General features: G+C 45.9%; 6 protein-coding genes and 1 non-coding gene across 25 annotated transcripts in view; 4 read left to right on the forward strand and 3 right to left on the reverse strand.

The window, feature by feature from the left end:
• The window catches only part of LOC116986152 (peroxidasin homolog), a 99,317-nt gene extending 97,878 nt beyond the window's left edge, over window positions 1-1,439 (forward strand). The window contains exons 24-25 of the mRNA XM_033041353.1: window positions 94-207; window positions 1,042-1,439. Coding sequence (XP_032897244.1) covers window positions 94-207; window positions 1,042-1,140 — 213 coding nt within the window. The 3' untranslated portion in view covers window positions 1,141-1,439. The remainder of the gene's footprint in view (window positions 1-93; window positions 208-1,041) is intronic.
• A 13,614-nt stretch (window positions 1,440-15,053) lies between these two features.
• srms (src-related kinase lacking C-terminal regulatory tyrosine and N-terminal myristylation sites) lies at window positions 15,054-42,440 on the forward strand. Its single transcript, XM_033041357.1, has 8 exons — window positions 15,054-15,764; window positions 28,328-28,449; window positions 29,348-29,508; window positions 31,808-31,952; window positions 34,440-34,598; window positions 36,251-36,432; window positions 40,788-40,944; window positions 42,054-42,440. Exons 1-8 carry the CDS (start codon window positions 15,379-15,381, stop codon window positions 42,266-42,268), a joined length of 1,527 nt encoding a protein of 508 aa, XP_032897248.1. The 5' UTR covers window positions 15,054-15,378; the 3' UTR covers window positions 42,269-42,440.
• Window positions 42,441-45,639: 3,199 nt separating this feature from the next.
• Window positions 45,640-68,820, forward strand: LOC116986057 (tyrosine-protein kinase SRK3-like). Its single transcript, XM_033041237.1, has 8 exons — window positions 45,640-46,100; window positions 49,100-49,218; window positions 55,141-55,403; window positions 58,445-58,613; window positions 60,716-60,874; window positions 62,502-62,683; window positions 67,514-67,667; window positions 68,636-68,820. Exons 1-8 carry the CDS (start codon window positions 45,640-45,642, stop codon window positions 68,818-68,820), a joined length of 1,692 nt encoding a protein of 563 aa, XP_032897128.1.
• Window positions 68,821-83,000: 14,180 nt separating this feature from the next.
• Window positions 83,001-91,174, reverse strand: ppdpf (pancreatic progenitor cell differentiation and proliferation factor). 3 transcript variants are annotated; one of them, XM_033041358.1, is made up of 5 exons: window positions 90,933-91,174; window positions 86,900-86,987; window positions 84,534-84,611; window positions 84,043-84,142; window positions 83,001-83,246 (listed from the first exon to the last, which is right to left on the reverse strand). In XM_033041358.1, the coding sequence occupies exons 2-5, from the start codon at window positions 86,952-86,954 to the stop codon at window positions 83,168-83,170; spliced, it is 312 nt and encodes a 103-aa protein (XP_032897249.1). In that variant the 5' UTR covers window positions 86,955-86,987; window positions 90,933-91,174; the 3' UTR covers window positions 83,001-83,167. The 3 variants fall into 3 exon arrangements, with proteins under 3 accessions (XP_032897249.1, XP_032897250.1, XP_032897252.1); XM_033041359.1 differs by lacking the exon at window positions 90,933-91,174 and adding an exon at window positions 90,074-90,206; XM_033041361.1 differs by lacking the exon at window positions 90,933-91,174 and adding an exon at window positions 89,095-89,114.
• A 1,201-nt stretch (window positions 91,175-92,375) lies between these two features.
• On the forward strand, window positions 92,376-92,447 carry trnae-cuc. The gene has a single exon. It is a non-coding gene; the product is annotated as a tRNA-Glu (tRNA).
• Window positions 92,448-94,727: 2,280 nt separating this feature from the next.
• On the reverse strand, window positions 94,728-100,867 carry LOC116986156 (hairy/enhancer-of-split related with YRPW motif protein 1-like). Of its 3 annotated transcripts, none has more exons than XM_033041363.1 (6): window positions 100,682-100,867; window positions 100,592-100,645; window positions 100,131-100,203; window positions 99,930-100,013; window positions 97,856-97,937; window positions 94,728-95,249 (listed from the first exon to the last, which is right to left on the reverse strand). In XM_033041363.1, the coding sequence occupies exons 1-6, from the start codon at window positions 100,741-100,743 to the stop codon at window positions 94,765-94,767; spliced, it is 840 nt and encodes a 279-aa protein (XP_032897254.1). In that variant the 5' UTR covers window positions 100,744-100,867; the 3' UTR covers window positions 94,728-94,764. The 3 variants fall into 3 exon arrangements, with proteins under 3 accessions (XP_032897254.1, XP_032897255.1, XP_032897253.1); XM_033041364.1 differs by having other exon boundaries at window positions 100,592-100,632; window positions 100,669-100,867; XM_033041362.1 differs by having other exon boundaries at window positions 100,592-100,866.
• A 6,150-nt stretch (window positions 100,868-107,017) lies between these two features.
• The window catches only part of tpd52l2 (TPD52 like 2), a 45,518-nt gene continuing 8,794 nt past the window's right edge, over window positions 107,018-143,741 (reverse strand). For 3 of the 15 annotated variants that reach the window (XM_033041367.1, XM_033041365.1, XM_033041371.1), the window contains 7 exons: window positions 142,523-142,671; window positions 134,476-134,535; window positions 128,518-128,619; window positions 122,246-122,272; window positions 120,704-120,748; window positions 120,141-120,189; window positions 107,018-107,938 (listed from right to left, as the gene is read on the reverse strand). In XM_033041367.1, the coding sequence (XP_032897258.1) occupies window positions 107,831-107,938; window positions 120,141-120,189; window positions 120,704-120,748; window positions 122,246-122,272; window positions 128,518-128,619; window positions 134,476-134,535; window positions 142,523-142,671 (540 nt within the window). In that variant the 3' untranslated portion in view covers window positions 107,018-107,830. Of the gene's footprint in view, window positions 107,939-115,342; window positions 115,399-120,140; window positions 120,190-120,703; window positions 120,749-122,245; window positions 122,273-128,517; window positions 128,620-134,475; window positions 134,536-142,522; window positions 142,672-143,741 lie in introns of all 15 variants that reach the window. The other 12 variants (XM_033041375.1, XM_033041369.1, XM_033041378.1 and 9 more) reach the window with 10 other exon arrangements.

The raw sequence follows: 143,741 nt of genomic DNA on the forward strand, positions 1-143,741 counted from the left end.
GCACTCAAAGAAAACTGTTCTTTCTGGAAAGGAGAGAAAAATCTGTGTGGTTATTTTATTGTCAGTTTTTGAACTTTTTTTTTTGATAAATAGGTAGAGATGCTTGAAGCTCGCTTGAAGGTAACGGGCTGCGTGGACAAGGATGGGAAAGTGCGAGGGGAAGGAGAACATTGGGAGAGAGACCCTTGTACGGAGTGTCACTGTCAAGTAGGTCATCTAAGTCTGGACGCTGTGGAACGTCTGGAAACTTCACCAAGAAACAGTCGGGCGCGGGAATGTTGCTCGTTGAATCGAACACCTCTAACCCCACACTCTCAAACTGAGAATTGTGGGGGGAGGGAGGTGGGTGCAACGTCGGTGAAGGTGGGGAGAAAAACTCATACAGCGTGGAAACTGACCCTTCGGCCCATTTCAGCCCTGCCGACCGTATAAAGTGTTATTGACACCGAGTCTGTCAATAACACTTTAATCATCAGTCTGAAGAAGGGTCTCGACCCGAAACGTCGCCTATTCCTTCGCACCATGACCCCTGGTTCTGGACTCCCCCAACATTGGGAACGTGTTTCCTGCCTCCAGCGTGTCCAAACCCTTAAGAATCTTATATGTTTCAATAAGATACCCTCTCATCCTTTTAAACTCCAGAGTGTACAAGCCCAGCTGCTCCAGTCCTACCATCCCGGGAATTAACCTTGTAAACCTACGCTGCACTCCCTCAATAGCAAGAATGTCCTTCCTCAAATTAGGGGACCAAAACTGCACACAATACTCCAGGAGTGGTCTCACTAGGGCCCTGTACAACTGCAGATGGACCTCTTTGTTCCTCTACTCAACTCCTCTTGTTATGAAGGCCAACATGCCATTCGCTTCCATCACTGCCTGTTCTACCTGCGTGCTACTTTCATTGACTGATGAACAAGGACCCATAGATACCGTTGAACATTTTCCCAACTTGACACCATTTAGATAATAATCTGCCTTCCTGTTTTTGCAACCAAAGTGGATAACCTCACATTAACCTCACCTCATGTTTATTACCTACAGGATGCAGAGACCACGTGTGTGATGATGAGCTGCCCTCAGAACTGCAGAAACCCTGTGACGAGACAAGGCAAATGTTGCCCAGACTGTGAGGGGGAGTGACGGCCATCAAAAACCAAAGGAGTATAATCAGCTGATTATATCACACAGGCACTGATTACATCCAGGACTATTTGAATTGTTCTGTGTTATTGTCACCGTTTATCCCTATGTTTCCCCGCCCCCCCCCCCCCCACCTCGTCCCTGTGCCTCACCTGGACTCACACCCACTTCCCCCCTACCACCTACATTCCTTCCTCTGGCTTCACAATTCGCACCTCTTCAAGCCTTATCACGCAGCGTTTGTCTTTTCATCTCTGGCCTTTGTCCAATCATCTGCCCATCAACACCCCTCCCCCCCACCACCACCTCACTACCTGTATCCACCTATCACTCACCAGGCTTTGTTCTGGTTCGTAGGTTCCAGGAGGAGAATTAGGCCATTCGGCCCATCAAGTCTCTTTCGCCATTCAGTCATGGCTGATCTATCTTTCCCTCTCAACCCCATTCTCCTGCCTTCTCCCCCAACACCCGTACTAATCAAGAATCTGGTCATCTCTGCCTTCAAAATATACTTATTTTTAAAAAAATGTCCTGCCCCCACCTCTCTCCCAGCTTCCTTCCCTCACCCCACCACAATCAGTCTGAACAAGGGTCCCGACCCGAAACGTCAGCTATCCATGTTCTCCACAGATGCTGCCTGACCCTCTGAGTTACTCCAGCACTCTGTGAAACGTCACCTATCCATGTTCTCCACAGATGCTGCCTGACCCGCTGAGTTACTCCAGCACTCTGTGAAACGTCACCTATCCATGTTCTCCACAGATGCTGCCTGACCCGCTGAGTTACTCCAGCACTCTGTGAAACGCCACCTATCCATGTTCTCCACAGATGCTGCCTGACCCACGGAGCTAAGGAAATAGGCAACGTTTCGGGCCAAAATCCTTCTGGAAATAGGCAACGTTTCGGGCCGAAACCCTTACGGGTTTCGTCCCGAAACGTTGCCTATTTCCTTCGCTCCATAGATGCTGCCTGACCCGCTGAGTTACTCCAGCACTCTGTGAAACGTCACCTATCCATGTTCTCCACAGATGCTGCCTGACCCGCTGAGTTACTCCAGTCTTTGTGTCTTTTCGTTTTATCTCTCCCTCTGTCTCACTACAACCCCAATACCAGAGACCTGGTCCACTCAGTATTCACTCCCAGCGGACTATAAAGGGCCTTCCCCACGTGGGCGTCATTTGCGTGTCATTTACACTACATCAATTACGCGTCACGACGCGCACGTGATGCGTGCATGGCGTGCATTACGCGCGCATGACATGTGGGGAGAAGTAGGTAGCTGCGCGCGGCGCCCCAGGAACTTGCGTGACGCGCAAATGACACCCAAGTGGGCCAGGCCCTTAAGACTTAACCTGATTGATCCACCTGCCTTCTCCTCATATATTCGCTGGTTACAATATGCACTGTTTTAAAGAGACATCTTCCTTTTTTACCGTGAATATCACATCAGGAACTTTGTAAACACCAAAGTTGTTTTCTTCTATATAAGGTTCATGAAACTCCACACATACCTCAAAACAAATGGTTTCTCTAATTCTCATGGTGCTAAATATTTAGACATTAATCAGTAAGACATTACATCTTGAATTTTATACTTTGTACCATTTTTGTTGGGACTTTTGTCGTGTTGTATATACACTGTTATATTTTATTCAGTCCTAATTTTTCAGTAAATTACTGTATATCGCGGATGGTACAACTTGTTACATCAGGGTTACGTTGAAAAACTGCTAACTTTTGCCAGTAATATTTTTTTAGAGGATGTGGAACCATTTTTGTGGAATAGACTAAATATATTCAACCTGCTTAATCCCCCCCCCACCCCCCCCCCCCCCCCCCCCCCCCTGAAGTATATTGCAGACACCGGCCTGTGCCGTGACGTGCATTGTTCAGTTTGGACGCTTTGATAGACAATAGAAAATGAAAGCAGAAAGCGCTGGAAATACTCCGCAGGTCAGTCTGCATCTGTGGGAAGAAAAACAGAGGTCGGCACGGTGGCGCAGAGGTAGAGTTGCTGCCTTACAGCGCCAGGGACCCGGATTCGACCCTGACTGCGGGCGCTGGTTGTACAGGCGTTTTGTACGTTTTCCCCGTGACCTGTGTGGGTTTTCTCCGGGATCTCCAGATTCCTCCCACACTCTCCAAAGACGTACTGATTTGTAGGTTAATTGGCTTGGTGTCTGTGCAAATTGTCCCTAGTGTGTGTAGGATAGTGTTCGTGTGCGGGGATCGCTGGTTGGCGGGGACTCGGTGGGCCGAAGGGCCTGTTTCCGCGCTGTATCTCTAATCTAAACTAGATATAAACGGCAAATGTTTCAAGTCAAAGATCCTCAACCAGTATCTTGCGTGAACTGACCTGCTGAATATTTCCAGTACTTTCGCCTTTATTTTAATCTCCAATATCTGCAGGTTTTTTTCTCACAGTGAGTAAAGAATTTTTCTGAAAAATCGTGACTGTAATCCTTGTTTTTTTTTCCCATTTTCCTGAATGAATCCCCAGTGAGCTTGGCACAGAGCCATATGTGACAGTGAGAAATATGTCCGCAGTGATAAATGGTTTACCAAGGAGACCACTGCCTCAGCTTTTGGCTCAGAGGACCAATTCCCAAGTACAAAATGGCAGCAGGGATCCATCCCGTCTGAGAGTGGACATTGGAATATCACAGGAGCTTGTGATGAATGAAGAATCACAACAGTGCCTTTGATTCCCATTTTTCCATGATTCGGTGATTCAATTATATTTCACTGTCACATGTACCGAGGTACAGTGAACCACTTTGTTTCTGCACACAATCTGCTTGCGAATGGCGTGCACAGCCTAAAGTTATAGATCAAGGGGAGACATCCAGGCCAGGACAGCATCAGTTACTGGGTGGATGGCTTTGACGCCCCCAGGGAAAAGCCTCAGTGGGCAGTCATTCACGATGTGTGGGATGGTCTGGTCTGGATGTCCGCAGTCGCAGGCAGGGCTGTCTGCCACCCCCCCCACATGCAGGTGATGGGCTGTTCTTGCATGGAGGGTGCGGATTCTGTTCAGGGTTCGCCATCGCTTGTGATGGAGGTCAAATCCTGGTGGTTTCACTGTGGGGTCTGCGATGACCTCTCCGTTGTTGGTGTCGGCATCTTTCCAGGCTCTGCACCACTCAGTCTTGGAGTCAAAGTCTTCCAGGGATTTAACTAAAGACCAGGAGGGTTTGTGGGACTTCAGGCGCATGTTGGGCAGATTGTCCAAGTCAGCATGGATGGGAAGGTCAGGGTTAGCCTCGATGGTGCACCAATCTTTCAACGTCCTCTCCCTGCTGCGTACGCTGGGAGGGGCTGGGGCAACTCTGCGCGCAATGACACAGCTGAGCTCACCCGGGCCGTACACAGTCTACTCAAAGAGTTGCCATGTATCTGGAGCTGACAGAGTTACAAAAGGTTAATCGAATGGTCGATGTATCTCCTCGCAGCGGCTAAGCCAAGCCTGCTGCTGAACGTGGCAACAAGCGGCTCCACGCCCCGCCTGGTTCCCCCCATTGTTCTTGGACCCCCCCGCCCAGCCATGCCGGGTCCCCCCCATCATTCTCGAAGGCCCCTTTGTTCTCAGCGGCTGTGCACTTGGTAATTTGCCCACGTGCCTTGTATCTCATTCCACTACCTCTCGATGTGTCATTTCATGTATCTATGAGAGGAAACAGTGCTACGTCATGCTGTATGTACTCATTCAGAATGAAACCAGCTTCAATTAAAATCACACGTATTTTTGCTCGCTCGGTCCAGTATCTCATTCAATGCCTGTTTCATCATCTACATGGAAAATATCGGTAAAATTGCAAACTTAACACTTTTACTGGAAGTTTTACTTATTTGTGACATTTCTCCATGTGTTATATTGTCAGCTTGTTTCTCGTCAGTTTGGAAACTTTCAGCCATGTAATAGAGAGGCCATGTCTCCCTCCATGGACTGACTCCATGGGAAGTTGTGGTTGTGTTTAGATTAGATTAAACTTTATTAATCCCCTTATTCAGGGGAAATTCTGATGTCCTTGCAGCACACTAATAAAAATACAACATAGCATTCAAAAAGAAGTTCAACACAAAAACATCCCCCCACAGTGATTCCCACTGTGGGGGAAGGCACAAAGTCCAGTCCCCATCCTCTTGTCCACCCAAAGTCGGGCCTATTGAGGCCTCCACAGTCGCCGCCACGGCGCCCGATGTTCTCGCCGGGTGATGGTGCTCCGGCGTCGGGAGAACCCCCAGCGGCTTGGGGTGCCAGGAACGGCCGCCTTCCCACCGGAGACCGTGGCTTCCAAGCCAACAGACCGCGCCGAACGGAGCTCCACACACTGGCGATCTCAGCAAGAGATCCCAGGCTCCGGGATGTAACGTTCAGCGTCGCAGCTGGCCGCTCCACAGAACCGCGGCTCCACAATGTTCTTATCAGCGGTCCCAGCATACTGGAGTTCCAGCGCGGCGACCCAGGAAAGGCATCGCCCGCTCCGCAATAGCGCTCCAGCGCTGCGCCGCCGCCAAAGCCGATGTTCTGCGCCGCCGCCAAAGCCGATGTTCTGGCCAGGTCCCCTCAGGGAAACGTCGCTCTAGGACCCGCTGGTAGGCCGCGAGGACAGGTCGAAGTCGCCGCTCGGAGGAAGGCAACCCCTCCGACCAGGTAGGGACTCGAAAAGCAGTTTCCCCCTTCCCCCCCACCACCCCCCACACATAGAAAGATTAGGCCCCCTGACTACACACTCAACGTACTAAAAATAATAAAAAAGAAGGGGAAAAAAACGGACAGCTGCAGGACAGGCAGCCGTTCAGGATAGCGCCTCCTCCGGAATATGTTTGTAGCCACCATCTTCACCAAACTGGGATGAAGGTGAACCTCCTGTACATTGGTGAGACCAAGCGCAGGCTCGTCGATCGTTTCGCAGAACACCTCCGCTCAGTCCGCCTGAACCTACCTGATCTCCCAGTTGCTCAGCACTTCAACTCCCCCTCCCATGCCCAATCTGACCTTTCTGTCCAGGGCCTCCTCCATTGTCAGAGTGAGGCCCAGCGCAAATTGGAGGAACAGCACCTCATATTTCGCTTGGGCAGTTTACACCCCAGCGGTGTGAACATTGACTTCTCTAACTTCAAGTCGCCCTTGCTTTCCCTCTCTCTCCGTCCCCCTCCCCCTTCCCAGGTCTCCCACCAGTCTTACTGTCTCCGACTACATTCTATCTCTGTCCCGCCCACTCCCCTGACATCGGTCTGAAGAAGGGTCTCGACCCGAAACGTCGCCCATTCCTTCTCTCCAGAGATGCTGCCTGTCCCGCTGAGTTACTCCAGCATTTTGTGTCTTTCCTTTTGTAAATCAGCATCTGCAGTTCCTTTCTACACAGGGATGAAGATGATACTACCAGAGGGACCCTGACCTGAAACGTCACCTATCCATGTTCTCCAGAGATGCTGCCTGAGCTGCCGAGTTACTCCGGCACTTTGTGTCTTTTTCTTTTATAAACCAGCATCTGCAGGTCCTTGTTTCTACATTTTGAAAAATGTTATGGTGATATCATTTCAAATTAGAAAAAAAAAAGATAGTTTTGTTTATAATAGCAGAAACGAAGCAATGAGCAGTATTGACAATAGTTTTATGGGGACATTAATGTCAGGAAACTATGCAGAATAAATTATCAGAAGGATTTCAAGGGCGAGGGATTTGAGCCAGGAATTACGGGAGATTCTGGGAAAACATTTGCCATGGCAACAGAGAGAGTCAAGAGGAAGTATAAGATAAGATAAGATAAGATAAGATAAGATAACCTTTAATGTCATTCAGACCGAAGTCTGAACGAAATTGAAGCAGTCATACATACAATACAATACAATAAAAAACACCAATAAACACATATTAACATCCACCACAGTGAGTCCACCCAACATCTCCTCACTGTGATGGAGGCAAAAGTCTTAGGTCTCCAGTCTCTTCCCTCCTCTTCTCCCTCTGCGCTGAGGCGATACCCCCCCGGGCGATGTTAAAAACTGTCCCGCGGCTCAAACACCGCGGCCCGGGGTGGTCGAAGCTGCCGCCCACCAGTCCTGCAGACGCAGCCGCTGGCCCGCGGCCGAACCCCGGACTCAGGCCACCACCGCCAGAACACCGTCCAAGCCACCGGAGCATCGTTCCATCGTATGATGGTGGGTTTTCAAAATCTTGAGGTACTTACACAAAATAAATAGGGAGGAAACCTTCCCACTGGTGGAGACATCGAGGGGCAGCATACCAAAGTTTAACGTAGACTTTAGACCTTTGGGCTGCAGCACAGAAACAGGCCCTTCGGCCCACCGAGCCCAGGCTGACCAGTGATTTCCCCCGTACACTAACACTATCCTACACACACACACACACGCGCACACACACACACACACGCGCGCGCACACACACACACACACACACACACACACACACACCAGGGACAATTTACAATTTTTTAAAAGCCAATTAACCTACAAACCTGCACGTCTTTAGAGTGTGGGAGGAAACCGAAGATCTCGGAGAAAACCCACGCGGTCACGGGGAGAAGGTACAAACTCCGTACAGACAGCGCCCGTAGTCAGGATTAAACCTCGATCTCTGGCACCGTAAGGCAGTAGCTCTACGCTGCGCCACCGTGCACCTCGACAATGCAACTTTAACCACACAAGTATTACATTTCCTTATCTATCTAAACCTTCAACACTGAACCTTTTGGAATGTAAGCCAGTCACTCCTTCCAGTCAGTTTTAAACACTTGCTCACGCTAGGAACTGCAGTTGCTGGTTTATCAAAAACAAAAGGCACAAAGTGTCGGCACGATGGCGCAGCGGTAGAGTTGCTGCCTTAGCGCCAGAAAGCCCGGTTCGATCCTGTACTGAGTTTGTACTGAGTTTGTACGTTCTCCCTGTGACCTGCGTAGGTTTTCTCTGAGAACTTCGGTTTCTTCCCACTCTCCAACAACGTGCAGGTCTGCAGGTTGATTGGCTTGGTATAAGTGTAAAACATTTGTCCCTGGTTGTGGGATAGTGTTAGCGTGCTGGGATCGCTGGTCGGCGCGGACTCGGTGGGCCGTAGGGCCTGTTTCCGCGCTGTATCTCTAAGCTAAACAACTACAAATCATGGGTTGAGAACATTTTACAGATCGTCCCAAATAACAACTATTAATGTCGGCACAGTATGCGCGCAGCGGTAGAGTTGCTGCCTTACAATGCCAGAGATTCAAGTTCGATCCTGACTACGGGCGCTGTCTGTACGGAGTTTGTACTTTCGCCCCGTGACCTATACAATACAATACAATTTATTGTCATTTGACCCTCAGTGAGGCTCAAACGAAATTTTGTTTCCACAGCCATACAAACAAAGACAATTCATAGACATACACACAATTTAATTCACACAAACATCCATCACAGTGGACCCACTGTGATGGAAGGCAAAGTCTTTTCTCTCCCCTGTTCTCCATGTCTCTCCCGATGTCCAAGCTCCAGGCGGGCGAGGATAAGTCCCACGGCCATTTTAGGCCGTGCCGGGCGATTTACGGCCCCGCTCCCGGTCTAAATGTCACAAAGTTGGAGCCCCCGGCGGGCGCTGGAATGTCCCACGGCCATGAAGCCGCGCCGGGCGATGTACGACCCCGCTCCAGGTCGTTCCAACCCCGCGACACGGGCTGGAGAAGTCGCGTTGCGGGAGCTCCGGGAAGCGGTCTCTCTCTCCCCCCGGACCCGTGAGTTCCGGATGTCCCAGTCCACCGGACCTGCGGCTGCGTTGCTGGAGCCTCCGAGCCCCAGGAGTCGAGTCGAGTCGCAGCAGCGAGTCACCACCGCTCCCCACGCTCCGAGGCCGGCCAGCCCCACGATGGTGAGTAATCCGCAGCTCCGCAGTCTCCCGAGTCCCCGGGTCGTTCAGGCTGGAGGCCGCTCCACGGTGCTAGGCCCCAACGACAACGGAAACCCGACAGGGAAAAGGTCGGGTCTCCCAGACAGGGAAGAGATTTTAAACGGTTTCCCGCCCCCCACATATACACATTTAAAACTAGTATTAAAAAAAAACACCAACACTACATTTAACTAGACAAAAAATAAAAAAAGACAGACAGGCTGTAGGGGCCGCTGCAACGGGTGAGTCGCGCCGCCAATGAGCCAACCTTGTGGGTTTTCTCCGGGTGCTCCGGTTTCCTCCCACTCTCCAAAGACATGCAGGCTTGTAGGTTAATTGGCTTCGGTAAAAATTGTAAATTGTTCTGGAGTGTGCGGGTTAGTATTAGTGTATCGTCTGTGCCGTAGTTGAGATTATTTTTGCTGAATCCCTCTGAGTTTCCCAGTCAATCATCGTACAGTTTGGTAAATTGATATCCTGTGGTTGCACAGCTGTAGATATTTATCAGAGTCGACTCAGTGAAAGATCAAGTACCTTGTGGTTTGGAGAAACCGCTGTACTCCAGAGTGGCCCTGTCCCAGGCACATGCAGCATGTTAATGGTCATAAATATTTTGTCATGTGAGATTACTAATCTGTTTTAAAATTGATTTTAAACCACATCCCTTTGCACCAAGAGGCACAGCCAATATCATCACTAAAATATGGCTGCTTTTGCTTTTGGGATTCCTGTGTTTAGTTTTATTTTAGTTTTTTGATATTTGAGGAAATATCATTATCCAAATGATGGTGTCTTTCCGTTCAATGAGCATGAAGACACGCAGTTTAAAATTATTAGTCCAACAGGAGTGAGTTAATCGACTCCATACGTCTGTACGGAGTTTGCTCGTTCTCCCTGTGACCACGTGGGATTTCCCTGAATGCTCCGGTTTCCTACCACACTACAAAGGCGTGCAGGTTTGTAGATGAATTGGCTTTGGTAAATTGTCCCCTTGTGTGTGGCATAGTGCTAGTGTGCGGGGATCGTTGGTCAGTGCGGACCCGGTGGGCTGAAGGGCCTGTTCCCATGCTGTATCTCTAAACTAAATCTGTACCTGGATCAACCATTAGGCCCCAGGTGTGTGTAAATTTCACAGATGTGATTTAATGTGGGGTCTGTCTGAGAAACATGAGTAGCAAGTCAAATGAGCAGAGTGGGGTAAAGGTCATTGACACATGTACAGCCTACTGGCCGGGCACAGAGGTGAACAGCAGGGAAACAGGCCCTTTGGCCCAACTCATCCATACCGACCAATGTGTCCCATCTAAACTATTCCCATGTTCCCGCATTTGGCCCATACCCCTCCCCACCCTTCCCTACCCAAGTATCTTTCAGTATCCTTAAAATTTAGGTTAGTTGCGAGACACGGCACGGAACAAGGCCCTTCGGCCCACCGAGTCAGAGCCGACCAGCGATCCGAGTGCTCTAAAGGGGCTGTCCCACTTGGGCGACCTAATCCGTGAGTTAAGAAGAGTGTCTTCGACCTTCAAGCTCGAGGGCACTCGCCTGGAAAGCCTCGAGCTGGATCGCCCCGTCCGCGAGCTGGACCGACCGAACACACGCACGCACGCGCACACACACACACATCGCAAAGGCGGGGGCCAGGAAAAGCGGGGAAGCGCTGTCTGAAATTCACACCCGCGATGAAGAGGAAGGTAAAAGACGGCTGCAGAGTGTACGGTAAGTCCTTTAGAGAGTGCCGAGAGGGGAGGGGGAGAGAGGGTGAGAGAAGGGGGGGAGAAGGAGTGGAGACACTTTTAATAAATATTATAAAGTTTAGCGGGCATTTTATCTACCGGTCGGTTTTCCTTGGTCCTGAAAACTCCAATGAGCCAATCAAAATGCCCGGTCAGCTGCCCTCGACTGCCTGTGACTACATAGCGACCCCACTCCACTCCACTACGAGTTCAAAAGAACCATGCCGACCATTGTGGGAAATATTTCAACGTGCTGAAAATTTTTCCACGACCTAGCTGAGGCCACGAGTATTCGGGAACTTCCCTCGAGCTCGAAGGAGAGTTCCAGTGACCTCATAGGACCTCGTGTCGACCATGCTGCAAGTTTGAAGGTCGAAGACACTCTTTCTAAACTCGCAGATTAGGTTGCCCAAGTGGGACAGCCCCTTAACTCTAATCACACGAGGGACAATTTACAAACCTTTACCAAAGTGAACAAACCTACAAAGCTGTACATCTTCGGAGTGTGGGAGGAAACCAGAGCTCCCAGGGAAAACCCACGTGGTCACAGGGAGAACACACTAACTCCGTTCAGACAGCAGCCATGGTCGGCATCGAACCAGGGTCTCTGGGGCTGTAAGCACTGTTAAGGCAGCAACTCTACTGTTGTGCCACTGGGCTGTCCATGTTGTTATAGTACCAAATACTGTGTTGTATTCCCCTGAATGTTTCAGTTGTATACCTAATATACCTAATAATGCCAATAATGATTCTTAGAAATATTGTCACCCAATTATAAGGAGCAAAGCTACTTTATAGACTTTAAACCTGTAAAACAATGGAAGACACAAAGTGCTGGAGTAACACAACGGGTCAGTCAGCATCTCTGGGGAACATGGATAGGTGACTTCTCTTCACTCAGTTTAGTTTGGAGATGCAGCTCGGAAACAGGCCCTTTGGCCCACCGAGTCCATGCTGACCAGCAATCCCCGCACACGAACACTATCCTACACACACTAGGGACAATTTGCACTTATACCAAGTCTACAAACCCAAGCCAATTAACCTACAAACATGCACGTCTTTGGAGTGTGGGAGGAAACAGGAGATCTCGGAGAAAACCCACGTGCAAACTCCGTACAGACAGCACCTGTAGTCAGGATCGAACCCCCGACTCGGGCGCTGCAAGCGCTGTAAGGCATCAACTTTACCGCTGCGCCACGGTGCCACACTGAAAGTGTCCACCATTTGTCTATGCTGGAGATAAACGTCAATAACATCTTTCATGCATCAATTGAGTTATTTTAAATATATAATTTCCGAAACAAGATGTGCCCAAGATGTATGAAATTATTCATTTGTCATCATCTATGCTGTAATTATATAAATATTAAAATGACTGTGTTCCTGACAGAAGGCATGTTTCAACTTAGACTAAGTAGCTTCATGGGAACATTACCAGTATTACTCACACCTTTTATAGTTATCGGATCGACAAGCCCAGACCCGCTAAGTGCTTTGTTAGCAAAATATATTTTAGATCCAGAACGAAACTGTAACAATGGGAAGCAACTACAATTGTTAAATAAATTGTATGGATTAAAACAGGGTGATACAGCGTGGAAACAGGCCCTTCGGCCCAACGTGCCCACACCGACTAACATGCCCCATCAACACTAGTCCCACCTGCCTGCGTTTGACCCATATCCCTCTAAACCTACCTTGTCCGAATGATTTTTAAACATAGAAACTAGGTGCACGAGGAGGTCATTCGGCACCGAGCCAGCACCGCCATTCATTGTGATCATGGCTGATCGTCCCCTATCAAATAAAACGTTGTGATAGTACTTAGGAATACTGCAGCAGCTTTCGACACAGTTAATCTTTGTGGTCAAGTCCACTATACCGTCCCTACATATGTCTCAGTGTATCAAACTTTAGCTATCATCATAGGTGTGGCACGGTGGTGCAGCGGTACAGTTGTTGCATTACAGCGCCAGAGACCCGGGTTCGATCCTGACTACAGGTGCTGTCTGTATGGGATTTGTACATTCTCCCTGTGGCCGTATGTGTTTTCTCCGGGTGCTCCGGTTTCCTCCCACACTCCAAAGACGTGCGGGTATGTTTAATGCTTTATGTGTCATTCTTAATTGTTTACTGTATACATAGATACATAGAAAATAGGTGCAGGAGTAGGCCATTCGGCCCTTCGAGCCTGCACCGCCATTCAATATGATCATGGCTGATCATCCAACTCAGTATCCCGTACCTGCCTTCTCTCCATACCCCCTGATCCCTTTAGCCACAAGGGCCACATCTAACTCCCTCTTAAATATAGCCAATGAACTGGCCTCAACTACCCTCTGTGGCAGGGAGTTCCAGAGATTCACCACTCTCTGTGTGAAAAAGTTTCTTCTCATCTCGGTCCTAAAGGATTTCTCCCTTATCCTTAAGCTGTGACCCCTTGTCCTGGACTTCCCCAACATCGGGAACAATCTTCCTGCATCTAGCCTGTCCAACCCCATAAGAATTTTGTACGTTTCTATAAGATCCCCTCTCAATCTCCTAAATTCTAGCGGGTACAAGCCAAGTCTATCCAGTCTTTCTTCATATGAAAGTCCTGACATCCCAGGAATCAGTCTGGTGAACCTTCTCTGCACTCCCTCTATGGCTATAATGTCCTTCCTCAGATTTGGAGACCAAAACTGTACGCAATACTCCAGGTGTGGTCTCACCAAGACCCTGTACAACTGCAGTAGAACCTCCCTGCTCCTATACTCAATATATGTCCTATATGTCATGTTGTTACTTGCAAGCGGAGAACCAAGGCAAATTTCTTGTATGTGTACATACTTATTCATTCATTCAGGTATGAAGGCTAATTAATTGACTTCTGTAAAATTGTGAATTGCCCCAAGTGTGTGTCGGATAGTGGTAGTGTACGGGGTGATCACTGGTCCGTGTGGACTCGGTGAAGGACCAGTCTCACCCCGGCCACTCCCTCTTCTCCCCTCTCCCATCAGGCAAGAGGTACAGAAGTGTGAAAACACACACCTCCAGATTCAGGGACACTTTCTTCCCAGCTGTTATCAGGCAACTGAACCGTCCTATCACCAACTAGAGAGCGGTCCTGAGCTACCATCTACCTCACCACCCACTGAGTCCTCACTGACCTTCGACCACTAGTTCGACCCTACATACTAGGGACGATTTACTGAAGCCAATTAACCTACAAACAGCTGCATCTTTTGGATGTGGGAGGAAACCAGAGCACCTGGAGGAAACCCACGTGGTCATAGGGAGAACGTGCAAACTCCACACAGACAGACAGCACCAGAGGTCAGGATTGAACCTGGGTTCTCGGGCTCTATGCAGCACCAGCTTACCCACACAGGCCAACATGTCCCAGCTACACTAGTCCCATCTGCCCGCATTTGGTCCATATCCCTCCAAACCTGTTCTATCCATGTACCTTAAATTTCTTAAAGGTTGGGATAGTCCCAGCCTCAACTACCTCCTCTGGCAGCTTGTTCCAGACACCCACCACACTTTGGGTGAAAAAACTACCCCTCGGACAGAGAATGGAGCAGCTGGGCTTGTACACTCTGGAGTTTAGAAGGATGAGAGGGCATCTCATTGAAACATATAAGATTGTTAAGGGTTTGGACACGCTAGAGGCAGGAAACATGTTCCCGATGTTGGGGGAGTCCAGAACCAGGGGCCACAGTTTAAGAATAAGGAGTAAGCCATTTAGAACGGAGACGAGGAAACACTTTTTCTCACAGAGAGTGGTGAGTCTGTGGAATTCTTTGCCTCAGAGGGCGGTGAAGGCTGGTTCTCTGGATACTTTCAAGAGAGAGCTAGATAGGGCTCTTAAAGATAGCGGAGTCAGGGGATATGGGGAGAAGGCAGGAACGGGGTACTGATTGAGGATGATCAGCCATGATCATATTGAATGGCAGTGCTGTCTCGAAGGGCCGAATGGCCTACTCCTGCACCTATTGTCTATTGACTAAACCTTTTTCCCCCTTCACCTTAAAACCATGTCCTCTGGTTCTCGGCTCACCTACTCTGGGCAAGAGAATCTGTGCATCTACCTGATCTATTCCTCTCATGATATTTAGATGTATTTGTCTGGGGCGCTGACTGTGATTTTCACACCGTTGGCCTGCTCGGGTTAAGAGTTTGGAGTTGGCCATTGTGTGGAGGCAGCGAGACACAAGTCCCGCCTTGAATGCCGTGATTTGTCCCCGTTTCCGCATTCCAGCAGAAAACACATCGGAAAACTGGTTCTACCTGTGTTGCCAGGGAATGCAATGAAAGTCCAGGAACCGAACCACCACCACCCCCCCTCCCCACCCCCCCCCACCCCCAAAGAAAAATCTGCCAGAGAAAGACAGGGAGGGATTTCAAAGGATGTCTGCAGATAGACAACGTGCTGGCTGGAACTTTGTGAACACATAACAGCAACAACAAAAAGTTAACTTTGAGGAAAGTTTCCAAAACTTTTCAGCAGTTTGGAGGAAAGTGGCTCCTTGGGGAAGTGTGGTCAGGACAGGTCAACATTGAAGCAGGTTGTATGGGGAATGGCAAGGAGCAATAAGAAGTGAGTGAGGGGGAGAGTGTGTGTGTGTGTAGGGGGTGATGGAGCAGCCGACGAGGAAGTATTGCCCTTGTCTACAGGTGTTGTGGGATCGCATTTGGCCCCAGCCTCTTCCTTCCAACACCCGGCAGGATCGGCCGCGGATCGCTGTCATCTCCGCTCCCTACCTGCAGTCCAAAGCGACCCCCAGCCCGGCTCCCACCCGGCCCATTAGACCGGGGGCAGGAGCCGGAGCCGGACCCGTCTACGCCGCTTTGTACAACTTCCAGGCCAGGAACACCGAGGAGATGTCGCTGACCAAGGGGGACAAGGTCCGCGTCATCCGAGACGAGGGAGACTACTTCTTCGCCCAGAAGGGGCCCGGCGACCGGGGCTTAGTCCCTTTCAACTATGTGACACTCCTGCAGGAAGGCGTGGAGAGAGAAGCGTGAGTAGATGCAATGTCCCCCCCACTCCCCACTCTGTATCAACGGGCAAAGGTCCCCTCACTCTGTAATAGACAGGGTGGTGCAGTCAGGGAAGGAACTGCAGATCGATGCTGGTAAAAAACATCTTTACACCCAACATAGACACACGGAGGGTTTAAGAAAGAATTGCAGACGCTGGTAAAATCCAAGGTAGACACGAAATGCTGGAGAAACTCAGGGGGTAAGAGGCAATGGTATTTTGTTGGTTCACATGCTTGATCAATGGTGTTTTATCATTAATGTTTTATTATTATTAATGTTGAGTGATTTCTGAGTCATTCGTAATTGTCACCGTATGTCATGTTGTTACTTGTGGGCGGAGCACCAAGGCAAATTCCTTGTATGTGAATACTTGGCCAATAAACTTATTTATTTACTTACTTTATCTATGCAGAGAAAGAATTCCTTCTCTCCATAGACACAGAGTGCTGGAGTAACTCAGCGGGACAGGCAGCATCTCTGGAGAGAAGGAATGGGTGACATTTCAGGTAGAGACCCTGCTTCAGACTCGACCACATCTTTTGCCATGACAAGTCAAGAGAGTTTATTGTCATGTGTCCCAGATAGGACAATGAAATTCTTGCTTGCTGCAGCACAACAGAATATTGTAAACAATAATACAGAACAATTCAGTTCAATATACACATAAATAATCAGATAAAGTGCAATAGGCTGTTACAGTTCAGAGTCTGTTTGTTGTCGAGTTTAATAGTCTGATGGCTGTGGGGAAGAAGCTGTTCCTGAACCTGAATGTACCAGATTTCAGGCTCCTGTACCTTCTACCTGATGGCAGCGGAGAGATGAGGAAGACATAAATAATCTGCCGGAAATAGCAGGGGACCGCGGGTCAAAGGAGTTGGAGGAATTGAGTGAAATCCAGGTTAGCCGTGAAGTGGTGTTGGGTAAATTGAATGGATTAAAGGCCGATAAATCCCCAGGGCCAGATAGGCTGCATCCCAGAGTACTTAAGGAAGTAGCTCCAGAAATAGTGGATGCATTAGTAATAATCTTTCAAAACTCTTTAGATTCTGGAGTAGTTCCTGAGGATTGGCGGGTAGCAAACGTAACCCCACATTTTAAGAAGGGAGGGAGAGAGAAAACGGGGAATTACAGACCAGTTAGTCTAACATCGGTAGTGGGGAAACTGCTAGAGTCAGTTATTAAAGATGGGATAGCAGCACATTTGGAAAGTGGTGAAATCATTGGACAAAGTCAGCATGGATTTACAAAAGGTAAATCATGTCTGACGAATCTTATAGAATTTTTCGAGGATGTAACTAGTAGCGTGGATAGGGGAGAACCAGTGGATGTGGTGTATCTGGACTTCCAGAAGGCTTTCGACAAGGTCCCACATAAGAGATTAGTATACAAACTTAAAGCACACGGCATTGGGGGTTCAGCATTGATGTGGATAGAGAACTGGCTGGCAAACAGGAAGCAAAGAGTAGGAGTAAACGGGTCCTTTTCACAATGGTAGGCAGTGACTAGTGGGGTACCGCAAGGCTCAGTGCTGGGACCCCAGCTATTTACAATATATATTAATGATCTGGATGAGGGAATTGAAGGCAATATCTCCAAGTTTGCGGATGACACTAAGCTGGGGGGCAGTGTTAGCTGTGAGGAGGATGCTAGGAGACTGCAAGGTGACTTGGATAGGCTGGGTGAGTGGGCAAATGTTTGGCAGATGCAGTATAATGTGGATAAATGTGAGGTTATCCATTTTGGTGGCAAAAACAGGAAAGCAGACTATTATCTAAATGGTGGCCGACTAGGAAAAGGGGAGATGCAGCGAGACCTGGGTGTCATGGTACACCAGTCATTGAAAGTAGGCATGCAGGTGCAGCATGCAGTGAAGAAAGCGAATGGTGTGTTAGCTTTCATAGCAAAAGGATTTGAGTATAGGAGCAGGAAGGTTCTACTGCAGTTGTACAGGGTCTTGGTGAGACCACACCTGGAGTATTGCGTACAGTTTTGGTCTCCAAATCTGAGGAAGGACATTATTGCCATAGAGGGAGTGCAGAGAAGGTTCACCAGACTGATTCCTGGGATGTCAGGACTGTCTTATGAAGAAAGACTGGATAGACTTGGTTTATACTCTCTAGAATTTAGGAGATTGAGAGGGGATCTTATAGAAACTTACAAAATTCTTAAGGGGTTGGACAGGCTAGATGCAGGAAGATTGCTCCCGATGTTGGGGAAGTCCAGGACAAGGGGTCACAGCTTAAGGATAAGGGGGCAATCCTTTAAAACCGAGATGAGAAGAACTTTTTTCACACAGAGAGTGGTGAATCTCTGGAACTCTCTGCCACAGAGGGTAGTCGAGGCCAGTTCATTGGCTATATTTAAGAGGGAGTTAGATGTGGCCCTTGTGGCTAAGGGGATCAGAGGGTATGGAGAGAAGGCAGGTACGGGATACTGAGTTGGATGATCAGCCATGATCATATTGAATGGCGGTGCAGGCTCGAAGGGCCGAATGGCCTACTCCTGCACCTAATTTCTATGTTTCTATGTTTCTATGAGTGTGTGGCCAGGATGGTGCGGGTCCTTGATGATGCTGGCAGCCTTTTTGAGGCAGCGACTGTGATAGATTCCCTCGATGGTGGGGAGGTCAGAGCCGATGATGGACTGGGCAGTGTTTACAACTTTTCCACTCCTGGACGCTCAAGTTGCCGAACCAAGCCACGATGCAACCGGTCAGCATGCTCTCTACTGTGCACCTGTAGAAGTTCGAGAGAGTCCTCCTTGACATACCGTTAGATAGAGCTCTTAAAGATAGCGGAGTCATGGGATATGGGGAGAAAAAGGCAGGAACAGGGTACTGATTGTGGATGATCAGCCCTGATCACAGTGAATGGCGGTGCTGGTACGAAGGGCTGAATGGCCTACTCCTGCACCTATTGTCTATTGCCTTTCACAACATTTAAGAAACATTTAGACAGGCAAGTGGATAGGATAGGTTTGGAGGGATATGGGCCAATCGTAGGCAGGTGGGACTAGTGCAGATGGGGCCTGTTGGTTGGTGTGGGCAAGTTGGGCCGAAGGGCCTGTTTGCATGCTGTATCACTGTATGACTCCATGACTGTGGAATATTTTAGTCATGATGCTGTCTGCATACAACTTGTAATGGTGTGTAATTTGGGAAACCTATGATGTAGGGGAGGCTATCTATCTGCTGTGTGTATATCTAGCTCAGAGCCTGCCTTGAACAGATTTTTTTGCTTTCCAAGAAACAAAGGCATGGCCTGGCCAAGCTGGACATCCGCTAGTCACGGCGACGGGCGGAAGAGTGCTTTGCCCGTGCCAGATACTTGCCCCTTTTACCGGGGATTACGTTCGCGCCTGGGTGGTGATAGAGAGGGACATCGTTGTATCGTGGTTATTTAGTATATTTGTAATAAGGATTGTGACATATTTGTTTAAAAATGTAGATAATTTGGTGATTTTGTACGATGGTGGTGGGCGGTTTGGTTTTTATATCCAGATAGTAATTAATACAAAGGTACACAAAAATGCTGGAGAAACTCAGCGGGTGCAGCAGCATCTATGGAGCGAAGGAAATAGGCGACGTTTCGGGCCGAATCCCTTCTTCAGACTGATAGGGGTGAGGGGGGAGAGAAGGAAGGAAAAAGGGAGGAGGAGGATCCCGAGGGCGGGGGGATGGGAGGAGACAGCTCGAGGGTTAAGCAATTTTGGTCGCCAAATTATAGGAAAGATGTCAACAAAATAGAGAGAGTACAGAGGAGATTTACTAGAATGTTGCCTGCGTTTCAGCACCTAATTACAGAGAAAGGTTGAACAAGATAGGTCTTTATTCTTTGGAGCGCAGAAGGTTAAGGGGGGACTTGATAGAGGTCTTTAAAATTATTGGAGGGATAGACAGAGTTGACGTGGATAAGCTTTTTCCATTGAGAGTAGGGAAGATTCAAACAAGGGGACATGTTTTGAGAATTAAGGGACAGACGTTTAGGGGTAACATGAGGGGGAACTTCTTTACTCAGAGAGCGGTAGCTGTGTGGAATGAGCTTCCAGTGGAAGTGGTGGAGGCAGGTTCGATTTTAACATTTAAAAATAAATTGGATAGGTATATGGACGGGAAAGGAATGGAGGGTTATGGTCTGAGTGCGGGTAGATGGGACTAGGGGAGAGTAAGTTGTTCGGCATGGACTAGAAGGGCCAAGTTGGCCTGTTTCCGTGCTGTAATTGTTATATGGTTATATGCTTATAAATAAATTATCTTTGATACTAAAAAATAATAATTTCTCTGATGTTTTATTGAAGCTATTTATCACTAATAATTGTCTCTCTTTGACTACGAGAGCATTTTTGTGGAATAAGTGTGTCATGTTAAAACTGAGACAAGAGTCATGAATGTTCCTACATCATGTGTCTAACAACAGAGCAATGAATTTCTTATTATTTGCAGCAGGTTCCTCAACATATCAAAATAGTGAAAATCAGAAACGTATCCCAAATTGATAAATGAAAGGTTCGAAGTATTTGGTCGTAGTTTGTTATTGTTACATGTACTGCGATACATTGAAAAACTTTGTTTGCGAGCTCTCCAGTTAAATGATACTATAGATGAATATAATCTGGCCGTACACACACAGTAAAACTGGTAGCAGAAAGCACATGAGTGGCGCAGCGGTAGAGCTGCTGCCTTACAATGCCAGGGACTTGATCCGATCCTGACTACGGGTGCTGTCTGTGTGGAGTTTGCACGTTCTCCCCGTGACTGTGTGTTTGTTCAGGGTTTGGACACGCTGGAGGCAGGAAACGTGTTCCCGATGTTGGGGGAGTCCAGAACCAGGGGCCACAGTTTAAGAATAAGGGGTAAGCCATTTAGAACGGAGACGAGGAAACACTTTTTCTCACAGAGAGTTGTGAGTCTGTGGAATTCTCTGCCTCAGAGGGCGGTGGAGGCGGGTTTTCTGGATGCTTTCAAGAGAGAGCTAGATAAGGCTCTTAAAAATAGCGGAGTCAGGGGATATGCGGAGAAGGCAGAACGGGGTACTGATTTGGGATGATCAGCCTTGATCACATTGAATGGCGGTGCTGGCTCGAAGGGCCGAATGGCCTACTCCTGCACCAATTGTCTATTGTCTATTGCGTGGGTTTCATCCAGGTGCTCCGGTTTTCCTCCCGCACCCCAAAGGTTTGTTGGTTCATTGGCTTTGGTAAAAATTCTTAAATTGTCCCCACATGTGTAAGATATTGTTAATGTGCGTGGATCACTGGTCGGTGAGCCCGGTGGGCCGAAGGGCCTGTTTCCCTGCTGTCTAAAGTAAAGAGCAAAAATTCCATGTGCAGTATGTAGTGTTACATGGTTATAGCATTATAGTTGCAGAGAAAGTGCAGATTTTTTAAAAAGCGCATGGGCTGCTATGAGGTTGGTTGGGTGGTGGATACGACACCCTTAACTGACGAGAAGATCATTCAGGACCATCTTATCACACTAAGGCCCATTATCAAAAGTAGATGCAAAGATCTTGGCAAGTATCTTGGCATCAAATTGCAGATTGATCCGCGTTGGAATGGTCAGACTCATCGTGCAACGGTGAGAGCAACAGGTGTCCTAAACTTCCTGAGGCGCAACTTTCATCATTGTTCAACTTCTGTCAAGGAGAAGCTTTACTTCACCCTCGTTAGACCTCATTTGGACTACGCAGTTGTAGCATGGGACCCATTCACAAATAAAAACATTTCTTCCATCGAACGTGTCCAAAGACAGGCAGCTCGATTTGTTACTAACACCTATGAGAGAGAAGCGAGTGTCACCAAACTTCTGAATTCTCTGGGGTGGAACCCTCTCCAAGACAGACGTGAAGCTCACCGTTTGACCTGTTTTTACAAAATGTTAAATGGTCAGCTCGACATAGATTACAAGACCTACACCAAACCCAAACCAATTAGGAGCAGACGAGGGCATTCGATCCAATTTGTGATCCCAGCTACAAAGGCAGATGTGTACAGCAATTCGTTCTTCCCCCGCACAATTAAAGCATGGAATAATCTCCACCCAACTATAGTTACCCAACCAGATGCAACTACATTTAAAGTAGCTCTTTCTTCCCAATATCCCTTTCTGGCTTAAGCCCTCCCTTCACCACCTCCAGTTTAAATTCCATTTGGAATATTTTGGAGGACCAAGAAACCAAGGGAAAAAAAAGATTCATACATGGAATGTGGTTCTTACATGAGCAGAACTCTAGGTGACTGACAATGTAAACACAATCTCTCCAGGTAATTTAGGCAAATGATACAATTAGCATCCACTTTTTAAAATGAGGCAAGTTGCAAGTAATAGATTTATTTTAGTGTTAAATTGAAGCAAGCTGCTAAACCTTCTGGAATGAATGTTACATAAGAGCATCCCACGCAAATGATGGACTTGTGTGGAAACAATGAACTGCAGACGCTGGTCAATGCACTGATCACGCAGTCTGAAGAAGCTTCCCAACCCTAAACACCACCTGTCCATGTTCTCCACAGATGCTGCCTGACCCGCTGAGTTACTCCAGCACTCTGTGTCCTTTTGTGTATTAACCGGTGTCTGGAGGAACTCAGCAGGTCAGGCAGCATCTCGGGAGAACATGGAGAGTTTGTGTTTCCTCTCTCTCTCTCTCTCCTAGCTTTCTTCCCCCACCCACCCAGAATCAGTCTGAAGAAGGACCCCCCACCTAAAAGTCTGAAGAAGGGTTTCGGCCCGAAACGTCGCCTATTTCCTTCGCTCCATAGATGCTGCTGCACCCGCTGAGTTCCTCCAGCAATTTTGTGTACCCCCCCACCTAAAACATGTTCTCCGGGGATGCTGCCTGACCCGCAGAGTTACTACAGCACTTTGCACCTATCCATATTCTCCAGAGATGTTGCCTGACATAGAAACATAGAAATTAGGTGCAGGAGTAGGCCATTCGGCCCTTCGAGCCTGCACCGCCATTCAATATGATCATGGCTGATCATCCAACTCAGTATCCCATACCTGCCTTCTCTCCATACCCTCTGATCCCCTTAGCCACAAGGGCCACATCTAACTCCCTCTTAAATATAGCCAATGAACTGGCCTCGACTACCCTCTGTGGCAGGGAGTTCCAGAGATTCACCACTCTCTGTGTGAAAAAAGTTCTTCTCATCTCGGTTTTAAAGGATTTCCCCCTTATCCTTAAGCTGTGACCCCTTGTCCTGGACTTCCCCAACATCGGGAGCAATCTTCCTGCATCTAGCCTGTCCAACCCCTTAAGAATTTTGTAAGTTTCTATAAGATCCCCTCTCAATCTCCTAAATTCTAGAGAGTATAAACCAAGTCTATCCAGTCTTTCTTCATAAGACAGTCCTGACATCCCAGGAATCAGTCTGGTGAACCTTCTCTGCACTCCCTCTATGGCAATAATGTCCTTCCTCAGATTTGGAGACCAAAACTGTACGCAATACTCCAGGTGTGGTCTCACCAAGACCCTGTACAACTGCAGTAGAACCTCCCTGCTCCTATACTCAAATCCTTTTGCTATGAAAGCTAACATACCATTCGCGGACCCTCTGAGTTACTCCAGCACTCTGTGAAACATCACCTATCCATATTCTCCAGAGATGTTGCCTGACCCGCTGAGTTACTCCAGCACTCTGTGTCCACTTGTGGAGCGAGTCATGTACTTCCCGCAGTTTAGTGATGATTTCAGCTCACTGTAATGCAGTGTGGCCCGAAACCGTGATCATAGCATAACTGAAATGTTTTGTACTTTGTTTAACATTGCAAAGGAATTTGGTGGCAAATAATTTCTGACTGAGATCCACATGATACTTAAAGCCTTGTCAACTTCAATGCATTGAATATTTTGGAGGCACACGCCCTTGACCTGAGGAATTCAACAATGCCGAGTAGATGGATGGCATTTCTGAGTTATCGTCAATTATGGGAAAGGATGAGGAGGCACTGACTATAGACTTTAGAGATGCAGCGTGGGAACGGGCGCCTTGGGCCCACCGAGTCCGCGCCGACCAGCGGTCACCCCGTACACCAGCACTATCCTACACACTAGGGACAATTCAAAGGTTCAAAGGTTCAAAGGTTGATTTATTGTCACATACACCTAAATGTAGTGAAATTCCTTTTGCCAATGCAGCACATAAAAAAGAATACAAACATAACAATAATAAATAACTTTAACATAAAAACATCCCCCCACAATGGTTCCCATTATGGGGGAAGGCACAGAGTCCAGTCCCATCCCCATCCCCAATGTCCACCCAAAGTCGGGCCTATTGAGGCCTGCACAGTTGCCTCTACGGAGGCCCGATGTTCCAGGCCGTCCTCGCCGGGTGATGATGTTCCGGCGTCGGGAGAGTCCTCTCAGCGGCCTGGGAACCCTGGAACGGCCGCCTCCCTACTCGAGACCGTGGCTTCCGGAGCCGACAAGGCCGCGCCGAATGGAGCTCAACTGCGACGTCGCGATATCCCAGTCAATTCACAATTTTAACCAAAACCAATAAATCTGGTACGGTGGTGCAGCGGTATAGTTACTGCCTTACAGCGCCAGAGACCCGGGTTCGATCCTGACTACGGGTGTTTGCTTCTACGGAGTTTGTACCTTCTCCCCGTGACTGCGTGGGATTTCTCCTGGTGCTCTGGTTTCCTCCCACACTCCAAAGACGTACAGGTCTGTAATTTAATTGACCGGTAAATATTGTAAATTGTCCCCAGTGTGGGTAGGATAGTGCTCGTGTACTGGGTGGTCGCTGGTCTGTATCACCCTGTAACTAAACCAAAAGCAATTAACCTGTAAACCTGCATGCCTTTGAAGCCCCTGTCCCACTTAGGAGACCTAAACAGCAACCTCTGGTGACCTTGCCCACCGCACGAAAAAAAATCAAGGTCGAGGTGACCTCAATCTCCGACCACCTCCCACGCAAATGTTGAAAACTGTAAAGAGCTTCAATAACGCACTGTTGTCTTTACTACTTTTATTAGTAACTCACAAACAATACTGCACTAGCTGTACGTGGTCCGTCACACGAGCTAGAGAGAGATCAAGGGGTGGGGAGGTTACATTTATACTTGTGATATAGGGAGTGGTTAGTAGTGGTGAGATCACTATGTTAAAGGCACATCTACAAAAACCTTCCTCGATTATGAAGAAAACCGGCTTCGACTCGACCTGCGACTAAAAAATGATCGATTTTTAAAACGGCAACCTATTTTTAGCCGAGGCCGGTTTTAAACATGATGAAAAAATAGCAGCGACCTAGATGAAGCCTCGACCACGCGGAAACCACTTTCAACCATTAGGGAGGGTGACCAAAACCTCCGGTGACCTCATGGAAACCTTAGGTGGCGGGCAAGGTCACCAGAGGTTGCTGTTTCGGTCTCCTTAGTGGGACAGGGGCTTTAGGAGCATGGAGCTCCCGAACAAAACCCACGTGGCCACAGGGAAAGCATTCGAACTTCGTACAGACAGCACCCATAGTCAGGATCGAACTGACTTTCCTTTAGTACCGTAGTCAGAATAGAACCCGGGTCTCTGGCGCTGTAAGGCAGCAACTCTAAAATGCTGGAGAAACTCAGCGGGTGAGGCAGCATCTATGGAGCGAAGGAATAGGTGACGTTTTGGGTCTCGACCTGTCAGTCTGAAGAAGGGTCTTGACCCGAAACGTCACCTATTTCTTCTCTCCATAGATGCTGCCTCACCTGCTGAGTTTCTCCAGCATTTTTGTCTACCTTCAATTTTTCCAGCATCTGCAGTCCTTTCTTAAACATTTGGACAGTTACATGGACATCAAAGATTAGAGGGCTACGGGCCAAATGCAGGCTGGTGAGACTAGTTTAGATTAGTTTAGTTCAGAGATATGGCGTGGAAACAGGCCCTTCGGCCCACAATGTCCGCGCCGACCAGCGATCCCCGCATATTAACACTATCCTACACCCATTAGGGACAATTTTTATATTTACCAATCCAATTAACCTCCAAATCTGCGCGTCTTTGGAGAGTGGGAGGAAACCGAAGATCTCGGAGAAAACGGGGAGAATGTACAAACTCCGTATAGACAGAACCCATAGTCAGGATCGAACCCGGGTCTCCGGCGCTGCATTCGAAACAGGAAACAACAGGAAGGCAAAAACAGGAAAGCAGACTATTATCTAAATGGTGGCCGACTAGGAAAAGGGGAGATGCAGCGAGACCTGGGTGTCATGGTACACCAGTCATTGAAAGTGGGCATGCAGGTGCAGCAGGCAGTGAAGAAAGCGAATGGTATGTTAGCTTTCATAGCAAAAGGATTTGAGTATAGGAGCAGGGAGGTTCTACTGCAGTTGTACAGGGTCTTGGTTAGACCACACCTGGAGTATTGCGTACAGTTTTGGTCTCCAAATCTGAGGAAGGACATTATTGCCATAGAGGGAGTGCAGAGAAGGTTCACCAGACTGATTCCTGGGATGTCAGGACTGTCTTATGAAGAAAGACTGGATAGACTTGGTTTATACTCTCTAGAATTTAGGAGATTGAGAGGGGATCTTATAGAAACTTACAAAATTCTTAAGGGGTTGGACAGGCTAGATGCAGGAAGATTGCTCCCGATGTTGGGGAAGTCCAGGACAAGGGGTCACAGCTTAAGGATAAGGGGGAAATCCTTTAAAACCGAGATGAGAAGAACTTTTTTCACACAGAGAGTGGTGAATCTCTGGAACTCCCTGCCACAGAGGGTAGTCGAGGCCAGTTCATTGGCTATATTTAAGAGGGAGTTAGATGTGGCCCTTGTGGCTAAGGGGATCAGAGGGTATGGAGAGAAGGCAGGTACGGGATACTGAGTTGGATGATCAGCCATGATCATATTGAATGGCGGTGCAGGCTCGAAGGGCCGAATGGCCTACTCCTGCACCTAATTTCTATGTTTCTATGCATTCGCCGTATGGCAGCAACTCTACTGCTGCCACACTGTGACCGCCTAGTGTAGATGGGGCATGTTGATCGGCATTGGGCAGGTAGGGCCGAAGGGCCTGTTTCCATGCTGTACGACTTTATGACTCTAATAAATGTCAGTTTCACTCACATAGATGAGATAATGTTTTAGTCTTGAAGTGTGAAACAGCTGTTTCAAGGTATACGGTTTGTGGCATTTTGTTCTCCGGGATGAGTCACCGTATTTGCTTATCATTTTTGACATTTCTGCCGAATGTCCCGATAGATAGTGTTTAACATATAAAGAATGTGGACACACTAGATGCTGCTTATGTGAGTAACCGTAAGAATAGGTCAAATATTTTGGGAGTTTGAAGAAATAACCAGAGAGCAGTCTTGAACCACTATCCATCTCATATGCAAAACACTCGGACTATCGTTGATCAGACTTTCAGGTCAGTTCAGTTTAGTTTATTGTCATGTGTACCGAGGTACAATGAAAAGCTTTTGTTGCGTGCTAACCAGTCAGCAGAAAGACAATGGTACGGACCTCATATGTCGCTTGGGCAGTTTACACCCCAGCGGTATGAACATTGACTTCTCCAATTTCAGGTAGTCCCTGCTTTCTCCCCCCTTCCCCTCCCCTTCCCAGCTCTCCCACAGCCTAGTATCTCCGCCTCTTCCTTTCTTTCCCCCCCCCCCCCCTTCGACATCAGTCTGAAGAAGGGTCTCGACCCAAACGTCACCTATTCCTTCGCTCCATAGATGCTGCCTCACACGCTGAGTTTCTCCAGCATTTTTTGTCTACCTTCGATTTTTCCAGCATCTGCAGTTCTTTCTTAAACACGATTACACGATCCATACTTGATAAGGGGATTACGTTTAGTGCAAGGTAAAGCCAGCAAAGTCCAATCAAGGATAGTCCGAGTGTCACCAAAGAGGTAGATACTAGTTCAGCACTGCTCTCTGGTTGTGGTAGGATGATTCAGTTGCCTGATAACAGTTTTATCTTGCACTAAACATTATTCCCTTTATCATTTATCTGTACATTTTTTGCTGCGTGCTATCCAGTCAATGAAAAGATTATACATGATTAAAAACCAAGCCGTCCACAGTGTACAGATACAGGATAAAGGGAATAATGTTAGGTGCAAGGTAAAGTCTTGTTTATAGATAGTCCAAGGGTCTCCAGTTACGTAGATGGGTGGTCAAGACCGCTTTCTAGTTGGTGAGAGGATGGTTCATTTGCCTGATAACAGCCGGGAAGATACTGTCCCTGAATCTGGAGGTAGACAAAAAATGCTGGAGAAACTCAGCGAGTGAGGAAGAATCTACGGAGAGAAGGAATAGGCGACGTTTTGAGTCGAGACCTGAAACGTCGGCAATTCCTTCTCTCCGTAGATGCTGCCTCACCCGCTGAGTTTCTCCAGCATTTTTTGTCTACCTTCGATTTTTCCAGCATCTGCAGTTCTTTCTGAAACACTGAATGTGGAGGTGCACGGTTTCACACTTCTGTACCTCCTGCCCGATGGGGGAGGGGAGGATGGGGAGTGCTCCACTGTGCTGCCCTTCTGCAACTCAATGGGAAATAAAGATATTACAGTAAAATAAACGGACATGTTTTTCTTCCCCAGGTGGTACTTTGGAGAGATTGGAAGAGCAGAAGCAGAAAAATTGCTGACGTCGGCAGAAAATCAAAATGGAGTCTTCCTGGTGCGCATGAGTGAGACTGACAATGGTCGTTATTCAATATCGGGTGCGCAAAAACTTGGTTTTCATTGAAATAATAAAAAATCAATAATCACATGTTGATTGTAACGTTTAAGAAGGAACTGCAGATGCTGGAAAAATCGAAGGTAGACAAAAATGCGGGAGAAACTCAGCGGGTGAGGCAGCATCTATGGAGAGAAGGAATAGGTGACGTTTCGGGTTGAGACCCGTCAATCTGAAGAAGGGTCTCGACCCGAAACGTCACCTATTCCTTCTCTCCATAGATGCTGCCTCATCCGCTGAGTTTCTCTAGCATTTTTTGTCTCCCTTGCTATTGAGGGAGTGCAGCGTAGGTTTACAAGGTTAATTCCCGGGATGGCGGGACTGTCATATGCTGAGAGAATGGAGCAGCTGGGCTTGTACACTCTGGAGTTTAGAAGGATGAGAGGGTATCCAATTGAAACATATAAGATAGTTAAGGGCTTGCACATGCTAGAGGCAGGAAACATGTTCCCGGTGTTGGGGGAGTCCAGAACCAGGGGCCACAGTTTAAGAATAAGGAGTAAGCCATTTAGAACGGAGACGAGGAAACACTTTTTCACACAGAGAGCTGGGAATCTGTGGAATTCTCTGCCTCAGAGGGCGGTGGAGGCAGGTTCTCTGGATGCTTTCAAGAGAGAGTTAGATAGGGTTCTTAAAAATAGCGGAGTCAGGGGATATGGGGAGAAGGCAGCAAAGGGGTACTGATAGTGGATGATCAGCCATGATCACATTGAATGGCGGTGCTGGCTCGAAGGGCAGAATGGCCTACTCCTGCACCTATTGTCTATTGTCTATTCTGTGGCAAAGAATTCAACAGATTCACCACCTCCCCCCCCTCCATGCTGGGTCCCCCTTTGACATTCTGAAGTCTGAAGTTTTAAATTGTTTCTCTTCACCTGCAGCTTTGAACGATAAAGTACATCACTATCGGATATCGTCCTCGTCACAAGGATCATTTTATCTTCAAGAAAACCAATCGTTTTCCACCATTAAAGACCTCGTGGAATTCCACAAAAAAAATTGGAAGATCTTTGGCTTTCCGCTGACGAAGCCTTGTGCAAAGGTATTTTCTCGGATGTCACTTGTAGGAAAGAACTGCAGTCTGAAGAAGGGTCTCGACCCGAAAGGTCACCCATTCCTTCTCTCCAGAGATGCTGCCTGTCCCGCTGAGTTACTCCAGCATTTTGTGTCTACCTTCTCGAATATCATGCTGTATGGAATACTCTGTGACCGCATGGGTTTTCTCCGGGTGCTCCGGTTTCCTCCCACATCCCAAAGACATAGAAATATAGAAACATAGAAAATAGGTGCAGGAGTAGACCATTTGGCCCTTCGAGCCTGCACCGCCATTCAATATGATCATGGCTGATCATCCAACTCAGTATCCCGTACCTGCCTTCTCTCCATATCCCCTGATCCCTTTAGCCACAAGGGCCACATCTAACTCCCTCTTAAATATAGCCAATGAACTGGCCTCAACTACCTTCTGTGGCAGAGAGTTCCAGAGATTCACCACTCTCTGTGTGAAAAATGTTTTTCTCATCTCGGTCCTAAAGGATTTCCCCTCTATCCTTAAGCTGTGACCCCTTGTCCTGGACTTCCCCAACATCGGGAACAATCTTCCTGCATCTAGCCTGTCCAACCCCTTAAGAATTTTGTACGTTTCTATAAGGTCCCCCCTCAATCTCCTAAATTCTAGCGAGTACAAGCCGAGTCTATCCAGTCTTTCTTCATATGAAAGTCCCGACATCCCAGGAATCAGTCTGGTGAACCTTCTCTGCACTCCCTCTATGGCAATAATGTCCTTCCTCAGATTTGGAGACCAAAACTCCAGGTGTGGTCTCACCAAGACCCTGTACAACTGCAGTAGAACCTCCCTGCTCCTATACTCAAATCCTTTTGCTATGAATGCTAACATACCATTCGCTTTCTTCACTGCCTGCTGCACCTGCGTGCCTACTTTCAATGACTGATGTACCATGGCACCCAGGTCTCGTTGCATCTCCCCTTTTCCTAATCGGCCATCATTCAGATAATAGTCTACTTTCCTGTTTTTGCCACCAAAGTGGATAACCTCACATTTATCCACATTATACTGCATCTGCAATGCATTTGCCCACTCACCCAGCCTATCCAAGTCACCTTGCAGCCTCCTAGCATCCTCCTCACAGCTAACACTGCCCCCAGCTTAGTGTCATCCGCAAACTTGGAGATGTTGCATTCAATTCCCTCGTCCAAATCATTAATATATATTGTAAATAGCTGGGGTCCCAGCACCGATCCTTGCGGTTGGCAACCCCACTAGTCACTGCATTTGACGTGCGGGTTTGTACGTTCGTTGTCCCTCTGTAAATTGGCTGTCGGGAGTGGATGCGGAAGTGAATTACATAGAACTGGATTGGGTGGAGTGGATGTGGTGAGGATGTTTCCACCAGTGGGAGAGTCTAGGACGAGAGGTCACAGCCTCAGAATTAAAGGATGTTCCTTTAGGAAGGAGATGAGAAGGAATTTCTTTAGTCAGAGGGCAGTGAATCTGTGGAATTCTTTGCCAAGTCGAGGGATATTTTTAAAGCAGAGATAGATAGTCTTGATTAGTGCGGGTGTCAGGGGTTATGGGGGGAAGGCAGGGGAATGGAGTTAGGAGGGAGAGATAGATCAGCCATGATTGAATGGCGGAGTAGACTTGATGGGCTGAATGGCCTAATTCTCAATAAACAATAGACAATAGGTGCAGGAGTAGGCCATTCGACCCTTCGAGCCAGCACCGCCATTCAATGTGATCATGGCTGATAATCCCCAATCAGTAGCCCGTTCCTGCCTTCTCCCCATATCCCCTACCTCCGCTATCTTTACGAGCCCTATCTAGCTCTCTCTTGAAACTATCCAGAGAACTGGCCTCCACTGTGGAATTCTCTGAGGCAGAGAATTCCACAGACTCACAAGTCTCTGTGAGAAACAGTGTTTCCTCGTCTCCATTCTAAATGGCTTACTCCTTATTCTTAAACTGTAGCCCCTGGTTCTGGACTCCCCCAACATCGGGAACATGTTTCCTGCCTCTAACGTGTCCAAACCCTTAACAATCTAATATGTTTCAATAAGATGCCCTCTCATCCTTCTAAACTTCAGAGTGTACAAACCCAGCCTCTCCTATTACTTGTGACCTGATGAATTGGTGATGGATGGGCGGCATGAACTGGGTGGGCCGAAGGGCCTGTTTCCACGGTATACCCCTAACATCGCAGAGTGGTGGATAAATCATTAAGTTTCATGATGGAATCTTGCATGTTTCCTATTCCAAAGTAGAAATTAAATGGTGTATTGAAAAGTAAAGTAAGTGTACTGATCTATTGGCTCCTGTGCAGCAAGCAGCTTATCAAGTTGACGAATGGGAAAGGCCCAGAGAAGAATTCACTTTGCTGCGAAAACTAGGAGAAGGAAACTTTGGAGAGGTCTGGGAAGGAGCTTGGGGAGAAGACCAGCGCGTGGCGATCAAAATGCTTAAAAAAGGTTTGTAGCAAGTTGTCTTTGTGCGATTTACAAAGGGATGGCACAAATTGAACAAGCACAGCTGAAAGACTCCATCTACACTCCAGGCTGCCCTGGGAAAGCAGTCAATATACCGTAATAACGGACCGTTCCTTCCGTCTGAGTCTTGAGACTGAAGATAGGTCTCGACCCGAAACGTCGCCCATTCCTTCGCTCCATACATGCTGCCTCACCCGCTGAGTTTCTCCAGCATTTTTGTCTACCATTCGATTTTTCCAGCATCTGCAGTTCTCTCTCAAACAATACACAACAGAGTTTAACATAAACATCCACCACAGCGGAATCAACGTTCCCCACTGTGATGGAAGGCAATCAAATTCAGTCGTCTTCCTCTTTGTTCACCCGAGGCCGGAGAAGTCGCCGTTACGGACGGCCCGATGTACAGGCCCTCTCGCCGGGATGATGGAAGCTTGTCGCTAGACTCGATGACCTAGAATAAGAAATGTAAAGCTATTAACGCTCAAGCATTCCCATGCCAGCAGTTCTGTGGGCACTAAATGTACTAGCTGCCCATCTCTCTATTTATGTCCACTAACTTTAATCCCAACACTCCCCTACAACCCTAACGTTGGAACTAGCTGAATGCAGACAAGCAGAGTCTTGGCACAGACTGCTCCCTAGATGGACCTTATGCACATAAATCCCATCTCAGAGCATGGTACAGGATCGGGATCAGGATATCCCTCTCACAAACTGCTGGAAGAAATGTTTTTATTGTTAATATTTGCAAACGTTGAGAATTATTCCAAAAATATTAAAATATGAAACATCAGTGTTAAATGCAAGTACAATTACACACTTCTCTGCAAGACTCCCCCTGCAGTAGGGTTGCCAACTGTCCCGTATTAGCCGGGACATCCCGTATATTGGGCTAAATTGGTTTGTCCCGTACGGGACCGCCCTTGTCGAGGGGACTGTCGGGTCGGAGCGTCGCATCCAGGCCCCGCCTCACCTGTCCCGACGTAGTGCAGCCCATGGAGTGCAGCAGCAGCTCCTCGCCAGTGGCCCCGTCGGTCGGCAGCTGTCCGACCTTCGGACCTTTGCTTACCGCCGACACCACCACCACCCCTCCTCCTTCTCATGGCCGATCATCGGTTCATGAGTTGGATGGGGTGCCGGACCTCAGCTGGCCCGCCGGCTGGGCTTTGTGTGCAGTCCAGCACTCGGGCCAACTCATCATTCACCCAGCCACGGCCGAGTCGGTCGACGAATTGCCGTCGGGAATTTGTCCCGTATTTTGACCTTTTGTCCCCTTATTTGGGAGCTAGAAAGTTGGCAAACCTACCCTGTGGAGAATGTAGTGCAAAAACACACACAGAGCTGGAGGAACTCAGCGGGTCAGGCAGCATCTGTGGAGGGAATGGACAGGCGCCGTTTCAGGTCAGGACCCTTCTTCATAACCAAATTGTCTGAAGAAAGGTCCAGACCCGAAAGGCCATTTGTCCATTCCCTCCGCAGATGCTGCCTGACAGCTGTGTTCCTCCAGCACTTTGTGTTTCCAGCATCTGCAGTTCCTTATGTTTCCATCTGACGGTATTGTTTTAGTGTGTGGGGTGAGGGGAACTCTACCAATTGCAATTGCTGGAGCAATCTCAAATACACTGGGGAGGTGGCTGTGGTCATTTGTCGACGATTGCTATAATCCTTTCCCCATTAGCATTTCCTGTAATTTATTCTCCACCCAGACACGACCACTCCACCCACGTCCCAACTTCCAGTGGCCAATTAACTTACAACGCACATGTTTCTAGGGATGTTAGAATCAACCATTACACTCACAGGAAATCCACATCAACTATTGTGATTGGGTGGAGTAGTGAACAGATCCCACAGGCCAAAGGAACTCTCGACATTGTAGATCATTTCAGAGATACAGCTCAGAAACAGCCCACTGAGTCCGCGCCGACCAGCGATCTCCCGTTCACACTAGTTCTATATTATCCCATTTTCTCATCCACTCCCGACACACTAGGGGTGATTCAACCTACAAACCTGCCGCCTTAACCCACGTATTTTAAAGAATAGATTTACATTTATTCATTTATTGTTTTTTTTTAATGCTATATATTATATGTGTGTTTTTGCATTTACAGACCTGTTATGCTTCTGTAAGAAAAGGGCCTGTCCCACTTACGCGACTTTTTTGGCGACTGCCGGCACCCATCATAGGTCGTTACAGGTGGCCGAAAATTTTCGACATGTTGAAAATCCAGCGGCGGCCAGAACAAGGTTCGACTCTTTGGGCGACTACTCACGACCATACAGGCTTCACCCCGCGACATGTCGCCTGTACGGTCGTGAGTCGTCTCCTCAGTCGCCCAAAGCGTCGTAACGTCTTTCTGGTCGGCGCTGGATTGTTCCACAATCGATACATACGACAATTAAACACTCTTGTATTGACCATCGAGTGTCGGGTAAAATACTGAATGTTATGTCCTATTTACGCAGATGATATGAACGTCGATGTGTTTCTTCAAGAGGTGAAAGTTATGAAGAGCATCAACCATCCGAAGCTGGTGCAGCTGTACGCCGTTTGTTCAATTGTAGAACCCGTTTACATCATCACAGAACTCATGACCAAAGGAAACCTGAAGGACTATCTCCATGGTTAGTATCTGGAATATTGAGGACAGTCCAGTGACTCGGGGAGAGCGCGTACCCTTGTGTCGGAAACCCTCTGTGCGTGCTGGGGGCGGCACAATGGCAATACGCTGCCTCACGGCGCAGGAGACCCAGCTTCAATCCCAACCTCGGGTGCTGTCTGTGTGGAGTTTGTCTGCTCTCCCTGTGACCGCGTGGGCTTCCTCTGGGTGCTCGGGCATCCTCCTACATTCCACAGACGTGCGGGCTTGTAGGTCAATTGGCCCTCTGTAAATCTGCCCCCTCGTGTGTAGGGAGCGGATGCGGAAACGGCATAACGTGGAACTAGTGTCAACGGGTCAGCATGGAACTGATGGGCCGAAGGGCCTGTTTCCATGCTGTATCTCTAAACTAAAACAAAACTAATATCAAACAATTTTTTTTAAATGTTCTAAACTAAAGGGGACCAGCAGAAATGAACGGTTTTATCGTCCCCAGCTTTGAATAGACTATAGTGGGAACGAGATAACGTGGAATCTCTGCGGGATGTGGTTCAGCAATTGAAGGACCTGTTTCCGTGCTGCAAAACAATGTGAAATCTTTTAATTTCACAATTGTGACCCTCAGACATTGGGAGGAGCAGAGAATGTAGGTTATTTTACTTGCAGTGAAAAGAAGTGAAACACTTGTGGGAAATACGTCTCTTTGAGTTGATCACAGAATTTAATTTTGTTCCTGACTTTGTAACGATGGTATATTGCAATATGCTGTTTAACCACAAACTTACAGCTAAGGAAAAACATACGTTTCCGGTTTTTGGTTCCTCTTTGCAAGTTTGAAGTTCGCCCCTTGTCAAGCTTTCTTGACATTAAGACCACAGGTGTTAGCAGAGTGTTATGGAATCTTCTGTCAAATTGCTAAACAAGAATATATCAACTGAATCACAAAAAAAACCCTTTCAATTTGGAATCTCTTAGATGCGGTGGCCCTAAATTGTCCCTCGCTTGTAGCGAGTGTCTCAGAGAGAAGAGGAAAACCTCTTCAAAGTGGGTAGGAAAGAACTGCAGATGCTGGTTTAAATCGAAGTTAGACACAAAATGCTGGAGTAACTCAGCGGGACAGGCAGCATTGCCGGAGAGAAGGAATGGGCGACGTTTCGGGTCGAGACCCTTCTTCAAAGTGGGCACACCTTGAGGAAACTTTGCAAATTCGATTAAAATCTCATTGGAGATCAGGTTTTAAACCAGGAGATTCTTATGCTATTTATAAATTGGATTGCAGCAGTGAAACTTTGTATACGAACAGGCTGTGTGCCTCATGAGATGTTGCCTTGGTACTGAAGTCATTGTAGGTCATGCCTCCATTATTAGGTCGGCAAGCGGTTGCTGCCTTAGAGCGGCAACCACCCAGGTCCGATCCTGACCACAGGTGCTGTCGGTACGGAGTTTGTACGTTCTCCCTGTGACCGAGTGGGTTTTCTTCGGGTGCTCCGGTTTCCTCCCACCCTCCAAAGACGTGCGGGTTTGTAATTTAATTGTCTTTGGTACAATTGTAATCCCTGGCGCGTGTAAGATAGTGTCAGGGTACAAGGCAATCGCTGGTCAGTGAGGACTCGGTGGGACGAAGGGCCTGTGTCGGATCTGACTAAATGAACTAAAGTTTTAATGTGTTGTTTCCAGGGGAGGAGGGAGAAGTGTTAACAACCACACACCATGTTTACATCGCTAGCCAAGTGGCTGAAGCAATGGCGTACTTAGAAAAACATAAGTTTGTCCATCGAGATTTGGCTGCAAGAAATGTCCTTGTTGGAGAGGAACTGGTCTGCAAAGTGGCCGACTTCGGATTAATGAGACTGATCCGGGTAAGGCTTGCAACCTCCACACTACACACTCTGATTGAGATTCAAAAGTAGTCATCTATTTCATAAGGTCATAAGTGATAGGAGCAGAATTAGGCCATTCGGCCCATCGTCTACGCCGCCATTCAATCATGACTGATCTATCTCTCCCTCCTAACCCCATTCTCCTGCCTTCTCCCCATAACCCCTGACACCCGTACTGATCAATTACTACTCTTAAGCTAATTAAACCCCGTACTCTATTCTCTCTTCATCTAATTCTACGTTATGTGCTGAGGGGGTATAGACCTCCAGGTGGAAACAGACCCTTCAGCCCAACGTGTCCATGGCAACCAAGATGCCGCATCTAAGCTACTTCCACCTGTCTGTGTTTGACATGTATTCTATTCATGTATCCTGCCCAAGTGCCCATTTAATTGTGTTAGTGTACCTGCCTCAACTACCTCCTCTGGAAGCTCATTCCATGTACACCCATCAGCAAGTTGGGCTGAAGGGCCTGTGTGAAACAAAAAGTTGCTCCAGAGTTTTCTATTAAGTCTTCCCCCTCTCGAGAGCCTTAAGTACATGTCCCCTGGTTCTGGATTCCACTAACCTGGGTAAAAGACTGTGCATTCACCCTATACGACGGCTGTTTGAGAGAGAACTGCAGATGCTGGAAAAATCGAAGGTAGACAAAAATGCTGGAGAAACTCAGAGGGCGAGGCAGCATCTATGGAGCGAAGGAATAGGCGACATTCAACTCAGCCTGTAGTGAACACTACTGTGTGTACTGAAGAAGGGTCTCGACCCGAAACGTTACCCATTCCTTCTCTCCATAGATGCTGCCTCACCCGCTGAGTTCCTCCAGCATTTTTGTCTACCTATACATTCCCCCTATACATGATTTTATACACCTCTATAAGATCACCATTCAGCCTTATGCTCTCCAAGGAACAAAGTCCTGGCCTGCCCAGTCTTTCCCTGTAGCTCAGGCCTTCTCGGCCTTAGACAATAAACTAATCTGAACTGAACTGACCAAAACTGACCGCTAAATGCGGCCTCACCAATGTTTTGTGCAACTGTAACAATTCTATACGCAGTTATGTGGCTGATGAGCCGAAAGCCTTCGTTCCCATCCTATCTACCTGTACTGCCACCTTCAGGCAACTAGACACCTGTGCTGCTAGTATTTCCGATACACATTTCCAAAATTTCCTGCGTTATTTTAAATTTCCAAGATCTCTAGAGCTTTTTTTATTTTTGCAGAAGAATATTGTTTATAATGTATTGGAATTGGACAGGTGCCCATATGGATAGGACAGGTTTAGAGGGATATGGGCCAAATGCAGGCAGGTGGGACTGGTCTAGATGAGGCATCTTGGAAGGCATGGGCAAGTTGGGCTGAAGGGCCTGTTTCCATGGCTCTGTGACTCTGTGATTCCTCCCTAGTGTAGATGGGACATGTTGATCGGTGTGGGCAAGTTAGGCCGAAGGGCCTGTTCCCACACTATATGACTATATAACCAGACTATATATCCAGAAGCAGGGGCCACAGTTCCAGAACCAGGGGCCACAGTTTAAGAATAAGGGGTAAGCCATTTAGAACGGAGACGAGGAAACGCTTTTTCTCACAGAGAGTGGTGAGTCTGTGGAATTCTCTGCCTCAGAGGGCGGTGGAGTCCGGTTCTCTGGATGCTTTCAAGAGAGTGCTGGCTCGAAGGGCCGAATGGCCTACTCCTGCACCTATTGTCTATTGTCTATTGTCAATGGGGCACTCATGAAATCGTAAACAGCTTATTCTGTGAGAATATAAATGTTTCCATCTAACGTGTAGTTTTGGGCTCTGGGGGGTTAATATTTCATCTGTATGCAATACTTCCTTATGGCTGTGTGGAAATACAAGTTGAACCCTGAGCTTAATTTTGGATGGATGAGTTATGACAAGTTGAAAACACTTTACCATCTGCGTGGTCTTTCCCCCAGCGGGCTGTCCCATTGTTGCCGGCTTTTGCCACCTGTACTTGGATTCCCATTGCTGGTGCTGAGAGACAAAGCTTCATTTCCACAGCGTGAGCCTGTATCGACTACATTACAGGTCAGCCAGGCAAAAGGGCTGGAGGATCTGGAGGAAATTGCTCAACACAACTTTACAACGGCAGCAGACCAGTGCAAGTGTGCGCACATCATTGGCATTTCAGATGGCTTTCATAGGGTCATCAGAATTAGGCCATTCGGCCCATCAAGTCTACTCCGCCATTCAATCATGGCTGATCTATCTCTCCCTCCCAACCCCATTCTCTGCCTTCTCCCCATAACCTACGACACCGGCACTAATCAAGAATCTATCTATCTCTACCTTAAAAATATCCATTGACTTGGCCTCTACCGCCTTCTGTGGCAAAGAATTCCACAGATTCACCACCCTCTGACTAAAGAAATATCTCCTCATTTCCTTCCTAAAAGAACGTCCTTTAATTCTGAGGCTGTGACCCCTGGTCCTAGATTCTCCCACTAGTGGAAACATCCTCTCCACATCCATTCTATCCAAGCCTTTCACTATTCTGTACGTTTCAATGAGGTTTCTCCCCTCATCCTTCTAAACTCCAGCGAGTACAGGCCCAGTGCCGACAAACGCTCATCATTCTTGGGACCATTCTTGCAAATCTCCTCTGGACCCTCTCCAGAGCCAGCACACCATTCCTCAGTTTCAATGCAACTCATTGAGTCATGCAGCATGAAAGCAGGCCCTTCGGCCCAACTTATCCATGCTGACCAAGCTGGCATTCTGGGCTAAGGTCGGCAGAAGGTAAACAGTACAGAAAGTTCCAGCAGAAGGTACAGTAGCTCCATCTGCACTAGTCCCACCTGCCTGTGTTCGGTCCATATCTTTCTAAACCTTCACCGATCCATGTACCAGTTCAAGAAGGAACTGCATATGCTGGAAAAATCGAAGGTAGACAAAAATGCTGGAGAAACTCAGCGGGTGAGGCAGCATCTATGGAGAGAAAGAATAGGCGACGTTTTGACCCGAAGCATCGCCTATTCCTTCGCTCCATAGATGCTGCCTCACCCGCTGAGTTTCTCCAGCATTTTTGTCAACCGTGTACCAGTTCAAATGTCTTTTAAATGTTGAAACAAGGAATTGCAGATGCTAGTTTACAAAAAAAATACACATAGTGCTGGAGTAACTCAGTGGGTCAGGCAGAACTATCCCTGGAGAACGTACATATCGTTTAAATGTTATTGTAGTTCCTGCTTCGTCTCCCTCCTCTGGCAGCTTGTTCCATATACCCACCACCCTCTGTAAAACGTTTCCCCTCAGGTTCCTACTAAATTTAACCATTTTATTTACCAATTATTTATTAACTCTACAATTGTGAGAAACACACAGTTTGTTCAAGCACAAAACTTAATTTTGTTTCTGTCCGTTGAGGTACTCCAGCTTTTTGTGTCTATCTTTGATAAACCCATTAGCCATCACTCACATTTGTTCTATATTTAGGCCAATAGGGCCGAGAGAAAGGGAATGAAATCCTGCTGGTATGAACGGGTGCCTTAATAAGTATCTATCTATCATATATAGCTATTAAAACTCTGATCTTGGATGTGTGTGCGCGTGTGCGTGCGTGTGCGTGTGTGTGTGTGTGTGTGTGTGTGTGTGTGTGTGTGTGTGTGTGTGTGTGTAACAAACGACGCACTAACGGTAACATTTTTACATATTCCGGTAGAGATTTTCCCCCTGGAGTCCGGAATCGCCTTATCTGAAAAATTTTACTTTTATTTCTAGTTATTAATGAAATTGGTCTAGTATATTACTAAAAGTTTCATCTTGTTTCTATCTATCTATCTATCTATCTATCTATCTATCTATCTATCTATCTATCTATCTATCTATCTATCTATCTATCTATCTATCTATCTATCTATCTATCTATCTATCTATCTATCCGTATGTGATCTGGGATCTATGCCAAAATGGTACATTTAGTGCAAACATTTTTGCACCACCTAACTCACCTTTGTCCCATTGTTGCTCCTATAATGTTTCGTTCACATTAATGTTATATTTCACAAGTTATTCATAGTTTTTAACTTCCCCATAACCTCTGACACCCGCACTAATCAAGACGCCTGCTTGTTCGTGAGTAGTCGCCCAAAGAGTTGTACCTTTTTCTGGTCGCCGCAGGATTTTCAACATTCTGAAATTTTTCGGCGACCTGCTGCGACTCTGACGGGTGCCGGCAAGTCGCCGAGAAAATAGCGTGAGTGTGACAGGCCCTTCACAGATCCTTGGCTGTCACTGCAAGTAAGAATGTCATTGTTCTATCTGGAACATATGACAAAAAAAAATCACTCTTGACTCTTGCTTCTTTGGACAGGATGACGTGTATAATATCCGAGCGGGGACCAAAATTCCGGTGAAGTGGACGGCGCCCGAAGCTGCAAACTACCGCAGATTTTCGGTAAAATCAGACGTGTGGTCATTTGGCGTTCTCCTGCACGAGATCGTGACCTACGGCAATGATCCATATGAGAGTAAGTAAACTAAAGAAACTCTAAGGCATAAGGCAAGGTGCTCTGTTGATTAGTTTAGTTTAGACAGACATATAATTTTATCATTTGGTACGTTGGAAATTATATATTTAAAATATCTAAATTGGTGCATGAAAGATATTATTGAAGTTTAACTCCAGCATAGATAAATGGTGAACAGTCTCAGGGCGCCACGGTGGCGCAGCGGTAGAGTTGCTGCCTTGGATGGTGGTTCGATCTCGACTACGGGCGCTGTCTGTACGGAGTTTGTACGTTCTCCCCGTGACCAGGTGGGTTTTATCCGAGATCTCCGACTTCCTCCCACACTAATTGGCTAATTGGCTTGAGTTTGTATACTTGGTATAAGTATAAATTGTCCCTAGTGTGTGTAGGATAGTGTTAGTGTGTGGGTCGGCACGGACGCCGTGGGCCGAAGGGCCTGTTTCCACGCTGTTTCTCGAAACTAAACTAAACTGAGTCTGAAGGAGGGTCTCGACTCGAAACGTCACCCATTCCTTCTTTCCAGAGATGCTGCCTGTCCCGCTGAGTTACTCCAGCTTTTTGAGTCTATCTTCAGTTTAAACAGGCATCTGCAGTTCCTTCCTACACATAGTTTGTTTAGAGTTACAGCGTGGAAACAGGCCTACCAAATTCACGCTGACCAGTGATCACCACACATCCTACATACTAGGAACCATTTACAGAAGCCAATATACCTATAAACCCTTGACTTGGGGCCCAAACTCTTGGTTGTACAGGTACAGTTTTAGTTTAGAGATACAGTGTGGAAACAGGTCGTTCGGCCCACAGAGTCTGCGCCGACCAGCGATCACTCAGCACTCAAGTTCTATCCTACACACTAGGGACAATTTGCAGAAGCCAATTTACCTACACACCTGTTCGTCTTTGGAGTGTGGGAGGAAACCAGAGCAACCGGAGAAAACTCACGCAGGTCACGGGGAGAATGTACAAACTCCGTATAGACAGCACCCGTAGTCAGGATCGAACCTGGGACTCTGGCGCTGTGAGGCAGCAACTCTAGCGCTGCGCCACCGTGCCCCCCCTTTGTAATTACAATTGTATCGTATTTATAATTTACCTTGATGTTGCAGGAATGACAAACCAGGAAGTTGTGGAAAAAATAAGCCAGGGATACAGAATGCCTTGTCCCGAGACTTGCACGGCAGACATGTATGGAATAATGGTTCGGTGTTGGAATGCAACTGAAGAACACCGGCCGACCTTCAGCGTACTGATGGATGAACTCAATTCCCTCTACACCCAATATTATTACCAAAGCCAAGAGCAATCTCCAAACAGGGACTGAGTTTGAACACGTCGAACATGACTCTGATGGAAGAAGTGGAGGTTGCATTCCCTCTGTGGATGGAATGGACACGCGAGACCCATCTCGAGACATCGAGTCATAGACACATAGTCATAGAGACATAGATACAGAGACATAGAGAGATAGAGTCAGAGAGTGGTGAGTGTGGAATTCTCTGCCTCAGAGGGCAGTGGAGGCCGGTTCTCTGGATACTTTTAAGAGCTAGATAGGGCTTAAATATAGTGGAGTCAGGGGATATGGGGAGAAGGCAGGAATGGGGTACTGATTGGGGATGATCAGCCATGATCACAATGAATTGCGGTGCTGGCTCGAAGGGCCGAATGGCCTCCTCCTGCACCTATTTTCTATGTTTCTATATGATCATGGCTGATAGAAACATAGAAAATAGGTGCAGGAGTAGGCCATTCGGCCCTTCGAGCCAGCACCGCCATTCAATGTGATCATGGCTGATCATCCCCAATCAGTACCCAGTTCCTGCCTTCTCCCCATTTCCCCTGACTCCGCTATCTTCGAGAGCCTTATCTAGCTCTCTCTTAAAAGTATCCAGAGAACCGGCCTCCACCGCCCTCTGAGGCAGAGAATTCCACAGACTCACCACACTCTGTGTGAAAGAGTGTTTCCTTGTCTCCGTTATAAATGGCTTACTCCTTATTCTTAAACTGTGGCCCCTGGTTCTGGACTCCCCCAACATCGGGAACATGTTTCCTGCCTCTAGCGTGTCCAAGCCTTTAATAATCTTATATGTTTCAATATATGTTTCACATGTATCGACAACGATAACAATGAAATTCTTCCATCCAGCAACCAGTAAACACAATGCTCACAGAAAAGATATAACATAGGAGAATTCTATAAATTGATAACCACCAAACTAGTGCGAAAATACAGGAAAGGGGACGGAAGAATGATGAAGGATCTCCACCCGAAACGTCACCTATGCCTTTTCTCCAGAGATGTTGTCTGACCCTCTGAGTTACTCCAGCACTCTGTGTCCATCTTCGGTTTAAACTTGCATCTGAAGTTCCATCCTGCACATAATTCATTAAGTGTTGGTCTGCTGATATCAGCAAATGTATTGTGTTAGCTGTTCATTAATCTATCTGTATATTACTTAAACTCTCATATAGACCACTTCCTGTCGGCATTGTAATTAAATTTGCGCAAAAACGATCCACCATAGCGCTACGATTTTTTGCCACCTTACTCACCATTCTCCTCTGCTGCAAGTCAAAAATGTTTCTTCCGATCGGTGAAATAGTACAAAAGTTATGAGGTTTTGATGGTTCCCCCTCCCCACAGCCCCCAATCCCCCACACACCCTCTCCCCCACACACCCCCCCCTCCCCCACATAAACGCTCTGTGGCCCCTGGTTCAGACAGAGATCACTGCCAGATGTGAGCGGGGAACTTCAATGTAAAATGAATTGGGAATGGGGAGCATTGGAACAAACATTTCCCCTCGGTACATATTAACTGTAATATAATAACGTATGCATATTGGTACGTGCAAACAAAACAAAGATCTTTGTATCATTGTTGTGTTTTATCATTATGAATACCACAGAAAATATTATGTACTCTCAAGATCACATTTATTAGAATAATATTGCTTAAATATATTGTTATTGGACTTTGCATTTCGGGAAAGTCCCAGCTGAGAGGAAGACAGCAAAATACTGAAAATATTGGGGGTGAAAATGACCTCAGGACAGTTTGTTAGGAAAATGAAGGAAATGGTAACTCCTAGGACCACGTGTCGACCATGCTGTGAGTTTGAGTCGAGAGCAAACTCTTCTAAACTCGCAAATTAGGTCGCTGCAGTGGGACAGGCCCTTTACATGATAAAGGGAATAAGGTTTAGTGCAAGATAAATTAAAGATAGTCTGAGGGTCTCTGGTGAGGTAGATAGTAGCTCAGGACCTATCTCTAGTTGTTGATAGAATGGTTCAGGAGTTTTCATATACCCCTTGCAGTTTTTTTTCGGGTGCTCTGGTTTCCTCCAACATCCCAAAGACGTGCGGGTTTGTAAGTTAATTGTCCCTCTATAAATTGCCCCAAATGAGTGGATAACATAGAACTAGTGAGAACAGGTGACCGATGGCTGGTGTGGACTAAGTGGGCCGAAGGGCCTGCTTCCATTCTGTGTCTTTCAATGCGGCCCTTCGAGCCAGCACCGCCATTTATAGAAAAGTCGCAAGTCACTCAATGAAACAAAAATCTTGAATGGATTAGAGTCATCAAGTCACATAGCACGGAAACAGGCCCTTCAGCACAAATTGCCCATGCTGACCAAGACGTCCCATCTAAGCTAGTCCCATCTGCCCATGTTTGGCCTATACCCTTCTGAACCTTTCCCAACCATAAGTCATAAGGTCATAAGTGATAGGAGCAGAATTAGGTCCATGTAAACGCTAGAGGCAGGAGACATGTTCCCAATGTTGGGGGAGTCCAGTACCAGGGCCACAGTTTAAGAATAAGGAATAAGCCATTCAGAACGGAGATGAGGAAACACTTTTCCTCACAGAGAGTGGTGGGTCTGTGGAATTCTCTGCCTCAAAGGGCGGTGGAGGCAAGTTCTCTGGATGCTTTCAAGAGAGAGCTAGATAGGGCTCTTAAAAATAGGGGATATGGGGAGAAGGCAGGAACGGGGTACTGATTGGGGATGATCAGCCATGATCACATTGAATGGCGGTGCTGGCTCGAAGCGTTTCCTCGTCTCCGTTTTAAATGGCATACTCCTTATTCTTAAACCGTGGCCCCTGGTTCTGGACTCCCCCAACATCGGGAACATGTTTCCTGCCTCTAGCGTGTCCAAGCCCTTAACAATCTTATATGTTTCAATGAGATAACCTCTCATCCTTATAAACTCCAGAGTGTACAAGCCCAGCCGCTCCATTCTCTCAGCATACGACAGTCCCCCCATCACGGGAATTAACCTTGTAAACCTACTAGCGAGAATGTCCTTCCTCAAATTAGGGGACCAAAACTGCACACAATACGCCAGGTGTGGTCTCACTAGGGCTCTGTACAACTGCAGAAGGACCTCTTTGCTCCTATATTCGATTCTTCTTGTTATAAAGGCCAACATGCCATTTGCTTTCTTCACTGCCTGCTGTAACTGAATGTATAGACTTTCATAGACTGATGTACAAGGCCCCCGCAGATCCCGCTGTACTTCCCCTTTTCCCAACGAGGCCATTTAGAAACATGTACCAGCAATTCCTTTCTGCTACACATGTTTTGGGTTGGGGTGGAGACCCTACCTGAGACTGGGTTTCCTACCTGGGTCCAATTGTTTTAAACTCAATCACTGCCCCCAATGAAAGGAGGAGGGGGGGGGGAGGGAGGGCATGAAGGAAGGAAGGAAGGAAGGCAAGTTGGAGATGTTGCAAGAGCCAACAGTGTGGTTTCAGGAAGTCGCGGTGAAGTTGCATCGACCGAGGGAGTCTCTTCCAAAACCCAGATCTATCTTCTTGATGGCCAACCCCTTCAGGAGCCTGTGTACCTGTCTCAATGCCTCCCCCAGGAGTAGCCGGGATGGCGAGAAGGATTCGCGGCGACCATCCACAACGTTGGGTGGCGGAGAGAGGCGGCGCTCTGCGCTCTTCACTGCGATCCACGACTTCGGGGCCAGGAGCAGCGACGAGCTCTCCTTTCAAACCGGGGACCAGTTTGAGATCTTGAACGGCGACGCTGACTCCGACAGGTCGTGGTGGTTTGCGAGGAAACGGAGTTGCAACGACGGCGGCAAGTGCAAAGGATATATCCCCTCTAATTATATCGCCAGCAATGAGAGCGTGGTCACCGAACCGTGAGTCCAATGTCCCTGACATCAGCCTGACATTATTAGTGGTGTGGGAATTTCACATTCTTCACATTACCACGTATCGACCCTTGGTTTGCCAGTCGGTTTAGTTAAGGAAGTAACCGCAGATGCTGCTTTACACCGAAGATAGACACAAACAGCTGGAGTAACTCAGTGGGACAGGCAGCATCTCTGGAGAGAAGGGATGGGCGCAACGTTTCGGGTCTGAAGAAGGGTCTCATTCCTTCTCTCCAGAGATGCTGCCTGTCCCGATGAGTTTTACTCCAGCACGTTGTGTCTATCTGCGTTTTAGTTCTAGTTGGGGTTTACAGTGAATGTTACTTTGGATTGCAACCTTGTCGTGGTCGTAGAAACATAGAAAATAGGTGCAGGAGGAGGCCATTCGGCCCTTCAAGCCAGCACCGCCATTCATTGTGATCATGGCTGATCGTCCCCTATCAATAACCCGTGCCTGCCTTCTCCTCATATCCCTTGACTCCACTAGCCCCTAGAGCTCTATCTAACACTCTCTTAAACCCATCCATTGACTTGGCCTCCACTGCCCTCTGTGGCAGGGAATTCCATAAATTCACAACTCTCTGGGTGAAAAAGTTTTTTCTCACCTCAGTCTTAAATGGCCTCCCCTTTAGTCTAAGACTGTGGCCCCTGGTTCTGGGCTCGCCCAACATTGGGAACGTTTTTCCTGCATCTAGCTTGTCCAGTCCTTTTATAATTTTATATGTCTCTATAAGATACCCCCTCATCCTTCTAAACTCGAATAACAATCGGGGAGCTTGTGTGTCTCAGTGACCCCTAGAGCTACACCAGCGGGAGATTCGTCTCCTGTTAGGGTCTCCCATGCTGGACAGGTCGAAGGGTAGAGGTGAGATGAGGAGCGATCCACTGGTCCTCCAGGTTGGAGGTTGAGCACAGGGCCAACGACCCTGTCTCGTAAAACACATATGTTACGGAAACAGCTACTGAAGGAATCGACACTACTGAGTGGAGGACCTTCGTTGCTGCCCTACATGCCGGGAGGCATAATAGGCAATACGTAAGTAAGTAATACCCCTGTCCCACTGTACGAGTTAATTCCAAGAACTCTCCCAAGTTTAAAAAAATCAAACTCGTGGTAAGCACGGAGAATGAACGTAGCGGGTACGTCGGAGCTCGGGGACGTCTCTTAGCGGCTCGTAACGCTAACGGCAACTACTCGGGAAGACTCGCTAACGGCAGGTAAGCACGGGAAGACTCGTGAAGATTTTTCAACATGTTGACAAATGTCCACGAGAGCCCCGAGTACCGACGAGTGGCCATTACCGTAAATCTCCAAGTTTGAATCAGGGCAAACTCGGGAGAACTCATGGAATGAACTCACACCGTGGGACAGGGGTTTTACTTTCCAGAGGATAACAGACCTTGTTATCTATGAGCAGGCGGACCTGACAGATGCACTGGGTGATTGGTGTTGGCAAAAGAAAAAAGACTTGTGTTCTTCAGATATTCAAAAGACAAAGTGCTGGATGAACTCAGCGGGTCAGGCAGCATCTGTGGGGGGAACGGGCAGACGAGGTTTCGGGTCAGGACCTTTCTTCACACGCTAGATGGGTCTCGTTTGTCCATTCCCTCCACAGATGCTGCCTGACTCGCTGAGTTCTTCCAGCACTTTGTATTTTGTTCAGGTTTCCGGCATCTGCAGCAGGGTTGCTTCTAAATCAGGAAGGATATAGATTTTTTTTTAAACACACACAAAGTGCAGGAGTAACTCAGCGGGTCCGGCAACAACTCTGGAGAACATGGATAGTCATTTATTCCTTTTTCTGCAGTGATGCTGCCTGACCCGTTGAGTTACTCCGACATCTTGTGTCTATTTTAGGTTTAGATTCATTCTTGTCACATGCACCAAGATACAATGAAAAACTATGTTTGTCATGTTGTACAAACAGATCAAATAATACTACACACAAATACAATAAAGCCAGACTCAAGTACAATGGAGTGAAGGAGAAGATTTTCCCCTTCGATTTTCTAGCATCTGCAATTCCTTCTTAAACATCTTTTTAGTTTAGTTTAGTTTAGTCAATAGATATGGGTCGAAGGCAGGAACGGGGTACTGATTGTGGATGATCAGCCATGATCACTATGAATGGCTCGAAGGGCCAAATGGCCTACTCCTGCACTCCCCCTCCCATTCCCAATCCGACCTCTCTGTCCTAGATCTCCCCCATTGCCAGAGTGAGCAACAGCGGAAATTGGAGGAACAGCACCTCATATTCCGTCTGGGGACCTTGCGTCCGGATGGCATTAACATTGAATTCTCCCAATTTTGCTAGTCCTTGCTGTCTCCTCCCCTTCCTCAACCCTCTAGCTGTCTCCTCCCACCCTCCCATCCGCCCGCCCTCGGGCTCCTCCTCCTCCCCTTTTCCTTCCTTCCCAGGCAACATTCTAGTAAATCTCCTCTGTACTCTCTCTATTTTGTTGACATCTTTCCTATAATTTGGCGACCAAAATTGCTTAACCCTCGAGCTGTCTCCTCCCATCCCCCCGCCCTCGGGCTCCTCCTCCTCCCTTTTTCCTTCCTTCTCTCCCCCCCCACCCCTATCAGTCTGAAGAAGGGTTTCGGCCCGAAACGTCGCCTATTTCCTTCGCTCCATAGATGCTGCTGCACCCGCTGAGTTTCTCCAGCAATTTTGTGTACCTTCGATCTTCCAGCATCTGCAGTTCCTTTTTGAATACTCCTGCACCTATTGTCTATGTTTCTATGACCGCTCTCTAGTTTGTGATGGGATGGTTCAGTTGCCTGATAACAGCTGGGAAGAAACTGTCCCTGAATCTGGAGGTGTGCGTTTTCACACTTCTGTACCTCCTGCCCGATGGGAGAGGGGGGAAGAGGGAGTGGCCGGGGGTGAGACTGGTCCTTGATTATGCAGGTGGCCTTTGGCCAACAAGAGCACACACTGTATCCTGGTCCCACCATGTACACCATCTATATTTACTTTGTGCAGCTGGTTTGCTGGGAAACTCTGCAGATCCAAAGCAAAAGATCTACTCTGCACGCAGACAGTGAACGGGGCGTTCATCATCAGGGAAAGCGACAACGAAGAGAATGCGTACGCCTTGTCAGGTAAGCACTGTATAACAATAAGTAACATTTCCCCAACTCGTGTGTTAAATGACCCAGTCATGGAGTTATGAATGTGCAGATAGCTATTAATGACTATGATATAGTTGGGATCACGGAGACATGGCTCCAGGGTGACCAAGGCTGGGAGCTGAACATCCAGGGATATTCAATATTCAGGAAGGATAGAGAGAAAGGAAAAGGAGGTGGGGTAGCGTTGCTGATTAGAGAGGAGATTAACGCAATGGAAAGGAAGGACATTAGTTTGGAGGATGTGGAATCGGTATGGGTAGAGCTGCGAAACACTAAGGGGCAGAAAACGCTGGTGGGTGTTGTGTACAGGCCACCTAACAGTAGTAGTGAAGTTGGAGATGGTATCAAACAGGAAATTAGAAATGCGTGCGACAAAGGCAAAACAGTTATAATGGGTGACTTCAATCTACATATAGATTGGGTGAATCAAATTGGCAGGGGTGCTGAGGAAGAGGATTTCTTGGAATGTATGCGGGATAGTTATCTAAATCAACATGTAGAGGAACCAACGAGAGAGCAGGCTATTTTAGACTGGGTATTGAGTAATGAGGAAGGGTTAGTTAGCAGTCTTGTTGTACGTGCCCCCTTGGGCAAGAGTGACCATAATATGGTTGAGTTCTTCATTAGGATGGAGAGTGACATTGTTAATTCAGAAACAATGGTTCTGAACTTAAAGAAAGGTAACTTTGAGGGTATGAGACGTGAATTGGCCAAGATATACTGGCAATTAATTCTAAAAGGGTTGACGGTGGATATGCAATGGAAGACATTTAAAGACTGCATGGATGAACTACAAAAATTGTTCATCCCAGTTTGGCAAAAGAATAAATCAGGGAAGGTAGTGCATCCGTGGATAACAAGGGAAATCAGGGATAGTATCAAAGCGAAGGATGATGCGTACAAATTAGCCAGAAAAAGCAGCATACCGGAGGACTGGGAGGAATTCAGAGACCAGCAGAGGAGGACAAAGGACTTAATTAGGAAAGGAAAAATAGATTATGAAAGAAAACTGGCAGGGAACATAAAAACTGACTGCAAAAGTTTTTATAGATATGTGAAAAGAAAGAGATTAGTTAAAACAAATGTAGGTCCCTTGCAGTCAGAAACAGGTGAGTTGATCATGGGGAACAAGGATATGGCGGACCAATTGAATAACTACTTTGGTTCCGTCTTCACTAAGGAAGACATAAATAATCTGCCGGAAATAGCAGGGGACCGTGGGTCAAAGGAGTTGGAGGAATTGAGTGAAATCCAGGTTAGCCGGGAAGTGGTGTTGGGTAAATTGAATGGATTAAAGGCCGATAAATCCCCAGGGCCAGATAGGCTGCATCCCAGAGTACTTAAGGAAGTAGCTCCAGAAATAGTGGATGCATTAGTAATAATCTTTCAAAACTCTTTAGATCTGGAGTAGTTCCTGAGGATTGGCGGGTAGCAAACGTAACCCCACTTTTTAAGAAGGGAGGGAGAGAGAAAACAGGGAATTACAGACCAGTTAGTCTAACATCGGTAGTGGGGAAACTGCTAGAGTCAGTTATTAAAGATGGGATAGCAGCACATTTGGAAAGTGGTGAAATCATTGGACAAAGTCAGCATGGATTTACAAAAGGTAAATCATGTCTGACGAATCTTATAGAATTCTTCGAGGATGTAACTAGTAGCGTGGATAGGGGAGAACCAGTGGATGTGGTGTATCTGGACTTCCAGAAGGCTTTCGACAAGGTCCCACATAAGAGATTAGTATACAAACTTAAAGCACACGGCATTGGGGGTTCAGTATTGATGTGGATAGAGAACTGGCTGGCAAACAGGAAGCAAAGAGTAGGAGTAAACGGGTCCTTTTCACAATGGCAGGCAGTGACTAGTGGGGTACCGCAAGGCTCAGTGCTGGGACCCCAGCTATTTACAATATATATTAATGATCTGGATGAGGGAATTGAAGGCAATATCTCCAAGTTTGCGGATGACACTAAGCTGGGGGGCAGGGTTAGCTGTGAGGAGGATGCTAGGAGACTGCAAGGTGACTTGGATAGGCTGGGTGAGTGGGCAAATGTTTGGCAGATGCAGTATAATGTGGATAAATGTGAGGTTATCCATTTTGGTGGCAAAAACAGGAAAGCAGACTATTATCTAAATGGTGGCCGACTAGGAAAAGGGGAGATGCAGCGAGACCTGGGTGTCATGGTACACCAGTCATTGAAAGTGGGCATGCAGGTGCAGCAGGCAGTGAAGAAAGTGAATGGTATGTTAGCTTTCATAGCAAAATGATTTGAGTATAGGAGCAGGGAGGTTCTACTGCAGTTGTACAGGGTCTTGGTGAGACCACACCTGGAGTATTGCGTACAGTTTTGGTCTCCAAATCTGAGGAAGGACATTATTGCCATAGAGGGAGTGCAGAGAAGGTTCACCAGACTGATTCCTGGGATGTCAGGACTGTCTTATGAAGAAAGACTGGATAGACTTGGTTTATACTCTCTAGAATTTAGGAGATTGAGAGGGGATCTTATAGAAACTCACAAAATTCTTAAGGGGTTGGACAGGCTAGATGCAGGAAGATTGCTCCCGATGTTGGGGAAGTCCAGGACAAGGGGTCACAGCTTAAGGATAAGGGGGAAATCCTTTAAAACCGAGATGAGAAGAACTTTTTTCACACAGAGAGTGGTGAATCTCTGGAACTCTCTGCCACAGAGGGTAGTCGAGGCCAGTTCATTGGCTATATTTAAGAGGGAGTTAGATGTGGCCCTTGTGGCTAAGGGGATCAGAGGGTATGGAGAGAAGGCAGGTACGGGATACTGAGTTGGATGATCAGCCATGATCATATTGAATGGCGGTGCAGGCTTGAAGGGCCGAATGGCCTACTCCTGCACCTAATTTCTATGTTTCTATGTTTCTATGTTATAGACCCACACAGTGTAAAAACAGGCACTTCAGCCCAACTTGCCCAAGCCGACCAACAGTTAGACAATAGAAAATAGACAATAGGTGCAGGAGTAGGCCATTTGGTCGTTCGAGCCAGCACCGCCATTCAAAAGCTGATGAATGGCTGATCATCCCCAATCAGTACCCCGTTCCTGCCTTCTCCCCATATCTCCTGACTCCGATATTTTTAAGAGCCCCATCTAGCTCTCTCTTGAAAGCATCCAGAGAACCGGCCTCCACCGCCCTCTGAGGCAGAGAATTCCACAGACTCACCACTCTCTGTGAGAAAAAGTGTTTCCTCGTCTCCGTTCTAAATGGCTTACTCCTTATTCTTAAACTGTGGCCCCTGGTTTTGGACTCCCCCAACATCAAGAACATGTTTCCTGCCTCTAGCGTGTCCAAACCCTTAATAATCTTATATGTTTCAATAAGATATCCTGTCATCCTTCTAAACTCCAAGTGTTTCCTCGTCTCCGTTCTAAATGGCTTACCCCTTATTCTTAATTCAGTTCAGTTTTTTGTCACGTGTACCGAGGTTTTGTTGCGTGCTAACCAGTCAGTGGAAAGTCAGTACATGATTACAATCGAGCCATTTGCAGTGTGTAAGGGAATAACATTGATGCAAAGTAAAGCCAGTCAAGGATAGCCCAAGCGTGTCCCACCTACAGTCGTCCCACCCACCTGCGTTTGGCCCGTATCCCTCTAAACCCGTCCTATCCATGTCAAGTCAAGTCAAGTCAAGTCAAGTTTATTTGTCACATACACATACGAGATGTGCAGTGAAATGAAAGTGGCAATGCTCGCGGACTTTTGTGCAAAAAGACAAATAACCAAACAACCAAACAAACTATAAACACAATCATAACACACATATACCTTTACATAATAAATAATGGAAGGAAAAACGTTCAGTAGAGTTAGTCCCTGGTGAGATAGGCGTTTACAGTCCGAATGGCCTCTGGGAATAAACTCCTTCTCAACCTCTCTGTTCTCACCGCATGGCAATGGAGGCGTTTGCCTGACCGTAGCAGCTGGAACAGTCCGTTGCAGGGGTGGAAGGGGTCTCTCATGATATTGTTGGCTCTGGAGTTGCACCTCCTGATGTATAGTTCCTGCAGGGGGGCAAGTGAAGTTCCCATAGTGCGTTCGGCCGAACGCACTACTCTCTGCAGAGCCTTCTTGTCCTTGGCAGAGCAATTCCCAAACCAGATGGTAATGTTCCCGGACAAGATGCTTTCCACCGCCGCTGCGTAGAAGCACTGGAGGATCCTCGGAGACACTCTGAATTTCCTCAATTGCCTGAGGTGGTAAAGGCGCTGCCTTGCCTTACTCACGAGTGCTGAGGCGTGTGATGCCCATGTCATATCCTCGGAGATGTGGACTCCCAGATATTTAAAACAGTTCACCCTATCCACAGGATCCCCATTTATCCTCAATGTCCCTGTGCATCTCTTGTGCTTTTTATCTAAATATCATGAAGATAATTAAATGGAATGAGAAACGGCAGGAGCTCTTCCCGAGACGTATATTCATCGTTGTTAGACATGGGTGAGGTGTGAGACTGAAGTTGTCATTCATAGATGCTGAAATCTTCAGCAAAATACTAACTGTTGGGGGAGCTCAGCTGGCCAGGCAACATCTGTGGAAGGAATGTATTGGTGATGTTTCAGGTTGAGATCTTTATTCACACTGATATAGTAAGGGGGGGGGGGGAAGCTGGAAAAGACAGGAGATAAAAAGTCCCTGGGAACAATAGACCAGGAAGCCCAACGGCTGTGGAAGGTAAGTTTTTACTTCAGACTTTAGAGATACAGTGTGGAAACAGGCCCTTTGGCCCACCGAGTCCATGACGACAGACGATCGACACGTACACTAGCACTTCCCCACCCACGAGGGACAATTTACAATTTTCAGAAGCCAACTAACCTACAAACCTGCACGTCTTTGGAGTTTGGGAGGAAACTGGAGCGCAGCGTCAGAGGCCCGGGTTCGATCCTGACCACGGTTGCTGTCTGTACGTACGTTCCCCCTGTGACTGTGTGGGTTTTCTCCGGGTGCTCCGGTTTCCTCCCACACTCCAAAGACGTACAGGGTTTTAGGTTAAGTGGCTTCGGTAAGCTGTAAAACTGTCCCTAGTGTGTAGGGTAGTGTTAGTGGGCAGGGTGATCGCTGGTCGGCACGGGCTTGGTGGGCCGAAGAGCCTATTTCTGTGTTGTATCTCTACAGTAAAGGAACCAGGTAGAAGTAGCTAATTGGATACATAATTGGCGTGATGGACAGAAAAGGTTTGGAGGGATGTGAACCAAACAGGACAAGCATAGATGGGCATCTTCATCAAGATGGAGGTGAGGGGCGAATGGTCCTGTTTCTGAGCCATATGATTCTATCACCATTGTATCTATTTTATGCTGAATTTAAATGCATGCAGTAGTGAATGCAACAGCAGGCAAAGCTGTGAGTCCAGGCGGTTTGTGGTTAGAATTATATTTGTCTTCTTGTACTAGGACCAACCACAATTGACATTTTCAGTTCTTTTTTCCCCATGATCGAGCAGGCGGAGAGTTCTGATGGTATCGTTCTACCAATCTATATTCTGTATCTTCCCCTTTGCTCTATCTATTCCACTTGCGTTTGACTTGATTGTATTTATGTATAGTTTAGTTTAGTTTAGAGATACAGCGCGGAAACAGGCCCTTCGGCCCACCGAGTCTGTACCGACCGCTAACACTATCCTACACACACCAGGGACAATTTACATTTGTACCAGGCCAATTCATCTACAAACCTGCACGTCTTTGGAGTGGGGGAGGAAACCGAAGGTGTCGGAGAAAACCCACGCGGGTCACGGGGAGAACGTACAAACTCCGTACAGACAGCGCCCGTGGTCGGGATCGAACCCGTGGTCACCGGCGCTGTAAGGCAGCAATTCTACCGCTGCGCCACCGTGACGTATAGCTTTATATGAATGGATAGCAGGCAAAACAAATCTCTTCACCGTTCTTGATGAGTTGAGGAAGAAAAAAAAATACCCGGCCAGAATCTTAGCCATGTGCCTTCATCTCTTTATCTCTTCAGTACTAGACGGAACCACAGTAAGACACTATCGTATCGTCCAAAACGATGCTGGGCAGTATTACCTCAATGTCGTCACACAGTTTTCTAGCCTGAAGGAACTGGTGGAATACTACAAGATGAATTGTCTACGACCTGGTCTCCAATTATCTATACCTTGTCAACAAGTAAGTTAGTTTAAGTAAACAATTGCAAGATTATGAATGAATGAATACGTTTATTGGCCAAGAATTCACATACAAGGAATTTGCCTTCGTGCTCCGCCCACATTATAATACATTATAAACATTAATAATAAAACATTATTGATTAAACATGTGAATTAAATAAAATACCAGAGCAAAAGGAGGCTACAGATGAAACTGTTGGCAACTTTAAAATCTTTTTGGAACAAGAAGTCTTGATCTGGCAGCAGTTCAGTGCTGAAGACATCAAAAACTAGATATCTTATAGACAATAGGTGCAGGAGTAGGCCATTCGGCCCTTCGAGCCAGCACCGCCATTCAATGTGATCATGGCTGATCATCCCCAATCAGTGCCCCGTTCCTGCCTTCTCCCCATATCCCCTGACTCCGCTATCTTTAAGAGCCCTATCTAGCTCTCTCTTGAAAGCATCCAGAGAACCGGACTCCACCGCCCTCTGAGGCAGAGAATTCCACAGACTCACCACTCTCTGTGAGAAAAAGTGTTTCCTCGTCTGCGTTCTAAATGGCTTACCCCTTATTCTTAAGCTGTGGCCCCTGGTTCTGGACTCCCCCAATATCGGGAACATGTTTCCTGCCTCTAGCGTGTCCAAACCCTTAACAATCTTATATGTTTCAATAAGATACCCTGTCATCCTTCTAAACTCCAGAGTGTACAAGCCCAGCCGCTCCATTCTCTCAGCATATGACAATCCCGCCATCCCGGGAATTAACCTTGTAAACCTACGCTGCACTCCCTCAATGGCAAGAATGTCCTTCCTCAAATTAGGGGACCAAAACTGCACACAATACTCCAGGTGTGGTCTCACTAGGGCTCTTGTGTTGAAAGGCAAGGAATGATAGGTATACACAAAATGCTGGAGTAACTCAGCGGGACAGGCACTTCAAACTGAAGAGAAGAGTCTTGATCCGTAAAACGTCGCCATTCCTTCTCTCCAGAGATGCTGCCTGTCCCGCTGAGTTACTCCAGCATTTTGTGTTTATCTTTGCTTTGCCCCGACCAGTAACTGCAGTTGCTTCATACAAATGACAGGTTTAACGTTTGCTGTGCTTGCAAATAAACTGGCCGATTCTTGAGCTGAAGGATTCACACTGTCTGAATACTGTGTGAATTTTATTGTCAGATATTGTTAACTCGGAATGTCCGACATCAGAAACTCATTCGGCGAAGCCTATGGTCATTCCATTTTTCTGATATGTTTAATTCCGCAACCTTTTGGAATGCCAGCTTCAAAATCAAATTACTTCCATTTCTTTCCGTTTCAATGACGTAGCCCGCACAAGACGGATCCTGTGTGCTCTGTTAACTTAAGCCCCTGTCCCACTTAGGAAACCTGAACGGAAACCTCTGGAGACTTTGTGCCCCACCCAAGGTTTCCGTGCGGTCCCTTGGGGTTAGGAGGGGGATAGATCAACCATGATTGAATGGCGGAGTAGACTTGATGGGCCGAATGGCCTAATTCGTCTCCTATCACTTATGATCTCATGTAGACAAAAATGCTGGAAAAACTCAGAGGGTGCAGCAGCATCTATGGAGCTAAGGAAATAGGCCACATTTCGGCACAAAACGTTGCTTATTTCCTTCGCTCCATAGATGCTGCTGCACCCGCTGAGTTTCTCCAGCATTTTTGTCTACGTTCGATTTTCCAGCATCTGCAGTTCCTTCTTAAACACTTATGATCTCATGACCTTTTTAAAAAATTGAACAGAAAACCAACAGACAGATCAATCAATCTGAAGAACGGTCCCAACCTGAAACGTCACCGATCAATGTTCTCCAGAGTTGCTGCTTGAACTGCTGAGTTACTCTGGCACTTTTTTTGTAAACCAGAATCTGCAGTTCCTTGTTTCGACTGTTCTTTAAATTAAATGTTTGTGAATATTTTCCAATCAAAATTCATTCCTATATGAACGTTTAATTCTTTATTTTAATTAATTTTATTTATTAGAAGTAGTGTACATTACAATAATATAAGCCAAAAATAACATCATACATTTCCTGTACCACTTCATATTTTAAACTTTAAAAAGCAGGAAAGTAAAGAGAATAGTAAGTGTGTAAAGTGTGATCAAAAGAGACCCTTAGACAAAGAATAATTCGAAAAAGAATGAAGAAGTAAGCCATAAAAAAAGAAAAAGAGAAAAAGAACACTGAAGATATATAAAAAGTTAAAAAAAGAGATAAAAGGGATATACCAACTTCGTATTTTTCCTCACCCCTCACCAGGTCCTGAAACTTTTCAGAATTCTGTTGCACCTTATACTTGTAGTAAGTCGATAAATGGAGACCAAATCTTTTGGAAATGGTCTGGTTTGCCTGCTAGAAGGAATCTCACATCTTCCAGGTGTAGCATTTCGGACATATTTGAAATCCACATATTTATTGTTGGTTTTTCCAGAATTTAAGTATGAGTTTTTTTCCCCATTATTAAACCGTAATTAAGTAGGCTCTTTTGGGAGGCAGATAGCTCAGGGCTGCCTTCCATGTACGTTTCATTCTAATGGATGATATTTTTTTGGCCATGGGCATCATTTTTTTTTTTTGCTCGAACAAGATTTGCAATTAAAAAGATCGAAAAATAACTTAACATGCATGCATAAAGTGTTCATTTAGTAAAAGCACCAGTAGCAAATATCTGATGTAGCTCATGAATAAGTCTGGTAAAAACCAATTAGTATGAAATTGAAGTAGGGAATAACTGCAGATGCTGGTTTAAATCACAGGTAGACACACAATGCTGGAGTTACTCAGCAGGACAGGCAGCATCTCTGGAGAGAAGGAATGGGGTGATGTTTCGGGTCGAGACCCTTCTTCAGACTGTTCAGTCTCGACCCGAAACGACACCCATTCCTTCTCTCCAAAGATGCCGCCTGTCCGGCTGAATTACTCCAGTATTTTGTGTCTATATTCAGTATGAAATTGAAGATTACAGCCAATGCTTGCTATTATTTAAAGGTCATTTAAGGTCATTTTCTGTATGTGTTTTTTTATTTTGTACTTAAAGCAACATCGACCAAATATAAGAGATTTGTCCCACTTGACGGTGGACGACTGGGAACGTCCCAGATCAGAGTTCACCTTAACAGAAAAGTTGGGATCTGGACATTTTGGAGAAGTTTACGCCGGATATTGGAACAATACGGTGAAAGTGGCCATCAAGACGGTCGAAGTTGGTAAGGCTGCACTGGAGGTGAGGCGTGGCAGAACACAAATTCTAACGTTAGGGAGTGTCTTTGAGACAAGAATGGTACAAGAAGAGTCCCTACCCAAAACTCCAAAAGAGTTGTGAATCTGTGGAATTCTCTGCCACAGAGGGCAGTGGAGGCCAATTCACTGGATGTTTTCAAGAGAGAGTTAGATTTAGCTTTTAGGGCTAATGGAATCAAGGCATATAGGGAAGGGTTTCGACCCGAAACGTTGCCTATTTCCTTCGCTCCATAGATGCTGCCTCACCCTCTGAGTTACTCCAGCATTTTTGTCTACCTACTGATTTTGGATGACCAGCCATGATCATATTGAATGGCGGTGCTGGCTTGAAGGGCCGAATGGCCTATCCTGCACCAAATGTCTATGTTTCTATGTTTCCGTATAATCTATCCATTCCCTCCACAGATACTGCCTGATCTGCTGAGTAATTCCAGCCCCTTGGGTGGTACAGCACTTGAAGTTTCTGTAACATGGAACCCTTTCAACCTATTAATTCATTTGACAATAGACAATAGACAATAGGTGCAGGAGGAGGCCATTCAGCCCTTTGAGCCAGCACCGCCATTCATTGTGATCATGGCTGGTCGTCCCCAATCAATAACCCGTGCCTGCCTTCTCCCCATATCCCTTGACTCCACTAGCCCCTAGAGCTCTATCTAACTCTCTCTTAAATCCAACCACTGACTTGGCCTCCACTGCCCTCTGTGGCAGGGAATTCCATAAATTCACAACTCTCTGGGCGAAAAAAAAAATTCTCACCTCAGTCTTTGATGGCCTCCCCTTTATTCTAAGACTGTGGCCCCTGGTTCTGGACTCGCCCAACATTGGGAACATTTTTCCTGCATCTAGCTTGTCCAGTCCTTTTACAATTTTATATGTTTCTATAAGATATCCCCTCATCCTTCTAAACTCCAGTGAATACAAGCCTAGTCTTTTCAATCTTTCCTCATATGACAGTCCTGCCATCCCAGGGATCAATCTCGTGAACCTACGCTGCACTGCCTTAATCACAAGGATTGAATCTACTGAATCAGTCAGCAGACATCTATATTTCTAGATTATGAAGTAATTATATCTTAAATTATATCGTGAAACCTTTACAAAAATGTCACGAAGAATAGAAAATATTGATTTAGAAACAGTTCAATCAATTTTGACCGTGCCAGCCAAAAATAGTTTCAAGTGAATCCCTTTTCTTGTCTCTTGGATCAAACAAGTGTAGTGTATATACTTGTTCATTGCCAGTCAAAGACTACCATACGATACGATACGATAGAACTTTATTTATCCCAGAAGGGAAATTGATCAAACCTTGTAGAGGGGACTCGCAGGAGTCCAGCCACAAACCAAGTGGACACAAGTTATGTGCCCGAGAAGTGTTTTATTCTCTACGATACAGCTCCCTACTCCTCGCTGGTCATGGGCGTTGCCTATAACGTTGCCTATTTCCTTCGCTCCATAGATGCTGCTGCACCCGCTGAGTTTCTCCAGCATTTATGTCCACCTTCGATTTTCCAGCATCTGCCGTTCCTTTTTGAACACTTTGTTTAGTTTAGTTTAGTTTAGTGATACAGCATGGAAACAGGCCCTTCGGCCCATCGAGTCCGTACCAACCTACAATCACACCACACACTAGTTCTATCCGACACTCTAGGGACAATTTACAAAAGCCGATTAGCCTACAAACCCGGAATGTGGGAGGAAACCGGAGCACCCGGAGAAATCCCACACCGTCATAGGGAGAACGTGCAAACTCCGCACAGACAGCACCCGTAGTCGGGGTCAAAAGGCAGCAACTACACCGCGGCGCCATCGTGCCGCGCTAGGTTATAGGAAGGTTTGTGAGGGGTAGGATAAACATGCTTGGAAATAGTTTAATCATGGCTATGTCCACGCTCGATGTTAGAATGTCAGGTTCAGTAAACATCAAGCCTTGGACCTGAAGCGTTGCCTGCGTTTTTTTCCCGACCCACCGAGATTTTTCCGGCATTTTCTTTTTTGGATTTTCCGCCTCTTTCTGTTTTCGTTCATTTCCGTTCGTGACGATGTCACGCGTTTTCTACCCTAGATTTAATGAAGGAGAAAGACTTCCAGATGGAGACGCAGATCATGAAGAGGCTGCAGCACCCGCACCTCATATCTCTCTACGCAACGTGCACGACCTCTGATCCGTTCTACATTGTGACCGAGCTGATGCAATATGGCAGCCTGCTGAATTATTTACGAAGTTGAGTTGACATCCTCGTTACTTTTACTTTAGTTTACTTTAGTCTTTATTTCGAACAGAATAAAAGAATAAAAAGTAAGTGTGAAACACCATACAAAAAACAAAATAACAAAATATAAAGTGTCATAAACAATATCTATATATAAATGAAATCGTATGTGTCCGAAAAGGAGCAGGAAGAAGCCAAAGCTTATTAATTCCCACCCTTATTCAACTGCTGGTAATTATCTTATACAAATTTAGCAGCTATACGTACACCATATGTACACCAGCAGCTATACGTACACCATATGTACACCAGCAGCTATACGTACACCATATGTACACCACCAGCTATATGTACACCAAATTATTTACATTTATACACTAATCAAATATTTACAAAGCCATACAAAAAAAGAGAGAAAAAAAGTCTGGGGATGAAGTACGGAAAGAGGTCCTTCAGCCTCTTGAAGAGATGACACAAAATGCTGGAGTAACTCAGCGGATCAGGCAGCACCTCTGGAGAAAAAAGACGGGTTACGTTTCGGTTCGGGACCCCTCGTCAGACTCAGTCAAGGGCCTGTCCCACTTGGCGATATTTTCGGCGACTGCCGGCATCATTGACTGACGTATCAGGTCACCGAAAAACTCGCGGAGTGACGACGTATTGGAACGGGGTACTGATTGTGGATGATCTGCCATGATCACATTGAATGGCGGTGCTGGCTTGAAGGGCCGAATGGCCTACTCCTGCACCTATTGTCTATTGTCTATTGCAACATTTTTTGTCTCCCCGCTGGATTTTGAAATGTTCAAAATCTTTTGGCGACACTGATATGACGCGGGCAATCGCCAAAGAAATCGCCAAGTGGGACAGGCCCTTTAATCATACAACCATTTACCATTTAGAATTAATTATTTTGCAATTTTATTACTATTACTTGTTAACGAGAAGATATTTGGTGACAGACACCTGTTTGAAATTAATTCGCAACCTACAATCTGGACACAAAGTGTTGGAGTAACTCAGCGGGACAGGCAGCATCTCTGGAGAGAAGGAATGGGTGATGTTTCGGGTCGAGACCCTTCCTCAGTTACTCCAGCATTTTGTGTCTTTCTTCGATTTAAACCAGCATCTGCAGTTCTTTCCTACACATTTTGTCTGGAGAATATGGATAAGGTTCAAACTGGAGAAGGGTCCCGACCCGAAATGCCTGGCCTGTTGAGTTACTCCAGCGCTTTCTGTCTATCTTTGTTATAAGCCAGCATCTGCAGTTCCTTGTCTCTACCTTCGGCCCACCGAGTCCACGCCGACCATCGATCACCCGTACACACTAGTTCTATGTTATCCTCATCCACTCCCTACACACTAGCGCCAATTTACCGAGGGGCGATTAACCTACAAATTTGCAAGTCAATGGGGTGTGGGAGGAAACCGGAGCACCCGGAGGAAACCCACGGGGTCACGGGGAGAACGTGCAAACTCCACACTTTGTGTTTTTGTATTCAGGTGGGTGTCTTTGATGGTCAGCATGGACATGATGGGCCGAAGGGCCTCTTTCAGTGCTGCGTGATACTATTTCTATGCTGGATGACTCTGTGACATGAAGCATCAATGCTTATGGCAAAGTGTGTGTTCTCTCAGGCAATGAAGGATCGTGTTTGAACCTGGAGTGTTTGCTGGACATGACGGTCCAGGTGGCCGAAGGGATGGAGTATCTGGAATCACAAAACTACATCCATCGCGACTTGGCCGCGAGGAATATCCTGGTTGGGGAGAATCACAGTTGTAAGATTGCAGATTTTGGATTAGCCAGAATTATACAGGTAAAGTTGATTTTCATTCCCTATCACAGCAGATCATTGTCTTTCATACCATTGCCAGAATGATGCCTGGATTAGGATGTGCCAGCGACAGGGAGAAGTTAGACAGATTTGGATAATTTTCTCTGGAAGACCAGAGGTTAGACTTTAGACTTTAGAGATACAGTGCGGAAACAGGCCCTTCGGCCCACCAGGTCCGCGATCACCCCATATACTAGCACTATCCTACACACTAGGGACAATTTACAATTAACAAAAACACAAACCTGTACGTACGTCCTTGGAGTGTGGGAGGAAACTGAAGGACCCGGAGAAAACAGTGGCGGTGGTGCAGCGGCAGATTTCCTGCCTTACAGCGAATGCAGCGCCGGAGACCCGGGTTCGATCCCGACTACGGGCGCTGTCTGTACGGAGTTTGTACGTTCTCCCCGTGACCTGCGTGGGTTTTCTCCGAGATCTTCGGTTTCCTCCCACACTCCAAAGACGTACAGGTTTGTAGGTTAATTGGCTTGTTGTAAATGTAAAAACTGTCCCTAGTGGGTGTGGGATAGTGTTAATGTGCGGGGATCGCTGGTCGGCGCAGACCGAAGGGACTGTTTCCGCGCTGTATCTCTAAACTAGAAATAAAACCACGTGATCACAGGGAGAACGTACAAACTTTGTACAGACAGCACCTGTAGTCAGGCATGAACCTGGGCCTCAGGTGCTAGGAGATAGCAACTCTACCGCTGCGCCACTCCCCCCACGGGGAATAATGAGAGATGCAGATAGGGTAGACAGTCAGAACCTATCCACAAGGGTGAGAATGCCAAGTACTAGAGGGTGAAGTTAAAACTATATCAAATGATGAGAGGCATCGAGAGGAAAAACAGCTAGAATGTAGAAACAAGGAACTGTTGATGCTGGTTTACAAAAAAGGACACAAAGTGCTGGAGTAACTCAGCGGGTCAGGCAGCACCTCTGGATACAAGGAATGGGTGACGTTTCACAAAGTGCCAGAGTAAAAGCCCTGTCCCACTTTCACGACCTAATTCTCGACCTTTATTACTTGTGGACATTTTTCATCAGGCTAGAAAAACGCCCCGACCAACTTGGTGCCACAAGTACCTACGACTAGCATTACGATCTGTTACGACCAACCTACGACCCTCCTACGACCTCGTGACATAGAAACATAGAAACATAGAAATTAGGTACAGAAGTAGGCCATTCGGCCCTTCGAGCCTGCACCGCCATTCAATATGATCATGGCTGATCATCCAACTCAGTATCCCGTACCTGCCTTCTCTCCATACCCTCTGATCCCCTTAGCCACAAGGGCCACATCTAACTCCCTCTTAAATATAGCCAATGAACTGGCCTCGACTACCCTCTGTGGCAGAGAGTTCCAGAGATTCACCACTCTCTGTGTGAAAAAAGTTCTTCTCATCTCGGTTTTAAAGGATTTCCCCCTTATCCTTAAGCTGTGACCCCTTGTCCTGGACTTCCCCAACATCGGGAGCAATCTTCCTGCATCTAGCCTGTCCAACCCCTTAAGAATTTTGGAATGACGACCTCGTGACGGCTATGCTGCGAGTATGAGTCAAGGGCAAACTCGGCAGAGGTGGTGAATTAGGTCGTGATAGTGGGAACAGGCCCTTTACTCAGCGGGTCAGGCAGCATCTCTGGAGAACGTGGAGAGGTGACGTTTTGGGTCAGGACCCAGCAGACGGAATAATTATCCTCGGGTGGAAATGTCAAAGACTGGAGGGCAGACCCGGAGCGTCGCCTATCCATGTTCTCCAGAGATGCTGCCTGACCCGCTGAGTTACTCCAGCGCTTCATACCATTCGGCAGAGCTAGGTTTCAGATAAAGGACCTTGGAACAGCATCACCATCTGGTGGTTGTATCATGTTTTAGCAAAAACTGGAATCAGACTGGCGTGCTGTCATTAGAGCCGTCCTTAAAGATGCATCTCCAAGCATGGGGTTGACTGGAACATCCTACTCCTTGCTTTGTATACAGGAGTAATGGCATTTCTAGTAATTAGGTGGTGGTGAATGGCGGCCCTTTGCGTGCTGGTCCACTATGCTGTGGGACTTTAGACTAAAGAGATACAGTGGGAAAACAGGCCCTTCAGCCCATCGAGTCCGTGCCGACCAGCGATCACCCCGTACGCTATTACAGCACCACCCACTAGGGACAATTTACAATTTACCAAAGCCAATTAATCTACAAACCTGCACGTTTTTGGAGTGTGGGAGAAAATCAGGGCACCCGGAGAAAACCCACGCAGTCATAGGGAGAGCGTGCAAACTCCGTACAGACAGCAGTCGAAGTCAGGATCGAAATCAGGATCGAACAACTAAACACTAAATGGCATTGGGTGAGTGAGCTGGGAGCAGCCGAACGTGGACATGGCGAACATTGCAGCCACTGCAAAAACAACGACAACAATAACAACAAATAATAAATAGTTTAAATAAATACATTTAAACTCAGAGGATCAGGCAGCATCTCAGGAGAAAAGGAATAGGTGACGTTTCGGGTCGAGACCCCCCTCTGGTCATATCCGGCTTGGGCAGCTTACAACCCCAGCAGTAGGAACATTGAATTCTCCAGTTTTAGGCAAACTACCCTCTTTTTAGGGCAGTATGGTGGCGCATGCAGTAGAGTTACTGCCTTACAGCGCTTGCAGCGCCAGAGACCCGGGTTCGATCCCAACTACGGGTGCTGTCTGTACAGAGTTTGTACGTTCTCCCCGTGACCTGTGTGGGTTTTTCCCGAGATCTTTAGTTTCCTCTCGCACTCCAAAGACGTACAGGTTGCATAATTACACTATACACACTCAACCTTAAGGGGTTGGACAGGCTAGATGCAGGAAGATTGCTCCCGATGTTGGGGAAGTCCAGGACAAGGGGTCACAGCTTAAGGATAAGGGGGAAATCCTTTAAAACCGAGATGAGAAGAACTTTTTTTCACACAGAGAGTGGTGAATCTCTGGAACTCTCTGCCACAGAGGGTAGTCGAGGCCAGTTCATTGGCTATATTTAAGAGGGAGTTAGATGTGGCCCTTGTGGCTAAGGGGATCAGAGGGTATGGAGAGAAGGCAGGTACGGGATACTGAGTTGGATGATCAGCCATGATAATATTGAATGGCGGTGCAGGCTCGAAGGGCCTACTCCTGCACCTAATTTCTATGTTTCTATGTAACCCATTTGGCTTGGGTCTGTATACTTGGCATCTAGTGTAAATTGTCCCTAGTGTGTGTAGGATAGTGTTAGTGTGCGGGGATCGCTGGTCGGTGCGGACTCGATGGGCCGAAGCGCCTGTTCCCGCGCTGTAGCTCTAAACTAAACTAAACACTTCCTTAGTGAGACCATCAAGGTCCGAGATGGCCACACCTTGTGCACAGAGCTGCCACCCCTAGCATGACCACAGAGGGGCAGCACCAGCAAAACAATCGGGGTGAATCACTGTAAATAAGACAAGTATTCTCGTGCAAAATCTTACATCCATTGGATCTGCAATCATCCATTATAATCGCTGCACTCTTTGCAATCTTAATTTCAACAGCAGCATTTCTAACTATGCTCTCTTAAATCTACCCTCAGACCGGTCGATCTCATTGGTGACCTTTCAACCATCGTTAATCGGACTTTATATTAGACTAAATGATTTACCCTTTATCTGTGGGCAGCTTGATTGAAATATAGTCTTTTCTTTGACTGGATGGCGCGCAAACAGAATATTTACTCTGCACCTCGCTACACCTGACAACAAGAAACTAAACTAAACTAAACTCGGATCTTAACCATAGACAATGGGTGCAGGAGTAGGCCATTCGGCCCTTCGAGCCAGCACCGCCATTCCGTGGGATCATGGCTGATCATCCACAATCAGTACCCCGTTCCTGCCTTCTCTCCATATCCCCTGACTCCGCTATCTTTAAGAGCCCTATCTAACTCTCTCTTGAAAGCATCCAGAGAACCTGCCTCCACTGCCCTCTGAGGCAGAGAATTCCACAGACTCACAAAAGTTTTTCCCCATCTCTGTTCTAAATGACTTACCCCTTATTCTTAAACTGTGGCCCCTGGTTCTGGACTCCTCCAACATCGGGAATATGTTTCCTGCTTCTAGCCTGAACCAATCCCTTAATAATCTTATAAGTTTCAATAAGATATCCTCTCATCCTTCTGAATTCCAGAGTGTACCTGCCCAGCCGCTCCATTCTATCAACATATGACAGTCCCGCCATCCCGGGAATTAACCTGGTGAACCTACGCTGCACTCCCTCAATAGCAAGAATGTCCTCCCTCAAATTTGGGGACCAAAACTGCACACAATACTCCAGGTGTGGTCTCACTAGGGCCCTGTACAACTGCAGAAGGACTTCTTTGCGCCAAATGCCGTTCGCTTTCTTCACTGTCTGCTGTACCTGCATGCTTAACGTATCCTAATTATTACAACAGATTTTATGTTGGGACCATATACACTTCCCTTGTTTACTATCCCCCTCACCTCTATCCACCTATCACTCTTGACCCGACCGCACATGAACCAATTCCTTCCCTCCAGAGATGCTGTCCCACTGAGTTACTCCAGTAGTTTAGTAGTTTGTGTCCACCTTCGATGTAAACCAGCACTGGCAGATATTTCCTATCCAGCTCTCATTCCCCCCCCCCCCCCCCCCCCCACCCCCCACTATACTACAATCACTGAGGAAGGGTCCCGACCCAAAACATCACCTGCCCATGTTTCCATGTTCTCCAGAGATGATGGCTGACCCGCTGAGTTACTCCAGCACTCTGTGTCTTGTTCATATGCAATGTTGTCATTTCTGCCACATCCAGGATGGGGCATACGTTTCGCAATCGACTACAATCCCCTACAAATGGACGGCCCCAGAAGCGATAGAGTTTGGTTATTTCTCCGTGAAGTCTGACGTCTGGTCGTTTGGCATCCTCCTTTATGAAGTCATCACTTATGGAAAAACCCCTTATCCAGGTAAGTCATGGAACTTCGTTAATTCAGCTTTATTTGTCACATACACATACAAGATGTACAGTGACATGAAAGTGGCAATGCCTGCGGGATGGTGCAAAACAACAGAACAACAGAATAGAAGAGTCCGTTGCTGGGGGAGGTAGGGGTCCCCCATAATGTTGCTGGCTCTGGATCTGCACCTCCTGGTGTATAGGTCCTGCAGGGGGGCGAGTGTAGTTCCCATGGTGCGTTCGGCCGAACGCACTACTCCCGGCAGAGGGTGGTGGGTATATGGAATGAGCTGCCTGGGGAGGTAGTTGAGGAAGGTACTATCATAACATTTAAAATACATTTGAACAGGTATATGGATAGGAATGCACTGATGCATTCAAGAGTAGAAATCCAGGCCAGGACAGCATCAGTTACTGGGCGGAACGAACAGAGGCAGGGGGGAACTAGTGGAGATGGGGCATGTTGGGCAAGGTTGGGCTGAAGGGCCTGTTTCCACGCTGTGTGGAATTGAGCAGCTGGGCTTGTACACACTGGAGTTTAGAAGGATAAGAGGGGGATCTCATTGAAACATATAAGATTGTTAAGGGCTTGGACACGCTAGAGGCAGGAAACATGTTCCCGATGTTGGGGAGTCCAGAACCAGGGGCCACAGTTTAAGAATAAGGAGTAAGCCATTTAGAACGGAGATGAGGAAACACTTTTTCACACAGAGAGTTGTGAGTCTGTGGAATTCTCTGCCTCAGAGGGCGGTGGAGGCAGGTTCTCTGGATACTTTCAAGAGAGAGCTAGATAGGGCTCTTAAAGATAGCGGAGTCAGGGGATATGGGGAGAAGGCAGGAACGGGGTACTGATTGGGGATGATCAGCCATGATCACATTGAATGGCAGTGCTGGCTAGAAGGGCCGAATGGCCTACTCCTGCACCTATTGTCTATTGTCTATTGTGACTCTGTGATGCTATAAATGGTTCCGATGCAGGAATGGACAACCAGGAGATGGTGAGGGTGGTTTCTCATGGCTACCGGATGCCGTGCCCGGACGGATGTCCAAACACACTGCACCAAGTGATGCTGAGTTGCTGGGAGTGTACGGCAGCCCTTCGCCCGTCGTTTGCGACGTTAGTGAAGACGCTATCAGCCTTCAACACAATGCATTTATATTAAACCAGAACAATTAAAAATTAAAATTGTTGATGTTGGAAATCCTAAATAAAACAGAAAATGTCACAAAATATCAATTCTTGATTAGTACGGGTGTCAGGGGTTATGGGGAGAAGGCAGGTGAATGGGGATAGGAGGGTAGACTATGGCCCGAATGGCCTAATATTGCTCCGAGAACATATGAACTTGTGTACATGTTGTCAGGTACTCAGGAGTTCATAGGTCATGCGGGGGTTGCTGGTCGGTGTGGACTTGCTGGGCCGAATGGCTTGTTTCCGCTGTATTTCTAAACAAAACTAAATTTAAACCCCTGTCCCACTGTACGAGTTCATTCCAAGAACTCTCCCGAGTTTGCCATGATTCAAACTCGGGGATTTACGGTAATGGCCACTCGTCGGTACTCGGGGCTCTCGTGGACATTTTTCATCATGTTGAAAAATCTTCACGAGTCTTCCCGCGCTTACCTGCTGTTAGCGAGTCTTCCCGAGTGCCTGCCGTTAGCGCTAAGAGACGTCCCCGAGCTCCGACGTACCCGCTACGTTCATTCTCCGTGCTTACCACGAGTTTGATTTTTTTTAAACTCGGGAGAGCTCTTGGAATGAACTCGTACCGTGGGACAGGGGTATAAACCTGAAAAATCATCTCTTCATTTCCTCCAGAGACGCTGCCTGTCCCGCTGAGTTACTCCAGCAGTTTGTGTCTACCGTCAGTGTGAACCATCTTCTGCAGTTTCTTCCTACACATAGAACAATACAGCACAGGAACAGGCCCTTCGGCCCACAATGTTCATGCCAAACGTGAAACAAGTTAAACTGATCTCCTCTGCCTAGTGCATGGTCCATATCCCTCTCTTCCCTGCACTTCCACGCTCCTATCCAAAATGTCACTATCATATCTGCCTCCAGCACCACCCAGGCCATCAGAGGGGGGTCGGGAGGGGAGAGGGGCTATGGAGGGAGTGACTGAGGGTAGGGGAAAGGAGAGGGAGGGAGAGGGGAGGGAGGGGGTGGGGGAGGGGAGGAGGGGAGGGGAAAGAAGAGAGAGGGTGAAGAGAGGGAGGGAGTGCTCGGGGATGAGGGGAAATGAGCCGCGTCTGCGCACGTGGGGGCTATGGGTGAGTGGTGGAATATTGTGTTCAGGGAACGGGTTACTTTGGGGGAATGGGTGAGTGGTGGAATATTGTGTTCAGGGAACGGGTTGTGCAATATAAATGTAATGTAAATGCCAGCGCCCCCTTGAGGCCAAGAGCAGAAGCTGGCGAATGTGCCCGTGCCTCGTGACTGACGTCAAGTGATCTTCTAGAAGTTTCATTTACTTGTTGAAAATAAACTCTTCTTACATGATGCCGTTGGTGTCGGATGTGTATTGATTGTACTAGTCATAGAGGGAGTACAGAGAAGGTTCACCAGACTGATTCCTGGGATGTCAGGACTTTCATATGAGGAAAGACTGGATAGACTCGGCTTGTACTCGCTAGATTTTAGAAGATTGAGGGGGGATCTTATAGAAACTTACAAAATTCTTAAGGGGTTGGACAGGCTAGATGCAGGAAGATTGTTCCTGATGTTGGGGAAGTCCAGAACAAGGGGTCACAGTTTAAGGATAAGAGGGAAGTCTTTTAGGACCGAGATGAGAAACATTTTTTTCACACAGAGAGTGGTGAATCTGTGGAATTCTCTGCCACAGAAAGTAGTTGAGGCCAGTTCATTGGCTATATTTAAGAAGGAGTTAGATGTGGCCCTTGTGGCTGAAGGGATCAGGGGGTATAGAGAGAAGGCAGGTACAGGATACTGAGTTGGATGATCAGCCATGATCATATTGAATGGCGGTGCAGGCTCGAAGGGCTGAATGGCCTACTCCTGCACCTATTGTCTATGTTTCTATGTTTCTAGTCACAACAGGGTCTGACAGCAGACATTACAGGTTGCGTTGGGGGACCAGGCCTCATGTGTGACAGGGACACAACAGGTCCCCCTTGCCCTAGTCTCCATGAAACATTCCCACTCTCACCGTAAATGTTCTCCAAATAGATGTTTGCTTTTTCCACTTAGTCATCCACTCTCATTTTTTTAATATTTCCAAAATCATGCTTGCTGAAGCAGAAAATGGTGGCGTTACTAGGTTACTAACAATGGCGAGTTTGATCAAAGGGCGATGTGACATTGACACAGTGTGTGGTGCAGAAGCTATTTAAGTGGATTATCCACATTTTCCGATGTACAGGCAAAACCTGCCAATTTTCTCCTCTCTGGAGCTGCTAAATCCTTGTCTATTTTAAGGTATCTCTACCCAAACTGTTAGATATTTCACGGGTAGAATGGATTTCGAATAAATGAACTAAAGTTAATGATTATGTATAATTGTCAAAAGCCTTGCTAAAATCGATATCAGTTGCCTTCTTAGTTTAGAGATACAACATGGAAACAGGCCCTTCGGCCCAGTGAGACCATGCTGCCCATCCACACCCTACACACCAGGGACAATTCAAAGAGGCCAATGAGAGGCACAGATAGGGTAGACAGTCAAAACCTTTTACCCCTCCCCCCCTCCAACACTAGAGGGAGTAACTATGAGGGGAGAGGAGGAAGGTTTAATGGCGATATGCAGGGCAAATGGGGGTTTTTTTGCACAGAGGGTGGAACTCGCTGCCAGGGGTGGCGGTGGAGGCAGATACGATAGTGGTGTTTACGGGGCTTTTAGACAGGCATATGGAAGTGGAGGAAATAGAGGGATATGGATCACATGTAGGCAGACGAGATCAGTTTAACTGCACCGTGGGGCAGCGGTAGAGTTGCTGCCTTACAGCAAACGCAGCGCCAGAGACCCGGGTTCGATCCCGACTACGGGTGCTGTCTGTACGGAGTTTGTACGTTCTCCCCGTGACCTGCGTGGGATCTCTCCAAGATCTTCGGTTTCCTCCCACACTCCAAAGACGTACAGGTTTGTAGGTTAATTGGCTTCGGTATGAATGTAAAATTGTGTGTGTGTGTGTGTGTGTGTGTGTGTGTGTGTGTGTGTGTGTGTGTGTGTGCGCTGGGACCTCTAGTCGACGCGGACCCGATGGGCCGAAGGGCCTGTTTCCGCGCTGTATCTCTAAACTAATCAAACTTGGCATCATGTACGGCACAAACATTGTGGGCCGAAGGGCCTGTTCTTGTGTTGTACCGTTCTATGCTCTAGTCTTAATAATAGGATTATGGCTGATTACACCTATACCTTGTATGATAGAATATTAGAAACATAGAAAATAGGTGCAGGAGTAGGCCATTCGCCCCTTCGAGCTTGCACCGCCATTCAATATGATCATGGCTGATCATCCAACTCAGTATCCTGTCCTGTACCTGCCTTCTCTCCATACGCCCTGATCCCTTTAGCCACAAGGGCCACGTCTAACTCCCTCTTTAATATAGCCAATGAACTAGCCTCAACTACTTTCTGTGGCAGAGAATTCCACAGATTCACCACTCTCTGTGTGAAAACAAATAATTCTCATCTCGGTCCTAAAATACTTCCCCCTTATCCTTAAACTGTAACCCTTTGTTCTGGACTTCCCCAACATCGGGAACAATCTTCTTGCATCTAGCCTGTCCAACCCCTTAATAATTTTGTAAGTTTCTATAAGATCCCCCCTCAATTAATTAGTATTTGTTGTGTATTTCCAGCCATAACATAGGGGTCAGGGTGATCTTGACAGGTGTAATCCTCGCCCGCATGTGTAGTTCTGCCAATGCAGACGCTCGGAGGTGTGTTTGGCAGCCCTCAGCTGTCAGGCTGTGGAGACAGGGCTGAGCAACTGGCTGGCTGGTGTTGGATGTCAGCTCCCAGCAGCCATGTGTGAGGCAACTAACTGTGACAATAGAAGGTGGTCAAGAGTCCAGAGTCCAGAACGCCGCCCGGCCCATCGTGGCCACTGACCTCCCCACCGGCGAAGGGACCTGCAGGAGTCGCTGCCTCATAAAGGCAGGCAGCATCATCAGAGACCCACACCACCCTGGCCATGCTCGCGTTCCACTCCTGCCATCGGGGAGAAGGTACAGGAGCCTGAAAACTGTGACCACCAGGTTCAGAGACAGTGGAATTCCCCGCCACAGAAGGCAGTGGAGGCCAATTCACTGGATGTTTTCAAGAGAGAGCTAGACAGAGCTCTTAGGGCTAACGGAATCAAGGGGTATGGGGAGTACTGATTTTGGATGATCAGCCATGATCACATTGAATGGCGGTACTGGCTCGAAGGGCCGAATGGCCTACTCCTGCACCTGTTTTTAGAAACATAGAAAATAGGTGCAGGAGGAGGCCATTCGGCCCTAAGAGCCAGCACCGCCATTCATTGTGATCACAGCTGATCGTCCACAACCAATAACCCCGTGCCTGCCTTCTCCCCATATCCCTTGATTTCACTAGCCCCTAGAGCTCTATCTAACTCTCTCTTAAATCCATCCAGTGACTTGGCCTCCACTACCCTTGGTGGCAGGGAATTCCACAAGTTCACCACTCTCTGGGTGAAATTTTCTATGTTCCTACCCTACAACCGGTTATCAGGCTATAGAACACTTCAAAGTCCAACTAATCTGCGAACGCCAAACTGCTTTGACTGTGCTGGGGACTTGTTTTATCTTTGCACCATATTATCTTTCTATAAATTTATTAAACTTCTTGTTGCTTAATACGACATCCACTGAGTATTATGTTTACATCCCTCGTGTGCTTTTGCGAGTAAGAATTTCATTGTTCCGTTTAGTGGTGGAGATGACAGATACAATAGTTAGGTTTAGTTTAGAGATACAGCGCGGAAACAGGCCCTTCGGCCCACCGGGTCCGTGCCGGCCAGCGATCCCTGCACATTAACACTAACCTCCACACACACACACACACACGAGGGACAATTTACACTTAGGACCTTGCCAATTAATCTACAAACCTGTGTACACGTCTTTGGAGTGTGGGAGGAAACCAAAGACTTGGAGGGGGAATTCCCACGCGGGTCACGGGGAGAACGTACAAACTCCGTACAGACAGCACCCGTAGTCAGGATCGAACCCGGGTCTCCGGCGCTGCAAGGCAGCAGCTCTACCCGCTGAGCCACCGTGCCACCCTTGGTGGTGTTTAAGAAGCCTTTAGATAGGCACATGGATCAGCAGGGACAACAGAAGGGTGTGGACCATGCATGTGCAGGCAGATGAGGCTAGATTACATAACATTGGTTTACTTTGACCGTTCAGCATACACATTGTGGGCTGAAGGGCCTGTTCCTGTGCTGTACTTTTTTCTATGATCTAGACAATAGACAATAGGTGCAGGAGTAGGCCATTTGGCCCTTCGAGCCAGCACCGCCATTCAATGTGATCATGGCTGATCATCCCCAATCAGTACCCCTTTCCTGCCTTCTCCCCATATCCCCTGACTCCGCTATTTTTAAGAGCCCTATCTAGCTCTCTCTTGAAAGCATCCAGACACCCTGCCTCCAGCGCCCTCTGAGGCAGAGAATTCCACAGACTCACAACTCTCTGTGTGAAAAAAGTGTTTCCTCGTCTCCGTTCTAAATGGCTTACTCCTTATTCTTAAACTGTATGTGGCCCCTGGTTCTGGACTCCCCCAACATCGGGAACATGTTTCCTGCCTCTAGCGTGTCCAAACCCTTAATAATCTTATATGTTTCAATGAGATGCCCTCTCATCCTTCTAAACTCATCCTTCTAGATAAAACATCACTTACACCGTTCGACAAACAACAAAGTGTGGCTGTACACTAATGCCGTGTAATGATAATTGCTTTACAGCACCTCATATTTCACTTGGGCAGTTTAAAACAGTCGTATGAATATTGATTTCTCTAATTTCAAGGTAACCCTTGCATCGCCTCTCTCTCCGTCCCTCCCCTACCCAAGTTGTTGTACTCGCTTCATAGCCGTCTTGTTGAGTCTCATTGTCTGCTATTCGTTTACACCTAGGCCACAGTGAAGTTACTTTTTCTGCATCTTTCATTCATCTGTTCTTTCTCTCACTCTAGTTTCCCTTTCCCCCGACCCTCAGCCTGAAGAAGGGTCTCGACCCGAAACGTACTTGTCATCTTCCCCATCAGCTACCAATGTACCATTCTCCATTTCCTTAGCTTCATCTGCTTTGATCTGTCCTTTTCACACCTTATCCTTCCATATCTTTAGACTCCCTCTCTTCTCGACTTTCAGCCTGAAGAAGGGTCTCGACCCGAAAAGTCACCTGTTCCTTTTCTCCGGAGATGTTGCCTGACCCGCTGAGTTACTCCAGCACTTCATGCCTATTTTAGCTTGAGTGATGAGCTTATAATAGAAAATTAAACTTAGCTCAAGATCTGCACTTCCTTGTGCCTCCGAGAAATGACACATCACGATTACTATTTAAACCAATTACTAGCTTCCGTTGGATTAGGTTTCACGACTTTGCAAAAAAAAAAAAAAAGGTATCGCTCAATAAATTTGGCTGCATGTTTTTTTTCATCTCAGTGTTGTTTCTTTAACAGATAGAGTCGACTGGCCGAGTGCGGCTGGTTTTAATCCTGCTCTGGCTTATCGCTCCATCTGGGGAAAGGTCAGTGGGTTTCCATGGGGTCAAGGCTCCTGTGATTGGATTAAAGTAGACAGGCTGCTTGCTGTAACAGCCTAGAGAAGGAAAATTCTAGTTCTCTCTCTCTCCCCCTCCCTTCCTTCCTCTCTCCCCATCTCCGAGTTCAATGTAAACAGGGCTGGAGGCATGCGCACAGGCAATGTTTACCACACCAGCTGGGACAAAAACCTAACCCAATGTTCTGCACAAGGACGGCCTCAATAACACATACTTGACATTTCTTTCACATCTTATTCCTCCCTAGTTGGCTGCAGAACCCTCTGGTGAACTTAGAGTGGAGAGGCATCAGACTACAACTGCGCTTGGCAGCAACTCTTCTCTCGAATCTTCTGGGACAGGGTGAACAAAACAACTCATTTCTGAATGGCCTGTCCCACATGGGCGTCATTTGTACATCACACGGGTGACGGGCGAGGATTTTGAGCATCACAAGTGGGACTGGCCCTTTAGAAATGAGTTGTTTTGTTCACCCTGCCCCAGAAGATTTTGAGCATCCCAAAATCCTGGGGCGCCGCACGCTACCGCACGTCACTGCGTACGCCACCACGCGGGTCACTGCGTACGCCACCACGCGGGTCACTGCGTACGCCACCACGCGGGTCACTGCGTACGCCACCACGCGGGTCACTGCGTACGCCACCACGCGGGTCACTGCGTACGCCACCACGCGGGTCACTGCGTACGCCACCACGCGGGTCACTGCGTACGCCACCACGCGGGTCACTGCGTACGCCACCACGCGGGTCACTGCGTACGCCACCACGCGGGTCACGACTCACCAACCAATGTTTAGGATGCCGCGTAAATGACACCAAAGTGGGACAGGCCCTTAACTTGTCACGTTTAGGACGGAACTGCAGATTGATTGATTATACCTTTAATAATCCTTTACAGGAAATTACAGTGCCACGACAGCTTCAAGACAGACATAACACCACACATCTCCTCAAATGGCTTCCATACTTAACAAGTTAAAATACAAGTTAAAATACAATTAATTTAAAAAAAAGTGCAGTTATTTATGCGCATTATATAACCTTATGCTGGAAAAATCAAAGGTAGACAAAAATGCTGGAGAAACTCAGCGGGTGGGGCAGCATCTATGGAGCGAAGGAATAGGTGACGTTTCGGGTCTTGACCTGAAACGTCACCTATTCCTTCGCTCCATAGATGCTGCCTCACCCGCTGAGTTTCTCCAGCATTTTTGTCTACCTTCTAACTTGTCTCGCTCGTTTTCTCACCAAATGCCAATTAGTTCATGCTTTATAATGACCTGGAAGTACCGCAATTTGCTTTCTGCGTACATAAGGTCATAAGACATAGGCGCAAAATTAGGCCACTCAGCCTTTACATCACTTTACAGATACAGCATGGAAACAGGACCTCCAGCCCACCAAGTCTGCATCAACCAGCGATCAGCCCGTACACTAGCACTATCCTGCACACACTAGGGACAATTTATTTTGCCAAAGCCAATTAATATACAAACCTGTACGTCTTTGGAGTGTGGGAGGAAACCGGAGCACCCGGAGGAAACCCACACAGGTCACGGGGAGAACGTGCAAACTCCGTACAGACAGCACCCACCGTCAGGATCGAACCCGGGACTATGTCGAACCATGTTATAGAATACCGTCAAGCTTGAAGGGGTTCAGAGAAGATTTACGAGGATGTTGTCAAGACTAGAGGCATATAGGGAGAGCTATAGGGAGAGGTTAAGTAGGCTGGGTCTCTATTCCTTGGAGCACAGGAGGATGAAGGGTGATCTTATAGCGGTGTATAAGATCATGACAGGAATAGATCGGGTAGATGCACAGAGTCTCTTGCCCAGAGTAGGAGAATCGAGGACCAGAGGACATAGGCTTAAGTTGAAGGGGGCAAGATTTAATAGGAATCTGAGGGGTAACCTTTTCACACAAAGGGTGGTGCGTGTATGGAATGAGCTGCCAGAGGAGGTTGTTGAGGCTGGGACTATCCCAACGTTTAAAAAAAGTTAGACTGGTACATGGATAGGACAGGTTTGGAGGGATATGGACCCAACACAGGCAGGTGGGAATTAGTGTAGCTGGGACATGTTGGCCGGTGTGGGCAAGTTGGGCCGAATGGCCTGTTTCCACACTGTATCACTCTGTGTCTCTGGCGCTGTAAGGCAGCAACTCTATCGTTCCCTGTCTCCTTCGTAATGTTACCACGAAGTTAAATTTAAAATGGCTCAATTCTTAAGACAACAAAAATGGCAGGTTAGAAATAAAAAGCTCCAAATATACTGAACACTGAGCAAGAGCCATGAACTGATTTGGAACACCTCTCACAGTGAGTGATATGGGGATATATTTAATTTTGCAATTTCACTGCAGTGTCATTCGACTAATGCAAGCCATGTCATAAGGTCATGTGATAGGGGTAGAATTAGGCCATTCAGCCCATCAAGTCTAATCCACCATTCAATCATGGCTGTTCAATCTCTCCCTCCTAATCCCATTCTCCTGTGTTCTCCCCATAACCTCTGACACCCGCACTAATCAAAAATCTATCTATCTCTGCCTTAAATATATCCACCGACTTGGCCTCCACAGCCTTCTGTGGCAAAGAATTCCACAGATTCACCACCCTCTGACTAAAGAGATTCCTCCTCATCTCCCTCCTAAAATAACATCCTTTAATTATGAGGCTATGACCTCTGGTCCAAGACTCTCCCACCAGTGGAAACATCCTCTCCACATCCACTCTATCCAAGCCTTTCACTGTTCTGTATGTCTTCAAGCCTTTCACTGTTCTGTATGTCTTCAGAGTGATAGAGTCAAACAGCACAGAAAACTGGCCCTTCAGCACAACCTGCCCGTCCCGACCAAGCCACTTGCCCACGTTTGGCCTGTGCCCCAGTAAACCTCCCCTATCCATGTACCCGCCCAAATGTCCATTAAATGCTGTTATTGAACCTGCCTCAACTACCTCCTCCGGCAACATGTTCAAAATGCAACATTAAAGAAACTCTGGTAATAGAAATGCTACCAGCTAAACCGCAAGATGAACAAAACAAAGGAGCCCAATGAAAATGCATCAAAGATTCAGTTCTCAATAATAAATCAACATGTTACACAACAGGTGGCCACATTCAATACATTTTCCCCTCAAACAGAAGATGTTGCATTAATCAGAGAGCAACAAGCGCAGGCTTGGCGATCGCTTCGCCCAACACCTCCGCTCAGTTTGTACTAACCAACCTGATTTCCCAGTTGCTCAGCACTTCAACTCCCCCTCCCAATCCCATTCTGACCTTTCTGTCCTGGGCCTCGTCCATGGCCAGAGTGAGGCCCAGCACCAATTGGAGGAGCAGCACATCATATTTCGCTTGGGTAGTTTACACCCCAGCGGTATGAACATTGGCTTCTCCAATTTCAGGTAGTCCTTGCTTTCTCCCTCTTTCCCCTCCCCTTCCCAGCTCTCCCACTGTCTCCGCCTCTTTCTTCTTCCCGCCCCCACAGTCTGAAGAAGGGTCTCAACCCAAAATTGTGCCTATTCCTTCACTCCATAGATGCTGCCTCACCACTGAGTTTCTCCAGCATTTTTTTGTCTACCTTCGATTTTTCCAGCATCTGCAGTTCTTTCTTGCATAAAAATCTCAAATCAGATCACAATCACAATAATACTTTATTAGCCAAGTATGTTTTGCAACATACAAGGAATTTCATTTGCCAAGTCAGTCATACAAATAAAAAGCAATGGAACACACAAAATACATTCTAACATAAAATCCACCAGAGTGAAGGCCCTGTCCCACAGTACGAGTTCATTCAAGAGCTCTCCCGAGTTAAAAAAAAAAATCAAACTCGTGGTAAGCACGTAGAATGTACGTTGCGGGTACGTCGAAGCTCGGGACGTCTCTCAGCAGCTCGTAACGCTAACGGAAGGTACTCGGGAAACGCGGTAAGCTCGTGAAGACGCGTGAAGATTTTTCAACATGTTCAGCTTTTCAACATTTTCAACATGTTGAAAAATGTCCACGAGAGCCCCGAGTACCTACGAGTGGCCATTACCGTAATTCTCCGAGTTCGAATCAGGGGAAACACGGGAGAACTCTTGAATTAGCTCGTACAGTGGGACAGCCCCATGGCTCCACCACATTCCTCACTGTGATGGAAGGCAGAAATAAAAAGTTCAAATATCTTCCCTTCTACGCCACACACAAAAACAGTCTGAAGCTTTGTCAATTATGCAATATGCAAAAAAAGTATTTGTATTTAAGAGGAACTTTGGCAACCGTTCCCGTTTCTCCGAAGCAGTGGACAGGTCGTTTGGGCAGTGGGTGGAATTGCAAACAGCCCCAGAGGGTGTGGGTGACGGCCAACAGCTGCTCCACAAATACAAAAGACATTATGTAGTCAGCAAAACGATGCAAATAATGGAATGTAGGTTTGGATGGTGACGCTCAGCTGAACGCCAGAATTCTCCCCCGCAAAACACTAATAATATCTGGTGGCAGAATGCACAAGGGAGCCTTTAGCGTAAGAATACAAAGGGATTTGAACAATGCAGCGTTGCGCGGGGCTGTTATAAATCTCTGCAGAAACTGTCTAACCACAGACAGACAAACTCTGGACTGAGCATGCAGCCAACCAGTACATAGACCTGAGTGAAGTGAATAGCTCATTGTAAAGAGCAAAGACCCTATAGCGGAGCAAGATAGACCACTCCTGCTAAATGCAACGGGCTGACGTGTAGTACGCAATGGAGCGGAACGTGGGCCTTTTTTTCATCCATTTCAGTAACCCGACCCGACTCGCAGTGTAATCAACGTTGCGGGGGAACAGTTTGTGTTATTAAATTATAATTCTGAAAATGAGAAGATTTTTACCAAAGAACTTTTATTTTTACGAGGATGTTTCCGTAACCGGCTTCCGTCTCCACACTAGTATCTTTGCTCCGCTACGGGATCTTTGGTGCGGAGACGGAAGCCGGTTACGGAAATGGGGCCGAAAATTACTCATGAATCTGCCCATGACCGTACTACGTCTTTTTCGTCGAGTGATCTATCTTGCTCGCTGTAGGATCTTTGGTAAAGAGTTCTATTTTTGTGGTGCTCCCCAGAAGTGCTTCAAATGTCCTTTGCACAATCTATTTGCTCCAACTAGTTAAACATGACCATTGCACTCAGCTACACGTCACCACACCTCAATCAAAACAGACTCCCAAACATGCAAACACAAAATGCTGGAGCAACTCAGCGGGTGAGGCAGCATCACTGGAGGGAAGGAATGGGCGACGTTTCGGGTCAAGACCTTTCTTTAGACTGGCAAACTTGGAATGCAACAGATGGCTCGTCATAGAGGGCAGCACAGCACCAGAGACCCAGGTTCAATCCTGACCTTGGGTGCTGTCTGCACAGTTTGCACATTCTCCCTATGACTGTGTGGGCTTCCCTCCCACTTGCCAAAGACGCAGAGGCTCTGTAATTGTCCCTTGTGTACAGGGGCGAACCAGCGTGAACCGGTGACCGATGGCCAGCGTGGACTTAGTGGACCAAAGGGCCTGTGTTGACAATGTCTCTAAGCTAATATTAGCATTTAATGAGCAGGTGGTTTATCATGTGATCACAGATAACGGAGACTCTACTCCACTGTTGCTTGGTGAATAAAGTTCAAATATCAGACGTTTGGACAGGTATGTGGGTATAAAATGTTTATAGGGATATGGGGAGAAGGCAGGAACGGGGTACTGTTTTATCTAGAAGGATGAGTTTAGAAGGATGAGTTTAGAAGGATTATTGAAACATATAAGATTGTTAAGGGTTTGGACACGCTAGAGGCAGGAAACATGTTCCCGATGTTGGGGGAGTCCAGAACCAGGGGCCACAGTCTAAGAATAAGGGGTAAGCCATTTAGAACGGAGACGAGGAAACACTTTTTCACACAGAGAGTTGCGAGTCTGTGGAATTCTCTGCTTCAGAGGGTGGTGGACGCCGGTTCTCTGGATGCTTTCAAGAGAGAGCTAGATAGGGCTCTTAAAGATAGTGGAGTCAGGGGATATGGGGAGAAGGCAGGAAAAGGGGGACTGATTGGGGATGATCAGCCATGTTCACGTTGAATGGCGGCGCTGGCTCGAAGGGCCGAATGGCCTACTCCTGCACCTATTGTCTATTATATGGGCAAAACACGTCAGCTGGAACTAGTGTAGATGGAACATCTAGGCTGCGTGGGCATGTTGGGCTGTAGGGCCTGTTTCCACACTGTACGATTATGACTCTCACACAACCAATGCTTAAAATACACACGAGATCCTGTTCGACACAAATCCAATATCAATTAATTAGTGCAACAGCTACAAATTGAAAAACTCAATTAAATATTAATTCCCAATGTCTGGCAGGCTCATTCTTTAGACATGGGATTTTGTGATACTCAGTCAAGAGGGTACAGCATGGAAACAGGCCCATCTGCCGATTGTATCCACACTGTCCTTCAGCTAAGTAGATAATGCAGGTCAATAGCTATATGGTCTTGACATCAATGTTCGGCTCCGACATTGTGGGCCGAAGGGCCTGTTCCATTTCGAATCCCATTATATTCGCCCCAAATTCTCATCAAGTCCACACATTCACTTACGCTTGGAATAATGTACAGCCGCCATTTAACCTACTGAACTGGCAGACAAAAGTGTTGGAGAAACTCAGCGGGTGCAGCAGCATCTATGGAGCGAAGGAAATAGGCAACGTTTCGGGCCGAAATAGCTCCGCACTTTTAAGTCTATATAGTTCCACAACTATATCTTACTTTAACTGTGATTTTAAACTTCTCAGGTCAGTCTGTTCTCTGCACTAGACGCCACTCCCCTCTTCATCTATACACAGTGAATGGCTTGTTGCCGTCATGTATTGTCTTTCCACTGACCGGTTAGCACCAACAAGAGCATTTCACTGGGACGTCTCACAGGTGACAATAACCTAAAACCGAACTGTAATCACCAGTCGAGATTCTGAACGCGGTACGCAGTCAAAGAAACTTACTGACTTGTTATCGTATCATAAAAACAGAATACAGCACAGTGAAAGAACAAGCCCTTCAGCCCATGTCTGTGCCAAGCATGAGATTGTCTCCACAGATGCTGCCTGCCCCGCTGAGTTTCTCCAGCACGATGTTGTTGCTACAGATTCCAACATCTGACATTCCTTCAGTCACCTCTTGGTGTTTAAAAAAAAAAAAATAATTGGTTAGTCTTTTCTTGAAGCAGATATGGAAGAAACTTAAACACTTGTTGAACTGAGATAAACTAATCTCCTCTGCCTGCATATCCATCCATGCGCCTATCTGAAAACCTCTTAAATGCCGCTGTCATATCTGCCTCCACCACCCCGGGCAATGCATTCCAGGTACTCACCACCCCGTGTGAAAAAATAAAACTTGCCCCACACACCTCCTTTAAATTTTGCCCCTCTCACCTTAAAGCCATCGAGCCAAACTTTAATCGTTCAGCAACTGACAAGCAAGAGGCTGCATGCAAGTCACTTGGCCATGTACCAATTAGCCATTTTGGCATCTTCATCCAGCATCTAAAGATCAGACGGATAAAAAAATGGAAGCACAGACAGATTGGCTGCTAAAGTTTATTACAAGATGTTGAAAGTCAGATAGGAACAATCCATAAAAATCACTGATTATCTGGGGACGAGGTTAGGAGTACAAATTTAAAGCAGCCTTTTAAAATTAGTTAGGAACAGCAAAAATTCCTTGCGTCTTCTTCAGCAGCTCAAGTCCTTAAGATGATGGTTTGCTGGGCTCACTGACGTGTCTTTTCCTCACCATGTCTTGAGGGAGGATGCAGTTAATCTTCCCACTGGAGAGAAAATAAAAGTAGTAACGTTGATGCAGACCAACAACTAACAAATCAAATGAGATTGCTCTGGGCTCAGGTTACAGTTTCATATCTTCTCAATTTGTTCATCCATCCAAATACCAAGATCAAAGCCAATGCTTTGCCAAACCTTTTATACAGCTGTATTTATAGATTGATAATTTTGTTTTCCGTACACGAGGTATGTAAAGAGTTACTACATAAAGGGTATAAACCAAGTTACAAAGAATTCCATGTGGTCTGCATTGGTCCCAATTTGTTCTCAGCGCCCCCTCCAGGCCAGGTCCCCCTTTGTTCTTGGTTTCCCCCCACCCACCCCCGGTCCAAATCCATTCCTCACAACTTTATGCAACCAGAAGAACTTTGAACTGCTCCAATCTACCTCAGTAGATGTGAAAAAGCATAAGTATGAGTTAACTTTAGTCAAGATTTGATCTCGACGACAAATGGGCGTCAAGCAACCCAATCTGTAAATCCAATAAACAACAGCGTTTAGGACATCCAACATAAACCATAGCTGAGTCACTCTTCCCACTTGGCAAGTGCACTGGCTCAGTTAAGCAAAACTAATCACTAAAAATTCTCATCTTAGTTTTCCAATTTGCCATGACCTTATTTGGACTCCACTTCTAGTTACTTGATCATGGTGTCAGTTAAAAGCAACCCTCTTTCTCCATACCCCCCCCCCCCCCCCCCCCCACCCACACACACCCCTCTCTTCCCCCTTCCCCATCCACACCCCTCTCTTCCCCCTCCCCCACCCTATCCCTGCTCTCACCTCTCGGATGACTCGGTTACAGTGGTCATTACTGGAAGGTTCTGGGTTTTTCCAAAGAAAAAGCTGAGCCACCATTGGCCCGACGCAGACTTTGGTAACCCTATAAATACAAAGAGTTATATTACCTTTTGACCCATCCACATATGCCTTCAACAATACTAAAAACTAACAGCAAACAAACTCATGCTTGGAAGTCGTCTGGAGAAGTCGTCTGGAGAAGGGTCTCGACCAGAAACGTCACCCATTCCAGCGTTTTGTGTCCATCTTCATGTGCTTAGAAAACCTCATTGCAAGTTATTCTAGTTAAGATCCTCGCGCAAAACAGAAACTACAAAAACTTTGTAACACTTCTAACACTTGGGTTTAATAAATGCATGTCACTACACACACACAATGGTTTTAAAGTAGACCAGTTTGGGGAAATAAATGAACTTAAGTAAACTGTTCAGCATTACCTCCATTTAACTGTGTTTAGTTAACAAGCCTCTTACCTGGGGTGTGTGGAATAATTTCCCCAATGTGCTCAGAGCTACCGCATGAACTATTACTGGAGGTTGATCCAATTCGCCCTGGAATGAGAGATTTGTTCTGTTAGTCGACCAATTGTCATGCATTAACCTTCGAAAGAACATTTAAATTGCTGGAACTTCAATTGCAAAATGTCCAACAGATTTCAAACAGAATGCTCATATTTGCCTTGCCAAGGGGTGTGGGTTTGTAGGTTAATTGTCCCCCAAAGTGTGTTGGGAGTGGATGTGTACGTGGGATGACAGAACTGGAGAAGGCCAGCGTGGACTTGGTGGCCCCGTCTCCAAGTTGTATCACCAAACCCACTACCAACAAATAAAAGCTGCCCGTTTTATTCAATTTATGAAGCAATTCGTCAGCACCCTGCTCAGAGTGATTGCACACAAAGATTAAAATCTTCAAGAAGGAACTGCAGATGCTGGAAAATCGAAGGTAGACAAAATTGCTGGAGAAACTCAGCGGGTGCAGCAGCATCTATGGAGCAAAGGAAATAGGCAACGTTTCGGGAGAAGGGTTTTGGCCCTAAACGTTGCCCGTTTCCTTCGCTGCGTAGATGTAGCCGCACCCGCTGAGTTTATCCAGCAATTTTGTCTACCTAAGATTAAAATCTAATTTGCGTTCCAAGTGTTTTGTTGATAATGTTAGGCATTGGAGTTTGTACGTTCTCCCCGTGACCACGTGGGTTTTCTCCGAGATCTTCGGTTTCCACCCAAATTCCAAAGACAAACAGATTTGTAAGTTAATTGGCTAGGTACAATTGTGAATTGTGTAGGTAAGATAGTGTTAATCGCTATCGACCAGCGGCGATCGCTGCAATGTGTCCTTTTCACACCGTACATGTTTCTTGTACCCTTCCATATCTCTAGTTCCCCTCTCCCCTGACTCAGTCTGAAGGGTATCATACCAAAACATCACCCATTCCTTCACTCCAGAGATACTGCCTGACCCGCTGAGTTACTCCAGCACTTTGTGTGTATCTGAAGCATTAGTCATTTGTAAACCAGCACCTGCAGTTCCATGTTTCTACATTAAAATACACTGTTGTACAGATTAAGTGAAAAAGTGAGTGTAGGATGGAACTGCAGGTGCTGGTTTAAATCAAAGAGAGACCACAAAAAGCTGGAGTAACTCAGTCGGACAGGCAGCATCTCTGGAGAGAAGGGACGGGTGATGTTTGTGGTCGAGACTCTTCTTCAGACTGACTATTAAAGTTAGTTCAGGGCTTCATAAATTAATAAGCCAAGCTCCAGATGTCCAAAATTCTGTGGCAATTAACAACAAGGAACATTTAGATCTCACTAAATGGAGGCATCCGACTTAGAATTCCTTTATCCCCATCCCGGAAAGGGCATTCCAACAGTTTAGGTCATTCCAACAGGGGAGGTAATTTAAGACTGAGGTGAGAGAAAAAAAATTTCACCCAGAGAGTTGTGAATTTGTGGAATGCCCTACCACAGAGGGCAGTGGAGACCAAGTCACTGGATGGATTTAAGAGAGAGTTAGATAGAGCTCTAGGGGCTAGTGGAATCAAGAGATATGGGGAGAAGGCAGGCACGGGTTATTGATTGGGGACGATCAGCCATGATCACAATGAATGGTGGTGCTGGCTCGAAGGTCCGAATGGCCTCCTCCTGCACCTATTTTCTATGTTTCTATGTAACTCCAGACATTCAAACCAGTCATAAACCATTCTCAACTTAATTGCAGCACCGTCAAATGTCAAGAGAAAATTGTGATCGTGTAACAATTTACCCTTGAACCAAGAAATCTACAACCTGTACCCTTGCAGAATTATTCAGAAAATGGTGAGATCCTCAGCCAAACAATGAAACTATCTCCAGCAGGATAGACGATGAACTGAAATAATAAGCCTGAGAAGAAATAGAGATGAATTACCTGGTGACTCTCCCTGCAACTTCAGTTAAAACAAAGCCCTAATTGGAAAGTGTTTCTGGATGAATCTTGCAACCATCAACGTCAACATGACTGGCTGCTGGTTCTTGGCATAGTGTCATTATTAAAGAATAACATCATTCATGGGTCTTGGTTCTGAGAATTCGGCTAAAGACTAGCTTGCCAAATTCAACAAGTTGAGTTCATTTGAAAGAAACGGTGCATGTTTAATGCAAGTTAAAAAGTTGTTTTTTTTTCCCTTTGGAAAGTTGGCCAACCAGTAAGAAGTCGGCTATAAACAAACCAGCTGTTCCATTTATCCTCCACCTACTGCAATAGAAACATAGAAAATAGGCGCAGGAGTAGGCCATTCGGCCCTTCGAGCCTGCACCGCCAACTAATAAGAATGTTTATTTTCCCAGAAAGAATTACTTACTCCTGTAATAGTCATGGGTTGCTGCAAGTGATCCAGTCGATGGAATGGAGGCCATTTGGACCTTTCAATCCCGTTTCCAGATGGTGACCTTGAAATAGGAGCAAAAACAACAATGTTAAATCAAACTGCTTCTTAAAACTAATGTCACTTGTATTTTACTGAGCAGAATTACAACTTCAGTCAGTAGTGACAGTAAACATACAATGGGGTGGGAGATTGCAACCTTCACGTGGTCCGCCCTGTTTCGACGAATGCAATCAACCCGGCGTGCACAAGCAAATAAGATCAAATAGAACAAGTTGTCCTACAAATTTAGGCTGTGCACGCCATAAACAAGAAGAAACATATAATATTAAGCATTCTACTAATTGAAAATAATTATTTGTACATATAGCATTGTCAAGTTAGATACAGCTCTTGGGGCTAACGGAATCAAGGGATATGGGGAGAAAGCAGGAGCGGGGTACTGATTCTGGAGGATCAGCCACGATCCTGCACCTATTTTCTTTGTTTCTAAATAAAAATTGTAAAACCACTTTAATTGAGGGACAAGGTTTAGTGAAAACATCTCTCATTCCCTTGATCTGAAAAAGGGTCTTGACCTGAAATGTCCCTTGTCCATTCCCTCCACAGATGCTTCCTGACCCGCTGAGTTCCTGCCGCACAAAACCTGCCTCCAGATTTTAACATATACTGTCCTTAGGTAAATCATACAATTCAATGTTATGAACATAAAATATTCCTACGTCCAGTAACCCACAGCCACAATGTTCTGCTATCACACACACACATGCCCAATTAGAGTCAGTGTTATACAGCATGGAAACAGGCCCTTCGGCCCAGCTCCTCCATGCTGACTTAGTTGCCCCATGTGAGCCAGTCCCATTTGCCTGTGAATTAGAAATACTCCTCTGAACCTTGCCTGTCCATCTAGTTTTCTTCCCCCTTCCCACACCTGCCGACACACAACACCTAACCATCATGTTCTACCTATCGCCTAGCAGCCCTCTCCTCCTCCACCCTCCCATTCCTTGTACTGATAGACAATTTGTACTTTTCCCCTCAACCCTGACACAGGGACCCGACCAAACATATTCACTTACTTGTTGCCTCCACAGATGCTCACTGACACTCGCTGATGGTCTGTTTTTGTTCCACATTCCAGCAGCCATCTACCTATCAAAATCCCCTTCTTGCCCCTGGGAACCTGTTACCTCCCACACCTCTCTCCTTTTCCAGCTTACTGCTCCCCCACCACCTCACATCCAGTCTGAAAGAGGATCTCGGCCCGAAGCATCACCTATCCACGCTCGCCACAGATGCTGCCTGACTCACTGAGTTACTCCAGCACTCTGTGAAACGTCACCTATCCACGCTCGCCACAGATGCTGCCTGACCCGCTGAGTTACTCCAGCACTCTGTGAAACGTCACCTATCCATGTTCTCCACAGATGCTGCCTGACCCGCTGAGTTACTCCAGCACTGGGTTGGTTTTTTTTAAAGCAGCATCTGTAGTTCTTTGTTTTTAGTCTCTTTTTCGTCTTGGTTAACAAACGTTAACTATTTAACCAGTTATTAGATTCAGGTCTATACAAGGACAGAAAACAGCCAAAGTAATAGAAATGTCAATATCACATCCAAAGGTTCATAGATTAAACTGGGGCAAGTGCAAAATAAACAGTATCCAGCAACCTATTTTTGACTGGGATATATTTAGCATGTTTACTCTCACTGGATAACGTATCTGAACAGTTGCCTTAAGATAACTGACACCAAAGTTGAACCGCCCAACTGTATCCAAAATTCCAAATTCACAAACAGCAAAATCTAAAACTTAAATGCCAAATTGTCCAGTAATCCAGAAAGTAATTTGGTTAATTTATAAAATACAAGGGGGAAAATGCACATTAATTAGGTGACACTATGCAAAAGGAATGTACGATATTGTGATGGGGTGGATAAGGAAAGTCAGAATTCATGGAAACTACCTTATGTTACGATATACTATGTTTACCTTCCATCAGCTACAGTAGTCAACATGTTAAGCAAATCTACAAGTTAAACAACCTTGTGACACACATAAAACCATGATATAGGAGCAGAATTCGACCAGTCGGCCCATTGCGTCCACTACATCATACAATCATGGCTGATCTATTTTCCCCTCCCAACCCCATTCTGCTCCCTTATCTTACCACAACCAGAGAGAAGTGCTGAACTACTCTTTGGTGACCCTTGAACTATCCTTGATCAGACATTTGCTAGCCTTACCTTGCACTTAAAGTTATCCCTTAATGCATCTATGCAATGTAAATGGCTCGATTGTAATCATGTATTGTCTTTCGTCTGACTGGATAGCACACAACTAAAGAGCCTGTCCCACTTTCCTGAGTTATTCACGAATTCTCCCGAGTTTTCAAACTCGCAGAATGTTCGTAACAAGTCCGTAGGAGTCCGTGGATATATCGTAGCTGCTCGTTATGCCAGCCGTAAGTACTTGGGGCTATTTGTTTTACTCATGGACATTTTAAAAATGCTGAAAAAATGTCTCAAATTACCTGATGCCCCGAGTACCTGCGGCTGGCATAACGAGCCGCTACGATATATCCACGGACTCGTTACGAACATTCTGCGAGCTTGAAAACTCGGGAGATTTCGTGAATAACTCGAGAAAGTGGGACAGGCCCTTACAGCTTTTCACTGTACCTCGGTACACGTGACAATAAACTAAACTAAACTTCTCCCCGTAACCTTTGATGCCCTTACTAATCAACAAGTTAGAAACAAGCCTTGTGCTGCACACCAACAAGTTATTAAACACAACTTGGCATTGCAAAGCAAAATTAAGAACCACAACCATGTACTGCAAATCTACAAGTTAAAAACAACCCTGCACTACAAATTAGAAACCGCCTCACACACTGCAAAGATACGAGTTAAGAGACAACCTTGTACTGCAAATCTACAGGTTAATAAACATTACTTGGCATTGTAATCCTACAAGTTAGAGACACCGCCTCACACACTGCAAACCTGCAAGTTACAAAGTAATTCTGGTCCAACTTTTTGCAGTTTGCAGTAGCTGTCAGTTATCTTCGAGAAATCTAGAGTCTCGTGTAATTGCATCCAAGGAGAAATATCCTACATACTAGCGGCCACTGATATTCCCCAAACCTTGACAACAAGTTGATGAAAACGTTGCGCACAGTCAGAGCCGTAAACAAGTTGTGCAGAGGACAAGGTCGGGAGCGGTGAGCTGGGGGTGAGCTCGGGGTACAGCTGTCCCGCCAAGGTTGAGCTGGCTCAAAAAGTTGCTGATGTGGGATAGGGGAGAGAGAGGCTGAGGCGTGGGGGGGGGAGGGAAGAGACAGGCTGGTGGGGGGGGGGGGAATGGGGACAGTCTTGTGGACAAGGGGTGGGGGGGAGAGATGGTGGGGGGGGGGGGGAAAAAGAGAGGGGGGTGGGGAAGAGAGGGTGGGGGGAGAGAGGGTGGGGGGGGAAGAGAGGGTGGGGGGGAAGAGAGGGTGGGGGGGGAAGAGAGGGTGGGGGGGGGAAGAGAGGGGGGGGGGGAAGAGAGGGGGGGGGAGAGAGGGTGGGGGGGGAAGAGAGGGTGGGGGGGGAAGAGAGGGTGGGGGGGGAAGAGAGGGTGGGGGGGCAAGAGAGGGTGGGGGGGAAGAGAGGGTGGGGGGGGAAGAGAGGGTGGGGGGGGAAGAGAGGGTGGGGGGGAGAGAGGGTGGGGGGGGAAGAGAGGGTGGGGGGGGGAAGAGAGGGTGGGGGGGGAAGAGAGGGTGGGGGGAAGAGAGGGTGGGGGGGAAGAGAGGGTGGGGGGGGAAGAGAGGGTGGGGGGAGAGAGGGTGGGGGGGGAGAGAGGGTGGGGGGGGGAAGAGAGGGGGGGGGGAGAGGGCCTTCCCCCCGGGTTTAAGAGAATGGTGGGAGCAGACTAACCCTCCCTCCCTCACTCAGGGACGTTCACCACCCGCTGCGCACAACTCCAGGCCGAGGCCTGAGGCCGGGCCTCCACCCTCGCCGTTACCTGGGTCGAGGAGCCGCTGCTGTGAGTGATGGAGGCGGACGCTAGGCTATAGGGCCCATTGGAGAACGTGTCTCTGTCTCTGTCTCTGTCTCTGTCTCTGTCTCTGTCTCTGTCTCTGTCTCTGTCTCTGTCTCTGTCTCTGTCTCTGTCTCTGTCTCTGTCTCTGTCTCTGTCTCTGTCTCTGTCTCTGTCATGTGAGGGGTGAGTGGGAACGCGCCGCCTCTTATAGACGCGCTCCCCACACGGCCCCGCCCCCGAGCTGCCCATCATCGCCCAGCCCCGCCCCCCCACCCCGACTGCCAATCATTGTCCAGTCCCGCCCACGAGTGAGCTGTCTCTCCTCCGCCCAATCTCCGCCCCCACACAGTCCCCGCCCCCAACCTGCCCATCATCGTCCCGCCCCGCCCTCAGGCTGCCCATCATGTACAACCCCGCCCCCACTTAGTCCCCGCCCCCGAGCTGCCCATCATCGTCCAACCCCGCCCCGCTTCCACATAGCCCCCGCCCCCACAGTTCATCGTCCAGCCCCGTCCCCACACAGACCCCGCCCCCGGCTGCCAATCACCGTCCAGCCCCGCCCCCGAATGAGTATCTCTCCTCCTCCCCAAGCACCGCCCCCCTCACGGGCCCCCGCCCCCCGGGCTGCCCATCATCGTCCCTCCCTCCCCCCCAGCCCCGCCGCTCTCTCTCTCTCCCGCTGCCCCGGGTTCGATTCCCGGACCGGGAACAGCAGCACTTTGTTGAAGGTACACAAAATTGCTGGGGAAACTCAGCGGGTGCAGCAGCATATATGGAGCGAAGGAAATAGGCGACGTTTCGGGCCGAAACCCTTCTTCAGACTGATGGGTTAAAGCTTGTACTGCTTATATTTTATTAATGGATGATCAGGCATGATCACAGTGAATGGCGGTGCTTGCTCGAAGGGCCGAAGGGCCGAATGGCCTCCTCCAGCACCTATCATCTGTGGATAATGTTTCTATGTATTAAAAACAACCAGGAACAAACAACGAGGACTCCTGGCGACACCAAATAAAAAAGTGCAAATGCACGTCTTATTTGCAACATTTTATATATTTTTGTTTTCTATTTTATTTTGTATTTTAAAGCCACAAAAAACAACAAGGACTCCTGGCGGCACCAAATACTGCAATACGCAATAACAATGTCTTTCATTGTCATTGCACGTAGGTGCAACGAGATTTGGGCCAATGCAATTAAAAATGTTGTCTTATTTAGAGCAATTTTAACAAATGCTGTGAGGTTCTGAGCGGCAAAACGGGTTGTAGGAAATAAATGCAGCCTCCTCTTGCCGTAGGGGGTGCTGTGGGTGTGGATGCATTCCTTAATCAACTCGAAAAAAGAGTTAGAAAGAAGCACAAGCTGCTGCAAAAGGCAGCAAGACGATCACCAGAAGAAGCAGATTCTGCCTCTAACTTGCAGAGCTCCCTGGTGGTCTAGTGGTTAGGATTCGGCGCTCTCACCGCCGCGGCCCGGGTTCGATTCCCGGTCAGGGAACACACGTTTTTTTTGCCCTCCACAATCTTTCTGCCTTTCAATGCAATATCTTGTGTGTTTGCCCCCACCAAAAAATAATAATAATACATTTTTATGCAGTATTTTAAATATACAAAACAAAAAACTGGGCAAAATCACTTCATCATACTCTTGTAAATCTTCTCTGTACTTATTTTCCAATCAAGTCAAGAGAGTTTATTGTCATGTGTCCCGATAGGACAATGAAATTCTTGCTTGCTGCAGCACAACAGAATATTGTAGGCATAAATACAGATCAGATCAGTGTGTCTATATTACATAAAATATATATATATATATACACATAAATAAACAGATAAAGTGCAATAGGCTATAATAGTTCAGAGTTTGTTTGAAGTTGTGATTAATAGTCTGATGGCTGTGGGGAAGAAGCTGTTCCTCAATCTTTCTGCCTTTCAATGCAATATTTTGTGTGTTTGCCCCCCCCCCCCCCCCCCAATAAAATAAAAATTATAATATATACAAAACAAAAAACTGGGCAAAATCACTTCACCATACTTGTAAATCTTCTCTGTACTTTTTTTTCAATCTTTCTGCCTTTCTATGCAATATTTTTCATGTTGCCAACCCCCCCCCCCCCCCCAAAAAAAGATGCAGTATTTTAAATATATAATATATACAAAACAAAAAAACTGGGTAAAATCTCTTCATCTCTTGTAAATCTTCTCTGCACTCTTTTTCCAACTTAATGACATCCATCCTATAGTAGTCTGAAGAAGGGTCTCGAACTGAAACGTCACCCACTCCTTCTCTCCAGAGATGCTGCCTGAGTTACTCCAGCATTTTGTATCTATCTTCCATCCTGTAGCAGGACCACCAGAGGTGAGAAGGGAACGATTTAAATAGAAACCTGAAGGGCATGAATATGCCTGGAATAATAAAATGTTTGTGTTGAAAACTGTTGATATATATATTTTTTTTTTCATGTATTTGATGCAAGGTCCATTCATTTTGTTTTTTTTACTTTAAATTATAAATTTTGATTGCATCTATCTAAAATATCTAGTGCTAGCTAATTCCATTCATTCATGCCATTCAGAATTCATTGATAAAATAAAAAATCTAAATTCATAAATAGACAAAATTGATGTTGGATTTCTGGAAGTCATATAACCATATAACAATTACAGCACGGAAACAGGCCATCTCGACCCTTCTAGTCCGTGCCGAACACGTATTCTCCCCTAGTCCCATATACCTGCGCTCAGACCATAACCCTCCATTCCTTTCCCGTCCATATAACTATCCAATTTATTTTTAAATGATAAAAACGAACCTGCCTCCACCACCTTCACTGGAAGCTCATTCCACACAGCTACCACTCTCTGAGTAAAGAAGTTCCCCCTCATGTTACCCCTAAACTTCAGTCCCTTAATTCTCAAGTCATGTCCCCTAAGTCACAGTACTGGAGCTGCACTGCCCCCTCCTGGAACCTTGAGGAATTCCTGATGTGCTTGTACTCTCTTCCTGGTATTCTTTTATATTGGAGACATGATAGGATAGAACTTTACTTATCCCAGGAGGGAAATTGATCGGCCGACAGTCATAAAAACACAAGGTACATGGAATTAAAGTGACAAGTGGAAGGGATTGGGGATGTGCAAAGATTTGGGAATGGGGGGGGGAGGTAGGGGAATCAGTCTGCAGATGCTGGAATCTTGAACAATGCACAAAATGCTGGAGGGACTCAGCAGGTCAGGCAGCATCTGTGGAGGGAATGGATCAGTCTGAAGAAGCGTCCCGACCCAAAATGTCGTCTGTCCTTTCCTTCCGCAGATGCTGCCTGACCTGCTGAGTTCTTCCAGCGTTTTGGCATTTACGTTCTATTTGTTTCCACACTAACAGGAGATCTGTACGGCAGTGTTTCCATTCAGTTCTTTATGTAGCAACCCGAGGAATTCCTATGCTATCTTTACATGGGTGCCATTTGTGGCAATGAATGAATTTTGATGCACTGCTTTTAAAGATAGCAAATCAATTAGGTTAATTATGCTTCGGTAATAATTGTAAAATTATCCCGAGTGTATAGGATAGAGCTAGTGTACGGGGTGACCGCTAGTCGATGGGCTGAAGGGCCTGTTACCGCGCTGTATCTCTAAAGTCTAAAAGTCTTGGCATCATGTTGGGCACAGACAATGTGGGCCGAAGGGCCTGTTGCTGTTCTATGTTCTATGTTTGTGTTCCACTTTTGACTCATCGTGTCATGGGTGCTCATGGTGTTTACATCTCACGACCACAGAAAACGTTGTCATAATCGTTTAATAATTAAACGCCGGCATTAAAAAGCGCCGACTGCGGTGGCCCAGAGATGTTGCCCGATTTTAACGGCTTGGAGTTGCGATGTGGCCGCTGGAGCTGGCAACAGCCGGGAGGGGGTCGCTGCTGCCGTCGCTAGTGGTGGCGCTGGCTCCGTGTTGGTCAGCATTGGGAGCACACGGCCGGCGGGGAGGGGGGACATCCTCCTGAACTGTTCCAGACGGAGGCAGCTGACGGTGGGGAAGAGGCCGGCCAGGATCCCCGCCCGGACGCGAGACATGGCGGCTTGGCGCGCGCACCCCGCGCTCCAGCGCTGACGCTGCGACTCCAACGTGGCGGCCTCCCTCTGCGACGCGCACGTGCTCAGATGCGACACCAGGCGGGACTGCGGAGTGTCGGAGCGGCCCAGTCCCTCTGTGACACTCAGGTACCGGGCTACTTCCCACAAACATTCCCGAAATCCCAGCACCCCGTAGTCAGTAGCAAGCTCCGGAGTTTCCATGTAACCTGTTAGTTCAAAATTACTCTGTGAGAATCTGTGCAAGACATAGAAACATAGACAATAGGTGCAGGGAGTACAGAGAAGGTTCACCAGACTGATTCCTGGGATGTCAGGACTTTCATATGAAGAAAGACTGGATAGACTCGGCTTGTACTCGCTAGAATTTAGAAGATTGAGGGGGATCTTATAGAAACTTACAAAATTCTTAAGGGGTTGGACAGGCTAGATGCAGGAAGATTGTTCCCTATGTTGGGGAAGTCCAGAACAAGGGGTCACAGTTTAAGGATAAAGGGGGAAATCCTTTAGGACCGAGATGAGGAAAACATTTTTCACACAGAGAGTGGTGAATCTCTGGAATTCTCTGCCACAGAAGGTAGTTGAGGCCAGTTCATTGGCTAAATTTAAGAGGGAGTTAGATGTGGCCCTTGTGGCTAAAGGGATCAGGGGGTATGGAGAGAAGGCAGGTACAGGATACTGAGTTGGATGATCAGCCATGATCATATTGAATGGCCGTGCAGGCTCGAAGGGCCGAATGGCCTACTCCTGCACCTATTTTCTATGTTTCTATGTTTCTATTCGAGCCAGCACCACCATCCAATATGATCATGGCTGATCATCCAGAATCAGTACTCCGTTCTTGCCTTCTCCCCATATCCCTTGATTCCATTAGCCCCAAGAGCTCTATCTCACTCTCTCTTGAAAACATCCAGTGAATTGGCCTCCACTGCCTTCTGTTGTTCCACAGATTCACAACCCTCTGGGTGAAAATGTTTTTCCTCATCTCAATCCTAAATGGCCTACCCCTTTATTCATGTTTAAGAAAGAACTGCACATGCAGGAAAATCGAAGGTAGACAAAAATGCTGGGGAAAGTCTGAAGAAGGGTCTCGACCCGAAACGTCACCTATTCCTTCGCTCCGTAGATGCTGCCTCACCCGCTGAGTTTCTCCAGCATTTTTGTCTACATACCCTTTATTCTTAAACTGTGATCCCTGGTTCTGGACTCCCCCAACAGACATCCCATTGAAACAAGAACTAATATACTTTAGACTTGTTTAGAGATACAGCGAGGAAATAGGCCCTTCGGCCCATCAAGTCCACGCCAACCAGCGATCACCCCGTACACTATCCCACACACTAGGGACAATTTCTACAACTTACCAAAGCTAATTCACCTGCAAACTCACACACCTTTGGAGTGTGGGAGGAATCCAGGGCACTTGGATAGGACAGGTTTAGAAAATAGGTGCAGTAGGCCATTCGGCCCTTTGAGCCTGCACCGCCATTCGATATGATCATGGCTGATCATCCAACTCAGTATCCCGTACCTGCCTTCTCTCCATACCCCCTGATCCCTTTAGCCACAAGGGCCACATCTAACTCCCTCTTAAATGTAGCCAATGAACTGGCCTCAACTACCTTCTGTGGCAGAGAATTCCACAGATTCACCACTCTCTGTGTAAAAAATGATTTTCTCATCTCGGTCCTAAAAGACTTCCCTCTTATCCTTAAACTGTGACCCCTAGTTCTGGACTTCCCCAACATCGGGAATAATCTTCCTGCATCTAGCCTGTCCAACCCCTTAAGAATTTTGTAAGTTTCTATAAGATCCCCCCCTCAATCTTCTAAATTCTAGCGAGTACAAGCCGAGTCTATCCAGTCTTTCTTCATATGAAAGTCCTGCCATCCCAGGAATCAGTCTGGTGAACCTTCTCTGTACTCCCTCTACGGCAACAATGTCTTTCCTCAGATTAGGAGACCAAAACTGTACGCAATACTCCAGGTGTGGTCTCACCAAGACCCTGTACAACTGCAGTAGAACCTCCCTGCTCTTATACTCAAATCCTTTTGCTATGAATGCTAACATACCATTTGCTTTCTTCACTGCCTGCTGCACCTGCATGCCTACTTTCAATGACTGGTGTACCATGACACCCAGGTCTCGCTGCATCTCCCCTTTTCCTAATCGGCCACCATTCAGATAATAGTCTACTTTCCTGTTTTTGCCACCAATGTGGATAACCTCACATTTATCCACATTATACTGCATCTGCCATGATGCAGAATGGAGGGATATGGACCAAGTGCAGGCAGGTGGGACAGGTTGGCCGGTGTGGGCAAGTTGGGCAAGTTGGGCGGAAGGGCCTGTTACCACACTGTATCACTCTATGACATCCGGAGAAAACCTCTCCCCACACTAGACCTATCACTCCTGCCTCATGCCTACCTTTGGGACGACAGATGGCACAATGGGCTAAGTGTTCGGCTGGCAACCGGAAGGTAGCCGGTTTGAATCCCGCTTGGAGTGCATACTGTCGTTGTGTCCTCGGGCAAGACACTTCACCCACCTTTGCCTGTGTGTGAATGTGTGTGAGTGATTGGTGGTGGTCGGAGGGGCCGTAGGCGCAGATTGGCAGCCGCGCTTCCGTCAGTCTGCCCCAGGGCAGCTGTGGCTACAGAAGTAGCTTACCACCACCGAGTGTGACTGAGGAGTGAATGAATAATGCGATGTAAAGCGCCTTGAGTATTAGAAAGGCGCTATATAAATCCCATCCATTATTATTATTATTACCTCCCCCACCCACACCGCCACCCACCTGTACCGCACTCACCTCTCCCACGGCTGGTGTGAAGGACCTTTAGATGATCCACGGTCATTTGCAGTATCTCCGCTTTTTCCAGTTTCGTTGATCCCTGCAAACCAAGACAAAAGGACAGATCTTTCCTTGTTTTATTTTTAAGAAGGAACTGCAGATGCTGGAAAATCGAAGGTAGACAAAAGTGCTGGAGAAACTCAGCGGGTGCGGCAGCATCTATGGAGCGAAGGAAATAGGCAACGTTTCGGGCCGAAACCCGAAGGGTTTCGTCCCGAAACGTAGCCTATTTCCTTCGCTCCATAGATGCTGCCGCACCCACTGAGTTTCTCCAGCATTTTTTACTACTATCCTTGTTTCGTTCCGAAACGTTGCCTATTTCCTTCGCTCCATAGATGCTGCCGCACCCACTGAGTTTCTCCAGCATTTTTGTCTACTTTCCTTAGTGCTAGTTCAGTGACACAGTTCAGTGACACAGGACAGAAACAGGCCCTTCGGCCCACCAAGTCCGTGCCGACCAGCGGCCTGCGTACACTGGCACTTTCCTACACACCTGTACGTCCCGGACAAAACCCACGCAGGTCACGGGGAGAACGTACAAACTCCGTACAGACAGCGCCCGTAAGTCAGGATTGAACCCGGGTCCCCGGCGCAGTGAGGCAGCAACTCTACCGCTGCGCCACCGTGCCACCCCGCCTTCAACCTTCAGATCGCCCAACATTCTTCCCATGAGATTATTTTTAAACCTGCTCTGTTATTTCCAAAAAACAGTGACCGTGATGAACCGCCATCTGTCCCGCTGTGGACATCCAACATCAAGCCCACAGTGCACAACAGATAGCACACTGGCGGGCTGAAGCACAGTTTATATTGGCAACGGACTGAACAAGGGTCCAAACGTTACCTATCCATGTTCTCCACAGATGCTGCCTGACCAGCTGAGTTACTCCAGCACTCTGTGAAACGTCACCTATCCATGTTCTCCACAGATGCTGCCTGACCCGCTGAGTTACTCCAGCACTCTGTGAAACGTCACCTATCCATGTTCTCCACAGATGCTGCCTGACCAGCTGAGTTACTCCAGCACTTTGTGTCTTTCTTTGGTTTGGGAACTGCTCCGCCTAAGACCGTAGGTAATTGGAGAGTCGTAGATGTAGTCCAGTCCATCACAGAGATCACACTCCCCACCATTGTAGATGTAGCCCAGTCCATCACACAGACCACACTCCCCACCATTGTAGATGTAGCCCAGTCCATCACACAGACCACACTCCCCACCATTGTAGATGTAGCCCAGTCTATCACACACAGACCACACTCCCCACCATTGTAGATGTAGCCCAGTCCATCACACACAGACCACACTCCCCACCATTGTAGATGTAGCCCAGTCCATCACACACAGACCACACTCCCCACCATTGTAGGTGTAGCCCAGTCTATCACACAGACCACACTCCCCACCATTGTAGGTGTAGCCCAGTCTATCACACAGACCACACTCCCCACCATTGTAGATGTAGCCCAGTCCATCACACAGACCACACTCCCCACCATTGTAGATGTAGCCCAGTCCATCACACACAGACCACACTCCCCACCATTGTAGATGTAGCCCAGTCCATCACAAAGACCACACTCCCCACCATTGTAGATGTAGCCCAGTCCATCACAAAGACCACACACCCTACCACAGACTCCATCTAAGATCATAAGTGATAGGAGTAGAATTAGGCCATTCGGCCCATCGTCTACTCTGCCATTCAATCATGGCTGATCTATCTCTCCCTCCTAACCCCATTCTCCTGCCTTCTACCCACAACCCCTGACACCCGTGCTAATCAAGAACCTGCACTTCAGGCCAGACTATAGAGGAGCTAGTATCTTTGCTTCAGGCTGCCTTATGAAAGCAGCCAACATAATCTAAGACGAAACGTCACCCATTCCTTTTCTCCAGAGATGCTGCCTGACCCGCTGAGTTACTCCAGCATTTGTGTCTACCTCTGTCTGTGTCTAATCTGTTCACTGTACCTCGGTGCAGGTGACAATACTAATCAAGCTAAACTCAAGCTAGCAATGAGTTGTGCCATACTTGTTTCTCGCTGGCGCAGGGAACCAGACGGCGGAGCTCGGACAGACTGTGGTTAATGCGATCTCGGCGCCGCTTCTCCACGATCTGCAAATGAAGCATTTTTTGCAATATCACGTCCTTGGGTAAAAGCAAAGATGCTAGAGGAGCATCTTTGGGTAAAAGCAAAGCAAGCGGCACTTTAAACACGCACTGTGCACCTACCCCACGCCTCTTCCTCCGTGCCTGCTTCCTGGAAACAGCGGCCGGCTTCCCGGGATGAGATCCCTTCCTGCTCCTGTTTTTTAAAAGTGAGGAACTTAAAAGTGAGGTGCATTGGCATTTTTCTGCAGTTTGCTACAAAAACATTGCACAATCCACGAGGAAGTTTGCAAAGCCAGGCAGGAAAATGCTGGAGTAACTCAGCGGGACAGGCAGCAGCATTTCTGGAGAAAAAGGGTGGGCGATCTTTCGGGGTCGAGACCCTTCTTCAGTCTTCCGTCTTCAGTCTGAACAAAGGGGTCTCGACCCGTTCCTTCTCTCCAGAGATGCTTCCCGTCCCGCTGAGTTACTCCAGCATTTTTGTCTCTATCTTCGGTGTAAACCAACATCTGCAGTCCCTGTCCTACACAGGAAGTTTGCAAACTTCACTTTCAAATTCAGGAAGGGATTGAGAAATACTTTACCCTTTCTCATCGTCAATGTCCAGTTCGCTGTCGGAGGAGGTGGATTGCACAGATCTCTGCATTGCTAACTGGCCGGTAGATTGCACAGACCCTATCTGGCCGGTAGATTGCATCGGTCTCTTCTGCATTGCTAACTGGCCGGTGGATTGCATAGATCTCGGCGTTGCTATCTGGCCAGGCGAGTGGGTGTGCGTCTGCTCTGAGCTTCTGCAAGAAGTTGCTCAGCCGCGTCTGCGCTGCCCCCGGCGAGCCCAGCCTCCCCGAGCCGCCTGATTGACAGCTCGCCCGGGCCCGGATTTGCCCTCATCATCGCTGCAGCCGCGGGATTCCCCACGTCCAGGGAAGCTGCTCTCAAATGCACACACACACAGTCAATACAAATCAAATGCACCCTCACTGCACGTCTGTCTCCACGCTGTTCAATGACTCTAGAAACCCTCTGTCAGGTCAATAGGATCAATTGCATGGGGAAGGGTCTGCAGATGCTGCTTTACACCGAAGATAGACACAAAGTGCCGGAGTAACTGAGTGGGTCAGGAGAGAAGGAATGGGTGGCGTTTATGGTAGAGACCCTTATACCTCTGCTTATACCCTCTGAAGAAGGGTCTCGACCCGAAACACCTCCCATTCCTTCTCCCCAGAGATGGTGCGTGTCCTGTTGAGTTACTCCAGCGTTTTGTGATTATCTTCAGAATCAATTGCATCTTTCCATATGACTCTGTAACTAGAAACCTAGAAGTCATTAAAATCAACTGTATGCAGTTTGTACGTTCTCCCCTTGACAGCGTGGGTAAATTGTCCCTAGTGTATAGGATAGTGTTAGTGTATGGGGTGATCGCTGGTTGACATGGACTCGTTGGGCCGAATGGCCTGTTTCCACGCTAATTCTCTAAACTAGTATGTTTCCAGTATCATTATTGACCCAAACATTGATAATGAAACTTGAGTTAATTGTGAGTGCGTCTTTAAATCATTGCATAACTTCCTTCTAACTTAGTTGTTAACTTATCGAGTAGTAGATGCAAAGATCATCAGTGCAAAAAGGAAGATATAATGAGTCGAGTTATGTGGGTGAGGTTGAGAGTTCAACGGCTGGCAATCGTTAGCCAAGGAAGGTTCATCAGAGCGGGATGTGAAGCTGCTTGATCAGCAGTGTGATAGAAACCCATGTACGAGTGTCTCCAAAACTGCGGTTGGGAGAGGCTGGCCTCCTGCAGAAATGCCAGAGGATCTGAAAATATTTTCCCACAACACGGCAGAAACTGGTGAAACCCAATCACCGTGTGACGGCCGCCCTTGCCTGAGAGCAACACTGCTGCTCGGACTTTCATTACACTGGCTTTGTGCAGACATTTGCAGCATCCATGCAGCTGTGGGCCTGTCTTGCTGAGACAAGAAATAGCAGATTCATATTTTCATCACTAACATCAAGTACGTTTGCGCGCTGAGGCATTTGATTTCCTTCACTCTTGTTAACACAATGCAGACACCAAACATGTTCCAACTTGTTAACTGTGTCACAAAGGGAGCCGCGCTGTTATTGACTGACTGAAAGTTGCAGCAAGGAAACAGGCCTCCACTTGCCCTCTGAGACCATCAATCATCCGCTCGCTCACACTAGATCCCTGTTCTCACACTTTCTCATCCACTCACTACAGACTACACACTAGGGGATAATTTACACAGGGCCAATTAACCTACAAACCCACACGTCTTTGAGATGTGGGAGGAAACCGGAGCACCCGGAGGGAACCCACAGAGGTCACAGGGGTAACGTGCAAACTCCCCACACACAGCACCCGAGGTCAGGATGAAACACGGGTCTGTGTCGCTGTGAGGCAGCAGCAGCTCCACCCGCTGCTTCACTGGGTCACGAGCAATTCTACTTTGCCAAACAGTTTTAAAAGGCTCCAGGGAGGCGTAGTTGGTGGAGCCGCTGCCTCACTGTGCACGGGATTGATCCTGTGCTGCCTGTGTGGAGTTTGCAGGTTCTCTCGGTGACTTCCTCCCCCCTTCCCTAAGACATGCGGGTTTGTAGGTTAATTGGCCCCTGTAAATTTCCCCCTAGTGCGTAGGGAGTGGATGAGAAAATGGGATAGTTATAGTACTGGAGTAAATAGTGCTGGTCAGCGTGGACTCAGTGTGCTGAAGGGCCTATTTCTATGCTGCATCTCTAAATGGATATAAGGTTAGTTTCTCAGTTGAAATGTCCTTCACATGTAACCATGAGCCTTGAATCAAAAGGTTTTTGAACCACGTGGGTTTTCTCCGGGTGCTCCGGTTTCCTCCCACACTCCAAGGACATACAAGGTTTGTAGTACAGTGGCTTCTGTAAATCATCCCCAGTGTGTAGGATAGAACCAGTGTACGGGTGATCGATGGTCAGCGTGGTCACAGTGGGACGAAGGGTTTGTTTCCACGCTCGATGTCCAAAACAAAGCTGCAACAACTTTGAAATAATTCTGTCCTGGGCCTCCTCCATTGTCAGAGTGAGGCCCAGCGCGAATTGGAGGAACATCACCTCATATTTCGCTTTGGGCAGCTTACACCCCAGCGGTATGAACATTGACTTCTCTAACTTCAAATAGCCCTTGCTTTCCCTCTCTCTCCATCCCCTCCCCCTTCCCAGTCTTACTGCACCCCGACTACATTTTATCTCTGTGCCACCCACCCCCTAACCAATCTACAGGTATCGACCCAAAATGCCACCCATTCCTTCTCTCCAGAGATGCTGCCTGTCCCGCTGAGTTACTCCAGTATTTTCTGTCTACCTTGTGCATTGTAACGCTGAATGGAGATGCTTCTTTTATTTTCAGTGTAGGCACCGTGCCAGTGTCCTGCTGCTTGTTCATTTCAATGATTGCAGCGTGCAGTGTGCGCGCATGGAAGTGTCTACAAACAAGAGATGCCAAACTGTGAGAGACTGGAGACACTTAAAGGCGGCTTCTGTCTCTTATGTGTCGGAAGGAACTGCAGATCCTGGTTTATACCAAGGATAGACACAAAATACTGGAGTAACTCACTGGGTCAGGTAGTATCTCCGGAGAACGTGGATATGTGATATTTCGGGTCTGAAATGTCTGAAGTGTGAAGAAGGGTTCGGACCCGAAACGTCACCTATCCTTTCTCTCCAGCGACGTTGCCTGACCCGCTGCGTTACTCCAGCATTTTGTGTCTAGCTTCTTCTTTAGTTGTTTAAATAGACACAGCACGGAAACAGGCCCTTCGGCCCACCGAGTCCACTCTGACCATCGATAGTTCTATGTTATCCCACTTTCTCATCCACTCTCTGCACACTGGGGGCAGTTTGCAGAGAGCAATTAACCTGCAAACCCGCACGTCTGTGGGATGTGGGAGGATGCAGTCTAAGAGAGAACATGCAAACTCCGCACAGACAGCACCCAAGGTCAGGATCGAACCGGGTCTCTGGCGATGAGATAGCAGCTCCACCACTGCGCCATTGCTCTTTGAGTGGAAATGCACCGTGGCCACAGAAAGAGGATGTCATTCTGCAGAACACAGAGACAAGAAACTGCAGATTCTGGCTTACAAATAACAGGCACAAAGTATTGCAGGAACTCAGCGGGTCAGGCAGCATCTGTGGAGGGAATGGTGAGATGACATCTCGCTTTGGGGCCTTTCTTTAGAGTGTAGTGGAGGGGGGGGAAGAAACGGACAAACCCAACACGTCATAGTGATGTGAGAGGAAACCAGGGCACCTAGAGGAAACCCACGCGGTCACAGGGAAAACATGCAAACTCCACACAGACAGCACCCAAGACCAGGATCTAAGCAGGGCCTCTGGCATAGTGAAGCGCCGAGATGTGAAGCTAGAGGAAGGGATATAGATGGTTGGGGAAATGGAACTGGTTGCATGTAACTCACCTTGCAGCACACATTGCCAACAGGAATAAAAACTCCAAGGAAAAAAATAAGTAAATCTAAATAACTAGTAGCAATTATCAGAAGCTTTTTCTGGTTAAGTTATTTGAATTTGCAAGGATGAGAGAGGATCTTATCGAAACAAAATTTTCAAGGGATTGGACAGGCTAGACGCAGGAAAAATGTTCCCGATGTTGGGGAAGTCCAGAACCAGGGGTCACAGTTTAAAAATAAGGGGTAGGCCATTTAGGACTGAGATGAGGAAAAACTTTTTCCACACACAGTTGTGAATCTGTGGATTTCTCTGCCACAGAAGGCAGTGGAGGCCGATTCGCTGGATGTTTTCAAGAGAGAGCTAGATATAGCTCTTAGGGCTAATGGAATCAAGGGATATGGGGAGAAAGCAGGAAACGGGGTACTGGTTCTGGATGATCAGCCATGATCATATTGAATGGCGGTGCTGGCTCGAAGGGCCGAGTGGCCTACTCCTGCAGCTATTTTATAAGTTTCTAAGTTATGTACCGATTCTGATCTTCCTTAGTTTGGAACACAATGTGAGGAGAGTTAATATAAGTTCACAACTTGTGCCAGCTACCACGCTCTTCAATGAAGTTCAAAGAAAGACTTCAATGAAGTTCATGAAGGAGTTTCTCAATAGTTCTCACACAAAGTGAAAAGGAGACTGTCTGACGTGCTTCAGCTCTTGTACATCACCCGCATTCACTGCCCGGAAACTCAGCTCTGCTTTAGAGAGCGTATCCTGGGATTCCAAATGGCAAGGAAGTCTTAAAAAGGTAGCCAACATCATCAAAGACCCACACCACCCTGGCCACGATCTCATTTCACCCCTGCCATCGGGAAGAAGGTACAAAAGCCTGAAAACTGTAACGTCCAGGTTCAGGAATAGACACTTCCCTGCAGCAATCAGGCTATTAAACACAACAACAAATAAGCTCTGAACTGCAACAGACTTATTATTATTGCACTATATTTGTTATTTATTGCGTATGTGTGCATGTGTACACACACACGCTGAACTTTTTTTTTCCTCTCCTGTTATGTATTATGTTTACATATTCTGTTGTGCTGCAGCAAGTAAGAATTTCATTGTCCTATCTGGGACACACGACAATAAAACACTGTTGAACACCCCTCCACATCACATCGTTCAGCCTCTGACACATTTGCATCAGCTGGTAACATGTCACCTACAAAGGAATACAGGGCTGAAAGGTCACTGCAGCTCACAAACGATCTAGACCCATATGTGAGGTGGCTCTATGTTCAAAGTTTGTCATTATTCAAAACCATTGATACGAAAGATATGGCAATCTCATTTTGGTGGAGGATGGGACCGTTTGGTGAACTTTTGTAAACTTTGTTGGTGCCAGAAACATGGTAACACTTGTACACTGCCTTGGTGAGGTCTGCTGTATGATTTTACCAGGTTGTGTGTGCAATGCCTTTCAGCCTACCTTGGTATATGTGCCAAAAAAAAGTTTAATTGAATTGAATTGCTGAGAGAATGGAGTGGCTGGGCTTGTATACTCTGGAGTTTAGAAGGATGAGAGGCTATCTTATTGAAACATATAAGATTATTAAGGGTTTGGACACACGAGAGGCAGGAAACATGTTCCCAATGTTGGGGGAGGCCACAGTTTAAGAATAAGAGCCATTTAGAATGGAGACGAGGAGACACTTCTTCTCACAGAGAGTTGTGAGTCTGTGGAATTCTCTGCCTCGGAGGGTGGTGGAGGCCGGTTCTCTGGATACTTTCAAGAGAGAGCTAGATAGGGCTCTTAAAGATAGTGGAGTCAGGGGATATGGGGAGAAGACAGGAACAGGGTATGGATTGGGGATGATCAGCCATGATCACATTGCATGGCGGTGCTGGCTCGAAGGACCGAATGGCCTCCTCCTGCACCTATATTGTTTATAATTGAATCCGACTGGAAACAGAACAGATTTTTGCTGAAAGCTGTTGGCATGATGAAAGGACTTATTTTGATCATGGAGGGGTGTTGAGGAGAAAGGGAGAGATTTGATTAAACAGGAAGTGAAAGTTCAACACTCGACCTTCAACAGAAGATATCGATGAAACAATCTGGCAGGAATTCCAGAGTGGAAAACTTAGTTTTTTTCCTCAAGATCCCAGCCCCCGGAGCTCCCGCAACAACAGCTTCGACCGCCCCGGGCCGCGGAGTTTGAACCGGCCCGTTCAAGGAGCTTGGATTCGGCCGCGGGACTTACTTACCATCACCCGGCGGGGTTGCAACATCGGAAGCCTGGATCGCCTCAACGCAGAGGGCGAACAAGGAGGGAAGAGACAAGGACTAAGACTTTTGCCTACCATCACAGTGAGGAGGTGCCTGGTAGACTCACTGTGGTGGATGTTAAATCTGTGTTTATTGTGTGTTTTGTTATTTTATTCTATGTTATGACTGCAAGGCACAACATTTCGTTCAGACTGAAAAGTCTGAATGATAATAAAGGATACTTTACATTGGATTTTTATAGAAGAAAAACACTTGTTCTTTGATATTGCTTTAATAACCAATTTTATTGTGAGCATTCGAGTGATATAAAGGGAAATATACAATTACACCCTGGTATACACCTAACATTAGACCAACTCCCATTTTTGTCTGAAAACAAGAATGGTCAAAGAATGATCCATTATGCATCAAAACATTCTAAACTAAATTCTGTTTCGTTCCATTAAAACCCAACTCGATTATATTAATGTCCCTTATAGCCCACTGTGTGTACAAACCACAGCATGTATCCAACTGGTATTTTTTTTTTTGGCTGCTCTTTCTTCCGAAAGGAAAAGTCTGCATGCTTCGGTTGCTAACATAAATGTCGTAAACATATTTAAAGATGCTGGAGATACACTAAAAGCAGAAGAAATCCGTGGCCAAATAACTCCTCAAATGTCAGTCATTAGACAGGTGCTGGAAATTCAACCCACTTCTGTCCCAGAATTATAAAAGTGTAATTTAAGCACAGAATAAGGCAGGTATGATATGAACCATCGTCAAACGTAGTGTGCTTGAAACTGTTGAAAATTAGGTTTTCAAAAAAGGTACTCAAAGCTAAACTTTCTTGGTGACAATAGCTTAGTAAAGTAAAAACTGAGGCTTTGAAACTTGTCAGAAGTTTGAAGGTCTATAATTTGTTCTCCCCCCCCCCCCCCCCAATGATTTACATATTACAAAATGGTTATCAGATTTCTAGAACAGCAGTAATACGCCTCTCCAAATTCCAACAACCATATGTACATTTACGTGATGCTTGCAAGAAATTTGGCGTTTGGAAATGAGCGGAGCCTCGGGTAGTGAGAAGGGCGTCTCTTGCTCAGAAGGGTGCACTGTCCTGGGGTAGCTTTTCCTCCGCGGTGGGACTTGTCGCAGTGGGAGATTGATAGCCGTCTTTGGCATTGTTCTCATTTCCAATAACCTTAGCCTGAAACAAAAAGCACAACATTAGAAAGCAGAACTTTTGTCAAGGAGTCAGAGAATTGTTTCGGCTGAGACCATCCTGCAGGTTAGAAAAGGACAAAAAAAAAGTGCTGGAGTAACTCAGCTGGTCAGGCGGCATCTCTGGAGAATGTGCAGGAAGGAACTGCAGATGCTGGTTTAAAACACTGACACAAAAATGCTGGAGTAACTCAGCGGGACAGGGCGGGACATGCCGCATCTCTGGAGAGAAGGAATGGGTGACGTTTTGGGTCGAGACCCTTCCTCAGTCTGAAGAAGGGTCTCGATCCGAAACGTCACCCATTCCTTCTCTCCAGGGATGCTGCCTGTCCCGCTGAGTTACTCCAGCATTTTGTGTCTATCTTCAGCATCTCTTGAGAGCGTGAAGGGGCGATGTTTTGGGTTGGGTCCCTTCTTCAGTCTCTTCTCTCCGGCTTATCCAAAGAAACTAAATAGCTGAAATTCCTCGTCCCTGGGGAAAATGTGTTTTCTCACCATTATCCCGGTGTCAAAGCAGCACAAGGTAGCTGGCCTTAAACACCATCATTCAGTGACTCTGACATTCACCATCACGTGCTTGGAGGAGTTCATCATGGCACACTTCAGGTGCAGCCTCCTGGACACATACCATCCTCTGCAATCTGCCTACCTCTGCAACACGCCCACCCATACCAGATTCCATTTCCCTGGCCCTACACACATCCCTGGAACAGCTGGATAGCAAGGACACCTACTTTAGACTCCACTTCATTGGAGATAAACACAAAAAGCTGGAGTAACTCAGCGACTCGGGCAGCATCTCTGGAGAAAAGGAACAGATGACGTTTTGGGTCCAGACCCCCTCTTCAGACTGGGAGTCATGGAAGAGGGAAAGTAGGGGTATTAAAGGGTACAGAAGAAATCGGAGCCGGCACCGATGATTCGGGAAAGGTGGAGCCCACAATGGTCCATTGTTGGCTGCAGACGAGATGATAATGAAGGGATACGAACGGTGGAACTATGGTGGACAACTAGGATGGGGGGGGGGGGTGGACAGAGAGAGAAGAATGCAAGTTAATTGAAATTAGAGAAATCAATATTCATACATTGGGTTGTAAGCTGGCCAAGTGAAATATGAAATACGCTGTTCCTCCGGTTTGCGTGTGGCCTCACTCTGACAGTGGAGACGGCCCAGGACAGAAAGGTCAGTGTGGGAGTGGGAATCAAAATGTTTGGCAACTGGGAGATCATGTAGGCCAAGGCAGACTGAGCGTAGTCTACTTCATGGACTTCAGTTTCACCTTCAGCAATAAAATTCCAACCGTGTACTAGGACAGATGATGCAGCAATCCTTCCTCTGCCACTGGATCCTTGCATTGCTGACCCATGGCCAGCATATCAGCACGGATAGATGACAAAACAAGCTGCATGATCATTCTCAACACTGGTGTCCAGTAGGGCTGCATTCTTAACCCATCACCATACTCTCCATACACTCAAGTTTGTGTGGGAAAATTCTTCCATAACCCCATAAAATCTGTTAATGATAAAGTCTTTCTTAATTGAGAGCGATTGTAGGTCAGAAAGTTCAGGGAACAGCAACAACAGAATCTGTTTCAAATAAGCTATGGTCACCTCTACTTATTTGAGCGAAACTGAGAGCACTTTGCATTGCAAGTAGCGACATGAAGGGTTTCACGTCCTTATAAACAAATGGAACATCCAAAATGCAGCAGCGTTTGAGAACATGTCCTCTGAAAAGCTAACAATGACAAAGCTAGCAATCACAATTAACATCATGATACAAGTTACAGAAGTCACTGCTAAACTGCACACTTCTGTGATGAGAAACTATCCAAGAGGGATGTACCCAGAGGGAAAAATAAAGTTAACCAGATCACATTAAAAAAAAGTCTAATTGATAGACACAAAAAGCTGGAGTAACTCAGCGGGACGGGCAGCATCTCTGGAGAGAAGGAATGGGTGACGTTTCATGTCGAGGCCGTTCTTCAGACGACTCAAAATGTCTCATTGTCTGAATAAAACCTGTGATTGAAATTCAGTTAACAATTAACCCAAAAGCAAAAATTAGAAAGGAAAACGTTTCCCAAGATCCAACAGGGGGAAGGAAAACCTTTGTGGGATAAATGGAAGAGAAAAGCAAAACGCCTTAAAATAGTATCAGAAGATCTGGTACAAAGCTGCAGAGGCTTCTTCCTCTTCCAGGTACATCCCTCACGTTAAAAGGATTTTCGAAGATGCACGAGATGTTTGAGAACCAGCGTGGCCAGACGGCACGAGACCAGGGGTCCTTCGAGGGGCTGCCGACTGGACCATAGGCCCTGCCCTGTCCCTTTGGTATATGTGACACTAACATAACCATCGAGAACAAAAATCTCAATAATCCTAAACTTTGCGGGGGGGCGAGGGAACACAACTTCAACTGGTAAATTTAACATTGATCACCCGAAGTTTTCAAATGCGAGCTAATGGTGATTTCTAAGAGTATGGGCTGTGAAAAAGAAAATCATCGCATGTGAAGGACAGGCGGGTGCCAAAATGGTGAGTTTATTTGGTGATTCTGGATGGATGGATAAGCAGAAGGAAGTTGGCTGGGTGGCTGACGATCTTGAGACGTGCTACCGAACGTTCTCCAAGTAGCTCTCAAGAAGTTTAATCTGCATGTAAACAGGCAAACACGAGATCCAATTAGGCAGTACTTAGCACTGACGATTCGGGCTTCTGCTTCCGATGGAGCTATGTAGTTAGTGTTTTTAACATATTTAAGAATAGCAGGATTAAAGAAAACTAAACTTGAACCCATTGTCACATGTACTTGGAATTATAATGCAAGTATATTTTGGGCTCAACAGAAGATTTTTTCGAATGTTGGCACCAGCCAACAGGTCACGTTTCCAATTCAAGATTAGAGTATTCACAAAAACATAGGTTGGGAAGTTAAGATTTTTTTTTTTTTAAGTAGTGCTCTCGTTAATTTTCTTTGTTTGCAGATCTCAGCACTGATAATTTCCAATTTTGATGTTCTTAAACAGACATCTGCAGCTGGTTGCGAGATTTTAAATAATATCTCCTGACTTGCTGGGGGGCAGGGGGGAAATAAGGTAACCCATTACTGGGTTTTCTTAGAAAAAGCACAAATACAATGCACATGGAATTCTCTGCCTCAGAAGGCAGTGGACGCCAATTCTCCGGATGCTTTCAAGACAGTTAGATAGAGCTCATAAAGATAGCAGAGTCATGGGATCTGGGGAGAAGGCAGGAAAGGGGTACTGATTGTGGATGATCAGCCATGATCACATTGAATGGCGGTGCTGGCTCGAAGAAAGACTGGATAGACTCGGCTTGTACTCGCTAGAATTTAGAAGATTGAGGGGGGATCTTATAGAAACTTACAAAATTCTTAAGGTGTTGGACAGGCTAGATGCAGGAAGATTGTTCCCGATGTTGGGGAAGTCCAGAACAAGAGGTCACAGTTTAAGGATAAGAGGGAAATCTTTTAGGACTGAGATGAGAAAAACATTTTTCACACAGAGTGGTGAATCTCTGGAATTCTCTGCCACAGAAGGTAGTTGAGGCCAGTTCATTGGCTATATTTAAGAGGGAGTTAGATGTGGCCCTTGTGGCTAAAGGGATCAGGGGGTATGGAGAGAAGGCAGGTACAGGATACTGAGTTGGATGATCAGCCATGATCATATTGAATGGCGGTGCAGGCTCGAAGGACCGAATGGCCTACTCCTGCACCTATTTTCTATGTTTCTATGTCTCTATGTTTCTATGAAGGGCCATATGGCCTCCTCCTGCACATATTGTCCATTGTCTATAAGAAATAAATGCATTCAAAGACACTGTGCCACTACTTTTCCAAAAATGTGAAAGTACCAGGCCAAACACGGAAAACCTAAGAATTCAAAAGACGTAAGAATTTAAGACACAAAGTGCTGGAGTAACTCAGTGGGTCAGGCAACATCTCTGGAGAACATGGAAACACCACTGGAAAGTAGGGATGGGAGATTGCAACCTTCATGTGGTCCACCCTGTTTCGTCTAATGCAATCAACCCGATGTGCACAAACAAATAGATGTCGTTTTTTCATGCCACTTGATCTACAGCTTTAGGCTGTGCATGCCACAGGAAAGAAAGAGGAGGAGGAGGTCGAGACCCTTCTTAGCACAAGAAGGGTGCCAAACCAAAACATCGCCTTTCCATGTCGTTAGGGATGCTGCCTGACCCACTGAGTGACTCCAGCACTGCATCTTGTTTTTTTTTTTGTAAAACAGCATCTCCAGTTCCTTGTATCTACTTAAGAATTTAGATGCTCAGCAGTACGAACAAACCTTTATCTGCTTCTACAAATGCTCACTGAACTTGGATTCACAGTGTATAACCAATAAACCTCTCCAGGACAATCCTCTCCAGCTGCACCTCCCCACTAAACACCACTTCTTCATCCGAGGTGAATGTGCAACTTTAGTACCAGCATCATGGGGACATCATCCTCAAATTGAGAGGGTCACTCTAAAACATTTAAAGAGGGAAACACGATGTTTGTGACATTTTTCCATCACACTTCACTTCAACTCATCGGAGGTCTTGAGCTATTGGAGGTTTTATGATTCTTACAATTCAACGTTGGAGAGAGAAACAAATTGCCATTTCAGGTCAATGATCATTCAACAGCCACTTCTGATGAAAGGACACACACACACACACACACACACACACCAGAAATGCACACGTTGGACACGCTAGAGGCAGGAAACATGTTCCCGATGTTGGGGGAGTCCAGAACCAGGGGCCACAGTTTAAGAATAAGGAGTAAGCCATTTAGAACGGAGACGAGGAAACACTTTTTCACACAGAGAGTGGTGAGTCTGTGGAATTCTCTGCCTCAGAGGGCGGTGGAGGCAGGTTCTCTGGATACTTTCAAGAGAGAGCTAGATAGGGCTCTTAAAAATAGTGGAGTCAGGGGATAAGGGAGAAGGCAGGAACAGGGTACTGATTGTGGATGATCAGCCATGATCACATTGATTGGCTCAAAGGGCCAAAAAGCCTAGTCCTGCACCTATTGCCTATTGTCTAAATGCTAAAAACTCTCTCCCTACAAATGCTGTCTGACCAATTGTTCCCTACATTTTTAATTCTTACTTTAGCATTTAGGCATTCGTTGGACTTTTGTCTAAATCACCATCCCTTTGCTTTATCTTATAATTGGTTAAGAACGCTGTCCACTGCAACATAAATGAAGAAAGCTCTCTTTCCGAGTCTTGCATTCGGCCCTGGTAACAGTTTTAGATGGAACCATCCAACCCCTTCACAGTAAAGAAGCCTTTAATTTACTGGATTAAACAAACATTTGAAAATTATCTTAAAACCACAATAATAATTTTTTTTTTTTAAATCTATGGCCTCCATCTCTGCAACAGATTAATGATATTTACACAGACCAGTGAAGATGAACGGTTTTGTAGTTTTTTTTTAAATTTGGTTGAGACTAGCATTAGGGACAAGACTTTGAGCAGTTCCCGGGATCTGTAAGGGTTTCATTCCCAGAACTGTACTATTAGATGAGAGGCAATTAGCTTTAGTTTATCAGTGTTAGTTTATTGTCACGTGTACCGAGGTACAGTGAAAAGCTTTTGTTGCGTGTCAACCAGTCGGCAGAAAGACAATACCCGATTACAATCGAGCCATTCACAGTGTACAGGTACATGATCAGGGAATAACGTTTAGTGCAAGACAAAGCTGGTAAAGTCGGATCAAAGATAGTCCGAGGGTCACCAATGAGATAGGCAGAGGTTCTCTAGTCGTGGTGGGATGGTTCAGTTGCCTGGTAACGTGGGAAGAAACTGTCCCTGAATCTGGTGATGTTCATTCTCACACTTCTATACCTTTTGTCTGACAGGAGAGGTGAGAAGAGGGAGTGGCCAGGGTGCGACTCGTTCTTGAAGATGCAGCTGGCCTTGCTGAGGCAGCGTGAGGTAAAAAATGGAGTCAATAGAAGGGAGGTTGGTTTGTGTGATGGTCTGGGTGGCGTCCACAATTCGCTAGAATTTCTTGCGGTCTTGGATGGAGCTGTTCCCAAACCAGGCTGTGATGCATCCCGATAAAATGCTCTATACGGCGCGGCAAATTAATGGGCTGACTGGACATCTGGAGATTATAATTGCACCAGTTTGTTTTTCTGCGTACTCTGTGTACATTTACCCGCAGAGCACCAAGAGTTATGCCCCTGTCCCACTTAGGAAACCTGAACGGAAACCTCTGGAGACTTTGCGCCCCACCCAAGGTTTCCGTGCGGTTCCCTGAGGTTGCAGGTGGTTGCCGGAGGTTGCAGGTAGTGGAAGCAGGTAAGGAGACTGACAAAAACCTCCGGGAACCGCACGGAAACCTTGGGCGGGGCGCAAAGTCTCCAGAGGTTTCCGTTCAGGTTTCCTAAGTGGGACAGGGGCATTAGAAACTCAAGCACCAGAATCCCGACAATCATCTCCCTCTAATCTGCATCAATAAGTTTCTTAGTGTAAATTTTGTGTTTTTTTTTTTACAGCACTTCTCTGCTTTAATTAGTTGATTCACTGGAGAGGTCGCAAAGGTGTGAATTTATTGCACAATTATCCAAATACGAACTACTTCCGGCTGAAAAAGACCAACAGGAATAATCATCATGCATCTATCTATATTTAAAACTTGCAAGCTTTTCTCAAAACTTTTAACAGTTTAAACTGCCCAGCAGATGGCGATAGACATGCGAGTTTTCATTACTATTTTAACTTGCTATTGAAGACTGGAGGCCATTTTGTGTGTGGCTGCTTCTGCTGAGAATCTATGCTGCTGCCATGATATACATTTTTAAATGTTGCTTATGGGGAAAAGTGGAAGGTTTAAAAAATATATCACCATGCACAGTCATTTGCAGCAACCCATCAGTTCTCCAATTCAGACTTTTCTCCACCGTCAAGGAAGGCCAATATGACTTAATCCAAAAATGTCTCTATACAAGAAGCTGAAGATTACAAAATTCAAATAAATAATTTGGTAGCTGAATCTGGGAAAAAAACAATTGTCTGCTCTGATTTCTGAAGCTGCAATAGACAGAATTTAAACACTAAAGCTTGGGTTCTGAAAAGTATGGAGACTTAATTGACTGCAGTGTGTGTGAACATTGTAGAACTAATGGGTGTGACTGAAATTCCGCCCAAATGGTTTTAGATTTCAATGGGCACGAGTGCAAGATTATACTTGTTCCAAAAATGAAGGTTTTAAACGGAGCAAAAAAACATAACAATGTGTGAACTCTCAGATCTTTGCTGAGAATGAATCATATTCTGTGCGCCTGGACCCAATGCTCAGTGTCTGTCACTATTAATCTAACCGATACGAATAATTAACTCACCCTCTCATTTTTCCTGTTTTTCTTCAAAATACTGGCTAAGTTTTGCTGTTAAATAACTGCAAACACAGAAAAACTCAACTGTTACTACCGAGGAAACAAATATAGGCATTGCAATGTCATCCAAGAATGAAAACTAACTTCAAAAATCCATTCAGAAGAATCCATCATTCATATCACATGTGCAACGGAAATGGCTTTTATACAAAACTATTCACAGATAGTTTAAAAAACTAGAAATGCAAGATTAAAATCTTGTTTCAATCTATGTCTGACCAGGAATATAGTGTTCTGGTTGCATTAAGCTCTCCGAAATATGGAATACTCTTCAAATATAATTTCTATTAACACAAGTTAAAAATCAATCCTTCTCCTTTTCAAGCCTGTTGTACATCAACTCTCCTCTTGATGCTCATGAAAAGTTAGAGTTTTCCAGCCAGAAGCAGCAATAAATGCAGTGTTAAGCATTCCAGGCAATTGCACTTGTATTTATCTTTTGGGTTTATCCTCATTTACCCAGAGCAAGAGCATTAAATTCTCAGAATCATCCAGCATGCTTTAAATCTTAGCCACAGAGCAAGTGTCTCCAATTTACACCATCTTTCCTACATAGATTCAGATTCAGATTCAATTTTAATTGTCATTGTCAGTGTACAATACAGAGACAACGAAATGCATTTAGCATCTCCCTGGAAGAGCGACATAGCAAATGATTTGAATAAATAATAATAAGTGTCCTGGGGGTGGGGGGGGGGTGATTGGCAGTCACCGAGGTACGTTGTTGAGTAGAGTGACAGCCGCCGGGAAGAAGCTGTTCCTGGACCTGCTGGTTCGGCAACGGAGAGACATGTAGCGCCTCCCGGATGGTAGGAGGGTAAACAGTCCATGGTTGGGGTGAGAGCAGTCCTTGGCGATGCTGAGCGCCCTCCGCAGACAACGCTTGCTTTGGACAGACTCAATGGAGGGGAGCGAGGAATCGGTGATGCGTTGGGCAATTTTCACCACCCTCTGCAATGCCTTCCGGTCGGAGACAGAGCAGTTGCCATACCATACTGTGATACAGTTGGTAAGGATGCTCTCGATGGTGCAGCGGTAGAAGTTCACCAGGATCTGAGGAGACAGATGGACCTTCTTCCGTCTCCTCAGGAAGAAGAGACGCTGGTGAGCCTTCTTGATCAGAGTTGAGGTATTGTGGGTCCAAGAGAGGTCATCGGAGATGTTGACTCCCAGGAACCTGAAGCTAGAAACACGTTCCACCTCCGTCCCGTTAATGTGGATGGGGGTGTGCGTGCCGCCCCTGGACTTCCTGAAGTCTACAATGAGCTCCTTGGTCTTCTTGGAGTTAAGGGCCAGGTTGTTGTCAGCGCACCATGCTGCTAAGTGCTGGACCTCCTCCCTGTAGGCCGACTCATCGTTGTTGCTGATGAGGCCAATCACCGTTGTATCATCTGCATACTTGATGATGGTGTTAGTACCATGTACAGGTGTGCAGTCATAGGTGAAGAGGGAGTAGAGGAGGGGGCTCAGCACACAGCCCTGTGGAACGCCGGTGTTCAGGGTGAGGGTTGAAGAGGTGTGCTTGTCTAACCTAACAGACTGGGGTCTGTTGGTTAGAAAGTCCAGTATCCAGTTGCAGAGGGAGGGGTCGATGCCCAGGTTACCGAGTTTGGTGATCAGTTTTGATGGTATAATGGTGTTGAATGCTGAGCTGTAATCGATGAACAGCATTCTTACGTAAGTGTCTCTGTTGTCGAGGTGGGAGAGGGCGGAGTGAAGTGCCGTTGAGATGGCATCCTCTGTACTCCTGTTCTTGCGGTAGGCAAACTGATAGGGATCCAGTGTAGGGGGTAGGCAGCTTTTGAGGTGTGCCAGGACCAGCCTCTCGAAGCACTTGGTGATGATGGGGGTAAGTGCAACTGGGCGGAAGTCGTTGAGGCTTGCCGCAGTGGAGTGTTTTGGCACTGGCACGATGGAGGTGGTTTTAAGGCACGTGGGGACAACTGCTTGGGCAAGTGACAGGTTGAAGATGTCAGTCCAGACGTCTGTCAGCTGCGCAGCACAGGCCCTGAGCACGCGCCCGGGGATGCCGTCAGGGCCAGCTGCTTTACATGCATTAGTCCTACTCAGTGCCATGTATACGTCGTAGGGGGTGAGTGTGAGGGGTTGGTGATCGGCAGGTAGCACAGCCTTGATGGCTGTCTCTAGATTGCCCCTGTCGAAGCGGCCATAGAAGTGATTAAGCTCCTCAAGGAAGGAGGCGTCGCTGGATGTGGGGGTGGTGTTGGAGGGTCTGTAGTCCGTGATGGCCTGGATGCCTTGCCACATGCGTCGGGGGTCGGAGTTGTTGTTGAAGTGCTCCTCAATCCTGAGCTTATGGCAGTGCTTGGCCTTCTTGATGCCCCTCTTCAGGTTAGCCCTGGCTGAACTGTAGGCTCGAGCATCGCCTGACCTGAAAGCGGTGTCCCGTGCTTTCAGCAGTAGCCTGACCTCGCTGTTCATCCATGGCTTCTGATTCGGGAATATGGTCACCTGTTTGAGGGAGGTGACACTATTGATGGTGGAGTTTATAAAGTCCAGAATAGAGGATGTGTAGGAATCAATGTCCGTGTGGGAGTCAAGGGTGGCCTGGGCTGCAAACGCCTTCCAGTCAGTGTTTCCAAAACACTGCTGAAGTGTGAAGTCCGCTTCCTCTGATCTGACCTGACCAGATAGAAACATGGCAAATATGTGGAGCAGGCCATTCGGCCATTTGAGCCAGCACCGCCATTAAATATGATCATGGCTGATCATCGAAAATCAGTACCCCGTTCCTGCTTTCTCCCCGTATCCCACGTTTTCGTTGGCCAGAAGCAGCTCAGCCACTCAACCTGTGAGTCAATTAATTCTCTAAGTGGTTTCAAGTTCGGTCAGAAAAATAATTGTAATTATGGTATAAATACCCTGGTGCAATTTCATTTATGGACTCCACTGAGTTAAGGCAAAGCAAAACTCTCAGAGTGTTGTGACAACACTAGAGTCGTAAGAGTCTTACAAGGTGGAAACAGGCCCTTCGGCCCAACTTGCCCGCACCGGCCAACATGTCCCATTCACCCGAGTCCCACCTGCCTGTGTTTGGCCCATATATCCCTCTGAACCTGTCCCAACCATGAACCCGTCTAAATGTTTCTTAAACGTTGCGATAGTCCCTGCCTCATCTACCTCCTCCAGCAGCTCCTTCCATACACCCATCACCCCTTGTGTGAAAAAGTTACCCCTCAGATTCCTATTAAATCTTTCATCCCTCACCTTAATCAAGAGACTCTGTATCTATTCCCCTGATCTATTCCCCTCATTATTTTGTACACCTCCATAAGATCACCCCTCATCCTCCTGCGCTCCAAGGAATAGAGTCTTAGTCTACTCAACCTCTCCCTATAGCTCAGGCCCACGAGTCCTGGCAACATCCTCATATTATAAATACCTATGATACAAGTATAGATACAAGTATGAACTGGAGAATTCTACGTATTAGTGAGCTCAAATTAGTAATACAAGCAGTCAAAATACATGAACGATACGGTAGGTGCATGTATGGATTTTGAGGATTCGACGGTTTAGCTAGCTTTAAGTAGCAGTACAAGTAGTTGATGTTAAGCATTGCTGCATAACGGGTTAACCTTCAATAGGAAAAATCCTTGTGCGATGACTGTTAGAGGCATGATGTAGGTAGGGGTTGTAGCCAAGGGTAGAACAACAAACATTACAAACTCCATGCAACATAAAATTACCATTAAGATAGAGTCTCAGTACACAGTAAGAAAGAGCTCTTGAAAATGTTACTTAGACTATTCCCACCTTAAATATATTGCCAATGGTCCCTTCAAGGGCCGTTCGATAACTTGCATTGTGATTCAGCAGAAGAACACTAAAATCCATTTTTGTGCAACTTTCACTTCAACACTGAATTTAGTTACTAAAATATTGGATAAAAATCCCTCAAAAAAGGGTGATATCTGATGCTAATTTGAATTAATGAACATAAATATTGTTTCAAATTCCCAGGGATTCCCAAATTTGTTTTATTAATTTGTGGCCCAGACCATGAAGTGTTTTAAGAATATTATTGACCATCATTGTAAATTACCTATTAGACTTTGGAGATACAGCATGGAAAGAGGCCCTTCGGCCCACCCAGTCCGTGCCGACCAACGATCACCCCATACATAAACCGTATCCTACACACTAGGGACAATTTACAATTTTAGCAAAGCTAATTAACCTACAAACCATTGGTCGGCACGTCTTTAGAGTGTGGGAGGAAACCGGAGCAGCCGGAGAAAACCCACACGGTCACTGGGAAAACGTATAAACTCCACACAGACAGGATCGACCTGTGTCTCTGGTGCTGCAAGCAAGAACTCTGCCGCTGTGCCACCGTGCTGCGCTAACACGATCACTTTGCAATTAAAGGTGACAAAAATGCTGGAGAAACTCAGTGGGCGAGGCAGCATTTTTGTCTACCTTCGATTTGCCAGCATTCGCAGTTCCTCCTTAACCACTTTGAACATGGATTGAAAACTCACAACACTTCATGGAAAGCTTTGTTAAATATCATCAAGGGCCACATGGTCAATTAGAATCCACAATTTGGTTACACTTCGTTAAGTTTTCTGGGTGAGAATAGCTTTTTGCTGCAGTGTGTAAAAAAAAAAATCAAACTGCTTTAAGTGTGAATCCATTTCTAAAAACCTGATTTTGCTTTCCAATGAGCACAGTGTTTTTTTAAAACAATGTGGCTGGGATTTGAGATTTCTTATCGTACCTTTAGATTTCCAACGCTTTCTTCAAATGATTTGAAGGTAGGCGATTCCCTGAAATTAAGAACAAGAGGAAACGTTTGAATGCGTCATAATTAAGCACACACACACATCTACAGACGATTCAACAGGTCAGAGCCACAGAATATGGAAAAGTATCTCTTTCTAAATATTATTGATAAAAATACATTTCTTGATGCTCCTGAACACATCATCAGTGATGTAACCTGGGGTCATTGGATGTTTCGAGTCTTTCAACATCAGACACCCTCACCCAGGAGACCCAGCCATGGTTGATCAGACCACGACTTGTGTTCAGGTGGCATTCGCTCCTCCCCGTGAACCTTCTCTCCTGATCCAGAGCCATCTCGAGGCCTTCTCCGCTATAATACATCGTACACAAATCTTGAAACTATACAACTGCACCAAAACAATGAGACCTGAAAATGCAGCACTAAACTTGGGAGCATACGAGGGGAATCAAATGGCGATCTCCTGGACAAGAGGTGCAAGCAGAAATGTAGTAACTTCACAAAGGAAAACGAGTTTTAGTGTAATAATACATTACCTCATGGCAGGCATGCTTATTGAATGACGTATGGAGTAACTGCTACTTGGAAGCGTTAAGAAAGGGAAAAATAGCGCAAGTTAAAAGGTAGAGTTGGCCCAAAGGGCATGGTAGATTGTCACACAGAGCAAAACATTAGTTTGTCAACATCCCCATTAGAGAGCAAATTAAATAGCTAGGTAAACACGGGCTTACAACCAACAAGAAGTTTAATAGAAGTTTACAATCTTCAAATTAATACTAAATTAATTAATGTTCAAATATACAGGGAATGAATGAATGAATGAATGTAATGATTGACAAACACCAAGTTCTCCTCATGTCCCATACCTATTGCACGGGTACAGGCCCACCATCAATTTTTCAGCACCCTTGGTTCCAGAGCCTTGCTGGATTACCCGTTATGCCAGACTAACAGAAGTCATGTAATAATAATTCAACAGGACACTTTTGACCCACTAATTATACCCCTCCCTTGTCTCTGGAGCTCCATGGACTGCTAGAAACTTGAATAAAGAATTAACGATCAACAAAGCAAAGATTTAAGTCTTTTCAGATGGAGACACGGGTCCCCAAAGAGTGCCAGCCACACGCAATGCTCGCATAATTTTGTCCGGATTAAAGGAGGTGCCGGAAAATCAGTGGTGGACCTGCATCAGGAACTGTTCCAGAGCCTGAAGAAAGTGCATGAGCACTGGGATGTCCATCAGTTCTCACACTCTGAGGAACTGGCTTAAAATAGGTGTGTTTATAATCACCTTTGAATATACACAGCCATGAATCAACAGCTACGAATCATTACGCCGAGGGCAGGAATTGTGTCTGGGGGATGATATCATTAATACAGCCAGATTGTCAACTTTGAGCAGTGCTACCTTGACTGTTCACTGGGACCCAAACCCAACACCAACTTCAGCTGCAGGCTCCATCTGAATATGTCAGAAGAGTTGCTCCTTCAGGGAATCCCCCATTTCTTTGATTGGCTTTTGATAAATTTACACAATTTAATCTGTGTAAGATTATCAAGAGCAGTGCACAAGGCTGGAGGTCAGGTACTAATACACTTCACCCTCCATTCAGCCCTTCACCCCATCATAAGCGATAGGAGCAGAATTAGACCATTCGGCCCATCAAGTCTACTCCGCCATTCAATCAAACTCTTCCAAAAACACGCCAGGTAGTCAAGACTAAGAAGGACTATTTTGTAATCCAGTTTAACAAGGGACAGAGATCAAAGGCGGGGGAACTGTGTTCAGAAACAGAATAGCCAGAGCTGTGAAAAAAGCAGACTGAAGAACCGAACTACCTCTTCGCATTTTTACGCTCCAGTGTGGAATCAAATTTAGACTGAATTTATGGCCTTCAACACCTTTTACTGCTCAACACCACTTCACACGACAGCCACAGATGTGGTGTGAATGCACTTTTGAACAGGAATTGAATCTGCCCAATCAAGGCCTGTGATCAAGCAATTTCACAAACACAGAAATCCCCGTCAAATGTTCAACTATGTCCGAGATGAAGGCGACACATTTATCTTACCTAAAGGACTGAGAAAAAGGGTGAGACCTGAAATAAGGCAATAACAGAAAGGAAAGATAGGTCAGCCAGAACAGAGATAATCCAGGCCAATAAAAAATAACCATCCGATGACTAGCATGATGATGATAGTCAAAGTGTCATTGCAAATGATTCTAAAGTGCTATTTCAAAATAATTAAACATCAGGAAAGAATACCCAAAACTATATGACAAGCCATACTGAGCATTTCCAGGCAAAAGATTTTGGGCTGTGAACTAATTACCATGTCCACTTTTGGAATTCACAAAACCCACTCAAGTATACAAATGTACTCTCGGAAATGGTTCATTTGAAAAACAATGGAATGAAAAATAGATTAGTTCACTCCAAAACATGGACACAAAGCAATAAATCCGACAGACACATCCAAATATTAAATGATAGCCCAATCATTATAACTCCCTGTAAAAAGAGAAAAGATGTAATACAAACTGAACACAATGGACTAATATGAGAGAACGTATTTCTGAGTCAAGACGAAAATACTAGGATTTGTAAATTCTTTGCAAACATAATGAATCTGGAACATTCTCTCCAAAAATGTGCGTCCTTTGCTCGGAGTGGTCATGGCCTAGAGATTCCCAGGTAGTCAAGAGATTGTGGCTCAGTACAGTGCCCAGTGGCTCAGCTCGGGCAACACAGTGGCGCAGCTGGTCGAGCCGCAGCTTCACAGCCCCAGAGACCTGGGTTTGATCCTGACCTTGGGTCCTGTCTGTGTGCAGTTTGCATGGTCTCCCCGTGACCATGTTTACATTTATTACTGTTAGGTGTATTGGGGTACAGTGGATGCTTTGTTTTGCGTGTTATCCAAACAGATTAGATATACCATACATGAATACAAACAAGTCACACTCAAGTACAGCAGGTGGAGCAAAGGGGAGAATGCAGAGTGGAGAATTAGTTCTCAGCATTGCAGCACATCAGTTCCACAGACAAAGTCCAATGTCCTCAATGGAGTAGAGGTGAATTAGACAGGAACCTAGCTTATAGAAGGGCAGTTCAGAAGCCTGATAAAAGAGGGGAAGAAGCTGTTCCCGAGTATGGTGGTGTCCGCTTTCAAGCTTCTGTACCTTCTGCCGGAAGGGAGCGGTGAGATGAAATGACTGAGGTCCAGTTTCCTCCCACATCCCACAGACATGCTGTTTGAAGGCTAATTGGCCTCTGAACATGTTGTAAGATTGTTTTACAATAGATGCAAACAATCAATTTTGAAGGAAGTGAATTAATTATTGAAGTGAAGGCTGACTGGTACGTTTCCAACTTAAGCGAAAGAAAGGAAACAGTCTTGCTTAAGTGTTTTAACGGAGATTGGAAGCAATTACAGCAGAATGCAGAGAGGCCCATGAAATCAGTGAAGTCACATGGTGTTTATAATAACAAAATTCATGGCAACAACTCAAGAGTTTGACAAATAAATGGGTAAAAGCTGCAGTTGCTGGAAACACAAAATAAAGTAACATGGGACTAAATCACAAAAGTAGACGAGACAGTGTGTATTTTGTGACTGTCATCGATGCAAAAGACTGAATGTCACAGTGAAGGTGTAGTTAACGGTTGGTGCTGTAACAGGGTCTGCTTCCTTCCTAACAGGGCAGCACAGTGATGCAGCGGTTGAGTTGCTGCCTTACAGCGCCGGAGACCCAGGTTCCATCCTACATTCTCCCTGTGACCACGGGCGTTTTCTCCGGGTGCTCCATTTCATCCCACTCCAAAGACGTGCAGGTTTGTAGGTTAATTAGCTTCTGTGAATTGTCCCTAGCGTGTATGATAACGTTCGTGAATAGGGCGATTGCTGATCGGCACGGACTCAGTGGGCCAAAAGGCCCCGTTTTCATGCTACAGCATCTCTACAGTAAACCAAGTTCCCAAGTTCAATCCTGACCAGGCGAGTTTTGCAGCGTTTGCATGTTTTACCTGTGACCAGGTGGGCTTGTTCCAGGTGCTCAGATTCCCTCGCACACCCCAGGTTAATTGGTCACAGTAAATTATCTCCATTGCAGGTTGAGTGGGCGGAAAATCAGGGTGGAGTTGACAGCAATGGGAGGTAATAATGGGTTACAAGGAAATAAGTAAGGGAAATCTAAATGGTAAGTCTGTGCTGAGAGCTGGCATTAACTCAATAGGCTAAATAGCAACCACCTCCCTCTGAAGAAAATAAGGAGACATTTGCAATTACTGCTTAATTATGGTTTAACAGGTTTGGAGGGTATTGGGCCTAACTCGGGCAAGTGGAGCTAGAGTAGATGGGACACTTTGTTCAGTGTGGGCAAGTTGGGCCGCAGGGCCAGGTTCCACACCGAATGTCTCTATGTCTAATTCGCTGTCAGGGAAGTCCTGTTTGAAGAGGCTCTGCTCCTCACACTGATGCATTTCCACCTATCTCTTATCATATCCAATGTTGGGGATAAACAGCATCGGCACCAAGTGCCAAGCTTGTTTCAACTCCTTCCCTTCCATTCATTCTCATATCTAGTAATAAAAGCTTGAAATTTAAGCTCTTCAACAATACAACATTGTATGCAAAGAGCCAAGTTAATATTTTGCAGCTTTCCCAATATTTGTCCAGCACTTTGGGCGTTCATGGTGGCGCAGCGGTAGAGTTGCTTCCTTATAGCGAATGCAGCGCCGGAGACCCGGGTTCGATCCTGACTACGGGTGCTGTCTGAACGGAGTTTGTACGTTCTCCCCATGGGTTTTCTCCGAGATCTTCAGTTTCCTCCCACACTCCAAAGATCTACAGGTTTGCAGGTTAATTGGCTCGGTAAATATGAAAAAGAATTGTCCCTAGTGGGTGTAGGATAATGTTAATGTGCGGGGATCACTGGTCGGCACTGACCCGGTGGGCCGAAGGGCCTGTTTCCACGCTGTATCTCTAAAACTAAAACTAAATTAAAACAATATATCATAGCTGCTTCTGAGAAATCTTCCTCAATCTTCAATATTAAAAAAAATAAAAATGACCCTGGTCCTGTGTTTGGAAAATGTTCAACATTGAGACAAAGGAACAACTTTTTATTGATGTGCCTAAAAAGGAAATTAGTTAACAACAAAAAATAAAAGATCAGCACATCTAGAATGCACTAAAGTAAAGACATGCACAACTACTCATTTCCAAACAAAATCCAAAAATCTAAGTGTAAATTTTAACATGCATAAGCACAACACCGCAAGAATCACAAAATGCTGGAGTAACTCAGCGGGACAGGCAGCATCTCTGGAGAGAAGGAATAGGTGACATTTCTTCAGAGGGTCTCAACCTGAAACGTCACCCATGCCTTCTCACCAGAGATGCTGTCTGTCTTGCCGAGTTACTCCTGCATTTTGTGACTATCTTTGGTTTAAACCAGCATCTGCAGATCCTTCCAACACACACCACAAGAAGCATGCAGGATGGTTTTGAAAGCCACAGCATTCTAGACTCTATTCACATGATTGGATCCTCTATTTCTAACAAATAAATCTTGAAGTCTCTATTTGGAATTCATAATGAAATGAGATGTTTTTATTCAAAAAGTCAAGCACATTTTCAACTTTTAATGTTAGGGTGTGGTAGTGGAAGACCAGGGGGAGGTGAATTGATATTGGGGAACAAGGAAATGGCGGAACAGTTAAACGAGTACTTTGGTTCTGTCTTCACTAAGACACAAACAATCTACCAGAAATACGAGGGGACCGAAGGGAATCCACATTGGTCAGGAAATGTTGGGATCAAAGGAAGATAAATCCCCAGGGCCTGATGGTCTGCATCCCAGAGTACTCATGGAGCTGGCCTTAGAAATTGTGGATGCATTGGTGATCATTTTCCAATGTTCTCTCGACTCTTGATCAGTTCCTGTGGACTGGAGGGTAGCCAATGTAACTCCACTTTTTAAGAAAGGAGGGAGAGAGAGAGAGAAAACAGGGAATTATAGACCAGTTAGCCTTACATTGGTATAGGGGAAGATGATCGAATCGATTATTAAAAATGTTATAGCAGTACAATTGGAAAGCAGTGACAGGATCGGTCAAAGTCAGCATGGATTTATGAAGAGGAAATCATGCTTGATTAAGCTTCTGGAATTATTTTAGGATGTAAGAAATAGAATGGATAAGGGAGAGCCAGTGGATGTGGTGTATCTGGACTTTCAATAAGCCTTTGACAAGGTTCCACGCAAGAGATTAGTGTGCAAAATTAGAGCACATGGTATTGGGGGTAGTGTACTGACATGGATAGAGAACTGGTTGGCAGACAGGAAGCAAAGAGTAGGAATTAACAGGTCCCTTTTCAGAATGGCAGGCAGTGACTAGTGGGGTGTCGCAAGGCTCGGTGCTTGGACCCCAGTTATTTACAAAATATATTAACGATTTAGTCAAGGGAATTAAGTGTGACATCTCCAAGTTTGCGGATGACACAAAGCTGGGTGGCAGTGTGATCTGCGATGTTTTCAAGAGAGTTAGATTTAGCTCTTTGGTCTAAAGGAATCAAGGGATATGGGGAAAAAGCAGGAACGGGGTTCTGATTTTAGATGATCAGCCATAATCATATTGAATGGCAGTGCTGGTTGAAAGGACTGAACGGCCTACTCCTGCACCTATTTTTCTATGTTTCTATGAATAGCACAAAAAACAACTGGTTTCCAAAATAGTTGCTTTTTGAGAGGGAGAGCAAACAAAATCTCCGGCAGAACATATGAAGGATGCAGAAATACTTTGTCAAAATGGCTACAAAAGACAATTCAGCACCGTATGAACATGGGAACTGCGCAGAACAGTGAGCGAAACAAAGCACTCTGTTTACATTAAGTATTAGCCTAATTGATATAAAAAATTGCCTCTTGTTAATATTGCACTAATGCATGTCTGTACATTTGTATGTCTGTATTCCATTGCATAACATTTATAAAATTAAAGATGTAAAAAAAACAAGTGGTCAAATGGGCTATGTTATTCACTGAGTCCAGTATAAAGAAATCTCAAATTATCTTTCTGGTTCAGTTCACTGTGACTGATTGCAATTAAACCAGATGTTGACGCTGTTAATCCTGTGAAGAGAGGCTAAAATGATACTTACCTATCGATACAAGGTTCACATTTCACAACAGAAAAATATTCTGTACCTTAGTCCAGCAGTTTAGTTTCATACTAATAAAGCGAGTGACAACATAGCAGATTACTTGTTTGATTAGCTAGTTCATAGCAAAATGAAGCTGATGTTAGATTACAAAATGCAGGAAACCTAGACACAACATGCAACATTTGATGGCTCTAAACAGTAGAGAATTAAAACGTTGGTTTTTGAAATTCAAGAAAAAAAGTCATCTAGCCCAATTAGTTAACAGTAAATGCCATCTAATTGTCTTGATGATTTTGCGCCTTTGATGAAACTATGCAAGTGGGGCGACTAAATTAAAGATTAACAAGCAATTCCTTCATCAACACTGGGGTCCAGTCAATCACCATTAAATAAAATGTTGTTCATATAGGTACAAGTTCTATAAGGGACATTTGGATAATGAAAGCATGGAGTCACAGCCAAGATTGTTCCCAAATACTAAGAGTATCAAAGTAGGGAGACACAAAATGCTGGAGTAACTCAGCGGGACAGGCAGCATCTCTGGAGAGAAGAAATGGGTGACGTTTCGGGTCGAGACCCTTCTTCATACTCCAGCATTTTGTGTCTACCTTCGATTTAAACCAGAATCTGCAGTTCTTTCCTACATATCAACGTAGGGATATATGCGGTGAGAATATGAACAGTCCCTACAAAATAAATGTATACATTAAAAACTCTACAGTAAAGTTCAGCAGCAACAGATAAAATTAACACTAATATCAATAGACCGATTTAAAAATGAATGTCATGTGTATTTAGCTAATATCTTTTTTTAAACTGTCAATAATCAGAATATCGTCATTTTGCATTGCCCTGCTCATTTAAAACACTGGATGCACAATTACGTTGAACAAGCAAGTCAGGTGATGGTGAATTGGTTCTATACCAATATTTTTGCAATTGCATCATTTATTCCAGGGGAAGAGAGCCAAAATGATTTTGAAGACTTTTTTCTGCAAGATGGATTTTTACCAGGTTTCACCAGGTTTACCAAGAAAAAACACCAAAATAACATGAAAATTGTAAATGATTAAAGATTCATTACTAAACGAGATCATGAGATAATTTAAAGAGCCACTAATTGAATTTAACGCCTGCATCACAATTTTTTGAAGTGCAAGTCTTTCAAGAATAAACTTACTTGATTTCACCCAGCGTCCTACTCAGCACTGACCCAACACTAGATATGGCGCTCGAAGTCTTGGATCCAGCTGTGGAAAGTGTCGCTGAAGTCTTCTTGTAACTGCGTTTAAAAAAAATAAAGATTAGTTTATTGACATCTAGTTTATTCACATCGTGAAACCTGCTAAACATTGCAGAATACAAAGAAATCGCAAAATAAACCCTACAATGTCCCTACCTACCAATGCCCATGTAAAAATGAGTGGATTAGAAACTTTATTGTGGCTATACACATGGCGTCAATGATGAGATAACTAGGCAAGATGACAAATGGAGACAATTTGTCAAGCCAAAAGTAGGCAACAAAACTCTCCTACACACAAATAGACTCAAAAAGAAAACCAGGCTGAGGAACGGAAGCATAAAGAATTGGAATTCTATTTCCAAGCAAGCATTAAACACACCATTTCAAGAGAAAAAAAATGAAAGACAAAGTGCTGGAGTAACTCAGTGGGTCAAGCAGCATCTCAGGAGGACATAGATGGGTCCTAAGTGCTGGAGTAACTCAGCGGGTCAGGCATCGTCTCAGGAGGACATGGATAGGTAATGTTTCAGATCGGGAACCTCATTTTCTTTGCTGTTTATCTCGTTCTTTGTTATCCATTTCAGGGTTTTCTTCGCATCAACAGATGTCACCAGCTCCACACCTGAACATGCTGTTGGGACAGTACCAATTTGTACTGACTGAGGAAGTATTGAAGAATCACACATGCCCATCAGGAAGCAGGCATGTCCTGCCCTACTTCACCTCACATAACACAATGGCAGCCAACACTCACAAGGGGCCGGGTAATTCACCAGCCAAACCTAAATTACAATCTGGCAATAATTCAAAAACTGTACAATGTCTGTAAAAAGTAGCAACAGATCAAGGCAATTCGCAGAAGCATTATCAAATAAAAACTGTGGCCTAGTCACAAGGAAATAGGAACAAAGACGCAAACTCAGAGCATCTTAAAACAAAAGTGAAATCAGGGAATATCTGACAAAATAGAAACATCTAAAGCTTAAATAAATAAGGCAAACATTCAAGAAAAAGTAAATGCAACATTCAAGAACGGTCAGGCCAAGTAACAGAATAGATTTAAAGTCAAAGTCAAATTTATTCGTCACATGCACCCGAAGGCGCAGTGAAATGAATTTATTACATTTCCCTATTTAATTTTGCCCCAAATCACTAACCAAATCATGGTTTTATTTTCTGATGCCTTTGTGCAGTAATTCACAGTGGGCTATAGTAAGTTTTGATTGAGCAATAACCGGTGGAAGCCACTTCGATGTAATACCAAGTATTTTTTTCCAAATTATCCAATTTTACACAATTCAACGTTGTTTTGCTGGATTTTTCATCTAGCAAAACGCATGTCTAAAGTTTCTACATTTCAAAAGGACTTCAACAAATCTTTCAATTTTGTCAAGCTTCCTAAAGTGAAAAGATGAAGATTTATGGAGTTCCACTGTGGGCAGCCACGGTGGCGCAGCGGTAGAGTTGCTGCCTTACAGCGCCGGAGACCCGGGTTCCATCCCGACTACTGCTGCTGTCTGTACGGAGTTTGTACGTTCTCCTCATGACTGTGTGGGTTTTCTCCAAGATCTCCAAGATCATGATCAGCCATGATCATATTGAATGGCGGTGCAGGCTCGAAGGGCCGAATGGCCTACTCCTGCACCTAATTTCTATGTTTCTATGTTTCAGTTTCCTCCTACACTCCAAAGACGTACAGGTATGTAAGTGCATATTGTCCCTCGAGTGTGTAGGATAGTGTTAATGTGCGGGGATCGCTGGTCGGAGCGGACTCAGTGGGTCAAAGGACCTGTTTCCGCACTGTATCTCTAAACTAAATACTGCAATGTGTAGGAAAGAACTGCAGATGTTGGTTTAAATCGAAGGTAGACACAAAATGCTGCAGTAACTCAGCGGGACATGCAGCATCGCTGGAGAGAATGGGTGACGTTTTGGGTCGAGACCCTTCTTCAGACTGATCTAAACTGTGCAATGTTCAGCTGATGCTTGCTCAGAGCCACCAGCAAACAAACGAACAATTCTCAAAGCACCAGCTGACAACAGAACTATGCACCACACCCAAGAATTAAAACTTGTCAACAGAATATTTCAATTGGGGTTTTCATACAAAATGATCCAATCAGGTAAATGATTCACACAGCACAAGACCAGAACATTTGGCAAGCTCCTTAGATCATTTTACTGTTAAGTTAACTGGATGTGGGAATAACAGAAGGAAAAGCCGGAAAATATCATACAATTCCCAAGCCTTTCACCTAGAGTTCAGGATAAACATCCCTGTAGAATTTCACAGCTATTTTTAAAGTTAATGTCATTTCAAGCTGAATATTACATTCATTAGCCTCTAATAAAAAATCATTTTCATAACGTTTTCTTCGCTCTCAATACCATACAGTTCATTTATGGGAAGAGCTCGGACATTATACTAAGCTGAGAAACCTTTGTGAGTGATCTGGAGGAGAAGGAGTAAGTCTGGATTGGTAGTTGTACTCTACTCAGATATGACATGAGACCAAGAGGTGCCAGGCAGCATCTCTGGAGAAGAGTTCCCACCCGAAAAATCACCTACTTCCTTTCTCCAGAGATGCTGCCTGGCCCACTGAGTCACTCCAGCATTTTGTGTCCATCTTCAGTACAAACCAGCATCTGCAGTTCCTTCCTACACAAGTGCTCCTAGAAAAACTACACAATAGGGGCATAAGGAGCTGAAAGAATATGTGCGATTACAGTTAACATCTCAGCTCCAGAATTGGGTCCATGGATATTAGCAGGTCGGAACTGGAACGGGGGGGGGGGGGGGGGGGAAGGATGAGTCAATGCAGGAAGAACTAAGTACAGTGGGCCTGCCTGGTCAGACCTGTTTCTGGATCTTGGGCAAGAGATGACTAGGGGCACTGCAAGGTTGGAAGTTGTGGGGAGAAGATCTCATAAGAAAATTAGGTCCATGAATGTTGGCCCATTAACCCAAGCAGCACAGCGACACAGATGCTGCTCAACAGCGATCCTGATCTTGGGTGCGGTCCGCGCAGAATTAGCACATTCTCCGTGACCGCGTGGGTTTACTCCAGGTGCTTCGGTCTAGTCCCACATTGCAAAGATGTACAGGTTATTGGGTTAATAGGCCCGAGCGTGTCAGGTGTGGATGAGAAAGTAAGATAAAGAAGAACTACTGTGAACAGGTGATGGATGGTCAGCATGGACTCGGTGGGCCAAAGGACCCGTTTCCTTGCTGCATCTTTGAAAACGAAACAATAATGTGAGACAAAAGCCTAATATTCAACCTTTGGGAGAGGATGGGTGGGGAGGGGGGGGGGCAATCAGAGGGAGGTACAAGAATGTCTCCTAAATCTGATGTTTGACTTCTGCAAGGTCGTAGAGAGATCGCCAGCATAGAACAGCACCACCCTTGTAGAATGATAAGAATGTCAGAGTAGACAAAAATGCTGGAGAAACTCAGCGGGTGAGGCAGCATCTATGGAGCGAAGGAAATAGGCAACGTTTCAGGTCGAGACCCTTCTTCAGACTCAATGTCAGGATAGGTTCTCAGTGAGAAGAATATTGCGAGTTCCAGGGGCAGTAGTTTAGAGTTAGTGAGGGGAGTGGAAAAACCAAGGCATTCAATGCCCCCATCAGCAGGTAGCAATTCATAAATTGAGAGAAGGCCAGAAGGAACTGTGCAGGTGGATCTACAATTCTGGATAGAGGAGAAAATACTTTTAATGAACAGCTAGGTGGCTAATGATGCAAATCGCATTGAGTACCACATCAAACCAGCGGAAGAATTACAGAGATCCAAAGCTCCGCACGCAAATGACCCAAACTTAAATGAAAACACCCACAGAACAATAAATCAAAATGGAAATCAAAAACAAATTTACGATGAAGATGAAGACATTATTCTTGCATCCTTTGCCGCCGTTTCCAGTTTCTGATAGCAGTACACATGAAATTGAAAGTGGATGATTTTTAAAAACATGTGATTCAGTGGTCTGAAATTAAACGTTTTCTTTCCTCTCTGATAAACCACAAGTCACATTTCTCTATTTGTGATACTTCAAAGTTTCTTTTCTGCAGTGATCTCTTTATTTTCTTCCATGTAAGCAACACACCTTTGGTTCAGCCCCACATATTGCTCATGTTTTTACTCTTCCAGTTATTTCCACTGCCATTAGACCATTAGTAACTCAATGGGTGCCTGCAGTGACATCTAGATATATTGTAGATATAGTGTAGCACACATGCAGCACAACAGTGCCAGACTAGGCGTAGGTTTAGGTTTATTATTGTCGTGTTCAGTGGTACAGTATAAATCTTTGTTTTGCATGATATTCTATCAGATAATGCTATACATAAATACAATCAAGTCATACTCAAGTAGAACAAAGCATAAGATAGAGGGCAGAATAGAGTTTACAGCATTGTCGCAAAACAGTTCAAGCATCAGGTGTGTTTAATTGTTTGACAGTTCAAGCATCAGGAGTATTTCATTTCACCCAGAGAGTTGTGAATCTGTGGAATTATCTGCCTCAGAAGGCAGTGGGGGCCAATTCTCTAGATGCTTTCATGAAAGTGTTAGGTAGAGCTCTTAAAGATAGCGGAGTCAAGGGTTATGGGGAGAAGGGAGGAACGGGGTACTGATTGTGGATGATCAGCCATGATCACATTGAATGGCGATGCTGGCTCGAAGGGCCGAATGGCCTACCCCTGCACCTATTGTCTATTGTACCAAAACGGACAATGAAATTGTTACTTGCAGCAGCACAACAGATCTGCAAACACAAACATAATAAACATACAAAAGAAACAATACATGACTTGTCCACCTTGTACAACTGCAACGCATCAATGCCCTGACTGAAGGCCCAGGATGCCAAAAGTCTTCTTCACCACCCTGTGACACGACCCTGTCCACCTGTAACATCACTCATCACAAGCCTCCAGTTTAAAAAACAACCTTCCTCCATCACCCTCTGCTTCCTGGCCATTCTTCCCTGCAGGTCTCTGCCTAACAAGATTAACAATGAACATTTTCACAACAGACAGCACCCGTTCTCAGCTAATCTAATCCTTAGGTGGCTCCTCAAAATATTGGTCTACCAAAACACCAACCCATACACACGGTAGAAATGTATCTTCCACAGTTTGACCAGATTACATGTGGATGAAAATTATCAATTAAAATTACCTGGTAGACAAAAATGCTGGAGGAACTCAGCGGGTGAGGCAGCATCTTTGGAGCGATGGAATAGGTGACGTTTCGGGTCGAGACCCTTCTTTAGACAGTCTGAATAAGGGTAGGTTGCGAAGGAATAGGTGGCATTTCGGGTCGAGACCCTTCTTCAGACTGTCTGAATAAGGGTAGGTTGTGAAGGAATAGGTAACGTTTCGGGTCGAGACTCTTCTTCAGACAGTCTGAAGAAGGGTCTCGACCCGAAACGTCACCTATTCCTTCGCTCCATAGATGCTGCCTCACCCGCTGAGTTTTTCACCAGCATTTTTGTCTCCCTTCGATTTTACCAGCATCTGCATTTCTTTCTTAAAAATTAAAATTACCCTGCTTAGGTTAATGTCAAATCTTGCATAGCAGCCAATTAACCAGCCAGCATGTCTTTGAGGTGAGAGGGGTAACTGGAGCATGTGGGGGAAACCCACGCAGTCACAGGGAGAGCATGCAAAACCTCATCCAGAAAGTCAGGAATGAACCTGGGCGCTGGACCTGAGAGGCAATGGTTCCACTCACTGCATCACTGTGCCACCCACAAGGCAAGGCAAATCTTATACAAAACTGTACCCGATACAGGGCAATAACTAAACAAGGTTCTCCGAACACAAAATTAAAGAATATCCCCAACTTAACTGCACCAAATTTTTAACCATTGAAAGATCACTCACACTTCAGACTGAGTAATTGTCTTATTCAAATCTTCAACTTTCACAGACGCGCCTTTATAGCTAAAAGAAAAGAGAATTTATTCAGTAATCATGAAAGACACAGGAAATACTGTAGATATACTATAAGTAACAAGAGAGCACCGCTAGAGACTACACACGTCCTGCAAACATCTGGGATACTTGAACAGCCACCACTAAGCTCGAGCAAATTTAAACATTCCCAACCTTTACTGGTCCGCCATTTAATAATTAAGTCATATTTTAACCTCACAAAAATGGATCAGAAAGCACTTTTAGAAGGTCCTACATCGCTAATATCCTCAGGACAACGTTTGGCAAATAAGTTGATGAAGATATGGAGAGAAGAAGTGAGGTACACTGATAGTTCTCCCCCCCCCCCACAAACTATGTGTGGACCTATTTAATGACATGACCATCTTCTAAGGTAGACAAAAATGCTGGAGAAACTCAGCGGGTGAAGCAGCATCTATAGATGCTGCCTCACCCGCTGAGTTTCTCCAGCATTTTTGTCTACCTTCGATTTTCCAGCATCTGCAGTTCCTTCTGAAACACTGACCATCTTCGACATCATTATAAATGCAACAAAATTGAGTATATTTTGGCTAAAAATCCTTAAAAAAAATGTTCAGCTCAAAATATTTGGCCAAACGTTTATAACATAGATCCGTCCAAACGGGAACAGGCCCTTGGGCCCACGATATCTTTGCCGAACATCTGCTCTGCCTGCACGCGATCCAGCTCCAGATCCCTCCATTCCGGGCATAAATTGTCACATGCTGTCGAAAATGAGTGTCATTCAAGAACTAAGCTGTAAGCTAGCCAGCATGTAGACACGCTGCCTCACAGCTCCAGTGACCAGAGTTCAATCCTGACCATTAGTACTGCCAGTGTGGAGTTTGCACAGATTTCCTGACAGTGTGTGGGCTTCCCAAATGCTCCTCTTTTCCCAAAGATGTGTGTAATTGGCCACTCTAGTTTGTTCCTTGGTGCGTGGATTAGCAGTAAAGTTGATGGAAGTGCGGGGAGGGGAAAAAAACCCCAAACAGAATTAGTAAAGTGGCAGGCCAAAGGACCTGTTCACATACTGCACGACTATGCCACTAATCAATGAGTCCACAGGTTATTTTGGGGTAGCGCACTGAAACAGGATTAGAGGCTAGAAAGATTGTTACAACCCTTCCAAGAGAAGCGTCCTGTACAATGTCATAAATATTATTCAGAAATAGTCACTATGTTGGATTCATCACTAACACCATAAACCATTCAGGTCCGTCGCATCAACTTCAACCATTCAGGTTTTTCCTGCATCTAGCTTGACCAGTCCTTTTATAATTTTATACGTGTCCCCTTCATGACCCCCCGGCAAAACCCCAAATTACCCCCATAGGGGGTCACGACCCCCAGGTTAAGTACCACTGGCTTAGATCAACAACACATATGACCCTACGGCCAAAAACTTAGAGAAAGGTCAGCCTACTTTATCAGCTAATGCCGGAGCACTTAAATCACCACAATTTATGGATGGGAGTTAAAAGAGGGGAGGGGGGGGGAAAGAAATGACAGTTTAGTGTTGTGGGGTGGGAGTAGGTGGGGTTTACTCAGGGAGAGAGAAAAGCAAAAGAAAAAGGTTAAAAAGTTCAGTCTTTCCAGTCTTCAATATTATACACGAATCTCCTTTCGAAAAACCCCACTAATTCCATGCTTGATTAAAAAGACATCTGATCAGCATGTTCAAGAAGGAAGTGCAGATGCTGGAAAATCGAAGGTAGACAGAATTGCTGGTGAAACTCAGCGGGTGCGGCAGCATCTATGGAGCGAAGGAAATAGGCAACGTTTCGTCCCGAAACCCTTCGGGTTTCGACCCGAAACGTTGCCTATTTCCTTTGGGTTTCGTCCCGAAACGTTGCCTATTTCCTTCGCTCCATAGATACTGCCGCACCCGCTGAGTTTCTCCAGCCATTTTGTCTACCTCTGATCAGCACCATGGTTTCCAACATCGCTGAACTTAACTTCATGCACCTTTGCATATATTGGAAAAATGCTAATGTCCACGTCTTCTCTCCCCACCCACCTCCCTTGGAAATAAACAGTAAGTGAAGAAATATTCTGTTGGCTAACTTGCTGTTTTTGAAATATGCAGGTAACTAAAAATGATCTTGTTGTGCACACCAAAGTTGGCAACATGGCTTTGATAGAAATCTGGCTGAACATGACGATAACTTCTACCGCTTGCTCCATTCAGACCTTCAGAGACCTGACGTTTGTAGCCCTCACTGGTACAGATTCCTCCAAGGGTCTCACCCTGCTCCGAACCTCATTGTAGCCACACTAAAATACAATGGAAAAGGTCTTGCGTCAACCTATTTTGGCAATTTTCCTCCATCACCTCCACCCCAACTCTATAACCACCCATCAAATTCTCCCTCAAAGCTTCCTGACCGTGCCAACTCATAAAGTTGACACCTTCCATCATGTCAACAACAAATAAAACCAGACTCCGATCACTTCCCGTCAGCACTCACCACCTTCATTCCTCGTTCTCCGTTTTCCGTTCCCTTCTTCCTCTCCCTTACCTCTAGAAGCAGCATTTCTCTATTTCGCTTAACAATGGCACTTTCATAATCTCAGCTGTCTTTGTGTCTTCATTTCCCACAACATATCTAAGAATATGAACCAGCTGAACCACATCAGCAGCTTTGATACATTAGTCCCCATTAATACCATCACCCTCTCTCAGCCTACACAGCTTCAGGTCCACAAAATGATCTGTAATCACACGTCAAATCCAAAGGACAAAGCCTTGAGTAGTTACGGTTAACAACTAATTCAGTTACAAGTCTCCCAGTTGCAAACAAACAGATTTAAGGAAATCCAACTTTGCACAAATCCTCCCATGCATTTCTCATGTTAGTAACGAGAACCCTAATACAATGTTTAGGTATTCATCAATGACTTGATACGGTATATACATTGTATTAGTTTAATTATGGGTAGTACTAACTTGATCATTCAATGAAATGAAAGAATTATAGAACATGATATGGTTAGCTATGGAAAATGGACATGTCTGACTTGAGGTGAAAATTCAGTTAACAGACAGTTGTTACGAAGAGATCCCTTGTAACCCCAGAACGGCCTGTATTCATTGCTGGGTTGGAAACATAGAAAATTGGTGCAGGAGGAGGCCATTTGGCCCTTCGAGCCAGCACCGCCATTCATTGTGATCATGGCTGATTATCCCCTATCAATAACCCGTGCCTGCCTCCCCATATCCCTCGACTCCACTAACCCCTAGAGCTCTATCTAACTCTCTCTTAAAACCATCCAGTGACTTGGCCTCCACTGCCCTCTGTGGCAGGGAATTCCATAAATTCACAACTCTCTGGGTGAATTGGATCTTTCCTGGATTAGGTAGGTACTGGTACTTTCAGGCAAGAACATGGCATCATGTTCTTACCCATACCATTTGGCAACACTATCTTATCATGACTTCTGCCACCTCCACTGTCTTCAACATGAAACAGCTAGTCCAACATCCAGTAGCGAACACCAAAATCCTTCACTAAGTAAGTCACTTATAAAAGCCACTGCTTTAATCACCACTAGGGCGGTACTCCTCCCCAGTAGCAGTCTCCAGCTCTCACTTAGCAACTGTCTGAGGTTGAAGAAACTTGTTCACAATCTTGGAGTAATGTTTCATCTCAAGATACCGCACAACATTTCTATGAGCTCCTCCCTATATGATCAACGCCTTGGTCTCCAAGATGCGCTTCAGGTCACATGGTTTAATGTTACTGAAATGTGAATTAACATCATTTTATGAGCACAATGAGGGCATTACTCGCCTATGGCCTTTCTCACACAAATTTTCCTTGTTCAAATTCCAGAATTAACCGTTTTTGTTCTCCCCGATACAGATTAATTACCACACGCTTACAATATTTCCTACAAAAAATGAATGATTGAGTCACTAATTTCAGTTTCTTTGATGGGGCAGATTTCTATATGGCCTTATAGGACCTGGAACAGAACTACATGCCAATATAATTCAGTGGTTGTGAAACACTTCAGATGGTCTGCATCTGAAGAAGAGTCACAAATGCAAGCACCTCCTTTTATTTTGCTAATTACCTCCCGCGGAATTCACTAAGTTACATTTCTGTAAGAATAATCATCATCAGAGCAGGTTACTCACCAAATGCTATGAATACCATTTCACAAGAACAGACTTAATGTGACAACAACCTGCCTTCTTCAGTACCTCGATCGACATCTACTCAAATACTTACTTGGGAATTCACAACCATCTTTATTTCAAAATACATTCAGTGCTTCTAGTTAGATAGTTAAAGTTGCAATTAAAATTTCAGAGGGGAAAAAAAAATATCACTAAAGGAAATAAATAGAACAGCTGTAGATTTCATGATTGAAGGGTTGGGGGGGGGGGGGGGGGGGGGGCCCCCCCTCCCTCCATCAGTCTGAAGAAGGGCTTCAGCCCGAAACCTTGCCTATTTCCTTCGCTCCATAGATGCAGAGACAGGATGGAGAGTCAGAATCTTTTGCTCATGGTATCAAAAACAAGATGTCTTAGGTTTCAAGTGAGAGGATGGATTAAGGGAATTTGTTTTCAAAATCCGGAGTGCATGTTATCTGGAACTCACTGCCAAGAGTAGTGGTATTAAATATAATCACTAAGTTTAAGAGACATTTAACAGGCACTTGAATGGACAAGGCCTGGAAAGATACAGATCGCATGCCTGCGTGGGCAAAATGGTTGATTTAGACATGGGCCTGATTCTGTATGACAAGTCTCTGGCTTAAGGCCAATGTCCTGTTATTTCATTTATTGGCATAAATGCAGACATGCAAAGTAATTTCCACATTTTTATGCATAAGATATAAACCAATAATTGATCTGCATTCATAATAACTGCATTTCGTTGTTTCTGTACTGTACACTGCACAATGACAATAAAGTTTGAATCTGAATCTCCAACAAGCTCAAATTAGACAATGAGATTAAAAATATGCAAACACTGTAAACACAAAATACAAAGGAAAAGAATGCATACTTTCAGAATTTCAGGCAACTATCTTTAGAGCAGTGTTATGGCAACAAATGACTCACCCGATAATTAAGGGCATTGATGACAAAACCAATAAAAGCAGAGAACATCTGATGCTTTGAGATAATTGCGTGCGCACCCAGGTTTCAGTGGAAATTATCCTAATCCACTGGGAATGTAGAAAGGTTTTGGGAGTATTTTACCAAGGCAGGTGCAATACTGTTTGCAAGTCAAGCAAGTTTGATTACAATACCTTGCACACCTTCCACATGTTTCTGTGAAAATCAGAATGCTATGCAGTAAACTAAAGGCCTGTTGCAGATAATATTTTGACCCCGGTTTTGGGGGAAGTTGCATTGAGCTTGAGTTACGCAAATATTAATTGAATAGCACAGGAAGATCGCAACTCCAGAATGAAACTTGGTAACCAAGCAACTGTCAAAAATAATGCATCATTGATACCATCTCTTGAAAGTCACAGTTCTGAATACCAATGCTAACCTTGGGCTACAGATTCCAAATGCTATTTTGTGAACATTGAAACAATTTTATACCTATATCGCCAAAAATTGAAGTGCTCGCTCAAGAATGCAGTATACTTGCAGAATCCTGTTTCCACAGAATTTGATAACTATATCCTGAATGTAAGGAACAGAGCTCCTGTTCCTAATAAATTCTTCCTTCAGTAAATGCAATGTAGTTTAATATTGAAATAAACAGCTTCAGCTGTTTATTTCAATATTAAACTACATTGCATTTACTGAAGGAAGAATTTATTAGGAACAGGAGCTCTGTTCCTTACATTAAACGACATTGCATTTACAATATTTAAACAGTGCCTCCTGCGAGTGTGGGGATCCAACACAGACAGTGGAGCACATCGTCACCAGTTGCCCCAAACACCGGCCACCGAATGGTGAACGAGGTCTGATTGACCTGGACGATGACACGTTGGCCTGGCTTGCCTCAACGGAGCTGCAGGTCTAAAAGACATACGACAGAAGAAGAAGCTGAAGCAAGATTTGTATCATTTGGTTTGCATTCAGAACTGTTCCAGTGTTCCACTCTTTAGACATTGGCAAAACCCCCAAAAAATCAATTAACTGCATCACTATCTCGGTACAGTCTCATGGATAATCCAACAGAAGTGACTTTTGAGCAAGGGAAACAAAGTCTTACCCTCATTTAACTGCATTAGCATTTACACTGACCAAATTCACCCCACAGGACTTCAAATCGAAAAGTGTCATGCTGCAGAGAGACACAAGTCGAAGAGTTTACGACTTTATGACTCTAAAATATAGAAGGGGGCATTTAAAGCATTCCAAGAATGAAATTTGCATCAAACAGCTTGAAAAAATAGATCTTATGTGAACACTTCTGGATTGCAAAAATATAAGAGGGTAGTGAATGATGGAGTTATTGAAATTAATTTATCCTTTCACGATGACTTTGATTTGAGAATAATCAACAGCACATTTCTGAAAAGCACAAATGTTTGAATAAAGAAAGTAGACAAAAATGCTGGAGAAACTCAGCGGGTGAGGCAGCATCTATGGAGCGAAGGAAATAGGCGACGTTTCGGCTCGAGACCCTTCTTCAGACTCGAATGTTTGGAAAAAAAAGAGTCAGATTCATGTTTGCATCATATTCACCAAAAGATCACAACTTCAACAGAAGCTTCTATTCGTAAAAGAACAATTCAATCAAATATTCTACAGTTAGTGTGTAGACATGGTCACCTTAAATGTACCCTGTGTTTGGACAAATAACGCTAAAATGTAATGTAACTGTATATGTTTGCAGCCACGATTTCATTAAATTAAACATCTGTTCATTATTCTTTTAAATCTGATAGCGTAGCCAGCATTATGAGTCCAGCATCTTATGGATAAGGAATCTAATGCAGGCTTGTATTTTGTTGTCAGCAATAAACCAGTGGTGGTCAGCGACAAAAGAACCAAACCGCTAGTAAACTGGTTTCTCCAATATCCTACTGCATTCCTAATTTTCAGTAATGATGATACAAGTAAGAGTGGCTAAGCTGCAATTCATGTTGAACAACTCTCATAGTAAAATAAACTATATATATATTTAAAGTAACTAAACATAGTGGTAAAAGAAAAAAATGGAACAAAGATTAAGAGTGATTTTTTAGAGCATCTAACTTTAAAATATACAGGTACAACAACCGACCATTCAGTCCCACAGCCAGAGGTTGTTAAGTAGTAACAATGACTTCACAGCCCACTGAAAACTGTCTGAAGAAGGGTTTCGGCCCGAAACGTCGCCTATTTCCTTCGCTCCATAGATGCTGCTGCACCCGCTGAGTTCCTCCAGCAATTTTGTGTACCACTGAAAACTTAGTTACGCATCAGGCGTAACATACCTCTTTTGTACAGAAACCATGAAAATGTTTTATAAATACTATCTCCTCATCAGTTCGCCAACGCGAAGAGCAAGCGGGAGAAGATTGTACAATAAGTGTTGTCCATGCAAATGCAGGGAAACCATTGACTGCATCTTCTTCACTGCGCAGACATTCCAGTAACCACTGTCTCATTCCCTCCAATTTAAGCAGCAGGTTCTGATCACCTTGTGATTATTTTCCTCTAATTTCAAATCAAAAATCATACCATGGGAAAAAAGGAGCTGACGTCACAAAATTCAACAGATATCAGGGTTAAAGTACATTGACAGAACACAATAGAAAGTTCTTTGCACTTGGCCCACTCTCTCAAATCTTAAATGATTTGGTGTGTGACAAATATGGCAACTGTTCTAATCGTCATAAGTGGTATATTTTGGTTAACCGTTGTAATCTGAAGATCAGAAAAGCAGCTGATGGCAATGCGCAAGATTTCTACGTTTCTATGTAACCACCAGTTCACAGAGAGCAACTCTAAATATATCCTGGAAATGTAGAGAGGGGGAAAAATGCAGGGGATCCAGGAACTTACGCATTGGATGCTTGCACATCTTGCCAGCCTTTGCTAAGGTTCTGCTTGAGTTCATTAAAAGTAGTTAACCCCAACTTTCGTTTGATCTCTGCAGCATGTTTTTCCTTGGCTGCAAGAACCTGCCGCAGTGTTGCTATTTCGTCTTCAACCTGCACAAACAAAAAATAGTTATTGTTGCATTCCTTAACACGTGAATCATTGCAAATGTATTTTGCAATTGTACAAAAGTAAATGCATTCAATAAATTTAACTTGCATAATTTAAACATGCCAAAACAAAGTTTATTTCAGGCCACTTGGCTCCACTAGTTAGTTGTGCAAGTTGATAAGATCATAGATGATATAGTCATAACACCAAATCCACATTCTAGGTTTTGATTTATTATTGTCACATTATTGAACAGTGAAAACCTTTGTTTTCCATGCTAGCCAAAAAGATCAGATACACTGTTCATAAATACAATGAAGTCAAACTCGCGTACAATATATAGAGCAAAGGGCAAGATACAGAGTGCAGAATATATCCAAAGGCTCTACAAACTTTCAACGTTTAGATCAAGGTTTTTAGTTTTTTTTAAGTCGGCCGAAATACTGAATCCCATTTAAAAAAGAGATAAACTAAATGTGAAAAGCTCATTAGAATAGAGACATTTAGGAGCAAAATGCTGCTCAGACACCTCCCCAATAGAAAACTTAAAAGCAGAAATGTTTTAGTGGAATGACCCAGGGGATTGAAGCAGAAGGGGAAATGGTGAATGCTGCCCCAATTCCATCCTGTGACTAGCCCAGGGCACTGTTTTCCCACTCTATGTTCCTTCCCGTCTCCACCCATGCATGTTGGAATTACATTCACAAGGCAGAGCAACTACGCATTTCCTTCCTTTCATGTGCTGACCTGAACAGGAAATGGAAAAGGATTCTATGCTGGGGGAGGATTCATGGTTAACAAATATACTTTCATTGGTCCCACCAGACACGTGTGCATGCATTTATATTGATGGTGATCAATGGGCAACATTCTGGACTGAAATCCAGGATATTTTGTTTCTTCTCTGAAGGCTTGGGCATGTTGAAGATAATTGGAAACATCACCCTCACTGACATTAGAATAACACAGCAGATATCAGGAGGAAGAGAACATTTGCTGTACACAAGATTTGAATTACAACTAAACCACCACTGAACAAAACACAAATTAGTATGCTTCCTGTAGTTCTAAT

This window comes from Amblyraja radiata, chromosome 23 (assembly GCF_010909765.2).
Source record: "Amblyraja radiata isolate CabotCenter1 chromosome 23, sAmbRad1.1.pri, whole genome shotgun sequence".
Lineage (NCBI taxonomy): Eukaryota > Metazoa > Chordata > Chondrichthyes > Rajiformes > Rajidae > Amblyraja > Amblyraja radiata.

Bases quoted from the DNA above. Each gene is read 5' to 3' on its own strand.
- srms (XM_033041357.1), top strand. From the start codon at position 15,379: ATGGAGCAGCCGACGAGGAAGTATTGCCCTTGTCTACAGGTGTTGTGG. The intron at 28,450-29,347 runs GTGCGCAAAAAC...CTTCACCTGCAG, and splicing joins TGGTCGTTATTCAATATCGG to CTTTGAACGATAAAGTACAT. The intron at 31,953-34,439 runs GTTTGTAGCAAG...CTATTTACGCAG, and splicing joins GATCAAAATGCTTAAAAAAG to ATGATATGAACGTCGATGTG.
- LOC116986057 (XM_033041237.1), top strand. From the start codon at position 45,640: ATGAAGGAAGGAAGGAAGGAAGGCAAGTTGGAGATGTTGCAAGAGCCA. The intron at 46,101-49,099 runs GTGAGTCCAATG...TACTTTGTGCAG, and splicing joins GAGAGCGTGGTCACCGAACC to CTGGTTTGCTGGGAAACTCT. The intron at 60,875-62,501 runs GTTGAGTTGACA...GTGTTCTCTCAG, and splicing joins CCTGCTGAATTATTTACGAA to GCAATGAAGGATCGTGTTTG.
- ppdpf (XM_033041358.1), bottom strand. From the start codon at position 86,954: ATGGCCTCCATTCCATCGACTGGATCACTTGCAGCAACCCATGACTAT. The intron at 84,143-84,533 runs GTAAGAGGCTTG...TTGTATTTATAG, and splicing joins AATTATTCCACACACCCCAG to GGTTACCAAAGTCTGCGTCG. The intron at 83,247-84,042 runs GTGAGAGCAGGG...TTTTCTCTCCAG, and splicing joins GTAACCGAGTCATCCGAGAG to TGGGAAGATTAACTGCATCC.
- LOC116986156 (XM_033041362.1), bottom strand. From the start codon at position 100,743: ATGCAATCCACCGGCCAGTTAGCAATGCAGAAGAGACCGATGCAATCT. The intron at 97,938-99,929 runs GTATGGCACAAC...CTTGGTTTGCAG, and splicing joins CCTGCGCCAGCGAGAAACAA to GGATCAACGAAACTGGAAAA. The intron at 95,250-97,855 runs GTGAGTGCGGTA...TTGAACTAACAG, and splicing joins TCACACCAGCCGTGGGAGAG to GTTACATGGAAACTCCGGAG.